General features: G+C 41.3%; 3 protein-coding genes across 4 annotated transcripts in view; all 3 read left to right on the forward strand.

The window, feature by feature from the left end:
* The first annotated feature begins 13,366 nt into the window (after positions 1-13,366).
* Cpeb4 (cytoplasmic polyadenylation element binding protein 4) lies at positions 13,367-77,187 on the forward strand. Of its 2 annotated transcripts, XM_059270251.1 has the most exons (9): positions 13,367-15,906; positions 34,057-34,138; positions 52,127-52,177; positions 62,611-62,784; positions 66,305-66,394; positions 66,945-67,063; positions 69,155-69,269; positions 71,509-71,690; positions 72,875-77,187. In XM_059270251.1, exons 1-9 carry the CDS (start codon positions 14,782-14,784, stop codon positions 73,100-73,102), a joined length of 2,166 nt encoding a protein of 721 aa, XP_059126234.1. In that variant the 5' UTR covers positions 13,367-14,781; the 3' UTR covers positions 73,103-77,187. The 2 variants fall into 2 exon arrangements, with proteins under 2 accessions (XP_059126234.1, XP_059126235.1); XM_059270252.1 differs by lacking the exon at positions 52,127-52,177.
* A 30,821-nt stretch (positions 77,188-108,008) lies between these two features.
* Positions 108,009-121,212, forward strand: C8AH5orf47 (chromosome 8a C5orf47 homolog). The gene is made up of 5 exons (XM_059270253.1): positions 108,009-108,375; positions 116,636-116,721; positions 118,088-118,186; positions 119,639-119,683; positions 120,673-121,212. Exons 1-4 carry the CDS (start codon positions 108,069-108,071, stop codon positions 119,657-119,659), a joined length of 513 nt encoding a protein of 170 aa, XP_059126236.1. The 5' UTR covers positions 108,009-108,068; the 3' UTR covers positions 119,660-119,683; positions 120,673-121,212.
* Positions 121,213-142,767: 21,555 nt separating this feature from the next.
* Positions 142,768-144,179, forward strand: part of Nsg2 (neuronal vesicle trafficking associated 2) — a 57,974-nt gene continuing 56,562 nt past the window's right edge. Inside the window, exons 1-2 of the mRNA XM_059269212.1 lie at positions 142,768-142,930; positions 143,800-143,949. Coding sequence (XP_059125195.1) covers positions 143,821-143,949 — 129 coding nt within the window. The 5' untranslated portion in view covers positions 142,768-142,930; positions 143,800-143,820. The remainder of the gene's footprint in view (positions 142,931-143,799; positions 143,950-144,179) is intronic.

Genomic DNA, 144,179 nt, shown 5'->3' on the forward strand with positions numbered 1-144,179 from the left:
ATGGAGTAGGATCATTTTCTAAGTATCATGTTTCATGCTGTTCAATTTGCTTCCAAAGAGATGGTACTGAGCAATCATGGAGATTAGGGTATTTTCATTATTTTAACTAATCTTTAATTACACAAGTGATTCATGGAATACAATCTCCTTGCAAAAATATTTTAAAAGACTTAAGTCTCTTTTAACGGCTTCTTCCAATGTCTGAAGCCTTTAGGGCTTAACAGTTTTCCATAACAAAAGACCTCTAGTGATGTACTGGCTCCATTATCTGTGTTTGAACTAATCAAAAATACATCTCTGTAACTACAGACATTCAGCATTTATATACAGGGACAGCCTCCATAAAGGTAGCCTTCACACAGGTGGCCTCCACAAGGGGAGCATGTACATCATGTGTCGTGGTTCATGCCTTGAGCTGTGGACTAGGAGGATTTTGCAAGGATACGAATATAGCCGACCCCTTTCCATACTTTTCCACGGGACAGACATCAGTCTCCTCAGCCATTCCCTACATGTATAGATTTGAAGCATCCTGGGCTAGTTTTCACAAACTGCTACCAACAATATCCTTTGACAGAACTGTTTTCGTTTTCTTTTCTCTGCTTGAAACTAAGCAGTAGGATTTCAGATTCATTCATGGGATAGACACACTTTCAATTTTAATAGATTTTGTCAAATTGTACAGGGTATTTAAAACTACTTTTATTGATGATTTAGGTATAATTATCAAGGCTGTAACTGAAGTGTTCTGTTCTATAGGTTGCCACCTAAAGATCTATCTGCCCAGTCCCACTGTGGTCCCTGACCTGTGATGTGCAGCGAACGAATATGGGTTAGGTGCTCTTCATCCTCTCAGGGCCCCACTGGACATCTGAATCCTTTCAACATCTGCCAAAGCCCTGCTCATCTTTCCAGACAGCACTCAAATGTCTGTTCTTGGAAGCCTTCCTTGCAGATGAGGCTGAGAGGAAGGCAGCTAAGCTTCAGTGTCCCCGTGGCACCCTTATTCATGGGCTCTTCTTGCTCAATGCAACTTGGAATGTGGTTAACTCTATCTTAATAGTTATCTGGAGAGTTTGGGCTTTAATGGTGCATCACAATTGAGAGTCACCTTAAAAACGTGGATCACTGAAAAGGACAAGAATGTCTGTATGTGTTGAGAGGAAGGATCAAGCACATATTGCTGTCTTCACAAGCAACACAAAAGGACCATAAAAGTTAAACAGCCGATGGCTGACTCTCAATGGTGATAATGAGTTCAACAGAAATGATGAAAAATTGGTAAGTAAGTCAGGATCTCCCACTTGCATACAAAAATTGACCAACATTCATCCCTTTGGAAAGCATCTATAACATTCTTAGTTCACCATTCCTTCAAGAAATCTAGAAGATTTTAATATGATTTATCTTTGAAAGTACACCACAGAAAATAAGACAGAAACCTGGTTAGTGCTTGGAATACGGAGAACTCATTGTCCTAAATTCCTAGCAAGGGTGTCAACTCTGAAAAGAAATGGATGAGGAAAAGAGACTAGGATTAAATAGAGCAAACATAACTGAAGTTGCCACTGTGGAGCTGGGGTGCTATGTGAGCTGCTTAGATTTGCATTTCTAAGCATCCCAGTTTATTTTGCCATGTGCATACTTTTAAATCAGAGAAATAGAAATGGCCAAAACATTTTTCAGACATTAATCGGGTTTCTAAGAAGAAAAAGGTAGATACTGTTACATGTATATGTGTATAAGAGGAGACAATTATTCCTCCATAACTTACTCCCCAAGTACTCTCTCAGATGAGATAGTCACCCATTGAGTACAGGGCAGAGGGTATGGTGGTAAACAAGTCGGGTACAGTTCCTACTCTCACAAGCTTCCAGTGCAGTGAGAGCCAGCAGTTCAAATGCCAGACACGGTGGAGAGCAATGGGAAAGAAGGGACACCCACCAGCAGGGCAGCTCACCAGCTGCTAACATCTGAACGTTTGGGGAAAGAGGCTAATGGGAGTCCATCTCACGTGTTTAAACAGTTACCCCAATATGCAAAAGTACTACATCCAAGAAGCCTCCAAACATTAAAATCCATGGGTGGTCAAGTTCTTTATGTAAAATGGCATGGTATTTGCATGTAACCTACACTACGGTGTGTTTCGTCACCTCTAAAGTATTAACACAATATAAATTTTGTGTAGTCTGACAAATATAATCCAGACAGTACCGCATGAAAATCCATCCACGTTCAGTGCAGTTATAGCTTTTTGTAAATATTTTTGACCAGCATTGATTGAACCCACAGATAAGGAAGGCAGTCAGCTTCTGTGTATCATGTGGGAGATCTCAGTAGAAGGAAATTAAGTATTTTATTTATATGCTGTTTGACCACTGTCTAATTTTGAAAATGGTATTCTTCAATTCTTCACAATATGTGTAAGCCTGTAAGTAAATGATAGCAGGGATCCATGCCTGAATATTTGCTCAAACTTCATGCATCCTTTGCTGCCCAGTAGGAATTCCGTGTACTTGGAATTTGATGTGTCCCCAGGAGCCATCAAGGAGGGGCCTGACGTATGGATCCGCATGCTTTCTTCTCTGATGCTAACTCTGACCACGGTCTCCTTCCTCCTTCCCTGACCTGCCATCTTAACCTGGGCGCATGGCTCTCACTACGTTACACATACACTGCTGTCATTATCTCTAGCCCACAGCTGTCACTTCAGAATTATCAGCATGTCTCCAGGTCCTACTAAAGAGCCTGTCAGATGGAGACACCTGGTAGATTTTGTTTGTCTTGAGGCGTAGTCATTGGTGTTTGGCATTCTCTAGTGACATGTATGTCCCCAATCAAAAAGTTAATAATAATCATGGTTGGTACACTGTTACAGCCTACAAGCTACCCTAAGAGCTTAGCATGTCTCACCTCATTTAACCCTCCAGAAAACCTCCTGGGCACCCATGTCATTGTTTTCCAGGTGTAGAAACTGAGGTCAAAGAGACAAAAGGACAGTCACAGAAGTCACTCAGCTGGTGACAGAGATGGGACTTGAACCATTACCCTATTAAAACATCTGTTTTCTTATCCAGTAACCTAGTGCTTCTTGAAATGCCCCAGTCAGACACTTCACGAAGGGACAGTCTCTTGCTTTGATTACAATATCTGTTGGACTCAATATGCATTTATTTCTGCGTGTATGAGAAAACATGATGATAGATAATATATATGGTATGGCATGGCATATTGATCTTTTAAAATTAGTATCAGTGACACAAATTTTTCTTTTAGCTTATTATGTCTAAAACTTATGTTCATTTGAAAATAATGTTGAATAAGAGGCAGTAGAGTGATATAATATAAATTATGAATCTGCCTATTTTAAAAGGAGAACTGGAAATAAACTGTCTCAAAACAACCACATATAGATTTAAAAGAAACACACACATGCATGCACATATATGCACACACACACACACACACCAGGAAACTAAATTTTAAATTCTCACCATGCATTTATAGGTTATAGAATGTCACCTAAGATTTAAACTGTATCTCGGATGTTGTCAAATGAGACTCCATATAGTCCCTAAATTTCTGCATTTGAAGAATGTTTCTTCCTTTTTTCTCTCTATCTTTGGAGCTTAAATAGCTGAACAGATTAAAAAATGCCTCTAAATAAAAAATAAGCTAGGGACCCTGAGCTCTCCTCTGTTTCATTTCAACTCTGAGCAAATGGTGAATTACTACACCTCTGGACATGGTGGTTTCTAACTACCAAGCTGCCAGCAGCACCGAGTGTGGCCATAATGCTACCTATTTCCCTTGCTAAAATATTTATGCACTTATTAGACTTTACATAGGCTGCTGAATGTGAAGGTACTCCTGTGGGGGCTGGGTCATTTCAAGAAGCCCATTACTGAGACTCAACTCCACTACATTAGAGACCAGAGCATCCACTTATAGGTGATATTGCTCATTAATATTAGACAATTTCTGTCTCTGAGCTTGTTCTGAGGCAGTGATAACATTATGTGCAAGTATGCATGTGTGTAGATGTGCATTGGCTGGTGGCTTCTAAGCAATCCACTTCATTAAGAAGCAGTTTAACATAGAGGGTGTATCAATAAAGACCAGCTTAATGCAGCAGCAGCATTGCACCTAAAACGATCCAGCCAAGTGAAGCAATTATTATGTATAATGCGTTTTACACAAGGTTGAGATGGCTTACTGTTTATAAAATAACTCTCTGGGATTTATAATGACTGATCTGCTGTGAGATCCACAGCAGAGCAGAAGTTTTATGTGAATAGGAACTTCACATATGCCTCTAGGACACTGCCGTATCTCCCCTCCCCACAAAAACCCACTCAACAATAAAATGAGGAGTACTGCTTGTAAAACACTTCAATTTTTTTCTGTTTTCTTTCCTTCTTTCTAAATTCAACCTAATATGTATTACTTTGGAATTATGATTTGTATAGAAGAAAGGGGGAAAAAAAAACACCTTAATTCCAAAAATACTCATTAAAGGCCTACCATGGATTGATACAAAGAGGAGAGAATCCCTGAGCTTGAGAGGCAGCTAGAGCTGGTGGGAGGTAAACAGAGCTGGTGGGAGATTACACAGCAGTAGACTACATGCTGAATGTATATGCTGACCTCAGAGGAGGAACCACCTCTGCTGGTGGCCAAGAAAGGGCACCTGGGAAAGGACCCTTTACGAGAAGACTCTTGGCAAACGGGCACAGATGCAAAGCTGTACCGTGATGGAAGTGGACACGGGACATCTGTTCTCTCAGAACTCTTCCTCTGTCTGCAGAAGCTTGCTGTTTCAGGTGGACTATCCAGTTTAAGGGAAAGTGGGTCCAGATCCAGGCATAGGACTCAGCTCCCACCAAAAAAGCCTAACCATGAGTTGTTACGGGTGTGGTGGGTCTCTGGAAAAGACCCTCCAGCATGAGGAGAAATTAGACTCTTTGCAGGCCCGTTTCTTATTGCTGAAAGGCACTGCATGACATCTGGGCCTGGGGACTGAGATCATCATTTTAAGATCTCAAAGAAAGCCAAGAACATCCAGAGATGCCATCTGGAACCCTGATATCACTGTCCAGCCAGCATCAGCAAGTACTCACATTGCCTTTAGGTGTCACAGAAATCTCTTCAAATGGTGTTGAGTGCTGTTATCCATGTGTTTTGTTATTTGTAGCAAATGACACTTATAGCTGAGTGTTCAGTTTGTGGAGACAAGTTTTGCAAGGTACTGGGCAAGAGAAGATCAGGTGGCAAGCACCAAGTTGATGGGCCCTTTTGCCTTGTCCTAAGAGTTTGGCATTGGCTTTCAAACAATGCAAGACTTTCTACTGGAGTATGTGAGGTAACTGTGGTAGCATAGATAAGGCAAGGCATTGAATCACCCAAGGAGAAACTGAGTTCTTCACCATTCTTTTCCAGTACTTCCCATTACAGAAAATATTTTTTCACAGTTTAGACTAGAAAGTCTTAAAACTCTTTCCCACCTTATTAATTCTTGCTCCAAACAGAAGATCTCAAACTCACGGCCTTTGACATGCATACAGGATCCAGGACAAAGTCAATACCATTCTTTTGTTTCCATTGTTATCATTCTGAGAATCACCTTTTGGCTATAATAAGTGATACTAAGCATTTATATCTTTATGTTTCTTTGAACATATATTTGTTGTTGTTGTTTTGAAATAACCTAAGTAACAGAAAAATATCAATAAGGCAAATGGTGATTCCAGAATGAAAACCACCAAGGTTTGATCAGAGTTGAGCACATATGATAGTTGCTGAAAACGTTTCAATCATAGAGTAATATAATTAGACTCCCCATAAAGATTTTGCGAGCAAAGCTAGGCATTAAGCCTGACAACTGCTTTGGCAAAGTAAAAAAATAAACAAACAAACAAGGCGAGACATGATCAGACTTGAACCAAAGGAGAGAGAAGAAAATGAATATCAAGTGCTGTGGGATGTTCTGTATGCTGCAAATGTGTTGCTCTGATTGGTTAATAAAATAAAATGCTGATTGGCCAGTAGCCAGGCAGGAAGTATAGGCGGGATAAGCAGAGAAGGAGAATTCTGGGAGAGGAAGGCTGAGTCAGTAGATGCCAGTCAGCTGTCCAGGGAGCAGCATGTAAGGGCACACAGGTAAAGCCATGGAACATGTGGTGACATACAGATTAACAGAAAAGGGCTGAGTTTAAGTGTAAGAGCTAGCCAATAGTTAGCTTGAACTAATGGCCGGACAGTTTTAATTAATATAAGCTTCTGAGTGATTATTTTACAAGCGGCCATAGGACTGCAGGGGCTTGGCAGGACCCAGAGAAAACTTCCAGCTACAGTCAAGGAAAAGGACAAAAACCCAAGGACAGAGCAGGCGGAGCTTGAGAGGACTTCTAAGGTTGGCTCAGGTGAATCATACCATGAAGCAAGCTAGAGAAAATGTGCTGTGGAATGTTGTTCTGTATGCTGTGAATGTGTGTTGCTCTGATTGGTTGATAAATAAAATGCTGATTGGCCAGCAGCCAGGCAGAAAGTAGAGACAAGATAAGCAGATGAGGAGAATTCTGGGAAGAGGAAGGACAGAGTCAGGAGTCACCAGCCAGACACAGAGGAAGCAAAATGACAAGGCACCAAGAACTGAGAAAAGGCACCAAGTCACGTGGCTAAATATAGATAAGAATTATGAGTTAATTTAAATGTAAGAGTTAGTCAGTAATAAGCCTGAGCTAATGGCCAAGCAGTTATAATTGATATAAGCCTCTGTGTGCTTACTTGGGAGACGTGAGTGGGAGAGATTTGTTCTGACTGCCGGCTGGCTGGGACACAGGAAAACTACAAAAATGGGAGGAACTGGAGTAGAAGTGAAGGAGAGTGGTGTGTAATTGGCTGCATGAGCCCACTGTCTGTGTTAAACCCAGAAAAGGACATCTCCGAAACTCCAGATCTCAAGGTGTATTCATGAAATTAGCAATGTCAGCATCCCCTGGAAACTCACTGGAACGGCCACAGCTTGGCTCTCTCACATCTTCCAGCAACAAGTGTCCATGGACTGAAACTTCTGCAACCGCAAGCCCAAATAACCCTTTTCTCCTGATAACACGTGATTTGGCATGGATTTTGTTACACTAATGGGAAACTAACAACACCCATTGAATCAGAAAGTGTAGTCTAGCAGTTCTCTGGGTGGTTCCAATGCATGCTAAAGCCTGAGGGCTACAGGGCTTGGGAGAGAGTGTATACTGAAGACACTTGTCCAAAACTATCTGTATTCTTCTACACAAGCCCTTTTGTAAGGCTTTAGTTTCCTCAACTCTGAATGAGTGGCTATCGGACTGCTAGCAAGTTACTAAATCTTGCTGCTTCTGAGAGTCCAACCCTCAAATACCCACCTTACTTTAATAACAGAGCCTGAGGGTTTTTTGTTTTTTTTTTATGATTTATTTATTTATTTGTTTGTTTGTTTGGGTACTTTGTCAGCATGTACATCTGCACACCAGAAGAGGGCATCACAAGCAGTTGTGAGTTGCCATGTGGTTGCTGGGAATGAGCCATCTCCCCTGCCCCCAGAGTCTGACTTTTAACAGAGTACCTGGGAACACCAACAAAGACCATGCTTTCTGACTCTGTAGTGGGTGTGGCCATGTGGCCTATTGTGGTCAATGGGAGAGTGGATATGATGCCTGTGTCTTCTGAAAAGTCTCCTGGAGGAGAAGACTTAGGTCTCTCTTCATCCCTTTCTCTGTCTTCCAGTCTGGAACACTGTCACACATCTTGGCTCTAAGAGGAAGGCACACTTTGAGGACAGAAGAGCAATGAAATGGGAAACCTGGCTTCCTGATGAGCTCTGAAAACCATTCACTGCACCAACTCTGTTTCAGTCCCTACACTAGTCTAAGAAAAGGGCAGTATTGTTTTAGCAATTCTTAGTTTGGTTTCTCCATGCTCTTACATCATCACAAAGAAGTCTCTTCTATCTTGCAATGTTATAAGAAGATGCTATGAAGAAAATGCAAGATAAGCCAGGCTTTAATCCCAGCACTTTGGAGGCAGAGGCAGGCAGATCTCTATGAATCCGAGGCCAGCCTGGTCTACAGAGTGAGTTCCAGGACAGCAGGGCTATATAGAGAAACCCTGACTCAAAAACAAACAACAAAAAGCAAGACCCCCTGTATCTTGGGACCTAGCCTGGGAATCTGTATTTGATGAGTTTGTTAGTAACATATGCTCAAAGAAGAAGAGAGCAAGAAATTCAGACACGAAAAAAAAGGATCATTTTTAGCCACCATTTCCTATAGATAGATGGCACTTTTTTTTTTAAAGAAAACAAAATTCAGAATCAACATTCTCTTTGTAATATAAATTCTGGTCATGAGGAAATCATTAGACCAATATACCAGTATTTGTGAGTTTCTGGACAAATTGTAATACCTGACTCCCAGTTCTCTGTCCTCTAGACCCTATAGCTTGCCAGCATGTTCTGAAAAGCTGTCGTTTTTCCTGGCAGTGCAGGTAAAATTCTACAGCCTAGCTATGGGGTATGAGAGGGCAGCTACTTGGCAGGACAGTCATGGTTTTGATGCAAGAAGCAAAGTGTGTCTATTCAAAGCAATCAGATAGATCTGCAGCCTGTCCACATAGGGAGCTGGAGCCCTGAGAGAATCCAAGTGTGGTAATTTGAATGTAATTGACTCCCATAATCTCATAGGGAGTGGCACTATTAGGAGGTGTGGCTTTGTTGGAGGAAGTGTGTCACTATGGGGGTGGCCTTTGAGGTTTCCTATGCTCAGGATACTGTCCAGTGTCTCAGTCAACTTCCTGTTGCCAGCAAGATGTAGGATTCTCAGCTACTATCCCAGCACCACATCTGCCTGCACGCTGCCATGCTCCCTGCCATGATGATAATGGACTGAACCTCTGAAACTGTAAGCAAGCCACCCCAATTAAATGTTTTCATTTATAAGAGTTGCCATGGTCATGGTGTCTCTTCATAGCAATAAAAACCCTAAGACACCAAGTTATCCTGTGTGATGCATATCACAGTTTGTAAAGAGCAATTCCTGCTCTCACTTACCTATGTCTTACAGGATCAGACATTTCAAGGGAAACATGTCCACATGCTGGGCCTCATCTTTTCAAACTAGTTGTTTAGTAAGGATGCATTGGACTGGCTGTTCCCTCCCAAACTATTTGTAAACTAGTACTCTGTGTTAGCATGCTATGGGAAGGTGGGAGGAAAATTCAGAGACTTGCACACGTTGCAGAACACAAAACACGAGAAGTAAAAACAACTGAGCAATTAGTAATTAAAAGTGATATGTTCTAAGTAAATGCACACTGTTTTCCAGCACTGACTCTCAGTGAAGAGCAGAAGCGGAATTTGAGAAAGATCTGCTCTAGGATAGGTTCCATCTCTGTCCAGCTCACCTTATGGCAGCAAGCTGCAGGCTCTCCCGGAAATGACATAGAAATGAGGCTATTCCAAGAGTTATCCCATCCTCCATTCTTTCTTTGCTTTCACAGAAGTTACTTTAACTCTTATAATTTTTATATTCACTAAAAAGTGTATTTTGGCATTTTATAAAAAGCTCATTAATGTTGCTAGCCAAGTAGCTATTGAGTATTAATTTCCTGTGTGGTCAGACTATATACCTGTCTAGACTTATCTTCTTACTAAAATCAATAATAAGGACACCGAGTCCTTCAACTCAATTAGAAAGCTCCTGGGCTGCTAAGTCTAAAAGGATCAACTGTTTTAAATATTTCTGAATGTGTGAATATGAGATAATGCCATTTATGGTAGCTTCTTCTGTAGGGGGTGCCATATTTTATAATGTGTCCCAGTGTTTTATAGAAAGGAAAGGTACCAAGGCCCATGTATTGTACAACTCTATGGGTTTCATTCATATACTAGTTTATGGTACCTTATGGAATTGCATTGTACACAATATAAGTAGCCTTGGGTGGAGTCTATGATTGCTAAAGTCATTAGATAGGCCTCTAGATAGCTTGGGTGTGATCTATTTGGAAATGGCTGGCAATGTATGTTTCAAGAGCAGCAGTGAGGACATTAGAGCTCCAGGGGGCCAGTGTTCACCCTGTGTGATTGTGATTATGGGCTGAGATTTATGTCATCTGCCAAAGATTTGGAAGAAAGAGGCTGGTGAAGCAGACATTAACACTGCTTCCTGGAAAGCTCCAGGTTTGGGGTGTGTCTGGTCTCAAGACCCAGGGAGGGCTGGTCAGGGGCTAGCAGGGTATAGGCATTCCCCAGTCTATAGCTTCTGTGAGGGTGCGTCTGTATACTAGACAGGAAGGGAGCTTTGTAAAATTTATTTTTGAACCTGGTAACACCTTAATGTTTGGGCAAAGTAAGCTTTTCCTGCAACTTGCAAGCTTCCTGGTGAGCACATTCATGGGAAGGACTCCTACCATCAGCAGAGTGCTCCAGCCAGCTCTTATCTGCAACTGTAGATCCCTTTAAAGATCCTAAATGGAGCTGTGGAATTGTTGTCATAGTTACCAAAGGACAGTTTCTGAGCTACAGTGTTTTCAAGAGGGTAGTTTCGGATTGAATATCCTGCGTTTCTGAGTATGCAACTGACTTAAAACAATGGTTTCTCCCTTCCTTCTCTCTTCCTCACAGGTCATGGACACTGACCACCAGTGATCATCCTAGTCTCAGCCCAGACCAAACCTTAAATGATCAGACTGATCTAGGGGTGGAAGCACTGACTATGGATCTTGGCATGACTCCTCCTGCAAACCAAGAGAGGTTCTTAGACACTTGGTTCATGCAACTTCTAGGCAAAAGATGCAGCTTCAGTGACTCCCTGGATTCAATATGCTAATATGGAACCAACATCTTGAACACTGCATATGGGCACAACATTTACACAGACCTCATGTAATTCACTAACGTGGCAAGGGGTTGGAGAATACTGTCCACATTTTATCTATGGGGAAGGAAGGACCTGTGGTGGTGGTGCCTAAGGCTGCACATGCAGTAAGTAGCAGAAATGGGATTCAAACTCAAGGCTATTAGGCTCTGAGGGCAGAAGAACTGATAGCTCCAAGAGACTCATAACCATCTACTGGACACAGAACATCCATCTGTTCATTAAGTAAACATGTCCTGAGTCTGCTCTCAGCCAGATCCTCTACTGGTCACTGGCAACATATAAAGACAAATCACACACAGTCTCTGCCCTTATGAAACGAACCTACTGACAGCTAGAAGTAATTTAAAAAGAGGAATCTAAAAGACTCTAGTGAAGGGAAGTTAGGGAAATCATTCTGGAAGAAATAGTACTTGGCTGAGCCCGTTCAGTCTCAAAGTGTGAGTACAGGGGTGGGGGCAGAAGAGGGGAACAATAGAGTGAGATCCAGAAATACCCATGCTCAACGAACTCCCAGAACTGCAGAGATAATGATGATACATAAACAAGGAAGGAGAATAAAATCCCTGAACAAGGGTCCACATAGGCAAGCCATAAAAAAGTGTTGGAGAATTGAGAGACTAGATGCAGAAGGTAGGGTCAGGAAGAGCAGCTAAAGAAAGAGCGGAATAAAAGATAAAGATGATGATGATGATGATGATGATGATGATTCCTCTTCTTTGAGACAGGATCTCACTATGTAACCCTGGCTGGCCTGGAACTCACACAAACCCACTGCCTTTGCCTCCCAGGTGATGGGATTACAGGCATGTGCCACCACCACACTGGGTCAATTATCACTTTAATTTTTTTTCTTATTTTGTTAGAATTACTTAGGGCTCTACCCTAGTTTCAATTTTTCTTCAGTTTTCATTTCCCAATGAAAGAAAAGCATCTATTCAACACACATCTAAAGCTTATGGAGTGCGTGACAGTAGGACTATACAAAGACAATGACATGAGGTCCCTGTGTAGACAGCAAACAACCAATATGGCGGAACCTTGAGATGTGAGCTCCAAACCAAACGGCATAAGGAACTAAATTATTAATTCAGATTTGAAAATAGGAGCTGTCAGGAAAGATTTCCTTATTGCTGGTTTATCCATTTATGTTTCCGTTCATTCCCTGGTGCTTCCCATCTACTACACTGTCAACTCTTTAGAGCAGTGGTTCTCAACCCTCCTAGTGCTGCGACCCTTTAACACAGTTCCTCATGTTGTGGTGACCCCCAGACTTAAAATTATTTTCGTTGCTACTTCATAACTGTAACTTTACTAACTGTAATGTAAATATCTGTGTTTTCTGATAGTCTTAGGCGACCCCCGTGAAAGGGTTATTCAAACCCCACCAAAGAGGTCGTGACCCACAGACTGAAAACTGCTCGTTTAGAGCAAGCACCAGTCCAGAGACATAAGCCTCCAATGCATTATACAAGCACGAGCTGTATCCATGTACAAGTGCAAGGTCGTGTACGTCTGTGAAAGAAAATTCAGAAGGTAGAGTAGGTAGTTTAGGGGCTGACTCCTCAAAAGAAATAAAGGGTTTGCCAAGTGGAGACGATAAGGGCATGAAAGAAGGCATTAAAGATTACTGCCATAGGACAAGAAGGCTTGAACTACAGAGTTTGGCTTTTATTCTCCAGGTAACAGACAGCCATTAAAAAAAGATAAAAGTAGAACAGGACCGTGACTGGATTTTTGTTTTTACAAACAACCTTACGTTATGCTTGGAAGGTGGGATAGAAAGCCCAGAGTTAGTGGCTCAGCCGTGGACGCCTTACAGCATCTGCATCTCAAAGGAAGGATGGGACAGTAGGCGGTGAGGGTGGAGGAATGGAGGCTGAAGGGAATCCCTTCGGAGATGCACATTCTGGATAAGGACTACGCAGTTCTAGGCACAGCACAGCTGCCGGGAAAACCCTCCTCCCCTTCCCTCCCTCTGGGGAGGAGCTCCGGCCAGAGCACGTGATGCCTGGGGCACCCACCTTTACTCAGGGCAGGCCTCTCGTTTATTCTCGGTGTCATGGGTTGCCATTTCGACCCCCAACAATTCAGCTCAGTGTTTCAGTATGCAAGGAGCCCGTTCTCTTCCGAACACCTCTCTATGGGTTTCCTGGGAAGCCTACTTTGGGAACATAAACCTCGAAGGAGTCTTTGCCCACAAAAAAGATGGCGGTACACTGCTTTCACTGCGTGCGCGGACCCGGCTCCGGCGCCGGCCCCGCTGGGCGAGGCGCAGGCGGAAGGGGCGGCTCTGAGATGACCAGAGACCTTCCTGGGAGGGTCTCTGAGCTCTGGAGGCGTGGCCTGATCGGAATCGTAGCTTCGGATTGGTCTTTCGGAGGCTAGGCGGGGCCTCCGCAGCACCCTGCCCCTCCCTCCTCGAACCGGAAGTGTCTCTCGGTCTTTCCAGCTGGTTGTCATTTCACTCGGCTCGGTCCTGAGGAGAAGGACTCAGCCGCGGCTGCGGGACCCGGGCACCGGAGGCAGTGGCGGCGGCGGCGGCGGCGGCGGCGGCGGCAGCGGCGACAGCAGAGGAAGACGAGGAGGAAGAAGCAAAGAAAAAGAAGAGCCGGGGGGAGTCCCCAACGACGACAGCTGGGACTGCGGGACCGGGGGAAAGTGGCGGCGGCGGCGGCGGCGGCCCAGCAACCGTGAGGAGAAACAAAAGCCTTCTAAATTATAGTTTGAAAGCAGTCTAGGGGGAAGGAGAGCGCGAGCCCAGGGGAAGGCCTTGCTCCTTTAGAGTAACTACGGTAGCGGGGTTTTCCTTTTTGTCCATCCCCCTCCCCCCTCACCTCACCCCCCCCTCCCCCCGGCGGAGAATCGAACTGAGAGAACTGAACAAACCGCCCCTGGGTCCCATGAGGGAAAAAAATCCCGGAGCCGCAGAGAGGGGAAGAGGCAGAAACCGCAGGACCTTCCAGGTCGCCCCCTTGCTCCCCGCACCCCCGGGCCGCCAGCTCGCCCTTGTCCAGTCTCGCTAATCCCTCCTGATCGCGACACCCCCCAGAGGGAGAAACGGGTGTTTCCAACCCCTTTCATGGGGGAGAGGAGGCCGAGGGGAGCCCAAGAACAGCAAACGCAGCAAGATCTGCACCCGGAGCCCCAGGAACAGTCCCAGAGGCCCACACTGCACCCTACAAAAGAACAGAAACAGGACCAGGAACAGCAGAAACCTCCCTGCAATCATCTTTCCTTTAGTCAAGGCTGATTTCCTCTTTGGCAACCAGAAATTCACCTCCCGCCCCAGATAACCTAATATAATCTATCTATATATAAATATATAATATATAATGTTCTTAAATTATTCCTGATTTTTTTAACCAAGCTGCCAAGAAAAGAACGTATTCTCCCCTTAATCTTATTCTAATTTTTATGTGAATCTAAACTGCTGAGGAAGACCATATGTGATTGTTAAATTTTATATATATATATTTTTACTCTGCACAATGCTTATTCTTCTATATCCATAGATGCTTGAGAAGCTGTGTTTATGTCATTCATGTACATTTTCCTTTGGAAAAAGAAAGCGCCTATTTTACTAACCAAAGACTTGATTTTTACCTTTTTCCTTTTTTATTCCCGCCTAGAAATAAGCCTAATTGGATTCATATCAATATTTTAAGAGATTTTTTTTTTTTAGTTGTTTTCCTTCCAGAGAGACCAGAATTCCAAATCAGAGATACTTAGGGTGTTAAGCTGTGATCTTTGAGTTAGCTATAAATAAGATACTTCAAGCAAACAAACAAATTTGAGATACGGCGGGGAAAGACTCGAGACATTAGATTGCCTTTTTTTTATTGTGAGATTCTGATCCTAAAAATAATAAATGGGGGATTACGGGTTTGGAGTGCTAGTGCAAAGCAATACTGGGAATAAATCTGCTTTTCCAGTCCGATTCCATCCACATCTGCAGCCTCCACACCATCACCAAAATGCCACCCCCAACCCTGCTGCTTTTATAAATAATAACACAGCTGCCAATGGCGGCAGTGCGGGGTCAGCTTGGCTCTTTCCTGCTCCAGCTACCCACAACATTCAGGATGAGATCTTGGGGTCAGAAAAAGGAAAAAGTCAACAGCAGGAACAACAAGACCCTTTAGAAAAGCAACAACTCTCCCCGAGTCCAGGTCAGGAAGCTGGAATACTGCCTGAAACTGAAAAGGCAAAAGCTGAAGAAAATCCAGGGGACAATTCTTCAGAAAACAGCAATGGCAAAGAAAAAATACGCATTGAATCACCAGTGTTGACAGGGTTTGATTATCAAGAAGCCACGGGCCTCGGTACTTCCACCCAACCCTTGACATCTAGTGCATCCTCCCTTACTGGTTTCAGTAACTGGTCAGCAGCGATAGCACCTTCTTCCTCCACGATAATCAATGAAGATGCAAGTTTCTTTCACCAGGGTGGGGTCCCTGGCGCTTCAGCTAATAATGGTGCTCTGTTGTTTCAAAATTTTCCCCATCATGTGAGCCCTGGCTTTGGTGGTAGCTTCTCCCCTCAGATCGGGCCTCTCTCCCAGCACCATCCTCATCACCCCCATTTCCAGCATCATCACAGCCAGCATCAGCAGCAAAGGAGGTCTCCTGCCAGTCCCCACCCCCCACCCTTCACACATAGAAATGCTGCTTTTAACCAGCTGCCTCATTTGGCGAATAATCTTAACAAACCTCCTTCTCCATGGAGCAGCTACCAGAGTCCCTCTCCAACCCCCTCTTCTTCCTGGAGCCCAGGAGGTGGCGGATATGGTGGCTGGGGAGCTTCTCAAGGCCGAGATCACCGCAGAGGGCTGAATGGTGGAATAACACCCCTGAACTCCATCTCACCTTTAAAGAAAAATTTTGCAAGCAATCATATTCAGCTCCAGAAGTATGCTCGCCCTAGCTCAGCCTTTGCTCCCAAATCCTGGATGGAAGATAGCTTGAACAGGGCTGACAACATTTTTCCTTTTCCGGTAAGATGTTGTTCCGTTAATAGATTAAGATGAATAAGGACGTTGTGTGATGGAGTATCTATGGAATGAAAGAATTGGAATTGTCTGTTTTCACATTAGAGATCTTAGAAAATGAGTTGATTGCCAGTCTTTATTTTAGCAAATGAGTGTAATTGGAACAAAATAGTCACTTGTTTCTTGGGCTTTAATTTTTCCGTTTATAATTACAGATATCAGGTAGTTGTGATACCCTAATTAGTTATGATACCTTTCTTGTTTAACAAGAGAATTTTCTTCTTGCTTGAGGAAGAATGGTAATATGTAGCAGATATGTGTTTTGTTGTGGAAACTAGTGAATGTTTTCTGCCTATCTGAAGGAACTAACTAAAAATGACCTTTTTTTGACATTGTAAGGTAGGGATTCACTGAAACCAGCTAACTACTAGGTTGCATTTTTCCTCCTGGTTATATTTAGACATGAACCTTGTAGTCTGAGCAGTCTGAACTGATGGATTCAGCAATTCCTCTTAAATCTCTCTACAAACTCTGACCTTTCTTGTATTAGTAAGGACTACTACTTAGGGAGAAACAGTAGATGATTTTTTTTTGTCATGTTTAAAATCATTATTACTATTATTTGCAGTTCTGGGTGTAGAACTCAGGGCCTTCTAAATGCTAACCATTTCTTTTTGAAAACCATGAAGGTGTTGATTTCAGAATGCTGTGCCTTTTTTTTTTTTTTTTTTTGGTATGTGATGCCCTTCACCCACTTGTTTATTTTCCATTGTTAACACTAGGGGTGTAGATAATTAAACCATTCCTAAAAATAGATCCAGGCAAAGATCACTTGTCTTTGTTGCTACTAGTATATCCTTTATCTGGTAGGAGTCACATTGTTTGATGTTTTTGAACTAATGAACAGCCAGTTTATATCACAGAAATAAAGTAAAGGGAATTTCAGATTAGCTGAACATCACTTGCAACACTTACTTTATATGCTATAGAGTATGATCATTACTGTGTCCTTAGAAAATTTATAGAAAGGAATAAGGTACACTGAACCTGTCCTCACAACAAACCCACAAGGTGAGTTCTATAATTATTCCATTTACAGATAAGGAAACTAAACATGGGATTAAAATTATTTGTACATGAAGGTTACACATGTGTTACAGCAAAAGGGTTATTTTAGATACAGTTCTGCAGGGACTAAAGCATATTATAAAATAGTGTTCCTGTTTAAGGGAAGTGAAAGTTTACTAAAAGAGCTCCATGTCAGTCCAAGGAATTAAATAAATATCTCTTCACTCCTTAAGGATACAGGTGCAAGGCATCTTAAAATATTTGGTCAAATTTAGTGTTAAATTTTTTTATTTTTAAGGGTTTTTTTCTGTCAAAAAGTTGTTGGCATTTTGCTTTTAGAAAACATTATTATTATCCAAGCTGAAGTGCATTTGTTATGTAGTGACAGATAAATAGCTGTTCAAGACACTGACAGTGGTTTTAAAAAGTTGTTTTTAGTATTCCTTGGAGCATAAATTTCAAGCAATTTAACGCAAAGGTGACTTATGTACTATTTATGTATTGCTAATTTAAAAAAACCAGTACCTTGGCCTGGAGAGATGGCTCAGCAGCTAAGAGCACTGACTGCTCTTCCAGAGGATCCTCGGGTTCAAATCCCAGCACCCACATGGCAGCTCACAACTGTCTGTAACTCCAAGACCCACCCTCACACAGACATCCATGCAGGCAAAACACCAATGCACATAAAATAAAAAAATAATAAAATATATATTATAAAAACAAAACAAAACCTATACCTTGGGAGGTGGAGAGATGGCTCAGCGGTTACAAGCCCTCAATTCCCAGCACCCACATGGTAGCTTACACCTGTCTGTAATCTCAGTTCCAAGGGACCTGACACCCATGGCAAAACACCAACTCACATAAAATAAAATAAATAAAGTTTTAAAAACACATACCTTTTAACTAGATTGATCAGTGTGGGAACTGAATATACTTTTCTTTCTTATTTGCTACTTGTTACACTAACAGTAAATTTATGTGACCTCATGGTCACGCTTTCATTCTGAGCTTACTAACTTATGATAAAGAATTGTTTGGGGAAAATGAGAAGTTCAGGAAATAAAATATCTATATATGTGTGTCAGGTTTTCTCCCTGTGGTGCAGATAGGATGTGTTGAACATGTGGAATCCTTTGGATCAGTTTCTTTAGTGATTAAATTGATTGATTAAATGACGGACTAAGATTGATACTAAAAGCTGTTGTTAGAAACCCTTTCAGAGGGCTGGGGATTTTAGTAATAGAACACTTGTCTGGCCTGTATAAGGCTTGAATTTGATTTCCAGCACTGAATTTTTTTTTCCTCTTGTTTTTTCTTGTCTGTTATGCTGAGGATAGAAAAAGGGTGGTCAGTAAACCTGGTTCAAATACAGAAAGGCTGGTTGTGATGGTGCACACCTTTGATCCTAGCATTTGGGTGGCAGGTAGATCTCTGTGAGTTCAAGGCCAGCCAGGGCTACATAGTGAGACCTTGTCTCCAAATAAAAAAATTTTTTTTCAAATATGGAAAGATTAGAAAGTGGATTGTTTTCTGCTCCCTATCTCCATTTTTGGTAGTGGGTTTAGTACGAGGTTATAATATTCATATGCAAACAGAATATCATTGTTATATTAAAAAGAAATTATCTGAAACTTGCCTAATATTGGGCAACATTTATTTAGTTAGAAATGAACCAGAATGTTTTTTACATTTGTTTACTGCAGGTTTGTTTTTGTTCTGTCTGTATCCAGGGTTTTTTCATTTTTATTTGTTTTGTATGTGTGCACACATGTACATGTGGGAGTCAGAAGATCACTTACAGGGGCCAGTTTTATCCCTCCCACCAAGGGGATCCAGGGATCAAACTCAGGTAGTAGCTTTTACCCAGTGTGCCATCTTGCCTGACCTCCTCCGCAGTTTTTTCTTTGTCCATTTTCAACATTTTGTCCACATTTATGAGCCTGACTATATATCCCAATAGCCCCCTAACTGATCCACCAAGGAGGTATATTAAAAAATTGCTTCTGAGTTTTTACCTAGTCTAAAGCGTCATGGTATGAATTGAGAAGGCATAACTTGAATCCTGTTTTCAGACACATTAAATTAATGTACATTTAATAATATATAAGTTGCCTTTTATGTTGTGTTTTGTATGTATTAATTCATTCAATAATCCTATGAGGTGGAAATTATTATTCACATGCAAGATTTGATCTTAACCATTATACTATGATACGTCTTCACAAAATCCTAATATAGATTTAAGTTGGGGGTGAGAGGAACTCCTCTCAGAAGCATGTAAGATGAAAGGGAAAAAGTTAACTATATGTAATGACCAAAAGCTGACTGTAAGTTCAATATAGTTCTTGCTACTGCTCTGGAGGCTGAGGCAGTTTGGAGAGTCTAGAAGTCATGGCCAGCTTGAGCAACATGAGGCTTTCCATTAAAAAACAAAAGTTGGTTCATTGAGTTTTAAAAGTAAAAAATAATATGACATATTTGTTTATCAACTCTAAATGTTAAACTTCATAATGTTAAGGTCGATAACTAAATTTTTTATTACATTTGTTTATTGTATTTATATGTGCATGCCAATGCCACTGTGCATGCATGGAGTTCAGAGGACAACTTACAGAAGTTATTTCTCTCCTTCCACCATGTGGGGCCTGGGGATTGAACTCAGGTCAACAGGGTTGGCAGCAAGTGCTTTTACCCAGATCCTTTTGTTTTAAATTTTAAGTAGTTACTATGTATCAGGAATGGGTTAGGTGCTTTCAGATATGCTCTATTACTTCCTATAATAGGATTTCTCAACCCTGTAACTTTTGGTTGTATTGTCCTGACTTCAAAATAAAGAGACAAGGCCCATATTCATGTGACTAAAGTATGATTTGACCCTTACATTAAGGAGAAAATAAGTCCTGTCTGTCCTGCCAAATACATCCTGGAGCTCCAATTTCCAAACCAAATAATAGATTGGGATGCCTGCCAGTAATTATATTTGAATATAGTACCTTATTGGAGTGATGCCTAGATCTGTCCTTACAGGAAAAGTAGAACAGAATTCCTTAGTCTATATATTATTACCTAAAGCTCCATTTATGATCCCATCTCCATTAGCTAAGAACCAGGAAAGTGACCACAAAGATTACCCTCAATCTTGATTGGTAGAGAGAGAATTCAGGACTTTACTTAGTGCTCCATTTGCTCTTACCTTAGACACAACATCACAGGATTAACTTGTCTTAATTACACAAGTAATTCTTGTCACCACGATAACTTACTTGATGGTGTCAACTTAGTGTCCTTAAAATTTTGTATCACACTGTGTGCTTATAATCAGAAAGTAATTACAGTGCTTCGGGTGACAAGTCTTGGTGAATTAGTAAACATCATAACATGCAACCTCATTCTATTTTATCTTTTCTTAATTTGATTCTGAGAGATTTTTGCACAGGAAGTCTTTTGCTTGACTTAGAAAGAAACCAATTTTGGAATTGTAAAATATGTGTTGGATAGTTCTAGCTCTGTCAAAATTGAAATACTGGAAAACATGCTGGCAAAGAAGTATAACTTCTTCCTCTTCATAGAGGGCTTCTAACTAGGTCTGTTATTTCCTAATAGAGTTGAAACTAACTGGGGTAGACCTTTTTTTTTTTTTTGTTGGTTTTTGTTTTTTGAGACAGGGTTTTTCTGTGTAGCTTTGTGCCTTTCCTGGAACTTGCTTTGTAGACCAGGTTAGCCTCGAACTCACAGAGATCCGCCTGCCTCTGCCTCCCGAGTGCTGGGATTAAAGGCCTGCGCCACCACCGCCTGGCAAATGAACTACCTTTTGTAGTTGTTGTTGTTGTTGTTGTTTTGTTTTGTTTTTCAAGACAGAGTTTCTCTGTGTAGTTTTGTGCCTTTCCTGAAACTCACTCTAGCCCAGGCTGGCCTCGAACTCACAGAGATCCGCCTGCCTCTGCCTCCCGAGTGCTGGGATTAAAGGCGTGTGCCATGACCGCCCCGCTGGTAGACCTTTTTTTAAACCTTTCCCTCTGTGTTTCCCTCATTTTAAAAAAGATTTATTAATTCTTATTTTATGTGTCTGAGTGATTTGCCTTTATGTATGTCTGTCTGTATACTTCATGAGGCCTAGTGCTTGCAGACCTGAAGAGGGCATTGGATCCCCTGGAACTGGAGTTATAGATGGTTGTGAGTTGCCATATAGGTGCTGGGAACAGAGCCCAGGTTCTCTGCAAGAGCCCTCAGCATAGAATTTTTAACATTATTTTGTATTGTTTTCAGGGAAGCCTTGAAATATGATCAACAAATTGCTCTGAAACATATCAGGAAAAGCTTACTTATTGCAAGTCTAGTGAATATGGTTATTGCTAATTGAAACTAGGAAGGTGGTATTTAGTTCATTAGGGTAAGCTTGTGAGAATAATCTTTGGTGGTGCTCCCGGGAAAGAAATAGTGAAAGTACTGTTAAAATTAACTTAGGCTTATGTTTGAATTTTACAGTCTAAATTCATTTTTTCTTATGACTTTTCTGCCTTGATAGAGTGAAAATAATCTTGAAAGCCCTGTGGTGTCACGTTGTTCCCAGGCTTTTGGGAGGTTGAGGCAGGAGATCACAGATTCAAGGCCAGCCTGGGCCTTATAGCAAGTCCCAGGTCACCCTGGACTATAGAGTGATACCCTATTCAAAATAAGAAAAAAACTTTAAAACATGTTTTACTTTATATACTATAATGGATATATTAAATTTAGGATACATATAGTAAATTTATCTATTAAAATAACAATATATTAATAGAAATTATGTGACTTTTTATAAGAAGTTGGAAATAGCACCATAGATTTAAATCAGATATTGTGGACTGGAGAGATGGCTCAGTGGTTAAGAACACTGACTGCTTTTCTAGAGGATCTGGTTCAATTCCCAGAACCCACATGGCTGCTCATAATTGTCTGTAACTCCAAGATCTGACACCCTCACACAGACATACATGCAGGCAAAACACGAATGCACATAAAATAAAAATAATTAAATTATTTTTTAAGTAAATTGGATATTGTGTGACTTTTTAATACTATATTTACATAGATAATATTAGTATATAGTGTAATATATATTTTATAATTTAGTTTTATTTTTGTATTTTAATTTTTAGCATAAATTTATTGAGCAATTATGTTATGAAATAGGTATAAGACTCTCACAATGATTTGATAATGTATTTTATAATCTCTTTCTAACCTTTGCTCATATCTGAGTGATATTTAGCATGCATTTTTTTCTTAACATTATAAGCAAATCATAAACTAACCTATTAATTTAACTCCATTTTAATTCAGTATCTAATTGATTAAACTTTAAGGCAAACTAACAGATTCAGCTGTAGGTATAACAGAAGTGATATGTAAATGTGACCATTATTAATAAAATAGAAATGTCCAAATTGGAAATTTGTGAATAAATTCTTACATAAGCTACTTTGTACACCTGTATACATTACTAACTTACACTCTGTGACAAAATGGTATCACCAAAGGCAGACTTTAAACCTCTGCATAGCAGAATTCTGGTCCTGCTTTATTTCAAAGAAAACTTGATCACTATATATTGCCCTGCCTCATGTTTATGGGCTGAATTATTAAACTTCAGCCTTAAGTTATTCAAATAATTCTCATATTGTGCTATACTGGGCTTGGACAATTTGAATTTGCACAGTATTTTTTTATATCCCCCAATCATTTTTCTACAACTAAAGTAAGGTATAGTTAATCCTTTGATATTATGTATTTCAAAACCATACTTGTATTTAAAATGTGATGTAACAATTTAAATAATAGTTCTTTCAGGAAGCCTACAGGGATGCATCTAGTTAGTAGGTTCATAGTGCTAGCTAGTAAAACATCTGCTGTTACTTTATTGTCCATGAGACTTCAAGAACATTTTTACCCCTAAAACAATCTTAGTTATGACAGATCAGATCTGGACTCTAAATATGGCTTTGCTGTTTATTAGTCATATAACCCAGGACAAGCATGCTACTTTTTCCTGATTATTCCCCTTTTTCTCATTTCTTTTCTCTGGCCCATTTAAGAGTAAAATCAGAATATGTCTAATATTTGTCTTCCAGAAGATTCTATTATTAAAAGAAAACAAGATTTTCAATAGCAATATTAGTCAGGGTCGGCAAGTTGGCTCAGCAGGTGAGATCACCTGTGGCCAAGCCTGACAACATGAGTTTAATTCCTGAGCACCACATGGTGGAAGGAAATAGCCTACTCCTGCAGATTGTCCTCTGATCTTCATTTGTGCATGCCCACACAAGACATACACATACACACATATACACACACTAAAATAAATGTCATTTAAATGTGGAAATCATTGCATGACTAGTATGTGATAATTGAACTTAATTTAAAGAATTTTTATAAATGAAGTATTTTAAAAATAAAATTTTTGAACATAAATAATAGTGGGACTCAGGCTACATAATAATCTTTATTTTCCTGACCACCAATAAATATAGTGTCTGACTGGTGATTTCCCCCTTTTTTAAGTAAGGTTTTCTCCCCCATATATTTTTTTAAATTTTTTATTATGGAAAATTTTAAACATTGACTAGACAAAGTAGTCACCTGGTTTTGGCTGTCACTGGCTCCTCTCTCACCTCCACCTCAGAACTCTTCTCTGCCATATATCTAGACGTGGTAGGGTTTCATTGTAAAAGTATACACTTTTCAAAGGTACAGAGTCTTTAAAGGGTACACAAAGACTCTTCCAAGTATCTTTTAAAGATACTGATGGCTCACATTTCTGTCGTCCCTGCTCAGCCTGTTTTCCCTGCTCAGCCTGGTGTTGCTCCCACATGTACTGGTCGCTTCATCTCTTTCTGGGCCATCAAAAAAAGCAAATAACCCAGCTAAACCATCAAATCAGCTACTGCTGACTAGAAAATCCACTAACAGAGTACAATCTTTAATCTTGGCTTTCTTCTAATTCTAGGCTACTGTGGAATTGTGGGTATGATCTCTGGAAAGAATTAAAAAGAACAGGACAGGGCTGTGCATTGGGGATTATTTTTCTGTTCATATTTTGTTTTTTAAAAGGAATTCAGAGATTGGGGGGTCTTTTGGAAGCCTGTGTAGTGTATTAAACCTTATTCATTCATCTCTCTCCAATATATAGGTATATACTGTTTTTGATGGATTGTAGGCTAGAAATATTTGACTATGGCAAGAGAAGGCCTTCTCGTGAAGAGTACAGTCTGGTAACTTTCTGTTTTCTACTTGAGAGTTGAGGAGTGTGTTCTGCCTAGGAGACTGTACAGAGAGAGATAAAGATGGGGTAGCCTTTTTAGGTAGAGACTGAGCACTGACTGCTTTTTGTCATTGTTGTCAGGGTCACAAAAAAAGAAGAGATGTTAAGAGTTATAAAACAGAAGTCTCAGCTTAGGCATAAAAAGTGTATTTTGGGTTTGCGGTCCCTCTCCTGCAGGACTGGGCCCTGAACTGGCCAAGCAGACATGGAGAAGAGGAACTCTGACAGCTATTTAGGGTCTTCGTGTGTCTGTGACCTGACTCAGTCTCTCAGGGCAGCGTTTAAATTTTGTTTACTTTCCTTAAACCAATGGCCTCTTGTGTTGAATAGCTTGTTAGATAGGAGAACATCTCCAGTGATATTTTTGGATCTAGAAGTTTTGGCTTATGATAACCTGAATGAAACCGGCCATAGTAAAGCACAGAAGAGCTACGTTGTTCAGATATGCCAATAACCTGTTCTTAAAATGTGCCTTTCACACTCCTTTTTCATATAGAAAAAGCCACAGAGGGAAGGCATGCAGGGATGTTCACTGGATGCCTTCCAGCTGCCAGCCATTGTGCCTCACTGTCACATGCCATGTCTCCTTTACTTCTCACCGGTTTTCTGTTGGTGTGGGTGTGTGCATATGAGGGTGCAGTGCAGTTGTCCTTGTGTGCACATGCAGAAGCCAGAGGAGGACATTGGATGTCTTCAAGACAAGGTCTCTCACTGTACAAGAAGCCTCACCATTTTGGCCTGGCTTCCTGGCCAGCTAACCCCTGATATCTGACTGTCTCTACTTCACAATGCTGAAGTTACAGGCACATGAAGTTGTGCCCAGATTTTTAATTTTAGTTTTTGGTGGACATTAGATTTTATTTTTTCCTTTTATTGAAAATAGTCTTTTCTCATATAATATATCCTGATACAGTTTCCCTTCCCTCTGCTTCTCCCAGCTCCTCCCCACCTCTCCTCCCCTCTGATCTACTCCCTTTCTGTCTCTTATCAGAAAAGAACAAGCTTCTAAGAGATTACAACCTAACATGACAAAATAAAATGTAATAAGATAAAGTGAAAAACCATCATACCACATTGGACAAGGCAACCCAACAGAAGGGAAAGAGCCCTAAGAGCAGGATGTCTAGCTTTTTATGTGGGTGCTTTGAACTTGAGTCCCCATGCTTGCAGAGCAAGCACCCTCACCCCAGAGCCATCTTCTTGGCCCCTTGTCACAATTTTACAGAGATAATGTATTTCTTTTTGTGTGTGTGAAATCAAGATTCAGTGACATTACAGTGCCAGGATCACTTATCCAGTAAGTAGAGATTTGGAATCAAATCTTGTATGGATTTTAACTATTTCTTTCTTCCAACAAGGTCAAAATGACTAAATAGCCAAGAAGAAGGGACTCCATTGAACTAATGGAGTCTAAATTGCCAGTTTGGTTTTTTTAATTCAAATAAATGGCAACAAGTTTTCTTTTTTAAAAAACAACTTTAAAGATTCTATAATAATCAAAATGCGTAAGTACACATGACATTTAGTGAAGGGGAAATAAAAGGCAATTTCCTTAAAGGCTTTTTGAAGAGATCTTCTGATTTATCAGTTCATGAGGGAACCAAATGGAGCGATGATCAGAGTGATTCAGCTATAGTTTAGAGCTCTGTTAGAATTATTTAGTAGCCTAAGTAAGAACTCTTTACCTTCATTGAAGGTGTTATGGTGAGAAAGTACTGACTTAGAAGAGAGATGGCAAAGAAATGTGAGGTGCTAGTAAATGTATTTACCTTGTCTCTTCTTCACATCTGTAATTACCTCTTTGATGTCACCCCTGACACTTACCTGCATCCAGGCCATGCAGACACAACAAAGAATTTTATACCTTGCACATGTTAGTAATGAACATTCTAGGTTATGATATGACTTACTTGAATAAATTTTTAAACTTCACCTCTGAAGCTTGACTCTACCACTTACAGTGTGACTTTATGCTTTTTTTTTTCCCTAAAATGGAATAACAACAGTTAGTGACTTCATATGGTACTTGTAAGAAACTAATGCAGATTAATTTGTGTGAGAAATGCAGCTCAGAGCCAGGAGGAACAAGACAGCCTCTTGCTTTTTTGGTGCATGCTGTACCTGTGCTACAGGAAGCGTGCAGTCCTATCCAGAGAGATAATCAGCAGCCTGTCTGTCTGGTGCAGCATGGGAGTGCTGAGGGACTCAAAGCAAAGAAGCTTACTCTGTGCTGGAGTGTAAGGCCTTTTGGAAGTAGAGTCCTGAAGGTTAACTGTACAGTCACCTCTTTGTGATTTGTGGACACAAATAGCATTTCATCCAAGAAGAATGTTTATATTTTGGAAAATCTTGGATTAAAACTCCCATAGTTAGCATTGATTAAATATGAGCTCTCCCAGAACTTTCAAGCTTCCTATTTGTTTTGGCAGCTGACACACTGGCATAGACTTTCCTTTTGAACCAAAATATTTTCCTTTCCCCTCTTCACCAGGGAAAATTTAAGCCAGAAAGAGAAACTTCCCCAGCCTGATATGGATTAAGAGCAGGCTGAAAGTGATCATAGAAAGGGAATGAAGCCGGGCAGTGGTGGCGCACGCCTTTAATCCCAGCACTTGGGAGGCAGAGCCAGGTGGATCTCTGTGAGTTCGAGGCCAGCCTGGGCTACCAAGTGAGTTCCAGGAAAGGCACAAAGCTACACAGAGAAACCCTGTATCGAAAAACCAAAAAAAAAAAAAAAAAGGGAATGAAGAAAGTAGCGAGCTGAATTTTGCCTTGGACTCTTAATGATCTGATTGTATTCAATCAATTCTATTTTGTGTATCATACCAGTCTGGTAGCACCCAAACACAGGGACACAGGTTTATAAAAAGGGGCAATAAAGAGTGGTGGTAGTAGTGGTTAGCATGGGATATATTTCAATGAGAAAATTTAGTCTGAAGATACTCTGTGAGCACAAAACAACATCCCGCACAAACTATCTAATGGGATGCTTTCTGTTGTTCTTTCTAGTGAATGTGGATATCCCCTTAAATAAGAGTGAAACATGAGGAAATTTGCCTTGAGAGTCTCTAGTCCTAGGGAATTGATAGAGGTAATAATTTCCCTCTATAAATGATTTTTAAGAAAATCCAGAATGTTTAACAAATGGTAGGTACTGATGTTTTACACCAAGATTCAAGTATAAATCTGAGATCATACTGCTACACTTTTTATACAGGTAAACTAATGTGGACCAGGATATGCTATATAGCTCTTTAATGATAGGACTTGATTCTTAACTCAGGAGGAATCTAACTAAAAGGAATCTAAGACTCTTAACTAAAAAGGAATGAGCATGTGCTTCACCTGTCTTTTTAAATAGAGAAGACTTATAGGGCATTTGAGCAACAGTTTTGAGAGGAGACACATTATTAATAAATATCTGAAGTCAGGTATTCTATGTTGTTGGATAAAAAAGAATGATATGCCTAAAATGACAGATTATAGATGCCAGAGATCATAGTGACAGTCTAGGTGCCAGATTCGTTATTTTGTTTGCTTTTAACCACTTGCTTTCTTCAAGAACAGCTGCCCATTTGTTGAAATTGAACGATTTGTATTGCTAAGATGTATGCTGTATAGAGTTTGGAAATGTTCAGTCTGGAGAACAAGCCCCTTTCTTTATAAGGAAAGTTAAACCGTTTCTTGTAGCTCACTTAAGAGGTGGACTGTACCCATCAGGATCATAATAAGGATAATAAGATGCAAACCACACCCCCAAATAGCTAATGAAACCAATGTGTTGATTGGGATTGTTTACTGTAGTAGTTTTTATGTGTAGTCCCTGACTTCATATGGAGACTTTTCAGAAATATGAATTATTACGCTCTTCCTGGACATACTGAATCTGGGGTGACTCAGTAATCTGTTCTTAAACAAGACCCCTGTGTGACTGTGAGGCATCCTCAAGTATAAGAACACTCCCATGTGGTTCTGAGGCATGAAGTATAAAAAACATAGGCAATTGGACATGGTGGCATGCACCTTTAATCCTAGCACTCAGGAGGCAGAGACAGGTGGATCTCTATGAGCTTGAAGCCAGCCTGGTCTACATAGAGAGTTCTAGGCCAGCCAGGCTACATAGTGAGACCCTGTCTCAAAAAAACAAGCAACAACATTTTGACTTAGATCATCATCTGAATGTTAAAAACAAAATGTGGCTTATAATTCTAGCTACATGATAGGCTGAGGCAGGGGATGGCGAGTTCAAGACTCTCAGAATCAGTTACTTACATGCAACTTAATATGAAGTGTAACAAGTAAGGTCTAGTGGTACCATGCCTGAAATTCTAGCACGTGAAAAGCTGAGGCAGGAGGATCAAGAGTTGGAGGCTATGGTCAGGCAAGACCACTCAGTTGGCAAGAGCACCTCTGCCAAGCCCGATCACCTGAGTTGAAGGAGAGAACCAACTCCTACATGTTGTCTCTGATCTCAATAGGTGTGTCAGGGCACACATTCACCCTACCCCAACATGCACACAAAGGAAAATGTAATCTTAACAAAAGAGAGCTAGAGGTCAGCCTGAGCTACACAGGGAGAGCCTATCTTTAAAAAACAAAACACATTCAACAAAACCTATACAATTACAAAATAAAGTGAAGTCAGACCATTGCAATAAAGATGCTTGTGGAGCCTTGAAAATGATTTTATATTCATGGGTAGTTATTAAGTTCACGGTTTTTAGAGCTGAAGTCCTGGGTTCAAATTCTGTTATATACATACCTGACATGGATAGAGTAAGTAATTCTGTTACTGTAAGCTTGTTTGTTCGTCTATGAAATGAGATAATTGAATATACAATTATATAAGGCTTTTGAGAGAGATGATTACTACTTGAAGTTAGCTGCCTGTATTATTACTATCAGAACCAGCCCTGCTGCTTTGGTGTGCAGCTGATAGCCTGCCAATGTGTTTGTCATAGGTGTAATGTGTGTGCCTTATCTAAGTGTCATCCCTGCGGGGGTTTTGTTTCCTCATGTGTTTTTCAGATTTCTCTTTCTATCCTTGTCACCCTTACACATTTTGTTCATTCTTTAGTTGAGTAATATTTAAGTGCTTACTGTTTTCCAGTCATTTGCTGTATGTTTATGCCCTCAGAGTCCTTTAAACAAAGCCCCCCTCCCCCACTTTGTGCAAATACAGTTTTAGTGATCCTGTGGTGATTACCTTGTCTGAGTTAGTGTCCCCGGCTTTGGGATGAGGTTGAATCACATCTATGTTGCTGAGCTCTGCAGGAACCTGCCTATGCAGTAAATTGTATGAATTTTCCCTAGTCTTAGTTTTGTCTTTAATTGTTAAATGGGAATAACACATTCTAACTTAGGGATTCTGAGACTTATAATTATGACAGTGCTAATAAAGTACACAGACTGACAGTGAGTACTTATTTGGTGCTCAGTACAGAGAAGTTCAACTCTTCTCCCGAGGGAGACCGGCAAAGGTAGTTTGAAACAAATATAGTTGTTGGTTGCGGGGGAGGGTTTTGTTTCATTTTTGCAAGATATTATTTAATCTTCTCCCTAGCAAATTGTATGGGTAAATTTAAAAAAAACTTGTTATTTTGCTTTATATTTGCATAATGGGCTATTAACCCTATAAAGAGAACTGGGGCTATAGTTCTGTGGTAAAACATTTGTTTACCATATGGAAAGCCTTGGGTTCAATCTCCAGCACTAAGAAAAAAAAGGGTTCAATTCTTACTATCAGTGACGCTGCCTTTTGTAGGCTAAAAGTGAACTTTAAGTAGTGATTTTAATTTACAACTTTGGTTCTTGACATAGTTGTCAAAATTGATAAAATATACATCACTGAAGAGCCCAGGCAGTTAGGATATTGGCAAACCAAAAGAAAATTGGCGGTGGATATAGCTCCTTACCAGAACACTTGCCTAGCACATGGAAAGCCCTGGATTCTATTGCCAGCTCTGCAAGTACAAACAAATGAAAAGCATTTTGTGCTAGGAAGGAGCAAGTGGGCATCCAATGAAATCCCTTCCTTTGCTGGACCAGGAAAGCATCGTGGAGGACAGCAGTGCCCTGAAGAGCTGAGGCTTCCTAGAGTCTAATACACATTGTGCAGACTTAGGCTGATGTTCATGTTTTGGCCATTGGCTCAAGGACAATCAAGAAGAGCTTTCACTTGACAAATACTCTATTTTACAGTTACTTTCTGGGAAATGGATCCTAGAAACAAACAGCAATTATATGTGATCCATTTTGTAGTTGAAAGAGGGGGAAATAATTAGAAACCAAGTCCTCCTTAATAAACTCAACCGTTTGGTCTTTGATAGGAAAACTGGCATTGTTTGTTCTGTTCTTGTATGCTGGCCTTACTATTGTATCTCTACCCTTCTACGTACTTCTCATTGGCACAAGACCAGATTATTAAAAAATTAAATGTTAAAAATAGAGAAGATCACTAAAGGAGAAAATTAAGAATGATAAACTTTGAATCTCCATTGATAAGAAGCTAATGACAAAATATGTGACTTTTGAACCCCTTCAGTCACCACAGCATTGAGGAAACAAATGTTATATGGTGTAGTTTGTAGTGAGTCTAATTGCTAATATGCTTGGGTTGTTTCACGCCTATTTCAGTGGGATTGAAAAGAAGATAGTGCTTATGCCACTGAGCCCTCAGACATTGCATTTCATTGTTAGTAGTCTCTTGAGGCTCTTTCCTTCTAAAAGTATACAGAACCTGGGAGTCTGTCTCAACACACTGTACCTGAGTGTCAGTGCCAATTGACCCAAGTTTATATATGGCCTTTACTTGTGAGCCTGTAATAAAATCACAATGAATTCAAAGAAAAAAATAGTATGGGTGTAAAAGAATCAAGGGGATTTTAATCTAAAAATTACTGAAATTTACATTTTTCATTTAGGATTCTAGTTTGGTGTACTTTTTCAGTTAATGTCACTGGTTATTAAATTTAGTAGCCTCTGTGTTCCAGGCAGTATACTTGGGGCCCAGATAGCCATGGATCTTTTACTAAGTTCTAGTGTCCCATTAGCAAACAGAAGCTTTCTTGACTTACTAGAAGTAGCTTTTAGAAAAGAAGCCACACAGAACTACTGTCATATTCTGTATCAGCTGCTGCTCCTCTTTTCTCTTCATTTTGTGATTGGCAAAATGCAAATTCTGGAAATCACAAGGCTACTACTGCTAGTTCCATGAAAAAGAATAATGGAGTAAGTTGTTCTCCTATCCCTATTATTTATTTTGGCAAATGAAAGTCAACAGCTGTAATGGGAAATGGGAAATATAATAAACAAACCTTAAGTAGAGAAGAAATACCTCACATGCTTAAAAATCACTCCAAGGCATTCACCCACATGTTGGTTTAGCAATCATTTTGAGCACCTCCATCCTGTAGATGTGCTTGACACATAACAATGCGGAAGGGTGGGCAGTACTCCTTAACCCAGTTCACAGTGTGGACACAAAGAGAATGATATTTCAACAAAGATATCACCACCAAGTTTCTGCCATCTCAGGTCCTTCTGGGCAGTCCTGTGGGGAAAAGTAGTAGGACTGTCTTAGCTCACCATTACCCATTTGAGGTCAGTGCCATACTGGGGACATTCGATATAAAACAGGTCCTGCTCATGGGACATTGTCAGAGGACATAACAGGTGAATGCTTTGTACTGGCTATGGCTTTGGTGATGACCCAGGGACAGGCATAATTCATAGTCCGCTGAAAAGAAGAAATATCCAGCTACTATGGATTGAGGTAGTGTGACTTGGTGTTGACTTCCAAACCTTGAGTTATGCCTCCGATCCACTTCACTTCCAAAAGAAATAGCGGTAAGGGTTTTGATGTTATGTTGCACTTGAAGCCTTAAAAATAGAGCAGTCTCCCCTTTTATACATTCTGTGACTTAGAAAGTCTAATTTTGGCTGTATGTCCTACTTTTATGGGGACCCAATTGAGAAAAGAAAGCTGAAGAGGGAAAAGTTAGGAGGAAAAGGTGGGAAAAAAAAAAACAGTTCTGGAGTGAGTGGCCCTCCTCTAGAGCAGAATCAAATGTTAAAGCACCTCACCCCAACCCTTGTCCCCATTCTCACCCCAAATCTCTCACCCAGAGGCAAACCTATAATATTCTCTCTTCTAATGTGGATTTAGACCCAGATGTAACTTCACCTGGACTCCTAACCATGCAGAGTGTCAGCAACCCATGGGTTCAGGGAACACTGCTGAGTGTCTGGCTGTGGGCAAGATGAGGAAGAGTACAGTGCAAAGTGATACAGAAAAAGGATGGGAGAAATGTCAGGCTGATCAGAAAATAAGCTTGAGTTGAAGATATGCCCTGTTAGCCTAGAAGTTAGATATCAAAATGAAGTGAGGTTCCAGCAAGTAAAAGTGTGGTGGAACAGTCTAAGGTGTTGGTTTAAGAGACATTTGTTTGGTTTTGAACAATCAGAAACGCTGAGTTAAAAAGTAATTAGGAGCTATGTGGATTCCTAGCATTCATAGGGCCTGAGTTTACTACCAAGAACAAAACAACAACAGAAACTAAGTGAAAAGTCATGTGAGTACCTGCAGAGAAGGTTACAGAACCCTGTTTGTTAGGTTCCTGTGGAAGTCTCTGGAATGCTGTGAGAGTGGTCTTTGGGTAAAGGGTGAGGGCTCAGATATATGTATTATCACTTCTCCCTGAGTTTAAAATGTTTCCATGCACTTTTAACTTCTCAAGCTAAGCTTCAGTTTTAGTTGTTGCTAGATAATTCCCTTCATCTGAGGAATGCTAGAGCTGTTGAAGTTATAACTTTTCTTATTTCTCACTGACTTGATTAAGCCAGGGGCCCCATGCTCTTTTTCTGTTAAACTTTAATGGCAGCAAAGTCAAGCCTAGTTTGGCAAGTAAATAAGTATTGAAGGGGGATTTGGGTTTTCTTGTCCAGGTATCCACTCTGATCATTGTCCTTTGTCCTCCATTGGAAGTAAGACTAGGTTCTTTAAGGAGCGAATGACTTGTTACTTTGGAGAGAGTAGGGGGACAAGAAAGCTCTGTCAAAGTGAGCAAAACAGTGTCTAGTGTCATTATCCATTATTACTCTTGGAGAGGACAGATAATATCAAAATTACTATTTTGGTGGGGGGTATGCGCATGTATTTGTGGTGTAGTGTATGTCCTGGCTAAGGTAGGTGTGTACGTGTGCGCACGCCCGCATGTATCCATCATGTTTCTTTCCTCCATCTCTCTCCAGCTTTGTTTTTTGAGATAGGGTCTCTCACTGAATGAGGCTCATTGATTGAACTGGCTCAATCTGAGACTTACTGATTCAGTTGGCTGGCATTGAACTTAAGGGATCTGCCAGACTAATAGAGAGATATTGGAACAGTATGAAAAGGTTTGCCCTATTAGTCTAGTCTAAAGTAATGGAAAAGATTAGCTTTCTTTTACATTCATTACTGTTCTTAATGTAAAGGCTTGTTTTAATGGTTTATGCTTTATTAATAAAAGTGATGCTTTTGTTGAATTCTTGTCAAAAATAAAAGCAGTCTCTAATGAGCTCTGTATGTTTTTGTGGGTCTCGATGTTTTGGAAGTGCTAGAGTAAGTGTGCTTTTTGACTTGTGTCCTACTAAATGCAACGTATTTTCCTCTTATGTACGTAAATGCTGTGGGAATGGAAGTTATTAGGAACTAAGCCTTACACATGCTAGTGCTCTGCTACTGTGTTATCTCCAAACCTTAAAATGCTATTTTAAAAGTGGTCTGTGGCTGTTTGTGTTTACAGGATCGCCCCAGAACATTTGACATGCATTCATTGGAGAGCTCACTCATTGACATAATGAGAGCTGAAAATGATTCCATTAAAGGTAAGTTGAAAAATGGAACTATTCTATTTTAGTAAATAGTTAACAGTGTATTATATACTTAGTCTGTTGAGCAGTATCATTATTATTAAGTCATTGTGTCTAGTAAGTTGTATCAATTCTACACATAAACTTCTTTTTGTTAAAAAGTCAAATTTATTTGATGGGCATCTGCAGTAGAACCCATCATGATACCAACTAAGAGTACTGAACAAGTCCTCATTGCTAAGAGTGGGCAGTTAACTCAAAGACCATACACTTGAGTGTTGTATCTCAGACAAAAACTTTCTAAGAGACCTGAAGTTCTTAAATGTGACAATAACTACATACCATGTTGTAGGCATGTTGGCAACTTTTGGTCTAGTTTTACAATTTAAAAAATTGTCCACAGTTTCTGTTTAAAATGTTTTATTTTATAGAATTTTAGAATTTAATTTATAGAATTTTTTTCTATATATGATATTTAAAAAATTCCTCTTCCTTCTTGGTTTCTGGTCTCAAGTCTGTTAGTGACTAGCAGTGTTACATTCTTGAACAAGGTACCCAGTTTCGCCAGACTTTCTTACTACCCTCTTGCTTCACCTCAGTAAGAGACTTGCAGTCACTTGGAGACTTAAAAGTCAAATACAAATGCATGGACCCTCACCCCATACGTGGACTATGGATTTGTCATGTTCTTTTCTAATGTCAGGAGAATTTGAGTCAACAGTAGGTGTTCTCAGGAATCCTTGTGAAAACTACTACATAAGAGGCAACCTTTTTCCTTGTAAGAACCTCAGTTTACTAGGAAGCAGGTTTCTTTTTTTTAAAGACATTTAGAATGTTTAGTATATTAGGTTAATCCACCCAAGTTTCAATACATTTGCTCATTTATTTATTTGGTGTTTATGAGGCCACCTTGTTCTGGACATAGAGCTTTGCACTGAAGTCCAAGTGGCAAGGTAGCCTACTGCGGTACTGACTAACCTAGCCCAGTTTTCCCGGAGGAAAGCTTGTCCTATCACTGAGACAGTAGAGCCTTTAAGCATAAACTTTTTTTTCTTCCAAACTATTTGGGTTTGTTGTTTTGTTGTTTTTTTTTTAATTTTTCCTTTATTCTTGAAATATGGTCATATCCACCGCTCCTTATTTTCCCCTCCAACTGCTTCCATATCCCCCAGGAAGAATCTTTGTGTGTCCTAGAGATATGTGAAATAATGTATGGAAATGTGTGTATCCATCTAATGAGGTCACTTGAAAATAAGGATATTTGAAATTGCTTAGGAATATTTGGAAGGTCCTTACTGAATGCCTCAAGGGATTTTGGGTGAGAGTTCCATATGTGAAGAGATATGATCTTTCTGAGTTTCTCAGAGTTTTCTATTTTTAAATATGGCTGTAATTCAGCTTTTTACACTTTTCCTTTTCTTGTCATTAAAATGAAGAGAGTCTAAGACCACTTTTAGCACCAGAAAATTCCACTTATTCAAAGTAACTCAAAGAGAATCTATGTCCGTTTTCTGGTTTTGTACTCTATAAGAGATGACCAGTTTGGGAACATGGAATAAAGGGTAAATGAGGGCTTCTCTGTGCTACCTTTTGTAACTTGCTTGTGAGTCTATAATTATTGCATAAGTTAATTTTAGGAAAAGTTTGTAAAGAACATTTATTTTTTAATTGTTTACTAGATTCTTATAGCAGTGTTTTTGAGAACCTCCCTTGTTCTAGACCAGTGGTTCTCAACCTGTGGGTCATGAACCATCTGGGGATCAAACAACCCTTTCACTGGGGTCACCTACGATCATCAGAAAACACAGATATTTACATTATGATCCATAACAGTAGCAAAATTACAGTTATGAAGTAGCAATGAAAATAATTTTATGGTTGGGGGTCACCACAACATGAGGGACTGTATTAAAGGGCCACAGCATTAGGAAGGTTGAGAAGCATTGCTCTAGATGATGGGAAAGGTGGGGAGAACAGTAGTAGATACAATTTGTTATGTTACATTTCTAGGAAGCAAGCCTCTAAGTAGTACTTAAATATATAGAGTTTTGCACATAATGAACAATTATCTGAAGAATTTCTTTGTTTTATCAGTTTAGCCAAGATATTTAAGGTTACTTTTTCTTTTTTAGTTTGGTTATTATGGCTTAAACTCCACTTTTATTCTGCATTCCATATAAAATTTATCCTCACTGATATTTACTTATGTCTCTTCAGCTAGCTCTGTATAGGAAATAAGAAGTTAAGTGACAGAAAGAATTATGTGTAGATGGTCTCCTGGCAGCATGAGGAGTTTATGGAATTGTGATTTTTAAGAGGCAGCATGGCACAGTGGAAAGAACAGCTCTGGAGTTAAACTGTCCTCACAGCTGTGCTGATGATTGTGAGGTTTAAATGACAGCATGTGTCTTGTCAAAGTCAACATATCTGCCTGGCTGTAGAAGACACTCAAGAATTGAATCTACGAAGCCTTTCATCATGCTCATCACATGAGGAAGCCTGGTTCAGTTTAGGTTTCAGTATTAAATGAACTTCACAATTTTTTTTTCTTCAGGAAAGCAAGAAGGAATCCACAGATGAAGACATGGCCCTAAAACACTAGTTTATAATTCTGCTTGGCTTTAAAAAGCCCTGAACATTGGGTCAGTGTAGTCTTCACTAGCAAAATGGCAGCTCTATTCAGGGCAATACTTCATCTCCAATAACTCTTCTCTGAGCTAGAGAGTTCACACTGCTGTGCTTGACTTGAGTAGTGAATCTATCTTCAGATGTTGTTTAAAACTAATCATGACCTTCTAATGTCTTGAAAACAATCCATTGTCCTCTGCATCAGGTGCTAAGTCCTCCTGCCATCCATGTGTGCAGTAAGCCATTCTCCTAGTGTCCCTTCCTCAGAAACAGAGCAGAAAGCCACCATTCCTTCTATGAGAACATCATACCTCTTAGAAAAATGGAAATTTTAACTTGAGATTAGTTCTAAAGATTTAATCATACAAAGACAAGATTTGCATTTGGGATAATTTTGTATTGAAATAATTTCATAAAACATGAATGACCTCATTTATTTTATCTCTTATCTGTAGTTCCTCATAGATATGTTTGTGTTTAAATCATAAAGCCTAAAATTAATTTAGGAACAATAACGTGAGTCATTGTTGCAGCATATATTAGCTTAAATGAGAAAAAAGGGTTAGAAAGGAGAATTTGCATTTTCCATTTGGAAAAATATTTCCTTGATACAGGGACTTAAATTTTTTATTTTTGCCATCAACAAATAAGATACTTGTTATGTCCAGGGGCCTTCAAAGATAGTTTTTGAATTTTCTCATGAATGTGTTGTTGATTCTACCTGGTTTCTTCAAAACTTTTAACAGATGTTCAAAAGGAAAACTTAGTCTTCATTTGATCATGAATATTAGAGCTTTTGTGGTTTTTAAAATCACTTTTTAAATGCTGTTTTAAAACATTTTTTAAGTTACTGTCATTTGCTCCGTGGCAGGGCCTCAGCTGTCTGGGGAGAAAAAATGTCCTCCCTAGGCTTTATCTTTGTGTCGTTGCTGAGGTCAGCTAGCAAGTCCTTAGGTTATTTTTATCCTGGAAACTGTGTATTGCCTTCTCCATAACCAGTGCCAGTGACAATCCACAGAAGCTTGTCCCCAGAGACCAATTTTGTTTTCTTTGCTCCACACCCAGACTCCTATGCCAAGAGCCTGAGTCTGTGAGTTTTGATCTCCCCACGTGTCACCTGGAGCATGGCTATAATACTGTTAGATTATCAGGACCGGGCAATGCTCGCCTAGTTAGACATTCAGGTGATTGAAGCCAAATCCAAGCACAGCTGTTTTCAGCCTTCTGAAGCATAGGTTGGACACATGAAGTAGTCATGAACTATGTTCTCATATGTATATGTAGAAAAGACCTCTGACAATCATGGAGCTTTCCCCTCAGCATGTGCAGGGAATAAAGGGAAGTAGGAATAAAGTAGGAAGTAGTTTGTGGGATGGAGTCAGATGTGTTGGCTAAAGACACAAAATTAGTACTTAAAATATGTAGGACACTTCCGTTCCATGTTAGTGGTGGAATATTTTAAATCTGATATATAAAAGCCATTTGATATCCAGTATGCTTCATTTCACTAGAAAGCCAAATTAGACCTCAAGATTACTACAAGAACAATGCAGTCCATAAGTCATTGCAACACTGCAGATGTTCTTCAGATAGTGACTAAACTATGAGTCAATATCCTATTTTTCCTTTGACTATAATGAAAATGGAGTCCTTTGCATTGCTTTAGAATAAATCTTGCTTTCAATTTTTGGAAGGAATGGGACTCAACATACTTATCAGCAATGATTCCTGTGTGTATCAGGCATAAAATGCTAAATCTGCATACTGTAAGCAATAATAATTGTTTGTAGTGTCTGTTTACATATCCCTTCATATCTAAGGAGCCTGTTAGATATATATGTGATGGGCTCATGTTGTACTGTTAAGCATGTTTCTGCCTCACTTGCTTCATACACTCACCTCATAAGGATTTAAGAACTGTGGGTTTAGTATAAGAATCTTCTACATTTAATTCCTGATTGCCAAGGGTGTTGTGACCTTCTACTTTAAACACTTTTGATGTTTTTCTCCTTTATATATTAAAGTTCAGGGTCTTTCCCTACTGTTTCCATCACTGAACTTTTTTTTAAAAACGAAAAGCTTAAATGTGTGGGCAAGTGGTAATTCCATCTGTGCCTCTTTGTTGCTGAGCAAAAGAATTTATAATAATCTCTTTAGAAGGCAATCATGAAATTCAGTTGAATTTTAGTGCACAAAGCTTGCTTCATTAATTTCATATGAGTTTTTTTTATGTCATTATGAAAGAGTGATGGCTAGGATAATTATGTAAATTCTTTATCTTTGTCATTGGGAGAAAATGAATTTAGTGCTACTTTTGGGAAAGATTAAATGATGACTGGCAAACTGTTTTATATACAGTTCTCTTAATATTTTTATAATCCAAAGTCTAGTCACTTAGTTCTCTATTTTAGAGAACAGATGTTGTATACTGATACGCTGAGGCCTTAGACATGATCTCATGTAGGTACTGACTCTGAAGCCTTAGAGAAGTCTAGACTACCTGAGAGCTGTTGAACGAGGACTACAATTGGTCATTTATTTGTGTGATGTTTTATGAACCTGAAATAATTCTGCCATAAACAAAAATTTCAAAAATTCAAGGGGTTCCCATGAAAACAGGTTGTGGCTTTAACATTATAATGCTTAATTTCCAGTTAGAAGCACGTATGCGTGCGTACGTGCATGCATGCATGCATGTGTAGTATTTGTCCCTTTTCTATTTAAATATGTTGGCTCTGTCCATATGAAGACGGATCACTGCACCCTAACTTCTACCAGCCATTTAAAGGGTTAGACACGTTTCCCTAAGGAACATATAACAGACAAAATACAAACTGTATGAAGAACCAAAAGAACAATGCAAACCACAACTAATTTATCTTGGATTCATAACCAAATTTCTCCTCCCAATTAAATTACTATTATGTTATCAAGTGTCTTCTGGAAAATTGGGGTAATCTTAACTATTACATGTTTTTAGAATTCAGACTCAGCCAAGCAGCTTCCCTGCTTGTGGGACCCAGCCTTCCTGAGAACACTGGTTTCTTCTGGTCCCCTTTGGATGACACCAAGTAACTCGAAGCGGCTGAGCCAGGGGAGTGGTTGAGGTTCCTGAGTAGAAAATCGCCATACTTCTAAAAGTCTCCTGAGTAATGGAGTGAGAGACACAGTAAAGAGTATAATTTAAACTGGACTACAATTAACTTAGTGTGCGGCTGTTTTGAAATGAAGGGTGTTTCCTCTCTTACACTCTCCCTTTCCTAGCTGGGGACGTGGAACATCCTGAATAGCCTTCTCTTTGGATGGTAGTGCCTCAGGAAAGGGGCTCAGCTGGCAGTGGCAGGGGTGGGGTGGGGTGAGCAACATCACCAGGAGTAAGAGGAGGTGGGTGGATTTCATTGGATCATTGCTGGGGAAGGGCCTGCTGAACTCTGAGCAGCTGCTTTTTTTCAGGGTTACTTCTGATCAGGATTTATTGGATACCTCAAGCCCTGTGTAAGCAGAGGTAGACTTTGAACATGCTGGTACAATCTTTCATACTTGGGTGTTGCTACTGTTGTTCCTGTGTTTTTTTTTGTTTTGTTTTGTTTTGTTTTTTTAAAGTAGAGGAGGAGAGAATCGGGAATTGCCTAGGAGAAAGGAAAATGTGATGTTGAACATTGATTTTTCTGGTAGAATTGGATCGACGTCATTATCACTGTGCCTCTGAACTGAACCACAGTTGCACAGAGCACACACATTCTGTTCACCTCTCAGATCCACTTGTCTCCTGCTTGCATACACAGGGTGAGAACAGTGATCTTCTCTTGTCTGCTTCATACATCTATGATAGACTATTTGACACTTATTTTTATTCTGAAAATCATATATGCAGATGTCACCAAACAAGAATTTCTCTTATGTCATCCATGATGTGAGGTCATAATTGCTTGAGCAATCCCCTTATTTTCTTCTTGAACATTGAGCACAGAGAATCCTATTTTGAGTTTGAAAATTGAGTGGTCACAATCACCTTAAAACATTGCCGCAACTCTGATTTTACCTGGGTGGCAGGTGAGGGTAAAGAGGGCCGGAGGTGGGGAAGTCATATTAAACCTTTTATGTTATTAGAAAGTTAATGATCCTAAGCGTTTTCAAAAGATTTATTTACCTCATAACATTGTTCTTTTCAATTTCACTAAGGTTTTCATATCCTGTGGCTGCTATGACTTAATTTTGTTTGACATACAGTGGGGCAGTGGAGGGGGAAGGATTGCTAAAGGCATAGACCAAATTTGGTAAACACTTTTGAGATAACAAGCACTAGTAAGGGAACACATTGGTGAATAATTTCCTTTACAGTTTTACACTGTCACCTTAAGTATTGGATGCAGCTTAAATAAGCATGGATTATACCAGATGATTGTCAAAAATAGTAATATTCTCCATTTACAAGTGAAAGCTGAGTGACATTTTAAAGTTTTCAGATATTGTAAGCAGTTTGTCAGTGATAAATATTAGATACTCCCACTGTGTAAAAGAGAAAGGGGTCCAGAATTACGGAGCTCCATGCTGCTATCACTTCCTATCCATGTTAATATGGATGTTGTGCATCTTTTGATGACATCACTTATTTTTCTATTTTTTTTCCTTCTCAAAAGTTTCTGTGAAACTTTTATATAGTGGTATTCTTGCTAGCTCATTTTCTAACAGCTTCTAAAATAATCACATATGCAAATATCTATTTAATAAGTGCTCTGTCGTCTCTAATGATTTTCAGGCCCTGATCATGTTGAGTAGTCCTGGCCTATGTTACTGGGGGGCTTTGGCAAAGGGAACCAAGTTGCCTGGTTCATACCTGTCATAAAAACATTCCTTTTGCAGTTAACTTAAGGAAAGAACAGTCCTGTATATGAAGAAATGACTTCCTGGATTCAGGTCTGAACCCCCATAAAGCCAAAAGTGATCACATGACCACCTGTTAACCCTAGCACTACAGGGTGTGGAGTGGGCCTTGCTGGGCCTTGTTGGCCTTCAGTTTAGCTCCAAGTTCATCAAGAGCCCTGTCTCAGAGGAATAAGGCAGGAGAATGATCAAATAGGACACTTGATGTCCTCCTCTGGCCTCTCTGTAAGCACCACCTGCTTTCACACTACACTAACACACACACACACACACACACACACACACACACAATGCACTCATACACATTCATGAAATTTTTAAAAATTCCTGATCTGCACAGAATATTTACCTGAATGTTGTGTGCAGTTAATAATTTATCAGATGTTTATGCCTGATTTATATTTCTTTTTTATTTCATGGTGCCCATGTACCAAGTACCAAAACTTAGAAGGAAAGCAAACAAACCACCACCACCAGTGAATTTGTTGCTGTTCAGCAGTACAATTTGAGTAAGCTTAACTAGTTTTAAACTGGTTACTACTCTGAAAAAGTAAAATACATTGGGATGGCAATGCTACCTCTCGAGCTTCATTATTCTAGTTGGCTGGTTCTGGATTCAGTCCCACAGTGGTGCCCCATAGTCGTAAGTTCTCTCCAGTCCTGCCCTGCGGTCGGGACAAATCTCTCCCTCCCATATCTTACAGCCACTTGATCTCAAGTAAACATACAGAGGCTTATATTAGTTATGAACTATATGGCCATGGCCTATGGCTCAAGCTTCTTGCTAGCTAGCTCTTATAACTTAACTCAGCCCATTTCTATTAATCTATTTTTTGCCACATGTTCCTTGGCTTACTGGTCTGCTGGCATGTTGTTCCTTGGGCAGCGGGCTGGTGTCTCTCTGCCTCTCCTTTCTCTTCCTGTCTATCTGCTTGGATTTCCTCCTGCCTCTAAGCTGCCTTGTCATAGGCCAATGCAGCTTTATTTATCAACCAATCAGAGAAACACATATTCACAGCATACAGAAAGATATTCCACAGCAGTGCCCCCAATTCTAAAAGCCAGACTTTGTTTTATTCTGAGTTATACATGGTAAGCAGCCCATTAAGAACATTAGTCAGATTCTGAAGGAAATTTCTCTAGAGCCCAAAGGGTGGATACCAGTTGCTATCCATCAGAAAAGAGGAAGAGTCAGCCAATTAGAAGACCCCTTATTTAGTGCCTGAGAAACTAGCAATGTAGTGCAAATCTTTGTTCTGAAGAACAGTCATGACTAATAGAAGTTTAACTTGAAACAAATCTAACAGTGTCTACTGGCTATAGAATTCCAAATAATAAATATCTGGCATGAATGAGTAAATAGAGGTGTTTAAGCCAACTGAAGCTGCCCCTGTGATCAGAAGCTGTTAGCCTATAATAGACATCTTGAAAGAGTAAGAAATAATAAGAAACACATTTGAGATTGTGTTTAGACCTGGCTCTGATTACCAGTGGTGTGGCCTTGGGTTGGTGACTTTCCACTAGACCTTAATTTCCTCACCTGTAAATGAAAGGGTGGAACTTAACAATGTTTAAATTACCATCAGCAGTTCTGCACATTAAGTTAGAAGATTTGATAATGTTTAGTATTTGGTAGCTTGCAGAAAGAATATAATCAGAAACTAGTCATGGTTAAATCAGTTATGTGAAGGTTTTGTCTTAAGCAGTTGTTTAAATGTGATCTCATGAAAGATTTCTGTTTGGCACTTATGTACCATTGATCTCTTCAGCCATGGGTGCTGTTTGGTGGAGTGAATTCATTAGTGACCAAGTATACTAGTTAGATGATAAATATGTCACTTTCTATATTAGTTACTTTTCTAGTGTTGTGATAAAACACCATGACCAAAGCAACTTGTAAAACAATGGTTCTCAACCTGTGATTCACGATCATCAGAAAACGCATATTTCTGATAGTCTTAGACTCTGGGACACTGCTCAGTAGCAAAATTAGAGTTAGGAAGTAGCAATGAAAATAATTTTATGGTTGAGGGTCACCATAACTATTAAAGACTTGCAGCATTAGGAAGTTTGAGAACCCCCGAGCTAGAAAGAAGAGTTAATTTTTGCTTCCGGAAGGTTAGAGTCCGTGATGGTAGCAGAAACAGCTAAGAGCTTACATCTCAGACCACCAGCAGAAAGCACACTGGAAATTAAACCCTGAAACCCATTCCCAGTGACTGACACACCTCCTCCAACCTTCTCAGCCTCCCTAAACTGCTCTACCAACTGGAAACCAAACATTCAAATGTCTGAGCCTTACTAAAGTTTTAGTTGTTTGTGTTTTCTGGGTTGAGGTAGAGTTAGGAGTCTTTTTTATGTAGTGAAGCCATTATGAAATAGAATATGAGATAGTTCTAGAGAACTTCTCTAATTGTTCTGCTTTATGTTCCTGCCGTTAGGAAGTTCCCCAGTATCCAAAAGAACATAGTACTATAAAGGAAGAATAACTAGAGGAAGAGGTAAGGAGAATGGAAATGATATTGTCATCTCCAGCAAATAGTATTTTGGAGCTTCATTTCTCTATTCGAAGCTATATTTGTCATTTGAGACAGGACTAGGAGAATAGGGACACCCTAGCATGATGAGACAATAGCCATATGGTTTGGAGGTACCCTTCATTTGGCTCCTGCCTCTTTATTCTAACTCCCCAAAGACTGCACATGTTCATATTCTGTAAGGTACCGTTTCACTGTATGTTTCTCCTTTGAAGTAAACTGGACATTCTCCATGGACAGCAGTGTTGACATGCACATCCAAGCGGAAGAGCACTCCTGACACTTCTTCATTCTCTGCTTTTCCTTCTTCATTCTCTGCTTTTTGGAGAATTGGCTCCAACCTAAATCCTTACAGAAACTTTTTCTTTGAATTTTGTGATCTCTATTTTATAATCAAAAACAGGTAAAGCCCAGAGAGGTAAAACAACTTTGTAAAGTTACTCAGCTTCCTAGTAAAGGGAGAGAGAGTCCACATAGGAAACCTGGAAGCCTCTTGCCTCGGACTCAGTGTCTCAGGCATTTGTTGTGCGGCCACAAAGAAGGGAGCAAATGTAAGAAGATAATAAACAGATGAGGCTTTGCATGCTTCCATGGGTGGGCATGAATATTTCCTAACTTCAGTTTAGGAATTCAATTTAAAATTTGTATCTTATCATGATTCATGATAAATTTCTCTAGAAGGCATGTGGTCCTTCCACTGTCTGACTTCCTGTCACAGAATGGAGACTGGTGTTCTATCCCTTGACCTGTGACTGATTGATTCCTCAGGCTGCACTGGCCTTCTGCAGCCTGGTCCCCAGGTGACTCAGGCCCATTGCTTTCCCTCCCCACCCCCTTGGTCTGCTTTTCTTTCCTGCCCATTAGATTACCTTCTCCTCCTTTTTAACCAACTATGGCTGCTTTAATTTGGACAAAAAACATGGCTTTTTTTTTTTTTTTGTCTTAAATTTTTGTCATTAATCACTGGTATCATAACATCCTCTTAAGGCAAGTTATCCTGTAGCAATGTCCTCTCATTGCAGCAGCCAGAGCAAAAGGCTTCTGGCGAGGGTAAAAATAGCCTTCCTGCCTGCTGGGTTGTTGTTAGCTTTCCTGGCAGTCGGAAATCTTTTGAATTCCTTAATTAGGTCAGCTCCTTGGTAGCTTCTCTGCAGACATTCCCTTACTGCCTGGAACTCTTAGTTGCTTTTAGACCTTGCAACTTTACAGCTGCCTTGAACTATGGTCAGGTAGTCTTTCACTCTGTAGAAATGTATTCCTTTGATTTTTACAATCTGTTTTCTACTGTCCTATCAGAATTTAAAATTCTGAATTTGAGGCTTTGGTACAAAAAGAAGGTGTTCCTTGTTTTCATTAACACTGAAAACTTAAGGCGAGTTTTGAAGTTTCCCCTTCCCAAAATCCTGCTACAATGCTAGTTACGATAAAAAGTCAGGCATTTGAGTTTTGTCTTCTCTCTTTTCTCAGAAAAGAATTACTTCCCCGTTTGTAACCAAAGACGCTAGCAAACTTCCATTTCTCTGGAGCCAAGAGATTCCCTGGATTACTACTGCCTTCTCCCAAATTCCAGTTTAGTACTTGTTAGCCAGCAGAACTGCCCTGCTCCCTTTCTCTCACAGGTGGAAAATGGCTGCTTATCTTTGGCTATTGTTGGAGAGGGGAAAGGAATTGCTGTTTATTGCTTAACTACTGCTACACCATAGGGGCAGAGGGGGCTTATCACTCTACAGAGGTTATTTTAGGGCTATCTCACAATGCCTATAAAGGGAACTAAGGACTTCTGGTCCCTAACATCCAGCAAGATGAAGTAAATTTCAATGGGAAACTGTGATTTTTATCCTTTTTCCCCTATCCACCAAGGCAGAGACATGACCACTTGCTAGCTTTGCTTCTTTCATTCATCCAGCAGCTGATTATTGACTGCATTCTGTGCCCAGGCTCTGGAATACAAGACTCAAAGTCTGTTTTCCAAGAGTTTGCTGCCACATAGGAAGAGATAGCTTAAAAAGGAGTGTGATGGTTAATAGTAATTGTCAGCTTGACACAACCAAAATCACCTGTAAAGGGAGGCCCAGTGAGGAATTTTCCAGTTTGGCCTGTGAGAGATTGTGTTACTTGAGTTAACAGAAGTGGGAAGCCCCATCCTGAATGTGGGTGATACCATTTTAATGGCCTGGGCCCTGGACTGAGTGACTAGGAGAGAGCTAGCTGAGCACTAGGAGGCATACATGCTTTCATTTCCTGGCTACTCTTGACTGTGGATGTACTTCACCTTCCTGCTATCTTGATTTCTCCACAATGATGGATCGTAACCTAGAATTAAGAGCAAAATAAAACCTTTCTTCCCTAAGTTCCTGTCTGTGGAGTATTTTATCACAACAATAGGAAATGAAACTAAGACCTCAGTAACACGGTAGGAGTGGTGCTATGGCCTGCACAGACTTCCATAGGAAATAAGGCCAGTAGAGAACTGCCTATAGCAGGGCAGGGGATGGTAGAGGGAATGGAAGTGGAACTTGAGTGGTGAGACACTGGGGCATTCCACAGAGAAGGTAACCCAGAAGCAGAGGTTATGAGTTAGCAGGTCTGAATGCCAGTAAGAGTAAGGAAATGGCTTTGTGAGCAGATAGGAGAGAACACACATGTAAGGATTTTTTTTCTGGCTTCCTACTGACAGCCACATTCATCCCATAGAGGGGTTTTGTTTAGCCTGAACTCTGTGTGTATATAATGGGTTTTAAATGGGTCTTCAGAAAAGAGTAAGAGTCTGCAGCTGGCATCAGTGCCAGGTCTTCCTTTGTGATTTTATATAGAAACGCTATGAACAGTTGGTTACAGGAAAGATAGATCAGGAGACCAAGTGAGGTTGTGGACTTTGATTGTTAAATACTTTTTTTTTTTTATCATAAGGCACAGAGCATAGTGAGTACTTTCATTGCATTAGGTCATACTGACATTGGTTCTACATTTATGTAAGTATAAAGTTGGTATCATAACCAGTGAATTTATAATGGGCCTTTAGCTTTTGTTATTGTTCTCTAGGTATCCACAGCACCATCTTGCTAAAGTATCTGGCAGTATTGATTAAAAACAAAAAGTATGTAAAGGCCACGTGTTACTGTTAATAAGTATTTGTGACAGTATAGCTTTGAGTTAGACATGAACTAAATAAAATTACCACTCTCAGAATTAGGAGGATAGTCCTTAATCAAACAACACCTACAATGTATGTGTCCATATACAAATATATATGCATATGTGTATGTTATGGAAGGTAGAAAATTTAATGAGGGTTACTGAAAACTCCTTTCCTTTTTCTTTCGGAGTATCTAAGTTATTCTAGCTTTTGACAGCTTAAAAAAATAACTAAGAATTTCATGCTACATGCGACTGTATAGGACCATATTGGCTATGTTCTAGACAGCAAAGCCATTATTTCTTATGTAACTTGGCTTGTACCACGTCACAAATGATGCTAGCTTGACTCTGAAGAAGAGAAGGTCATTGTAGAACATTGATAGTTTTCATTGCTTGAGTTTGTTTGAAGTAGGTGCTTTTTTGTTTCATTTCCTGCTGAATCATCTGTAAGCAATAATATCTGGGTTTCTCCTTAGAAAATATTCTCCTTAGAAAAAATAATTCTGAAAGTAACCTGTACCTTTATTACTAATAAAATAGAGCATTGCCTTTTATCTCCTTGACAAGCTTGCTTAGTCCTAAAAGAGCATGATAGTACACACTGTTCTTTAGGACAATCTTCTCCTTATTAACTCTAAGTCCATCGTTTGCTAAGTAGTGCTTCTTTCCAACTCATAGATGCCCAGCATGGACCTGTTAAGCTGATGCACGGACCTTTTCTAGCTGTAGAATTTGGTAGTGTAGTTCCCCAGAGTCACACTGTATTGGTTGCCTATATTTGGCTAGGTTGAATCGTGTCTACAAATATAGCCTCTGCCTTCTGTATGATATGTGCTAGACTCTGGCTCCAAATGCCATAGCTGCCTCCAGAGACATGCCGTATTTCTGGCGATGGTGTCCCTTAGGATTGCTGATCAGGTAGTATTTTTTTATATTTATAACAGTCAATAGCAAAAGCCTTCAAGGATTGAATTTTAGCCATCAAATGAGTTCACTTGCCTGAAATCCTAAAAAGTCATTCCTTTTCCTTCAGGAACTAAATTATAAATATACCAAAACATGTTTATAGATAGATGAGTTATCAAAAAAACAACCCAACAAAACCACAGGCACTAGGTAATATGTATGTTCACATATCTCAATTATTTTTATTTATCTTTATTCATTTGTGAAGTGCTGGTGTTTTAAGTTCAATAGAATGAACTTATTGAGTGCTTTATGATGTCTAAGCCGAAAACTTAGATAGGTTTAAGTAAAAAAGTTTTAGTCCCAAAGGGCATTTATTATTAAAAAAAATAATAATAAGAGAATTATTCAGTAGGTGAGATGATTGCTTAAGACTGACTGTGGCTGTGTGGCTAGAAGTAAAATTTGGTGAGCTAATTTAAAGAGATGTTTCCATTTTGGGAAAAGTGTCTTGAAAAAAGGTGACCCTGAAAATATTTGAAAAAGCTTCTCAGAGAGCTTGTATCCTTAACAAAAACCAACATACAGATGTTTCCAACAGGTTAACTAATAATTGTCATACTAAGTGACCAAAATATCCTTTAGTAGTCCCATACAAACAATGTAATATTATTTGATACTAAAAGAAATGAGCTATTAAGCTCCAGAAAAGACATAAAAGTCCCAAGTAAGTGAAAGAAGCCAGTCTGATAAGGCTTGGTTCTATGATTTCAGCCACATGATATACTAGAAAAGTGAAAGCTATAAAATTAGCAAAAAGATCTAAGGTTGGGGTAAAAGGACAGAATGAATAGGTGGAGTACAGAGAAATCTTAGGATAATGAAACTACTCTATGATTCTGTATCAGTTGGTGCATGTGGAAACATGTTGTTATACATTTGTTTGAACACTACGAATGAAAGAATAGGACCTCTGAACTTCGGGTGTTAATGAAATGCTTATTTAGATCCATCACTTAAAAACAAATGCACCAGTCTGGTGCTAACTTTTGCTGAAAATTTAAAAAAAAAAAAGAACTCTAGGTAGATAGGTAGGTACCTAGACAGATAGATACAATATCCAGTCCTTCACTGGGAATAGGCAGTGAGACCCACTGTGGATCTGTGGGAAGGGATAGTCAGGACCTTAGCCATGGAATAGGAAAGGGAAGATAATGACCAATAGTGGCAGCCACAGAGCAAAGAAGACAGAAGGCACAGAAGGGCAGAGGGGATAGCTTATAGAAGATTCAGTTCCTACATGGTATGAAGGGTGCTTTGCGAGGATTTCCAGAAAGGGAGAGATAGTTGTTATTCGTAATTATGAGTGACTTTTTAGATTTATTAGTTATAGAAAGGATTTACAGAATTGGGCAAACCATTGAGGAAACATTATGAAATTTAAAAAGAAAAAAAAAATCTCTTAATGTCCTACTGATATTTTAAAACTTGGGGGAAAAATTCTTAATTGTTTTGGGAGGATGCCACACAGGTATTGTATTGGCCTCATGATCAAAGCTAGTGCTTGCCTGACAGTAAGCCTATCACAAGGCCAAGCTAAAGCTGTCAGGGAAAGGCTTACTCTCATATTCCATCTGGGGACACTGCCAGGGGCTCCCAGGGTTGTGTTGTGTCTTGGGTGCAGTGTTGAACTGGTATATTCAGAAAGCTAAGGAGCAGACCAGCTGTGAAAAGTCACTTACCTTAAAGTGGGGCACATACCTTAGCAGAGCCAAATTTTGGTGTCTGTGAAACCGAAATATTTCTCTGTCTTCAGAAAGTACCCAAAAGATGTGTTTCTGTTGAGTTTGAACTTTGTTCAACTGGGCCAGCTGATGTGATCTGTCATCTGGCTTCCCTTTGCTGTTTGTAGCCTCTCTTAGCCCCAAGTAAGAGACATTATGGCTCATGTGGAACAGCCCCAGCTTCAACTACAGTGCTAGCACCAAAGAAATTAGGCCACATCCATAGAAACACAGAGATAGCTCTTCTCAGCCTAATTTTAACCAATGTAAGTGTTTATTTATGTATTGACTTCTTAGTTCATCTTTGGAAATGTTTGATGATGTAAGAAAATGGTTTTGATAACTCCTGTTAACTCATTTGCTTAGAGGATTGCATAGTGACAAAATCTAGACATACATTTCATTAGTAAAATCAGGTGAGGACCCTTCCCTGCAGGTCTTAAATGGTTCATGTCATATTCTTGTTTCTAGCATCTCAAGTCTATTCATTAAAAAAAAAAAAAATGCTGTGATGGGAATAGAATCCAAGCATAGTTTAAAGCAGTTTCAGTGGCATTTACCAGAGTTGGGTACTTGACCTGTATATCAGCATTAAGGAAATAAGCCAATATTTAGGCAGAAAATGAAATATCAAAATCAGTTTTCACTTTCTCCCTCTCTCTATTCTTCCACTCCTTCCCCCAAATAAGCTGAAATCTTAAGTTAGGGCAGTTAATTTAATCTCAGAAAGCCTCTTTATTTTATTTTAAATCGGTTGCAAAATTTAGTCAGTTGTGGTTTTCCCATGTGGGACCCCAGGTTTGGGGCTTGTGTTCATTACAGGTTGTGGCCCTCTCTCCTCATGACATGAAGTGTTCCTAATGAAGTTCCTCTCAAAGACACAAGGTTTTAACATTGACACTCACTTCTGAAGATTTGGTGTTGGGTTGATGGGACCACATTAGAGTCTCTGTGAACGGGGTAGAGGCTTGCTGGCATTCAGAGAAGCCCTGCTCCAGCCTGAAGGCTTAGCCGAGTCTCTGCCTTTTCTCTGCTTTTCCATAGCCCATGAGACTCCCAGCTCTGTGAGGCCAGAATTGAGTATTATCTCCTGAAGGAATTGTCATGCTTCATAGTCAGTTAGATATTATTATGCTACTTCTGACTGTAGCCGAGAATTAGCAACCTAGTTTTTCTGCCCATTCTTCAGATGAGCAGCAGAACTTGATGAGGGCTCTTCACCATTTTTCTGAAAGTTGGTAAAGATAAGCATGTAGGGTATGGGGACTTAAAAACGTTGCCTCAATGACATTTACTTTAGAACTCAGAGTGTACACAATATGTATTCAATAAGGATTTGTGGTCTAGATAGCTCTTCAAAAAGCAGAAATATAATTTCTTAAAGGCAGAGAAATCCCATTGCCTTCCCTTGCCAATTTGTAAGACAGTTTATCCAACAATTTCAGTACTTTCACAAGCTCTTTTTTGGGAGTAGCTCTTAAATAGTGATTTTAGCTTCAAAATTTATGAACCATTTCAAACTTGGAAGCCAAGTGACCATGCATTATTGAGTACTTAGTGTGTTTGTGGTCTGTGTCAGGGCTTTGATCTCTTTCTAGAATATAAAAGTCAGACAGACTCTCCTCTTTACCTTTACTGTGCACTGCCCAAAACCTGAATTCAAACCTACCAGCATGCCTTTGCCTTTTTTCTTAGAAAAAAGTCACATAAGAAAATATTGTGATTAAAGTGTCCTTTAAAAAAGCAACAACCAACACAGATGAAAAATATTTCACATTCATGGGACAAAAGATTTCAAGATTGTTATTATAGATTGTCAGAACACAGTGGTATAAAGGACAGTACTTTGGGTGGTGACTTGGAAACAAGAATGACTCAGTAGTTAAATAGTTAATATATCATGAATAGTTAAATATGAGGGAGACTTATTACCTTCAGATTCCCCCTTTGGTGCATCAATGCTTGATACATCCTCTGAATCATTACGTTCCTGAGAACAACAAATCTGTCCCAAAATACAGACTTGTAAATACCTTGCATATTAGAAGCCGTCAACTCAGCTCTGTTATTGAATAAGTTAAACCATCTATGAAAAAAAATTAGTAACGGCCTTCTTTTACCTTCAGGTCGTCTAAACTATTCATATCCAGGATCCGATAGTTCTCTGCTTATTAATGGTAAGTGATAATTGATTTACCCTAGTGAAGTACACAAAACTGAAGTTAGTATTAGGTGAGAAAATATAGTATTTGTGCTTCAACAACTGCAGAAGTGACACTTACTTGTTCTACAATGACAGTTGTAGTTTGCTATTAATCACCTATTTTAACAATAATTCTTGTCCCTCAAAATTGTGACAGAACCTTTTCTCTAAAAAATACAGAGAGCCACTTGGTTTTCCATTCCGAAATTAGTGAAGAGAGTGAATATGAATCCCATAATGACACAGACCGCCGTCATGAAATGCTAGTTAGCTTCTGTAGATCAAATGCCAGGAGAAGAGAGGACAGCCAGGAACTTAGAGTCAGAAAGAGGCAGCCCAAGACCACAGTGCTTTACATTCCAAAGAGAAGGTCATTCATTATTTACCATCAAGGATAGCATGAAGAATGAAGATGTATTGGCCTTTACAATTCCTTTCATAGTGTCTCCTTACCTGGCCCAAGCACTACTTATGTGCCCACAAATCCTCCTTTTATGTGTGCATGCCAGAAGTAAGTTACAGGTCACAGGGAAGGCAAAGGCATCTACTCAAAGAATTTAAAAACTTTAAAGTACATATATATTTTTGATATCACAGTTTAAAATAAATAGGTGGAGCGCAGAAGTCTTTCTTTTCCTTTTTATTTGCTTGTGTATGTGTGTGTGTGTATGTGTATGATTTATTTTTATCTATTTTATGTGTATATGTCTGTATGAATATATGTTACATGTATGCCAATTCCTGTGGAAGCCAGAAAAGGGCATTGGATTCCCGGGAGCTGAAGTGAGCTGCTATGTGGGTACTGGGAACTGACCTTGGGTCTTCTGGAAGAGCAGGAACCACCCTTAACCACTGAGCCATCTCTCCAGTTCCTGGTATTTTTTTTTTCCAGATTTCTGTTAGTTTCAAATCTCTTTTAAGATCTCCTATCCTCCAAGAATTATTCTTGCTGCATTTACATCATTCCTTAAGCAAACAGAAACAAACAAACAAAACCACCTTGTCTGTGGCAAATAGTAAAGGAGGAATTGAAAATGATTGTTATAACGAGGTTTCCTTTTAGTTAGTACTTCAAAACGGTGTCCTGTGGAATAGAGGTTTGTTAGCCACCCACCCCCTAAGTCGACAAGAGAGTAGATGTATGAGAGGTACTGGGCCCACCAGCTCTTCTGGAAGATGTGTAGTACACTAAAATCTCACTCTTTGATCACACTCAAGTCTCTTCATGCTGCAGTGGCAGAAATAATAATAATAAAACAACATCTATATAGTATAATCTCATAATATAATATAGTAGCACAAAAATATCCAAGTTAAAACCTACCCCTACTGGTGTTGGCATAGGGATGAGGTGCATATCCCTTCCATGGAACAAGGTTTACCCTTTCCTGTAAGCTAGATCCAGGCTCAGATCTAGGTACAGGAAATTACAGTGAGCCAAGATTTGGGATATGGCTGAATGATCCCAGGTAAGGTAGTTGACTTTATCTATGTTAATTTCTTCATGAAGTTGTTCAGTTGGATCACTTGCCTGTAGGACTCATCTTTGTGAAGTGAAAAAAAAAAAACTCTAGTAACTTTCCCTTAGATATCAACACATTTAAATTTTAAGATTCTTTTGTTATGCCATTCCTTTTTTCTCCATTAATATTTATTTTTATGAATAGTTTATTTTCAGTGACTATTACTTGGCAAAGGAAAAATAATAAAGATGACCTTTCTCCCCAAGTTTTATGTTTTGAAATTTTATTGGTCCGTAAACTATAGTGGAATGCCAGATGCTTCATTTCCACTGCTGCTTACATAGAAGTTTTATTTCTTATGAAAATATACTGACTGGGGGTTAATATCTCAAACTAAGAGATGTGACAATGAAGAAAACTAAAAAGATATTTAAAAGGGAGAAACTCTGGCTTCTTAAGGCAGACCCAAGAGTGTGAAGTCATGATTGCCATGGTCTCAGGTTAATAACCAGCTCCACAGGGCCCAAACTAGGTTTTGTCAGATGTGAGTGACCTGGTGTTAGTTTTAAGTAGGAAACCAGTAGGACCAGATGCCGATTTAGTCATGTGTACTGAAAAATGAAACTTGTGGGTAGACCAGATACCAGAACTGACTCATTCATTCGCCAGTATTAAAGTCAAACGTATTAGAAGATTGTTTAAGTGGGGGCAGGAGAGATGGTTCAGTGGTTAAGAGCACATACTGCACTTGCAGATGACCCAAGGCTCTGAAGCACTGTTACTTCATCTCCAGGGAGATCCAACACCTCAGGCATCCTCAGGCACCTGCACTCATGTGCACAGACTGACACACATAATTGAAATATAAAGTAAAATAATTTTAAACGATTACTTAAAATTCATGAAATCAGAATGGGTTAGAAAAAGATGACAGTGAAACCTTCAGCACCTTGTTTTAAGCATGGGTGTTGGCTATTCCTTCAGCCATTTTTATAAAACATCCTGGCAAATGGGCCTCTTCTGTAATAAATCGATCTTATTGCACTGATTCTTAGTAGCTTTGCTCTGAGGCTAGGTCAGATTTGGGTGTATTTTATCTTGGAAGTCTGATCTGTGGGAGTAAATGTGCTTAATGAAGACAGGCGCAGGAGTTACAGAAGCCTCCCAACTTGCAGGGTTGATGATCACTTATCGCACCAAGCACAGAGTAAGTCAAACTAAAACCACTGATTTTTTTGGTTAAGAATATGCACACTAAGGATTTACAAAACGGAGCGACAACGTCATGGGATTATTAAGATGAACCTGTAAAAGTTGTCTGGGGAACAAGTTTTCTCTTTGGTATTAAAATAAGTAACCCAAACCACCACTTTTAAATATTAGATCCCTCAACTTTTTCCTGTTTTAAAAAATGGATAATAAAAGCTTGATACCATGTCACTTTATCACCAAGACTGGAAGGGCTGCAGGGAGCTGTTCTTCCTGGTCATCATAGTTTATTCAGACTTTAAAAACCATGGGAAGTGATTCTGTCCATGAAGCAGTATGTTTCTATATCTTCCAGAGCTTTACCTCACTAGTGTCACCAGTAAGAGCCCTTTTCCTTCCCCCTTTGAATTAAAAATAAGAGCTACTTACCTCTCCTTTTGAACATTTTAATGCAAAAATTTGAATTTTGATTGGTTTTTATTATGTAACTTATTTTGAATTTTTTAAGCAATCTCAAAACTTTGGGTGAGGAAATTGGGTTTAAATCCTAACTAATAAAAAGAAAAGAGACAGAACCGTTTCCCAATTTGGGGCAGTTTATATTGGGATAACATTGGAATTTGCTTATACAATGATAAAAGGGCTTACTCATCCACAGATCACATGACTTCTTGCTTTGCTGTGTTTTAGTCACCCATTTTCATACTATCCAGTAACCTTCATGGATGAGTGCCTTTTCAAAGATGTGCTAGTGTAATTCAACCAATAGTGATTAAAACCTCTGCAATACTGCTCTAGTGTTCTTTCTAGGGAATTACATACCTCACTTCTGTGTTATAGAGGTTTTGTTTTTATTATTTTTCCTGGGTAAAATTCTTGGGCTTAAATGTATTTAAAAATCCAAACTTTCTAGCTACTTTTTGGATGTCATATTAGTGTATTAGTTTGCTCAGGGGGCAGTAACAAGCACACAGACTGTGACTTAAATAAGTTATTCCCCTACAGTTGTGAAGGCTAGTCACTTTTTGGGGCTTGGAAGTCAGTCACTTTGTGGGGCCTAGAAGTCACTTTGTAGGGCTAGAAGTCACTTTGTGGGGCCCAGAAGTAACTTTGTGGGGCCTCGAAGTCACTTTTGGGGGGCTAGAAGTCACTTTGTGGGGCTTGGAAGTCACTCAGTGGGGCCTAGAAGTCACTCTGTGGGGCCTAGAAGTCACTCTGTGGGGCCTAGAAGTCCAAGATGAAGGCATGCCCAGGAGTGATTTCTCTGAGACTTCTCATTGGTGTGATGATGGCTTCTCCTTACATAGTCTGTCCTCTTTACACATTTGCATCCTAGCTTCTTAGAAGGACAGAAGTCGTGTGGGATTAGGCCCCACCAAAGGTCCTCATTTAACTTAACCCCTTTAAAGACTATCTCTAAAAGCCATCATATTCTGAAGTTCTTAAAGGTAAGACTTCAGCATATAAATCACCCACAATGAATGTTTTTTACTAGTAAATTTTATGTTTTATGGTTCTGAAACATAAGCTTGAAACGTAGTTTCTTAGTTAAGTAAAAGTGCTAAATATGAGTCAGACTTACCTCTAAGTTTTTTTCTGGTGTGACTTAGTTAAACACTAAGTTAAGTGTTGACTGGAAGATTAATTAAAGTATTTATCCCTATGTTGAAGCTTAATTTTATCTAAGGAAACCACTGTCACTACCACCTCCATTAAAAAGAGAAGTCTGTACTTTTGTTCTATCATTTTTCCTTTAATTTTTATTTTCAGTTCTCCATTCTTGACTATTTTAGCCCTTAGAATGAACTGTTTCAAAGTTAAACTTTGGGCACAAGAAAGATCCCAGAACAACAACAGAATGTTAGGTTTTGGAACTCGTTTATATAGTTTTTTTTCCTCTGGTGATGTCTGTTCATTTAGAAGCATCAGTGTTTTCTTGTCCCAGAGAAGGAGTGTCGAGACCTAGCTTTTAAAGGCTATCAAAGACAACTGTCTTCTAATTACAGGTTTTAGAATGAAGGAGGGAGATTGTTTCTTGGATGTGGGCAGAAATCTGTCAAAAAGGAGAGTGTAATTTACCTCGGAAAAATGTAGGTTATAGTTACATTCTTTGAATGCTACTCTACCAAAAAACTGATGTGATATAGGAAATTTTAATTACCAGCTATGCGTGTAAATTAATTTTGACAGTGAATTTATTAAAGGTTGATTATAAAATCACTTAAAATTATTATTTGCATCTTTGTTGGACTGTATGCCTTGATCTCGGATGTAGGCATCCTGTCAGCTTTTGGGATCTGTCCTCTTTTGTTCAAAGATTAACAACTATAAACTTTAGGTCTTTGATTTTATCTTTTCTGTGTGTGTGTGTGTGTGTGTGTGTGTGTGTGTGTATGCTGTTACACAATACAATAATATTTGCACATGTTAAAAAGGTCACATGATAGGTGTTTTCTTTTTATGAATATATCCTGATATGGATACTTTAAAATGAGGGGAAAAGGATGTTTTTTAAGAGACAAATAGAAACTCACCTTTATAATATGTTCAGAGAGAGAGAAAACTTTTTCTGTACCTTCTTTGCAATTCTAGCCCATAGACTAATGGAATATTTCACTAGAGGGAATTTGACTGTGAATATAAGGCTGATAAGAAAACTACTGTAAGCAGTCCTGTAGAGGTGTTTTAGAAATGAAGCACTTATCAATAGAACTAATAACATGGACCCAGAAGTTTTAGACATTTATGACCATATGTTTCAAGCACATTTTTACTATTCTTGATTCTTGTTAGTTCTAGACATTAAATCATTGAAGACTCCATAAGTCCAAAGTAAGCAATAAAAATAAAGGTAGGGCCATACAAATGGTATTCATTTTAACTCTAATGGAGACTGGTGAGGCTTTAACCTAGCAAGAGGAGCATGTGTCTTTAAAAAATTGTAACAGTCAAGCAATACAAGTATGTATCTAATAAATGATAACAGTTGACACTTTAGTAACTTTGGGGAAATTCTTAGCATAGTATACTTCAACTGACTTAACTAGAACAAAGCATATGTGTCTTTGTGAATTTTCCCCTTGTCACTCCCTTAGTGTTTGCAAAACATCAAATGACAAACTATTCTTTCTATTCATGAGATTAGAAATCTGTGTGGCATTTTCCCCAGGAAAGTCTGTGTTGCAAGTATTTCATGACAGTGTGTATTCCAAATATAACCTGGAGTCGGTGGGGAAGGGCTGTTAGTATGTCTTTAGATAGGATGGAGAAGCAGCATTTAGCATTTAATTACTACATGGATTCTAGTTGTGTTGGCATGTTCATCAAAGCTACAGTTTGTTTACTTTTCCATATATGTCACATGTCAAAATTCACATGTATAAAATATAAGTGAAAATAAAAAATACATTGTCACTTTTTAAGTTCTAAACATCATTATTTTTCAGTACTAAGTTTACACAGATTTTTCTGTTTGATTTTTAAAGTTTTTATAGTTGTAAACATTATGTATCTGCAGCCTATTTTCCCTTAATATGGGAAAAGATGTCCAATTAGTTTTCAAACATTAATCCCAGAATTTAACCATAAATCCCTCTATATTAACCATTAATTTCACAGTACATAAATAAAAACTGAGAATTCACATTTGAAGGGTTTTTTTTGGTTTGTTTTTCGAGACAGAGTTTCTCTGTGTAGTTTTGGTGCCTGTCCTGGATCTCGCTGTGTAGACCAGGCTGGCCTCGAACTCACAGAGATCCTCCTGGCTCTCTCTGCCTTCTGAGTGCTGAGACTAAAAGTGTGTGCTACCAGGCACTTTATATTAGCTATTTATCCCTATCTCTTGCTGTTCTTGAAGGCTTTGGGGCTTTGTTAATTTTTTTTTTTTAATGGAAGCCATGTGAATTTTCATTTCACTTTGTAGCTTTTGAAAGCTACTCTTTCAAGTATCTGTTTTCTCAGGCTTCATTGAAGTAGCATCAATCTACTTGTTAAGATAGAACTTAGAGTTCCAAGTCATTCTTTTCCTGAACTCCTTTGTCTTTGAAGTGGTTATCTAAATAGAATGTTCTATTTATAAACACAGACACCCACTTTTGTCATGTTACTTGTCTTTCTAACCTCTGTCTGGTAAGTTGGAAAGTAGCTCTTTACCTGCTAACCCTGAACTCGATGGAATGAACACCTACCAGGCTTTCCTTGAGGAAGTCTTAGTGCTGTTTTAGTCCTTTACTCCAGTAGTTCAGTGGAATCCAGTGCTTTGTAGTAATGGTAGAAATGTATTTTGGTATGAAAACTAACTTTATTTTGCAAAATACTCACCTGTTCTGAGTAAACTGATTTGTGTCTAGAAGACAGAGTGAAAGTCCTGGCAGTTTTTAGAGTGACATTTAACTCAAAAGCCTATCCTAATATCCTGTTTAAACACAGTCCCTAACCAAATCCTACTTGTACTACACTCTTTGCCTGAACATGGCAGCACCCATGGCATGGCAATCCTGATACTCCTGCTGTTTTTTCTTTAAGATCTCACCTATATTCCATCCCTGCCACCACCTTACATACAAGGCATTCTCCTCTGTCCCTATTGCACATACTACATAACCAGCAGAACTGTGTTCCCCAAAGACACCCAAGACTGAAGATGGTGTTCTATGTTTTCTCCTATACATGTATCTATTTATTTGTTTGTTTGTTTATTTATTTATTTAGTATGTGTATGTTTACCTGAATGTATGTTAGTGCCCACAGAGGCCAGAAGAGGGCGTCAGATCCCTTGGGGCTGGAGTTAGGGATGGCTGTGAGCTGCCATGTAGGTGCTGGGAATTGAACTTGTGTGTGTGTGTGTGTGTGTGTGTGTGTGTATGCACACGTGTATGCACACACCTGTGATAAAGTTTAATTATAGATGAGGTATGTAAGAAATTAACAATTTAATTTTGTTGATTTTAATTTAATTAAACTGTAAGAAAATTTATTTGAATATAGTCTTTCTCAAAATATCTCAGAAGTGACTAACAGGCAAGTAGCACATGCAGCATGAACACATTGGACAAAGAGATGATCCACATCTTGGACATGATAGAGAAGGGAAGTACCAGGTTCCATAGTGCTACTCAGAACTTATAAATTGTATTTCTGGAATTTTCCATTTGATATTTTCAAATTGAGATGTACCACTGGCAACTGAAACCATGGAAAATGAAAGTGGGTAAAGAGAGGTCACTATAGCCATAAGCATGGCTCATTATCATTACAAATGACTATGTGACTGTGGCATTTATGATCACTGGTTCCTTGAAGTCAAAGCCTCAGGTTGTTTTATCCACTATGCTTAGCAAGACCATGGGGTCAGGAAATGCTGAATTGAGCCAAAGCCCTTGAACAGGGTGAACTCCAGTGCCAGTTCATTTCAGAGAGAGCATTTTCTCAGGATGCTCTAAAGTTTATGCTGTTTCCTGTGATTCAATAATTACTTTTCTCTTCCTTTGAACTGCAACTGACTTGATGACAAAATGCCAAACCTTCAGTTTTCAACATTTGGGACTGGGTTGAAGGGTTGTTTGTTTGTTTGTTTGTTTGGGGATACAAAACTGTTGAGTAAAGCCAATATATAAATTGCCTAAAATTTTCATTTGTTATGATTATCTTCTATTTGAAATGAACAGAAAAGTATTGTAAAACGTGTATTCTGTAATGGTGAAAAGTCACGAATTCAATATTGTTATGTTTACTAAATTGTTAGCTTGGAAATCTGAGAGAAAATATAATCAACACAGCGCTAATTAGTGTAGATCATGTTGCACGAAGCCTTAGCTTCATAATGTCTTGGCCCTGGGTGATGACTACAGCCAAAGGTTCCTTTAAAACAAGTGAAGTTCAGTAAAGATTTGGGGGTCTTTGAAGTTCTTTTTAAAAATGCATGAGACTCATCACAACCATCCAATTCCTTGGTTTTTTGATGACCAGGAAATGAAGAATGTGGCCTTCTTTTTCCATTTCAAAAGCTCATAGATGAAATCTCAGTGGATTCTTTGACAATGTTTGAAAGGTTGTTTTTGTTTGTTTTTTTGTTTTTTCTTCTCATTTGACATGCAGCAAGGACTTATGGGCGAAGGAGAGGTAACATCAATGTTTCTCACTTTTGAATGTACAGTTCTATATGGAGCGGACTTGGGTTTACCCAGTTTATAATCTCTGTGGGGAAGGAGCAAAGGGCAGTGTATGGGTTTGACCTTTATAGAATCTCTGTGGTGTAGTTGGAGCTGTAGACATTCTAACTGAGGAGACTTAAAAGAGCTGGACAAATTACCTAAGTGGTGGGACGGGGATTGAATTCTCTGTATTAGATATTTAGCTGACTTACAGCTAAAGATCTATCTTTTTTAACTCCTTAGAAGAATTTAAGAATTTTTTAAAGATTTGATTCATTAAAAGCTAGACTTGTCTAAAAAATATCTCTAATTGGAGAGTCATTTATACTTAAGCAACTTACATCAGCTTCTTTTACTAAGTAAACATGGTGTATTTATTTAGTTTAAAATATGATGAACTGAATAAATGAGTAGTTCTACAAATGCTCTAGAAAGAATAGGGAATTTTAAAGACTCATTTCCTAGAAGTTTCCAACTAAACTTAATTTTCTTGTCTGTAATACTTTGCTAGTTGATAAGAGAATAAGACCATTAAATCACTTAGATTTAAAATGTGATTTTTTTAAAAAAAAAATCATTCAGAAAACAATCTCCAATTGTAGAGCCATTTGGGATCATAATTTACTAATAGCACATAGGATGAATTTGTGACAGAGACGCTGTTGTCTATGCTCAGGAGTGGAAGTTACAATTGTGGCAACCGAAGGGCATGTGAGAGCTCCAGTAAAGAAGGAGACTTGAGATCATTTCTAGAGTACAGTTGACAGTTCCTCAGAGAGCACCTAGAAGTTAATAGCAGCCTGAGCAGGGGGAAGCCTGAGAGACTGCAGTTCTCTGCACCTCTGTGCATTGCTTATATTATAGACATTTCTATTTTCCCGCCAGGTAAGTATGGGAAGGCTTAGGCACATTGGTATTTCTAGTCTTTTCTGCTTTCCTATGTATTCCAGAGCATAGGAATTTTTAGAATAGTTTCTCAAAACAGATGACATCCTTGGTAAGCTGATAATCACTCAGCTAATATGTCTTTAGCATGCCTCCAGATCTTAAATGCTGTAAGACTAGAAGCTGAAATGGGTACCAACATTAAGTGGGCTTTGATTTATCTTATTAGTTAATGTAAACTGAGTGCTCACTTAAAATTGACTTGCTCATTTTAAGTACATTCTTAGGAAAGTGTGCAGAAGCTGTACAATTTAGTCTGTTAAAGAAATTTATGTGTCCAGCATTTTATAGCTAAATTTAATATTCCATGTCCTTGTGTAGGTTGCCATGGGGCACTGCCAAGGCAGTGCAGTCTGTTGCCAACAACTTTCAAAAGAGTGCTCTCTTCTACTGTGCTTCCATTTCACGTGCTGAAGCTTCTGGATTCCTGTGGGATACTTGAGTAGCCCTCTGTTTAACCAACTACAGTCTCTCTGATTCAGTAGACTTTAAGGTGATAACAATTCAAGAGCATAAGTGATCCTGTAGGGAGCAAATAAAAGCAGCAGTTTTATCAACTCATGTTTTTCCTTGGTGTGTGTAGTAATCAGTGACAAGGAGCCCTTTCTATTAGCTTTCTATTCTGCTTTCTGTTTCAGGTCAGTCTTCACTGTTTCCGATGGAAGATGGATTCCTGGATGACGGCCGTGGGGATCAACCTCTTCATAGTGGCCTGGGTTCACCTCACTGCTTTACTCACCAGAATGGGGAGAGAGTGGAACGATATTCCCGCAAGGTGTTCGTGGGTGGATTGCCTCCTGACATTGATGAAGGTATATTCGGGAAGGACTGTTTTGAGCAGCATGCTTCATGGTGGCCCAGGGGGAAGTTGTACCTAGGGTTTGCTGTCATCGTCCTTGTCTTACCTGGCTCTGACTCTTCAGTCTTGCTCACCTTGTTCTCTTGTCCTGTCATCCTATCATACGATAAGATTAGTTGCAGGACTGTGGGGATGAGCTGAAGCAATGACCAGATTCAATGGAAAGAGGAAGACCTCAGAGATTTCCCAAGGATTCTGTTGTGGACAACATGGGCTTAAGTGCTCTATTCTGTTCTGTCCAGTTTTATTGAGTTTTTGGGGTGTTTTTTCTTTGCTTGCTTTCATTTTTTCAAATTTTAGATTAAGCATGAATTTTTAAAAAATGTCTATACTTGTACTACAAGAAAGAAAATCTTAAAAGTGATGAAATTTCACATTTACATGTTCTCTAAACAGCTGCACTATTCTTGGGCTTGTTTATAGAAGCAAACAAGACAGAAGGCCCATTTGCGGAATCTACATTCTAATAGGGGAAGGTACATGAAAAGTATGAAAGCATACAAGAAAGCATCAGAGAGCAGGTTTGAAAGCAAACAGTGTTAGGGGGTCTAGAATGCAAGGAGTCTTCTTAGATTGGGTGGCTAAGGAAAGTCACTTTAAGGAAGCAGTATTTGAGCTGAGACTTGAATCGTTAGCCAGCCGTACAAGGACCTGGAGGGATTCGTTACCCAGTAATATTGAGTTCACTTCTCAGTTTCAGTGACCCTAATAAAAATCACAGTGGCAGACCATCCAGCAATCATATACAGCCTTGGATACTTTGTTTCTTTTGTCTTGGTTTTCTGAATGGAAATGGAAATAGACTAATTCATGTTCTAGAGAATAGAATTGATTTCTGTAAAAGTCTGTAAGATCTAATAATATTTAGTCATTTGTCACTTAGACTGAGATCAAGTTTATCAAGCTTCTAGAATGTTGAAGATGATAACAAACACACTTGTTAAGTATCTTGATAAAACTGCTGAAATTTCAATTCCATTCACACTTGTTCTCCATATCACGCTCAGAATACAGAGCTTGAAAAATATTGTATTCTGGAGAATTGTAATTCTGGAGAATTACAGAATTCTTTGGGACATGGGATGAGAGAGAGAGATCATTTGAAATTGAATAAGCTTTGAACCTGAAACAGAAACAAAACCAGAATTAGTACTTGGATACAACTTGAACAGTCCAAGTACTAGTCAGGTAGCCCAGTATCCTCTGACAATGCCCCTAAAGGAACAAAGTTGAAATGCTAGCTTGTAGTCATGGAAATATGGTAAATAAAGATAGACCACTGAACACCTGAGAGGGTGCCAGGAGCCCTCGAGGCTGGGCTCCTCCTCTCTGGCAAGGGAGCCTTGGTTGCTACATTTGGATTTGATTTTCTTAAGCTGGAGCTGAGAGGGTTCCAGTTTTGCATCACATAAGCTGAAGCTTTTCCTTTCGTAGTAAGGATTATAGTTAGTTCTGTTCTCACCATCTAGTTCTCCTTGCTCAGGAAAAAAATCTCTATGAACCATACAACTTCCAAGTTAGCCTAGCAGCATTCTCCTGCAAATCAGTCTTGTTTGAGCTAAATTGTGCAGAAACAGGTATAGCAGAATAGACCGCACTGTTTCACAGCTGGAGGAAGAAGCTTAAGACAAGCGGAAGAACAAGGCTAGGAAAACCCATGAGATGTTGGAGTTGCATTGGAAATATCAAAATATGTGTGTTGGCTTTTATAATACATCAAAGTTATAAACATGTTTGTTTGCATGTGTATTCATTTATTTCCTATCTTTATCTGCTGAAGAAGTTGGAAATAATTCATATTCTCTAGTTATAAGCATATGGATTTTTCTTTTTGCTGCTGAAAGGAACCAAGACTGCTTTATAAAAAGCATTTCATATGTTGACACGATTTAGAGATGAGGCAGGAAAACAAGATGTAATGGGATATTACATCTTGAGCCACAAAGTGTCGAAGTGCTTTTTAAACGACAGGGAAAGGTCAGCAGGTCCTGGGAGCTCCCACTGGCCTCTCAGGGGTAGGTAGGTAGGTAGGTAGGTAGGTAGGTAGGTAGGTAGGTAGGTAGAATCAAAATAATTAGAGAACTGGAATATTATAACCTGTTGAGTGAAGTAGGTGTGTATGGATATAAGAAAGAAAGCTTGGGAAGCTCAAGGTCAAAGCACTAGGAGGTTCCTTGCCCTGTTCAAGTATCTGCTTCCCAATAAGTCTTTTGATAATAGCCATCATTGTTATCCCACATGGACAGAAGTGGCAAAGGACCTCTCTGGGGCCTCTTACATGAATAAAGGTGCTAAATTGATACTATTGATGAGGCTTCTATCCCATAACCCAGTCACCTACCTAAGGTTCCTTCACTAAGTTCTTATCACACTGGGGATTTGATTTCAGCATAGAGATTTGCAAGATGGAATGCACAAACATTTATTCCATAGCAGCATGCTATAGAACAGTGGTTCTCAACCTTCCTAATGCTGTTCCTCATATTGTGGTGACCCTGATCATAAAATAATTTTTGTTGCTACTTCATAACTGTAATTTGCTACTGTTATGAATCATAATGTAAATATCTGATGTGCAGATGGTCTTAAGTGACCCCTGTGAAAAGGTTGTTCAGCCTAGGGGTTGTGACCTACAGATTGAGAGCTGCTGATATAGAATGCCTGGGAGAGCTGACAAAGTCTAGTGCTTCAGGGATATGGCAGTTAATGCAGCTCTGGTTGGGATTCTTGATCGATAATAAAAGATTTTGTTGGGTTATGGAAAGAAGTCTGAGCACTGGAGAGTAATTGGATCAGTATTGATTTCTTGACTGTGGAAGCTATATAGAGAGGTGTAAAAGAAAGCAACCTTGCTTTGAGCTGATAGTATTTGGGAATTATAAAACATAATGCCAGTTAAAGATGATGGATAGATAAATTGATTCATATATGTATCTAACTAGAGGGAGAAAGAGGAAAAGGAAGAAGTTGAGGCAGATGTGCTGAGTCATGAGTGTGCTGAGTACATGAAGTAATATAGGAGCTCTTCACACTGTTGTTGGAGATAGATTTTTATAAAAAAGGACAGCAAGAAAAGGTGATATCAGGTGATGAGGAAAGATGGGATGTAGGTAATGGACACATGAGTCATGAAAGAAGATAGCTAATGTTCTCTAGTTTACCTTTGTTATTTTTTCTTTCTTTTTCCTTTGTGTCTTTTCTTTTTCGTATGTACTGGATAAGTACGTAAAAATGTAGCTGGTAGTGAAAATTGGAAACCCCAAGTGAAGCTCCACAGCTTCACAATGTGTGTTGTAACTGGGTAGAAGTTCACTGAGATGTGCAGACTCTGGAACTGGGCACATATTTGTTTGAATGGCCATATTCTAGCTTTGGGATGTTTTATTTATGACTTCATTGCGATAAAATGGTTTCATATTTTAAAAACTACTAAAACTGATACATTTAAATCTACTTTTTTTGTCTTTCATTAGAGGAGATCACAGCTAGCTTCCGTCGCTTTGGCCCTTTGATCGTGGATTGGCCCCATAAAGCAGAGAGCAAATCTTATTTTCCACCCAAAGGTAATTCTTGAGGTTCCCATTATTGAAGTACATTTTATCCTCAGATTGTCTAATAGTGAGCATTTTCATAAATATTTACTTTCATGGCAAAAGTTTTCATTGCTAAATTTTTATTTTTCTAAATGTGTTTTTAAATTTTCTATCTAATATACTTTTAATTCAGTTTTAAATACACATTGCAAGATGTTTCCAGATACTACCAAATAGAGCTGGTGAGAAGACTCAGTATTTATGGCACACTTGACAACCAAGGTTCTGTCCCCCTGGAGTCACATGGTGAATAAGGAGAACCAGCTCCTGCAAGTTGACCTTTGATCTTCATGCATGATCTAGACACACACACACACACATACACACACACACATGTTTAAAAAAAAGATACTAAAATGAGCTATTGATATGTTCAGACTTTTAGTAGGAATGTTGTTTTAATTTTTTTATATTTTCTATTCTTTTTCCCTTCCTTAATTTTACTTTAAGCTTTTTATCCTATGTATGACAAAGACAGGAAAGCCTGTAAGTCTTACTTTATGCTCCCCACACCCACCAGGCTATGCATTCCTGCTGTTTCAAGATGAAAGTTCTGTCCAGGCTCTCATTGATGCGTGCATTGAAGAAGATGGAAAACTCTACCTGTGTGTATCAAGTCCAACCATCAAGGATAAACCAGTAAGTTTAGCTTAGCATAAAATTGCCTTTTGTTTACGTTTCCATTCACCTGCTTTCTTACTATGTTTTCTACTTAAATTTATATATTTGAAAATAGAATATAACAAGTCTTAATATGTATTCTTTGGTAATTTCATACATGAATACAATGTATTTAGATTCCCTACCATCCCCACTCCAGCTTTTAGAAAACATACCTCCACTACATCCTACTAACTACATCATCTCTTCCTCCTCCTCCCTCATTCCCCCTCTTCATCCTCTTCCTCCTCCTCCTAATAACTTACTGAGTCCAATTAGTGTTCTCCATATATATATGTGCATGGGTGTAGAATCATCCTCTAGAGCATGGTCAACCAACTATGGGCCAGAGTACTGAAGAAAACTGACTGTCCCTCCCCTAGCAGCCACCACCTACCCAAAGCATTATGGATGGGCCCTGTGAGCAGCTGCCCTACCAATACTGGAGTTGTGACTGGCTTGATCTTATGCAGGCAACCATGGCTGCTACAAGTTGGTGAAGACATTATTTTTCAGCATCCTCCCCAACCTCAGCTCTTACAGTCTTCCATTCCCTCTTCCTCAATGTTTCTGAGCCTTTTGGATGAGGGAGTGTGAGATAGATGTCCCATTTAAGAGAACACTCCACAGTCACATGATTTGTGCACTTTGACCAGTTGTGAGTCTCTGTATTAACCACCATCCACTGTATAAAGAAACTTATCGGATGAGCAGTGAGATATGTTTAATCTATGGGTAGAAGGATAAATATTTAAAAGTCAGTTTGATGCTATGTCCCTTTAACAAAATAATAGTTGGTTCTCCTCTAGAGCCAGTGACCTACCCACCTACAGTTTCTTGGCCCGGTTAATGGTATCAGACATGAATTCTGTCTTCTGAAGTAGGGCGTAAGTCCAATAGAAAGCTGTTGGTTACTCCCATAACATTCATGCCACTATTGTACCAAAGGGCAGATCTGCCAGGCTGGTTGTTATTGTAGCTCATAGGGTTCACAGCTGGCTAAGACTGTCGATGACTTTTCTTCCCCAGCAGCCTACAAAGCACCTTCTAGGCTGTAAGTGGGAAGGTTTAAATGGAGACGAGGATGAGGGGGTAGGGCAGAGGAGGGGTTGGGGAAGGGCTAACACTGTATATATTTGAAAAACCATATGGAAACTATTTTATAGGCTTGTGTGTATATACATATACATACACACACATACACAAAGAGAGAGAGAGAGAGAGAGAGAGAGACAGACAGACAGACAGACAGACAGACATTGAGAATAAGGAAATTAGAGTTACATTATACAGAGGGACGATGCTCCCACCTAAAGCCATAGAGTATCAGACAAAAAGCCCAATGCTAGGTGTGAGATACACCCTAGGCTATTGCCATTGCTCTTAGCTACCAACAAAAACTTGATGGGAAGATCTTATGACTAAAGACATCGCACACTCACAGGACACGGAAAAATCAAACTGATACATAAGATGTACAAGACTGCACAACCAGGCCTGGCTTAGGTACATTATTCTTGATTGGGCTAATGGGCACTAAAGTGTTTATCAAAATAATACTGCTCAGTGGTTAAATGAGCTTTCTACCTTTGCAGAGGACCTGGTTCAGTTCCCAGCACCCCAATAAATAAAAATAAATAAATCTTTTAAAAATTCTGCCAATATTAGCAATATATTTACTTTGAAATAGTTTTTGAAACAATGTAACAGATTCATTAGTATCAATAGTAAGTTTGCATTTCCTAGAAATGTGCTGAGTCCTATTTTATTTAAATTTAAATTATGTAGATCTTGTAAGGATAGGTAAAAATAGAGGTCCCATAAACTGAAAAACAGGTAGTTAACTTGTAGGTAATTAAAGATGTATGGGTGTGTTAAGGGATTTGGCTTATAGTAAGTAAACAATTTGTGGAACATTCTTACTCTGAAATGAAGGGCAGGGAAGGCAGATTTTAAGCCTTTTAGTTTTTACAGCTTTATTGATTTGTGATGAAATAGGTTATTGTAAAATACTCTGCAATAATTTTGAACTTTTTTTTGATATGAGATTTTGGTTTACACACTCCTTAGGTGCAGATTCGGCCCTGGAATCTCAGTGACAGTGACTTTGTGATGGATGGTTCACAGCCACTTGACCCACGAAAAACAATATTTGTTGGTGGTGTTCCTCGACCATTACGAGCTGGTATAGTTAAACAGACAAAATCCCTATATCATTAGCACATGCGTGACTTCCAGCTGAAATACTCCATAAGCTTTGAGTTAATGTGCAAGAGAGAGAGTTCTAGAATCCAAGTGTTTGGGTTAGAATTAATGTGTTCTGTTTCCTACTAATAATTGAGCAACCTTGGACAAATTATGTAAATTTCTTCATCAATTTTCTCATCTGTAAAACTGAAATCAAAAGTGTGTGTATTCTGTAGTTGGGGACTCAGTGAAATAACTGACACAGAGTGCTTAGGGGTAGCACTGTAAGATGCTAATCATTGTTTGTTGTTTATCTTGAATTCCAAAGCCCTTTGTATTGAGATGTAAAGTCACTTCCCAAGTCCTCGGTTTCTTAGCAGCTGTTTACCAAGCCCCTAAGTACAACTTCAGTCCAGCATATTTTTAGACTAATAACGATAATGAAATTACATCCCAAATTACATAAGTAACTTGAGGTTAAGAGTGTAAGTAAGATTAAAGTAAATAAAAATATAGTTTTATGTTTTTAACATTTCATGGAGAAGATGCATTCACTATTTCAAGTTTTAAAAATAGAGTATCTCTTATTTATTCTCTACAGTTTCACACAATGTATCTTGATTACATCCACCCCAGCTTCCTCCAGGCACCTCCTCCCTCCATGTCCTTTCCTTGTTTTTTCTTTTCATTTTTTTGTGATTCATGGAGTCTACCTGGTGCTGGCTGCTGGAATGCTGGCTGCTCTTGGCTTGACCTTGTGCAGATGACCCCAGCTGCCGTGAATTCACGAGGACAGTGGCATGTCCTGTCAGGAGACAGCACTACACAGTGCTCCTCCCATCCTCCTGTGCTCCATTCTTTCTACCCCCTCGGGGATGTTCTCCGAGCCTTGTGGGGACAGTTGGTTAGATGTCTCAGTTAGCACTGAGCACTCAGTAGTCACTTATTCTCCTTACTTTGACCAGTTATGAGTCTCACATTGACTGCTGCCTGCCAAAGAGCCTAGCTTCTCTGGCTAAGTTGAGGGCAACACTAATCCATGTGAAATAAACAAACTTTTGGGAGACAGTTTGACAGCACCTAGCAAGACAACAGTGGCAGGTTCCCTCTTGGGTCTGCGGCCTCCCAAGCCATAGGCTTTTGCCCAGGTTTACAGCACCAGGCATGAATTCCCTCCTGTGGAGAAGGCCTCAAATCCAGTCCAAAAGCAGTTGGTCACCCCCTTACCCTTGTGCTACGACTGAGCACCAGTGAGCACATACTACCTGTCAGGTTACGGTGTAGCAGCATCCAGAGTTCATTGCTGTGTGATACCGTAGATGGCTTTGTCTCCCATTGGCCTTCACAGCACCTTCTGGTACTATGAAAACTAGCCAGTATGTTGTTTCTTCAGCAATCTCGTTATGGTGGACAACCCAAGACGACAGTGACGACAATCTGTGTTGTTTAGTGGACCACTAGATGTCATTGATCAGTGACGCACAGGGAGGTTTCTCGAGCCTGCACTGAGATTTTCATTCCCTAGTCACTTTTGGCAGAAGTGTTGTCTCTCCTATGTTCAAACTCATTTTTTTTTTTAGGTTTTATTTATTTTTATCTTATGTGTATGGGTGTTTTGTCTGCACGTATGTCTGTGCACCATGTTTGTACAGTGCCCTCAGAGGCAAGAAGAGAGCATTGAATCCCCTTGGACTGGAATTACAGACAGTTTTGAGTTGCCATGTGGGTGCTGGGAATCAAACACGCTTCCTCTGAAAGAGCAGCCAATGTAAGATGTGCTAGTGAGTAACTCGATATAAGCAAAGGTACCAGACTTTGATGGTGAGGAGGTTCTGAAGGGCTCCCAAAGAGTCTACCAGTTAACTTTCTAATGTTCAGTTTAGTAACCAATGCCTTGCTGACCAGTACAGACATGACAGCAGCGCAGCCTAGAGCAGGCAAACGTAGGTGCCAGGCCCGGCCCTGTCACCCGTGACAGACTTGGAGCCTTGGTTTTCTCAGAAAATTACTGCCTGTTTCAGAGGTTATGAAAATGAAGAGGGCACATTGTAAACCAACCAGCTTACTGGGTGAATAAACACTCACCCAGCAAAACAATTATTATAATAATATTTAATTTTAATAATGACTATAATGATGCAAACTCAGAGGTCACATAAACTTGGTTTTGAGGAAACTGTAGGTGTGATCCAGATAAGTCTTCCTGATTGTAAATGTCTCTGCTCCTCTCTTTGTAGTGGAGCTTGCAATGATAATGGATCGGCTGTATGGAGGTGTCTGCTACGCTGGGATTGATACTGACCCTGAGCTCAAATACCCAAAAGGAGCTGGACGAGTCGCCTTTTCTAATCAACAGAGTTACATAGCTGCTATCAGTGCCCGCTTTGTTCAGCTACAGCATGGAGAGATAGATAAACGGGTAAGTCCTGGACTGTGTTTGGAAAGTTCTAGAAATGGTGCACCATCTGACTTAAGACCTGTGTTTGATGTACACTGGCACTGATATCCAGCACTCTGTGACACTATACTTTGAAGTCTTCGTTGGTTATTATATTGTGCTAGTCTCAGTCTGAGCTGTAAAAACAAGTCAGTGGTGGGTTATGCCTGCTGTTTCAGGCCATGCATATTCTATGTCAGTGGTCGTTCGCTAGTATAAAGAAAGAGGAAGCTCGGGCTATAGCTATAGGTGACAGGCGGGATTTGCTGTAGCACAGTCACATGCCTGCTTGCTCTTCTTTCATACTTCCATGTCAGTGTAAGTTTCAGAGCAGGGGTTTATCATTAGAAATGCTTAGGTTTGGTCCTCCCTAGGGAACTCCCTGGGTCAGTGTTCAGTCCCTCTCTAGGTCCTCTACAGAGTCTGAGGATTAAAGGCTAACTGCCCTTCCTCATCTTCCAAGAGTTAGGGAGTTCCGTCCAGGAGTCTGCCAATCTTGCGGTAGCATAGTTAACAACAGGTTATTCTAATGCTTGAGAGGCTCAGATGACAGTGGGCTGACTGAATGCTGGAACAGGCCCAGTTCTGTAAAGTCCCCTCTCACCTTTAGATTCAAGTAAACCACTCTCATTGACAAAGAACAAAGTGAGGTTTTAGGCTGTGAGGACCACAGCCACATCGTGTTTCACCAGAGTCCCACCAGCCAGGCTTGGCAACCTCTGAGAAGTTCATGAAGCAGAAAGCAAGCATCTTCTAGCCCACTAACCCTTGCAGTATGCTATTTTGTGGAAGATGGAAGCGCTTAGATGGTTTTGTTTACATTATAATTCCAGTAATGACAAAATATATATATATATATAGATCCACTAATTAAAACAAGGGTTTCTGAGGAAAACATCCTGAGAGTTTAATCTCATAATGCTCTAAACAGTTGGTTTTACTTTATGATTTCTAATAAAATTCTTCTTTTGCTCTTTTGTTTGAAAGTTTGAGTAAGACAAGCATGTAAATATAAACATCTTAGGATAAAATTGACAATCTTCATTTCAGTAAGTCATTGCTGCCCTTCCCTGTTGATACCTTGACACAGGTGGGTTGAGGCACAGGATAAAAGCGTGCTTGCACATGGTCTGAAATGCCAACTCCCTCTTATCTCTCCATTGCAGGTGGAGGTTAAGCCATATGTCTTGGATGACCAGCTGTGTGATGAATGTCAAGGGGCCCGTTGCGGGGGGAAATTTGCTCCATTTTTCTGTGCTAACGTTACCTGTCTGCAGTATTACTGTGAATATTGCTGGGCTGCTATTCACTCTCGTGCTGGCAGGGAATTCCACAAGCCCCTGGTGAAGGAAGGTGGTGACCGACCTCGGCATATTTCATTCCGCTGGAACTGAAGGAGGAATGGCTCCAGAGCTCGTTTGCAGGCGAAGTGCCCTCTTGTGTTAATTCCGACCCTTCCTCAGCCTCTTCACGCTGGCATGTCCTGTGTAGCAGTGTGTAACTAACAGTAGTAGAATGAAAAGAACAACCTACAACATAGGTATTTTGTAGACTCTCGTGTCACTACAAACAGTATGTTTAAACTCCTTTTTCACATTGCCATCATGTTGCATGCAAGTTTTCATTCTCTTGTTTTGCTGGAGGCCAAGAGGATCCAAACTTGCTGCAGCATTTTCTTAGAGGAGAGAAATATTAACAGAGAAATGAGACAATATTTTGAGTTTTTAATTGCTGGTAATGATATAACATATAAGAATACTTTATTGAGATAACCACCAACAGTAACACTATTGTCTATTCTGACACAGTCTCCCCCAGGGAAGTGCTCTTGCTGTTTCCTTTCCTTTCTTTTCTTCCTTATCTCTTCTATCCTTGTTCCTTCTTAACAGCAATGGAGGAAGTTAGCAGTTACTAACAGGAAAGAGTATGTCAGAACAAGCAAATGATGAGCAAGATTGAGCAGCATAGCTGGAAGGGCTTTGAGGTGGAGTATGGTTTGATCATGCCTCAAATGCATCATACATCAGAAAAAAAATAAAGCAGGCAGAGCTGAGTTTGTTTTCTTTGGAATAATTCTTAAAATTCTGAATGTAAGAATTAGGTGACTTTACTACTGAGGGGAGTGCATTTATTTACTTAACTGACTTCTTAGTCACAGCCCCAGGAAACCTACCAAAGCTAGAATTAATGATATCTGGTAGGAAAAGAAGAACAAATGCATACATTTTATTTTATTTTTTTGCTCTATAGAAACTCTATAGCCTAATTTACTATGTCATCAGCTGTCAGCCTTTGCTCTCCATTTTGACATTGAAAACAACATCATACCTAGACATACCTCAAGGATAGAGTTTTTGACTTTGTGTTACACTATACTTGTAGCCAAAACTGGAAGATAAAAACAGCATACAAATTGGCTGCCCATTGGCTTTGTTTTCCATTTGAAGTTACTTTGGAATCCTGTAATTTAGTTGTAACATAGAAAACGTGGGGGGGAAGGTTAAAAAAAAAAGTCAAGTAGTTGCAAAGTGTTTTGCACTGTTGAACTAAGTAATTGTGTAAATCTGTGCAAAAGTCCGTATGTTTATCTTACTCTTCCTATAAAGTACAATACCATACACTTTCCGAACTTAGCATGGGACATAGTGTTTGAAGTGCCAACTTCATCAAGTAATGCATGCTTTATTATAAATACAACCCTAGCTTTGAAAGATGTTCTTATGTTTTTGAACAGTATGCTTCAGAGGTAAATTTAAAATCGTCTCTTGAAGCCCTGGTCATGGAAGTAACTTTTTGTTTCATTGACTTTCTCTTATTAAATGCCCTACCGTAGTTCAAAGGATTACTATCAGTGTGCAAAGCATTGAACAGCAGCAGCCTCAGTGCAGTCTTGCTAGCTGTGCTGCCTAACAGTACCATCTTGGATCCTTCAGAACCAAAGACTTGCCCCGCAGTGCTGTGTCATCGCCTGGCTGGTGACCCCTCTGCTGTCTGTAGGAAAAGCAGCCCTTTATTTTTAACACAGGCTTTAATGAACTACATACACCTGTTAAGTTCCAAAGGTCAAAATGGAGGCACTTGCTGTCTAAGAGTCCAACAAAAGGAGGGAGCCGCCGTCCAAGACTCCCCTGCTAAGAGAACAGTGAAGCAGTCGTGCCAATGGAGAGTGCTCTCGTGTAGCTGGTCAGGGACATATTTTCTTTTTTCCTGAACTACATGATTCTAATTGGAATGTTCATTTGCCTCTTTTTCTTCCTTTACTGCTTGTAGGTGGCTTGGGGTGTGCTGTTGTGCCGTTCCTACCCAGTAAATGGGCGTGATGAGTTAAGAAATAACACTGCTTGAGAACTAGCTTTGAATAGTTTTCCCTTTGTACATGACCTGCTGAATTTCGGTACAGTGTTTTGTAGCTAACTTATTTTGTCATGCACATGATGTATATTTGTTATGCACTACTTTTGTATATCTTGTTTTTCCAACAGTGAACATTTTTAGGCACACTTTTCACTGACGGGATATCTCTTTATGCAATACCTCAATTTTTCATATTGCAAAGAGTAGCTTTTTGTACTTTTATTACTGAGAGATCTTCATATACTTCATTTTTTAATATAAATAATTTTAATAAATTTTATTTTCTTATATTCTGCTTTTTATACATTTCAGTGCTCTGCATACATTTTAAATTATGAATGTTGTGCACTGGCAATGCTATTTTAGAGTCTGCAGAGAAGAGAAAGCATGTTGCTTAAACACCTTCCCCAGCACCAGCTATTGGTGTACCTATAATTTAAGAAATAGTCTATGTAAAGTCACAAATTAATGAAAAAAATTCGCATGAAAATGACAAGATAACACTGTAGTTCCTAAAAAAAAATTAAATGCATAAGCATAGGGTAGAAATTTAAAATAACAAAATTGTCTACAGCTTCTTACTAAGTTTTTTAAATTATTCATAAAATGCAGACATTTTGAGTGAATGTTTAACCATTTTTAATCTTAATTAATTGATGTTATGTGTTTGATTCAGAGATGTCTGCTCTTTTAAATTCTATATAATAAAACAAAATCGCCTGCCACAGGACAGGTTTGTAATGTTAGTATGCATGACTAATGTAAGAAATTGTTATTCTGCTAATATTTACTTGTGATTGTGTGACAAGCGTGTTTACAGATGATTTGGTTCCACTTCTTTACAGGGCATAAACAATGATTATCTATTACTCTGAACTTTATGATTACATGTCCTTCAGATTACATGGGATTGTAGTTGGGAGTTACCATGTAACTCAAACATAATTAACATGTAATTAGTTTACAGGTTTTAGGGTATCACTTCAATTTACCAAGCATGTAGTTCTAGCGCACTAGCATGGCACCAGCCATGTATTTACAATGTAGTTACAGAGTAATTACATGGTTATTTTTGCAATGTAAAATAAAGTGTTTCTGATTATTTTCTATGTAAAGGAACTCCCCCCACCCCCGCCCCCTGGCTTTGGTATAATATATATACTTCTCCATACACAGACCTCTGCAGAATGCAAACTAGAACTTGCAGTGAATGAACTTAGCATTTATGAGAGTGCTGTTGGAAAGACTTGATAATTCACCCCTTTTGTTTTGAAGAGTTGAATCTTCTGTTAAAAGGTGATTTAAAACTTGAATGTGATGAATTGTGGCAAGCTCACTCCAGTTATGTGCAATACTTATCTCACACTTTGGAAGATCTTTGCAGTGTAATTCTTTGTTTTTAATTGCAGACATTTAAAAATGTCATTTTCTACTGTTAAGAGTAATCCTCTTTCTTGCTGGTGTTTCTAAAGAAAAGAATCAGAAATCAATCTTTCTACTAATGTAAATTTGAGATTATTTTTAAAAATGGAATAAAAGAGGTTTTGGTCATTTGCTTTATTTTATTATCTTATTTTAAAGCTACTGTGATTGATAGCATTGTAAGAATTGGGACAATATTGTATTCAACTGTTTTATTTTTTATATTTTTAAAATTTAAAGTATAATTAGTTTTTATAATTTCATCAGATTTTTGTTATATTTTTTTGGAAGTGAAACTTTTAGCAAGTGGGTGTCTAGTTTTTACTAATCCCTGATTTCCCAGTGATTGCTCATATTATCAGAAGGAAGCGTTATTTAAGTGCGTCAGTTAATTGTACTACTTGGCTGAATTTCCATATAGTTTTTACTGTGTATGGGGAGGTTGTAGTATTTATTCTAGCATTTTAAATAAGGGTAATTCATTTTTTTATTAAAGTCATTTTCACGTTAAGTTCCTATTTTTGTATGTTCTACTCTTAAGTTATATAACACAGTTCCTTTTTTAAAAGAGTTCATTTGTTGAAGTGCTAGTGGAAAATTAATGTTATTAAATAGTTTGCAAATGACTATTTATACCAGTATGCATATAATTTTTAAATATTTGTAATGTGAGATGTTGAATGAATAAAACTTTTAACTCAGATTTCTTTTACTATACTTATTTCTTTTTAACATAAGTAGATTCCCTGGTTGGGAATATAACATTTTTAAAACACTAGGGATGTCCTGTTAGGTTCCTACCGAACCAACCAGTCTGACAAAGTGTTTAGTCATCTGAGTGCTCGGGCCAGCATTCCTGGCTTATGTAAGTTGTAAGAGCTGGCCGCTCAAGTGTCTTTGGCCTTGCTACTAGTTCTCCTGATGCCCTGTGGTGTGTGTGTGTGTGTGTGTGTGTGTGTGTGTGTGTGTGTGTGTGTGTGTGTGTGTCTGGGGTGGGGTATCAGTCTATGATCTATCTACATGTTCTCTCTCCCTCCTGGAGATTGAACCCAGGACCTCCCATGTGCTAAGCACATGTTCCACCCCGAGCCTCATCTCTAGTCTCAAAACAAGTCTCCTTTGTCTTGGAACACTCAGTTCTTTTGGAGACTGGTGTCACAGGCTATGGCCTCTGGGGTTATAATCCCATAGCTCAGGAACTGTATGTGTTGTCTTTTATTTGGTCCATGTCTCAAACTACCGAGTATTGTAATGTGCCAACATTTCTATTTTAAGATACATTTAAACTGTCAATGATAAATTATAACAAAATATATTCCAAGGATACCCGGGTTATGAAGTAAGGTATCTGTGCTTTCTTCCTGCGATATACTATTCTCAAGAGTAGGAAGGAAGGTCTTACTGGAGACAAATGGACTGTGAGATGTTTTACTTCTTAATTATCTTTCAGCCACTGGGAATCGTGGGGAAGTAGGCCAGACGGTGGACTATGCCCGGGAGTTCTAGGTTACAGGAGCTTCGGCCACATGGGTCCTGCTTTCTCTTAATTGGCAGTTTCCAAGACCGACTTCACAGTATGTTGAAGCTCCCCTAGGAAGCTCGTGTTCCTTGTTAGTCCTACACAGAGCTGTTTCCGTCATTGAGCCCTGTCCCATGCCCAGGCAATCTCCTTGATCCCACTCTCAGCCTGTGGCTGTTTGGGTTATGCTTCCACTGACATGGACCGGCACTTACCACAGTTGCCACAGACACACACATCTCCACATAAGCCACCAGCTTTGAATCTGCCATCCTGGATATGCTCTCTGCCTTTCTGATCATACTGCCTCCTTAAAAATTATCATTTGGAAATTTCCCTCAGTATTCCCCCTCCCTCGTATTCTGAGGATCGGAACCGCTGGATCTGGAAAAGCAAGAATTGGGGATTTATCTAGCCATTCTGGGTCTCTCTGATTAGAGAACATTCTGTTTTGACATGCCTGGAGTCCTCTCTGGATATTTTTAAGTGCTAATCTTTCTCTAGTCCAATTGGGTGTCACCACTGGCCATCTGGGATGTCTTACTGTGACTGCCCATGGTGACAGAATTGGAAAAGTACAACTTGTCTCAAGGAAGTTAAAAATGAGCATCAGCATCGAGTCCAGGACGCAGCCAAGGCAAAACATCCATGTTTTGTGTGGCACAGCCTCTGATTAGGTGTCTGGAAAACGGCTAGAGGCAGATGGAGCCTGAGGGTGGTGAGCTGGGGTCTAAGCTTGAGCTCGCTTTGGCCTTTGCCTTCTATTTCAGGAAGTAGAGCTTTGATGCCATACGAATATCTGTATGATCAAGCATTTTAAAGAGATTATTTCCAGCTCTTCTCCCACACCTCTGTGATACCAAACAGGAGAAAAAAGAACCAGGCAGACCTAGAAATGAGTCCCCATAATCCACCAAAGGCAACAAGGCATCTGAACTTGTTCTGAAATAAGTCACCCATAAAAGTAGCCAAGAAGTAGGGAGAGATGGGACCAGTCATTTAAGGATGTAAAGTGGCACACAGGATTTTAGATAGGACCTAGCAAAGACTTGACGCCTCCATATTTGGTGGGATGGAGACGCACTTCATGTGAGAGGGTCACCTGATGCAACACCTTTGGTCATCAACGGTAGGAAGATGTAATGACTGTGACACTCGGGGGCAGGATGGGAGTTGGGGAGGAAAGTGGAGTGGTCTTAATTATCAGTTGTCTTTCATCAGCCCTGACTACGATGACCAAAAGATTTGGCTCTGGGGAAGGGATTAGTCCCAGCCAAGCACCTGTACCATCAGCAAGACTCCACCCTCAGAGGGCACTGCAAAGAGCGGTCAGTGTGCTGTGGGAAGGCAGGCGGTGCACAGCTCGGACACAGTGAAACCTAGACTCCCATTCCCATGTGTCAGGCCCCCATGCTTTCCCTGTGATCCTCAGGACCATCACTGCCACCGAATCAAGGTTAAAAAATAAAATTGGGCCAGGCAGAGGTGGCACATGCCTTTCATCCCAGCACTTGGGAGACAGAGACAGGCAGGTCTCTGAGTTCAAAGCCAGCCTGATCTACAGAGCAAGTTCCAGGACAGTCAAGGCTATACAGAGGAACCCTGTCTCAAAATAATTAACTAGTTAATTAATGAAATTGGATTTTGTTTTGATCTGTGTGAAAGATTTGGATTTTTTTTAAGTGTCAAGTTCCTGAAATTCAATAAAATATTTTTATTAATTAATAAAAGCAACAGCAGGCCATGTGAGTGAGAGTACTCAAGAGCCTCATTGATTTGGTGGGGGGGGGGGCTTTCTTTTATGGGCTTTAAGTGGAGGAGTTTGGTTATTAAGGGTATTTGAGGGTGATTTTTTTATTGCTATATTAGGTCATATACGCAATTTTCTATTTTTCATATTACTCCCATAATACATCTGATTTTAATCATATGCATATTCAGTTATCCATTAAGCATACAATGATGGTCAATAGGGTTTTTCCCTAAAAATTCACATAGGGAACACAATTTGTCTTAATTCCATGTGCCCACAAAACTAGTTCATGCCAGTCTGTAAAGCAGGCTTTCAACCAGACACACAGATTGCAGGTCCTATTTCACGTTTTTCTAAATTTCTAACTAAGAAGGAGAAGCTTTACTAAGTCAGTTCATCCCCATGAAAATTAATGTCACCAGGAAGTTATGCTGGGATGATGCACACCATCTCCTGAAACTTCATTTGGTTTGACAGATGTACCTTTAACTATAACAGGATAGTGACTATGTGGGTGTGTATTTCGAATGCATAATCCCATAATCCCATAATCTCATAGGGAGTGGCATTATTAGGAGGTGTGGCTTTGTTTGAGTGGGCATGGCCTGGTTGGAGGAAGTGTGTCACTGTGGGGGTGGGCTTTGAGGTTTCCTATGCTCAGGATACTGCCCAGAGTGTCAGTTGACTTCCTGTTGTCTGCAAGATGTAGGACTCTCAGCTCCAGCACCATGTCTGCCTGTACACTGCCATGCTCCCCATCATGATGATAATGGACTGAATCTCTGAAACTGTAAGCGAGCCACCACAATTAAATGTTTTCTTTATAAGAGTTGCTGTGGTCATGGTGTCTCTTCACAGCAATAGCAACCCTAAGACAGTGGGAGTCAGGTTCCCCTAGATTGTTAAGGCATGGTTCAATTTACCAACATCACATAGGTCCCAAGAAAGGATGGCCACCTAGCTAAGTACATGGCTGAGTGCTGGTACTTGGGTGAAGAAAGAGGAAGAGAGGGGAGAAAGGAAAGGGGAAGGAAGAGAGAAGATATATAAGTCACAGACTTTTTTTTTTTTTTTTTTAGTTCAAACAAAATCCCACTGAGGAGAAAAGTTTTGATTTTTTTTCTGTAAAACTTCATAACCAAGCATCTTGCACATGTCATATTTTTTGATACTCTCCATAGTCTCTATGATATCACAAAAATAATTCTGAAATCCACACAGCTAGGGGAGAGTTTTGTACTATGTCCTTGTGAATTTTTCAAATCAATTTTTCCTTCTGCACTGCAATGTCAGCAGGGTCAAAATAAATTCCTTTTGGAAATTTCTATTCTTAATTTTGTATATATATTCATGAAAGAAAGAGTTTGCCATTTTTAGAGTACTGGGGCTTTGGAGCAGGCACAGGCTTTTGATCTGTACAACAGCCCGAACAGCTGCTCTTGAACAGATGTGACTCAGTACAGCCTGGAAGCAGCAGCTAGAGTGTTTGGACCTGGATTACAGCGAAGCACCTTCGGAGGCAGTGGGCCACGCCCTGTGTCCCATATGCAAGTTCCTCAAAGTTCCAATCATGACGTTCTATAAGTGTAAAGGACACATGTGGGCTTCGACTTAGTCTCATAAGAGGCCTTAGTAAGTCAGACTCAGCACCCTTCCCTAAGGGTGATAAGGGATGTGAGGGAAGGGGCCCTGGGGTGGAGATCAGGAAGAATGGGGAACATGGGAAGAGGAAGAAAGTGGAGCATTCATGCGCATGCACCGAATTAGGGACAGACCACCTCCACATCCATCACAGCCTTCCCTTGCCCAGTGTGGTGCAATTTCACAGAGATGCAGTCACTAGGCATAAGGGGGTAACGGGAATCCTCCTTGGCTTTCCTCACGCCCACATTGCACGTCAATATCCTTTGCTCTCCATATGAATGGTGAATGAAGGCTTGCTACAGGCTGCATGTCCAGCCTGTTAACCTTTGTCACACCAGCGGCACTGATGTCACTCCTGATGTTATCCCTCCACTTAGAGTCCCTGCCCCTGTGCTGGGTGAGGGCATGAGCTACTGCTGCCGGTGAGAGCCCTCAGATGCCCCCTACCCAGATCGGGTTTTCTCCTGTGGATACTCTGGTCCTCCATCCCTGTCAGCCCACCACAGTTGTCATGGTGACAGAGAGCACTGAGACTCTAAGCTGCCAAGTGTTGCTATGCAGGGCCAGCTAGTGTTTCTCTCTCCTTTCCCCCATCTCTCCACATACACACTCCTCTATCCAGATCAGGAGTATTCATTCCACTGCATGGGGATGCACAGGGCAGCAGAGGGTGTGAGTCTGTGTTGGCAAACTGTACACAAACCCCAGAAGGGTTGTGTTCTGAGGCTTTAGTTTTCTGAATGTTTTCGGGTTTTGGAGGAAAATATAAGAAAGAGGTAGGAGGTGCCAGAATGTAGGCTTGTGACCCCGAGGTGGCAGATCAATGATACTGCCTTTAAGGAAATACAAATTCTTGTTCTCTCCTCTTTGGCCTGTGAGTGCAAAATTTAGGTGAAGATGGACCTAGGCACAGTAGGATGGAAATATCGAGTTGGGTTTGGGAGTTGGACAAACCTGGGCAAAACCCCAAAGCCTGGGATCACTGTGGATATGGCTCTGGGTGAGCCTGGGTTTCTGTCCCTAACCTGCCTGCCTATGACTGACCAAGCGACATGACCATATTAGGGAGCCCCTGCCGACCAGTTTGTGCATCTCTGGGTTGAGGTGATGATGAAGTACTCACAAACGCACCTGAGCCAGGAGCATCAGCAGCCCCCATTTTCGCTAGCTTTCTTAGTCCATGTCTGGCTGTTGTTGGCAGCAACTGCCTGCAAAAGGAAAGTCCCTCCCCATCTCTGAGATCACTGCCTATGCCACCAGCTTCCGGCAGCTGGAGTGGACACAGCTCTGGCTTGCCATTGTACAGCAGGAACAGATGCCCACTGCCTGGAGATAAAATCTCCATGTCTTCCCATGCCCTCCTACCTTTCAAGGTCTAGCCTGGGCCTCCACCATAAACTCCCTTATTTCTTCTTGATCACAGCTCCAACCAGTCTTCAGGGGCCTCTCCCCATTCCTCTAAGGCAAGTTCTCTTGGTGGTGCAGGGCCTTGCCCCTGCCTGTCTCCACCTACCCATTCCTGACTTCAACTCCACACAGAGCTGACTTTGCATCCTTCAGGGCTTAAATGAAATGACCCCTCATCCCTACACCACTTCCTGAAGCCCCCTAAGTTTGTTCTCTGCTGTTATCACAAAATGGCACAGACTAGAGAAATCATAAGCAGCAAGTTCATTTGGCTTACTATCTGGAATTCTAAGAACACGGTGTCTACATCTGCTAACCCTGTCAAGGGCCTGAGTACTATATCCTAACACGGTGGGAAGACGAGAGAGCTGTCTTAGTTTCCACTGCTGTGATAAACACCATGACCAAAGCAACCTGGGAAGGAAAGGGTTTATTTCAGCTCACAATGGGAGTCCATCCTCCAGGGAAGTCAGGGCAAGGACTCATGGCACACACCTGGAGATAGGAACTGCCACAGAGACCATGGAAGAGTGGGGTTTACTAGTTTGCACCTCATGGCTTGCTCAGCATTCCATCTTATAGCACCCAGAACCACCTGCCAGAGCCCCCCCCCCACATCAGCAATCAATCAAGAAAATGCAGCACAGGCTGGCCGACGGGCCAACCTGGAGGGAGCATTTTTCTCAACTGAGGCTCCCTCTTCTCAAATGACTCTAGCGTGTGTCAAGTCGACAGCAGACAACCCAGCGCAGGTGTACACAGGGTGGGGGTAGGGAACGCTGTGTGGGTCTGAGGACAACTTTGGGCAGTTGAGTCACGTCTCTCCTTCCACCTTCCATGGCTTCCAGGGAGCACACTCATGTCAACAGGTGAATAGGTGTGCCCAGCAAGCGCCTTTACCCGCTGAGCCATCTCGCCTGCCCACATCCTACCTCTTAATACTGTTTCATCAACGACCAACTTAACCAGAGATTGGGAGAAGACGTTTCAACCACGGGAATCCCTCCCCCATCTCCACCTTTCCTTTGTTAGCAGTCTCACTGGGAGAGGCAGCCACTCCAGGCCCTAGTAACCGCCACACAGTACTGGTTTACTTTGTGGGGAGGGGGCAAGACAGAGGCCATGCCGCTCACGCCTTCGTGGTCCCTTGTGTGTCTTGCTTATGGTGAGGGGTTAACAGATGTTTACTGAGTTAGTGACTAGCACGATCCTAGAGTTTAGTTCCCTTCCCTAGATATGCTGACAAAATGTCTAGTGAGAGATTCCTATGCCGAGAGGAGAGCCCAAGGCTCAGACATGTTTGCCAGGTGCTCGGGAGAGAGTACGTGTAAGGCCCTGAGGCTGATATGCAGAAAGCGTGTCCCCCCCCCCAACAGCTGCCCCCAGGATGCAGGTAGCATTTCAGCAGCTCTACAGACCTGAGACTGCATTTCTTACCAGCTGAACTGTGTGTGCTCTGCCCCATCTCTCAGAAACAAGTGGGCAGCCGCCCGAGAAAGCCTTGGCTCTGACCTTAAAGGAGAAGGTAAAGATAGGAACCTGGACAGCTAGTGAGCCTGGGTGGGCCATGGCAGGCCTCCTGAGCGACTCCTCACCCTGGCTTTGGGGTGGGAAGGGCACACAGACAACAACAGCTGATTCCCCCCACCATGAGCACACCAGCCACTCCAGGCTGGAATCTGCTTTGGTTCCGAGTTGGCCTTAGTCCCAGAGAAGGTTCTTTGTTCAATCTCATCTATCTCTCTCAACAGAAAAAAAAAAAAAAAAGAAGAAGAAAAAAAAAAAAAAAAACCAACACCACCAGCAAAACCCACACATTTGCCCCTAAGTAGGAGCTGAAGACACTGAAGGGAAATATATAATATATAGACAAAGAAAGCATCTGTCCTCACGGCCTCTCTACTCTTGAGACAAGGCTCGGGTTTGAACTTGTGCCTCTGCATACTCACGTGTGCTTGTGTCTTTGTGCCTGTGGGTTTGCTGCTGTGGATGTGATCTGGTGAGTCATCTCAGTTCTCTGAGCCTTCTTGAGCTATAACCAGCCACACTCAATATGCAGAGTTGTTGGGAGCATCACAAGATGATGCCTTGTGTGCTTCAGATCAGACAGGGCACATGCTGTGTAAGGAGGTGTGCTTAGGGGATGCTGACCAGGGGAAAGTCTGCACACGCTCAGTACAGATGGTTGAATCTGTAGCAGGATAGATCTGGGGAACATCCTCTATACCCGGAACCACCTGTCTAAAGTCTCATTCGGTGACTGTTAGCTACAGCCGTCAATCTGCATAAGAGAATGTCATCAAGGAATTCTCTCTTAGTCTCTCCTCCATCTATCAAGGATTTGTACTGCTCCCAGGTTCTGACTATACATACCATGGGAACAGATCCAGCCAAGTCCTCACCTTCTTGGGAGTCACATTCTGAAAAGAGACACCTAGTATAGCAAGAGTGCACATCCATAAACTAGAAACTAACAAGCACACTGAGCAACCAGATGATGCTGTAGAGACTAGAGCTGAGGACAGGAATCGGGGCCACTTTCTTGCCTTTGGTACCAGCGCGTCCTCAAGGACATCTACGGAACTGTGGAATTTGACTCCATACTCACTTCCCGTCAAAGTTACATCTCCCTCCCATTCAACCTCCAGAATGTCACAACCATCAAGGAGCAGTTTGTCTCTCCACGCAGTTCTTGCCTTGGCCTTGGCCTTTGCACAGGATTGCTTAGCTGCTGCGGTATTTGTTTGAGTCCCTCCCTGCACTGTTGGGAAATCTTCAGTCCTGGATTTCTTTATCAGCCCAGGGAATACCAGAAACCCAGCCCCAGGGACCATTGCCATGAGGCTGTGGGACAGTGTCTCATGGGAAGGGATTCTGTTACCCTCGGGACACTAAAAGTTCTGGATGAGCCCCCAGATGGTTGGAGAAAGGATTGAGGTTGCAATTCAGGAGACCACTACTCAAACTAAACCCTGACTAGCCAATTTTACTTCCACTCAGGAAGGTGCTTAGCCATCCCAAAGCAGAAGAGCAAGCCACCCAGTTGAAACGGCTTCCATCTTTTACTCCCAAAGCAAGAGGGAGCTTGGCTGCTCCTGGTTGGCTGAGGTTTGACCTTAGAATCTAGACTCAGCTGGCCTGGAAGAGGAAGGGGAGGCCTTGAGAACGAAGGTGGATGTCTGGACAAGGAGGTGGTTCAGCACAGGGTATTCATGAGGAAGGAAAGAATGCCTGTGGAGTAGGGAGGAAACACGTACACCTGCCTGCCAGACTCACTGATAGGGAAAGGTGGGGCCTTCTGATTGGAAGGTGTTTGGGTGCAGGGTTACCTACAGAGAAGCAGAGGCAACTGAAAAGGGGAGGCACCACTGAAAACCGTACCCCAGCACAGGCCAGCACTCACACACGCTGCAACCCTGGAGCTCTCTGGACGGCGTGCAAGCAGCTGGACAGGTCCAAGAGTCTCCTCTCTGCCATTCTTCTGGTTAGAGAGCCTTCTGCAGGCGCTGCCTCCTCCTTCCTAGGCCATGGTTTGCTGCTGCTGTACACTGGGGAAGGAGGGGCTTGGTGAGTCCTGCTTGTTTCAGCTTTCGAGGACTTGTGAGGTTTGCCCGCTTCCTGATCGCAAGAGCCTCCCTCTTCTGGCGAGGAGAAAGCGTTTTAACTGCGAAGAAATCGCCAGCCTGTGTGTCCATATACAACAGCCATTTTATCTGGAGTGACGCACTATCTACGAAGCTGTGATTTGGTTTTGCTTCCCTGATGGCTGTTTGTCTGTCTTCCTTAGAAAGGTGTCCATTCAGATCTCTTGCCCGCGCTTGAAGCTGTTTTCCAGCTTTGGGGTTGTTTTAGCTCCTTTTATTATCATTGTATCAGTTTTATGTTATTGTAAACACTCTCCCAGCCTGCAGATGGTCTCACTTTGCTCAGAGTTCCTTTGCAGAACCTTCCAGTTTAATTTTTTTTTCCTATTTGTCTGCCTTGTTTGCTTTTGTTTGGGGAGTTTTTGGAGTCTCCCGATTTAGTCTTGGCTCTCACTACATAGGCCAGGCTGACCTCGAACTCATAAAGATCTTCCTGTCTTTACCACCCAGCGCTGAGATTAAAGGGGTGCACCACCATGTCTGGCCTCTTTGTCTGTTTTTGCTTTCGAAGTCTTGTTCAAACACCCTTACCTGATCCAAGCCATGCATGAAGTGTCCGTTTTCTTCTAGCAGTTTGGTAGTTTGGGGCCTTACATTTAAGTGCTTTAAATACTTAGTTTTGGATATATGTACAGAGAACCACTAAAAAGAGGCTCCGAGGGTGGGCCATGACCTGACTTATCCTCACTCTGGCAGTCGGGAGGCACTAGGTTTCCGGGGTCGGGTAAATAGACTGTGTGGGAGGCAATGGCAGTGGTCTGGGTGAGTGATACTGGTGGACATTAGTGAGTGATGGTGGACTGACCCAGGCTGCTGGCAGTTGCCTGCGAAGCAGTTGAAGGAAGTGTGGGCACGGGGGAAGACACACTAGAACCAGCTGGTGCTTAGCAAAATCCTGCATTCTCTGTTTTAAAAGGAAACACAGCTTCTAATGCATTTCTAACCCCTTCGCCTTGGAACCCATCTGCAAAGGCAAACTATTCCAGAAGCAACCAGAGCCTGCTCTAGTATGCCTAAGCTAAGAGGACCCTCCAAAGAGTGTTGCTTGCAATGGGTGGTATCCCTTCTAACAGTTCTCCGGCTTAGCTGTTGATTCAGCTATTGGAGGGGTTTGAACGGGCAGCCTGTCGGGCGTGGATGACTCTGTACCTACTCTCCTGAGTTCTGAAGTCACATCAGAGTTCTAACACTTCTTTGCCTGTTTGACCAGGATTCTGCTTCAACAGCAGCGTGTGGCACTCGGATGTTCTGAAAAGAGTCTACTTCTAATTAAGCATTATTCCGATTCAGAGGAGGGCTGTGGGAGGCAAGTGAGGTCAAAGCGATGGTGTGGGTTGTCTAATGAGGAGACCGAACTTCAAAACCAAGAACTGAAGTGCGTGCTGGGCCATCCAGTGCTGTCAAGGCAGTTTCCAGCTAGTGGGTCTAAGAGAGCTGTCTCTTACTCCCCAGAGGGGAGTTCAGTTTCCAAAGCAGAGCCTTGAGCGGGGCCCTTCGGGGTCAAAAATGGAGACAAGTTGACCTTAACCTAAGACTGAATGACAGCGTGAAGAGCCACTCGCTGACCTGAGAGTACATTTGAGCCATCTGACACCTCTAAACCGGGGTGCTGCACCCTCTGCCTGTCACACATGAAGAATCCAGGCTGTAAAGGGAAGTCATTTCTCAAGAAAAGTACAGTTACTTCACATTGAGGGTTGACAACGTCATTTGTTTAAAGTAAGCATTGAAAATCTGTCGTGATTGCTTTAAACCAGCAGGTAAACAAAACCTTACACTCTTCTCCATAGCATTGGACCTCTTGCCAAGGGAAGTCTTGGAGCTCGCTTTGGAAGGTTGGGGCAATTGGTAATGGAGATCACTGCAGCCTTCCGCCACGGACACTGCACTCTTCTAATCAGACTATATCCATCCTCAGGAACAGGATGGTGACGTCTGGAAATACATAGCAGATCCAGTGGAGGGTGAAGGGGACAGATGAGGTAAGAAGGCCCTTTTCTGCCAGTCATGATGATGTCACCTTGGGGGCAGCATATGTTCCTATACCCACTGCTGGCTAATGGAATGCATGACAAGGAATGTCATCTTTAAAATTTTTGTTTTGGCAAAAAAAGAAAGAAAAAAACAGGATAGCTAAAACAATCCTGTACAATACCAGAATTTCCAGGGGTATCACCATCCCTAATTTCAAACTGTATTACAGAGCTATAATAATAAAAACTGCATGGTATTGGCATAAAAACAGGCAGGTGGATCAATGGAGTCAAATCAAAGACCCAGACATAAACCCACACACCTATGGACACCTGATTTCTTATAAAGAAAACAGAAATACACAATGGAAAAAAGAAAGCATCTTCAACAAATGGTGCTGGTCTAACTGGATGTCTGCATGGAGAAGATTGCAAATAGATCCAATTCTATCACATTGCACAAAACTCAAGTCCAAGTGGATCAAAGACCTCAACATAAATCCAGATACACTGAATCTGGTAGAAGAGAAGGTAGAGAATAGCCTTGAATGCATTGGCATAGGAGATATCTTCCAGAACAGAACATCAATAGCACAGACACTAAGATCAACAATTAATAAATGGGACCTCATGAAACTGAAAAGCTTCTGTAAGGCAAAAGACAGCATCAATAAGACAAAACAGCAGCCCACAGAATGGGAAAAGATCTTCACCAATCCTACATCTGATAGACAGCTAATTTCTAAAAACTAAACATCAACAAACCAAATGATCCAGTTTTTTTTTTTTAAAAAAAAAGGAGAGTACAGAGCTAAAGAGAGAATTCTCAGTAGAGGAATCTCAAATGGCTGAGAAACTCTTAAAGAAATGTTCAACACCCTTAGCCACCAGAGAAATGCAAATCAAAACTACTTTGAGATTCCATCTTACACCTGTCAGAATGTCTAAGATCAAAAACAAGTGACAGCTCATGCTGGCAAGGATGTGGAGCAAGGGGAACACTCCTCCATTGCTGGTGGGAGAGCAAACTTTATGAAAAACAATATAGCAGTTCCTCAGAAAATTGGGTATCGATCTACCTCAAGACTCAGCTATACAACTCTTTGGTATATACCCAAAGGACACCCTACCACAAAGACACTTACTCAACTATGTTCATAGCCTCTTTATTCATAATAGCCAGAAGATAGAAACAACCTAGATATTCCTCAACCAATGAATGGATAAAGAAAATGTGGTACATTTACACAATGAAGTAATACTCAGCTGTTAAAAAATGACATCATAAATTCATAGACAAATGGAAAGAACTAGAAAATAATCATCCTGAGTGAAGTAACCCAGACCCAGAAAAACAAACATGGTGTGTACTCACTTGTAAGTGGACATTAGCTGTTAAGTAAAGGATAACAACCAGGCTACAATCCACAGACTCAGAGAGGCTAGGTAACAAGGTGGGCTCAGGGGAAGATGCATAGATCTCCCTGGGCAGGGGAAATAGAATAGATTTTGCAGGTAGACTGGGGAAAAGTGGGGATGGGAACAGGAGGGATCAGGCTGGGGGAGGGGGGTGTGGAGGGAGAGAGTTAAAGGAGAGATGGCTGAAACTGGGGGGCAATGTGGAAACCTATGCAGTAGAAACTCCCTGGAATCTACGAGAGTAGCCCTAGGGAAGACTCCTAGCAACGGGGGATGCAGGGTCTGAATCGGCCATCTTCTGTAACCAGGCAAGGCTTCCAGTGGAGGGACTGGGACAATAGCCCAGCCACAAAACCTTCGACCTACAATTTATCCTACCTGCAAGATGTGCTGGGGCAATGGTGGCACAGAACTGGTGGGAGTGAGCAACCAGTGACTGGTCCATCTTGAGGTCCACAAGAGGGAGCCCACACCTGACACTCCCTGGATGGCCAGGAACCAGAGGCTGGATAGCCCAGAGACAGGACAGAACCAAACATACTGTCCAAAAAGGGAAAAAAAAAGTAATGAAATGATTCCTAACGACACTGTGCTATACTCATAGATCGGAGCCTAGCCCAATCATCAGAGAGGCTTCCTCCAGCAGCTGATGGTAACAGATGCAGAGACCCACATTAGGCGGAGCTCGGCGAAGCCCGAGGAAGACAGAAAGGAAGGATTGTAGGAGCCAGAGGGGTTGAGGACACCAGGACAACATGGCCCACAGAATCAACTAAGCAGAGATCATGGGGACTCCCAGAGACTGAAGTGGCAATCACAGATCCTGTATGGGACTGTGCTAGGTCCTCTGCATACATGCTGTGGTTGTTTAGCTTGGTGCTCTTCTGGGACTCCTAAGAGTGGAAGTGGGGGGCTGTCTCTGACTCTTTTCTCTGCTCTTGGGACCCTTTTCCTCCTAGTGGGTTGCCTTGTCCAGCCTTGATATGGGGGCTTTGTGCCCAGTCTTTTTGTAACTTGATATGCTGTGTTCGGCTGATATACCTGGGAGCCCTGCTCTTTTCTGAAAAGAAACGGAGAAGGAGTGGATCTGGGGGAGAGGAGCAGTAGGGGGATGGGGCGGTGATGGGGGGAGTGAAGAGAGGAGACACTGCTGTCAGGATGTAAAGTATGAAAGAAGAATAAATATTTTTTTGTTTTGTTAGAATATGTTGGTTCTACACAATAATGGATTTCATACATGCACGCTCACATTCATGCTTCCTCCCCACCCTATGCTGACCACCTCCCACTCCTCCCAACTAGCCTCTCATACTCTCATGGTTGTGTTCAGGGGAACTCAGCCGCGCTTCTTTAAGGTTATGAGTGCGAGTTAGTTTCCAGAAGCATGGCGGCTACTACATTGAAGGAAGGCTCTCGCTGTTCCTCATCTCTGACCTGTGCTAGCATCAGGTAGGGGTGGGGCCCCATGAGCTCTTTCCTCTTACTTCTTGCCTCTGCTTGGTGAGAACGTGGGGGAAGGAGCAGCTCACATCTTCTGTGGCCCAGAACCACCTCTCCCCTCACTGTCCCTGGCTTCTATGCCCTAGCAGCACGTTGTCTCGGCCAGCACTGGCCCCACCCTCCCCACTCTCCCACCCCGCCCCAGTCCTCCAGCACAGGGAGGGATCATCCGCCTTGATCATCCGTCCCACGGTGCATGCGGGTGAGAAATGCGCTTTCTCCAAACGCCACTTCAGAAAGCTCAGTCAGAGAGTTGTGGGTTTGTTTTCATTTTTAATTCAGACCACTTATTTTTTGGTAATAAAAATTGAGTCTTTGCTTCAAAGAGAGGGGTTTAAAAGAGAGGCGATTTTATCTGGAGACCGTGAGTGCCACCTGGTGGATGATATTAGTTGCGCAACTGCAAAAAGGCTTTGCTTTCAGAGTGGACCACTCATATTTCTTCATTGTCTTCTCGATGGTCTCCTTAGAAGAGCAGTTGAGTTGGAGATGAGACAGAGGCGACTGCGACACTGTGTGCGAGCGCCATTACAGACACAGTCTGAAACAGGGTGAGAGAATGTGGGTGCTGGAGGCTCGCTACCTGCATTTGAACCCTGTAGTTCTAGAACTTTCTGTGGCTCTGACTGAGCTGTTTAACCACTTCTCTGTTTGCCTCTCCCTTATCTGTAAAAAAAAAAAAAAAAAAAAAAAAAAAAAATCTGCCAGTAGCAGTCCCTACCTTAAAGAATAATCAATCCTTCTCCCTCATCCAAGGTTTCGCTTACCCGTGGTCAGCCTCGGAGAGCAAGAAATGCAGAATCATGAGCCATTCTAGGCAGCACGATCTCACTCAGGACATGAACCTTTTGGTCCTGCTCACACTACCTACCTGTTTAGTCATCTCAGGACTCCAGCACAGCGGGGCTTATTTTAAATAACCCTGTTTTCCTTTACAGCGGCCCCACGGTCCAAGAGTGTTGACGCTGGTAATTCAGCTGTGCCGGACCGAAGCCGGATAGTACCCGGAGTAAAAGGGCGAGTTGATCATGTGTGTATGGAAAGGAGGAAACAGACTCTGTGTGGGGGCTTGGTAGCATCCAAGTTTTCAGGTAGCCAATGGGTGTCTTAAAAGGTTCCGCCTGTGGATAGAGGGAACCCCAGGGCCTACGTTTCAGGACAGCTGTAGGAATTAAATATTTACTCCATAGAAGCACCTAGCACTGACCTGCATCACAAAATCTGCTCACAATGTTCCTTGGTGGTAGTCCAAGGCCCTCCCCGCTGCCTGCCAGGGAGGAGGCTGCCCCACGAGGGAGGCCCAGTGGCCCCCATAAGGGACCCTGCACCACCTCCTCCAGCTCCCCAGCTCAGCCTCTCAACCCCCCAACAAAACCCTTCTCGCCACCCACTCAGAACTCCATGACTCTTCCGTTAGCTCCTCTGGCTCTGAACGCTCTAAAGCACTGCTCACTGACTGCCAGGGACCCTCCAGGGTCTGACTATCCTTACGGTGACCCCATGCTTCCTCTCCAAAGTCCCGCTCTCAACCTAACAGACACCCTCCAGCTGCCCCATGAGGCCTGGAGACCCAGGCTACCAAGCCCACACCTCAGCCTTCTGGCTCCTCTCTGCCTTGGGCTCCCCAAAGCCTCACTCACCCATCAGGGACCCCATACCTCTTCTCCCTGCCCCTTCCTGTCTGGGACTACCTAAAGCTCCCCAGCCACCTGCATAGGACTTCCTGCCACTGCACAAGACTGGGTACATTTGGCCTGTGTTGTGGGCCAAAATATAACATTAAAAAAGTAACCAGCAACCTAACTCCAGATGCCTCATAATATAGCAATAAGGAAAAGCAAGACAATAAAGCTTCCTCCCTAGGAATCACTAGTCCCATAGTATAGTCTCAAAGGGAGGACCTGAGACAAAATACAGGGCCCAGAGTTCAAAAGGACAGTTGTAAACATGTCCAAATTCAAAAAACAAATTAAAAAAAAAACACAGGTAAATCCCTGAATGAATGTAAGGGGATACAAATGAGCAGACTGAAGCCCCCGAACACACACACACACACACACACACACACACACACACACACACACACACGAACCCACAAACAACTAAATGAAATTAAGATATGAGTGAACTCGGTGTAACGTTCTCCCAACTGAGTTATTTTGGGGCCATGCAGGCCAAGTAACAGTCAACAGAGACAGAAATACTGAAGGAGAAAAAAAAAATTGGAAATGAAACTGGAAATGAAAACTTCAAGTAAAAACTTCAGTGGAAAGCCTTGCCTAAAGAGTGGATCATGTAGAACACAGAATAGCAAGACTTGAAGGCAAGAGAGAGGAACTGGATTTTCAAAGAAAATGATAAAAATATAAAAAGCCCATGAATAAAATATTCAGGATCTTTGCAACACCATGAATAGACCAAATCTATGAACATAGCAATGGGAAAAGAATTCCAGAGCTGGGACAAAGAAAATACTTCCAATAAAATCATAGAAGAAAATTTCTCAAGTCTAGAAAATTGATGTCTGTCAAGGTATAAGAGACACACAAGACACCAAAACAGACAGGACCAGAAAAGATATTCTATGTACTATATTATAGTCAAAATCCTAAATATACAGAGCAAAGGAAGGTCATTGAAGGCTGCAGGAGAGAAAGCCTGTGCCACATAGAAAGGCACACTCGTCAGGATAACAGCTGACTTCTCAAGGGAAACTTTCAAAGGCAGCAGGGATTGAAGCTTGTGACTTAAGCCTTGAGAGAACACAGATGCCAAGCCAGACGACTTACCCAGTAAAACTACCTGTCACAATTGAGGGAGAAAGAAAAACTCCCCATGATACAAACAGGCTAAAGAACTTTGTGATCACTAAACCAGCCCTACAGAGAGTGCAGGATGGAATACTTCTGCTTGAATGAGGACACACACATCCAAGACTCTTCAATGAAAAAACATACACAATGCTAGGACAGCTGATGTACTAACTGAGATCAAGAAAACAAACACCATAAACATCAACAAAATCACAAGAATTAATACATACCGTTGGATAAATCTGAATATTGATAGGCTTAATTCTCTAGTTAAAAGGTATAGACTAGTCAATTGGATTAGAAAACAGAATGCATCTTTTTGTCATCTAAATGGAACACACCTGTCTTAGTGAGAGTTTCTATTGTGGTGAAGAGATACCACGACCACAGCAACTCTTATAAAACATTTAATTGGGGTAGTGTTGTGGGATGGTCTTTCTGTATGCTGTGAATATGTGTTGCTATGATTGGTTAATAAAGAAGCTGCTCTGGCCTATGGTGAGTCAGGTTATAGCCAGGCAGGAAATCTAAGAGAGAGACGGGAAGAAGAAAGGAGAGTAGTAGGAGATGCCAGCTTGCTGCCCAAGGAGCAACAAGATGCCAGCAGACTGGTAATGCCATGGCCAAGTGGCAACAAATAGATTAATAGGAATGGGTTAATTTGAGAGGGAAAAGCTAGCTATCAAGAAGTTTGAGCCATAGGCCATACCGTTTGTAAATAATGTAAGTCTCTGTGTGTTTACTTGGGACCAAGCGGCTGCAGGACACCAGTGGGAGAGATTCTTCCCAATACAGGGTGGCTTGCTTATGGTTTCAGAAGTTTAGTCCATTATCATCATAGTAGGGAGCATGGCAGCATGCTGGCTACATCTTGATATGCAGGCCACAGGAAGTCAACTGAGATACTGGGCCATATCCTGCACATAGGAGACCTCAAAGCCTGCCCCTACAGTGACACACTTCCTCCATACCCATTCCAACAAAGCCACACCTCCTAATGGTGCCGCTCCTTATGAGATTATGGGGCCAATTACATTCATTACCATGACACTTCCAACAAGACCCTGCCTTAGTGTGAAAGGATGGAGAGAAGTATTCTGAGCAAATGGGACCAGGACTCAAGCAGGCTCTGCTCTTCTAATATCTAACAAAAAATAGACTGCAAGCCAAAACTAATCAGACAAGGAAAGATTCTTCAATCTGATCAAAAGAGCAATTCATTAAGAGATGTGACAATTTTATACACACCAAACTCAGGTGCACCCAATTTCATAAAACAAATACTACTAGATATTGAAGCCACAGATGCCAACACATTAATGCCAACACAGTAGTAGTGACTTCAGTGATGCACTCACACCAAGGGACAAGTCATCTAGATAATAAATAAATAGAGAAACAGTGGCACTAAGGGATGCCATAGAGAAAATGGTTTTAGCAGACATCTACAGAACATGCCGCCCAAGCACAGCAGAATGCAGACTCTTCTTAGCTGTCTACAGAACATACTCTAAAGTAGATCACATACTAGGATGCAAGGGAAGTCTTAATAAGTACAGAAAGTTAAGTTAATGTGCATTCATTCAGACCACAATGGAACAAAATATCATCAGTTGCTGGAAATCAATAGTAAAAGACACTACAGAAAATACATAAACACATGAAGATTGAATAACACATGACTAAGCAACAAATTGGTCAATGAAGAAATCAAAATGGACATTTAAAAATTTCTATAATTAAATAAAAATAAGGATACTACGTACCCAAACCTATGGGGCACAATTAAGGTAGTGCTAAGAGGGAGATTTATAGCTCTAAGTTCCTTAAATCACAGAATGAGAGACATCTCAAATTAATAACTTAGTGATGAACCTTAAAGCACTGAAAAAATAAGATCCCACTAAACCCAAAGGTAGTAGCTATAAAGAAATAACTAAGGCCAGGACAGAAATAAACAAAATAAAAATGAAAAAGATTAAAGAATCAATGAAAATATGAGCTGACTCTTTGAAAAGATGGATAAGATTGACAAACCCTTGGACAAATTAACCAATAGAAAGATGAAAGATCCAAATTAATAAGATTAGATGTGGAAAAAGGAAACATTACAACAGATGCCAAAGGAGCTGGTTAAGCTAGAGTCATCAGAGAGGAAGGAGCCTCAGTTGAGGAAATGCCTTGCCTCCATGAGATCCAGCTGTAAGGCATTTTCTCAATTTGTGAACAATGGAGGAGGGCCCAGCCCATGGTGGGTGGTGCCATCCCTGGGCTGCTGGTCCTGGGTCCTATATGAAAGCAGGCTGAGCAGGTCAGGGGAAGCAAGTCAGAAAGCAGCACTCTTCCATCACCTCTGCATCAGTTCCTGCCTCCAGGTTCCAGCCCTTGAGTTCCTGTCCTGTCTTCCTCCAACAATGGAGTGTGACCTGGAAACATAAGCCAAATAAACCCTTTCTTCCCCAACTTGCTTTTTGGTCATGGTGTTTTGTTGTAGCAGTAGAAACCCTAACTTAAGACACCAACTAAATTCAAAAAAGGATAAGATCATACCTTTAAAAACCTATATTCCTCGACCAAACTGGAAAAAAGAAAAAAAAAGAAAAAGAAAAAGACTGTCTGAATGTCTTGATGATTTTGACCTAAGTGGAGAAAAACCCAAAGCATCCCCACTAAACTCAAGACTAACGGTGTCCACTCTTCTCATCCCTATTCAACACAATGCTTGACATCATAGCCAGAACAGTAAGATAAGATGGGGAAACGAAAGTACAGAAGAAGTCAAGTGTCTCTAGTTGCAGGCAACATAATTCTAAAATCAGGGAGAAGACAGGAACGCCCACTCTCTCCACTCTTATTAAATGGTGTTCTTGAAGTCTTAGCTAAAGCAATAAGACAAGATAAGGAAGTAAAATATATGCAAATAGGACAGAAATAAAGTATCTGTATTTGCAGATGCCATAGTTCTATGCATAAGAGACCAAAAAGACCCTCCCAGAGAACACTCTTGGAGTTGATAACTACTTTCAGCAAAGTGCCAAAATATAAAATTAACATATGAAAAATTATCTTCCTATATATCAATAACAAACCTGCTGATGAATGAGGGGGAAATTGTCTCAGAGAACACATTGAGATAAAGCTAACCAAGGAAGTTAAAGAGCTATCCAGAAAGACATTAGAAGATGAAAGGACCTCCCATGCTTATTGGAAGAATTAAACTGTGAAAATTTCTATTTTACTAAAAGCAATCTACAGATTCAATGCAATCCTCATCCCATCAAAATTCCAACACCATCTTCACAGACATTAAAAAAATCTTAAAATCCATATAGATACCAAAAGATTTGGAATAACCAATACAATCCAGAGCCAAAAAATTAATAATGCATGAGAAATCACAATATCTATTTTAAACTATACTATGGAACCACAGTAACAAAACAGCACACTACTGGAACAAAAACAGACACGCAGATCCTTGGAATGAAAGACTGAAATCTAGACCCACACATCTACAACCAGCTGGGTTTTGACAAAGATGAAAAACAATATTAGAGAAAAGACTGCCTCACCTACAAATGTGCTGGGGAAATGGGATGCCCACATGTAGAAGAATGAGACTAGATCCCCATCTCTCACTCTGCACAAAAATCAACTCCAAATTGGAACAAACAAACAAAACAAAAGCAACCTTCTCGTAAGACCCCAAACTTGGAAACTGGGAAAAGCAAAGAAACCAAACAAAAAGAAATCAAACAAGCTAATCAATAAATGAAACAAAATGAACAGACAACTCTCTAGAAATGAAAAGCAAATGGCCAATAAACATATAAAATTACTCTCCCTCACTGGCCACGAGAGAAGTGCCAGTCAAAACTACTTTGAGATTTTATTTTACCGTAGTCAAGTGGAAGTTGTTAAGAAAACAAGTGACAAGTGCTGGAGAGGCTGTGGACAAAAGGGAATCCTAACACACCGCTGGTGGGAATATAAACTATTCCAACCTCATGGAAATAAGTGTGGAGGTTCTTCAAAAAATTAAAAATAGATCTAGCACATAGCCCAGCTACACCACTCCAAGTCAATGTGTCACACACATACACTTGCACATCAATGTTTACTGCAGCACCATTCACACCACCGAAGGTATGGAAGGAACCCTGGTGTCCAACAGAGGAACAGACAAAGAAAATGTGGTATCTATAAACAATGAAAAAAATTCAACCTTAAATAATGACAAAATTATGTCATTTGTAGGAAAATGGAGACAATCACAATAAGTGAATAAAGTCAGTCTCAGAGTGGCAAGTGTTACCTCTCATTTGTGATTCCTAGGTTTTATATAATTACCTAAACTCATGCCAGTCCACGAAAGCTGAAGTAAAAACACTTAGGGAGAGAAAGGAGACTAACTGGAGGGGAAGGGGAAGAGGCTCTGAGGGGAACGAATGATGAGAGGAGGAACTTAGGAAAAGTAAGTGCAGGGAGCCATGTAGGAACAAGAAGGCAAATATGAGATCTAATACAGGATAGAGCTTAGGCATAGAAGAAAAAACACCAGCTGCAGAACCCTATTCATGTGGGATAAAAGATCAAAGAAAACAAATAATGAAATTACAAAAAGTAAAAATTGGAAAAAATAGAGGAGGACAAAAACTATCCTATGGTCAGTTGATGTTTCAACTTTGCTGGGATGAATGTACCTCCCTGCACTGTGCTCCACGGCACCCGCCTCAGCTGCGTGCTTCTCTCTGTCATTCAGCACGAGCCCATCTTCCATAAATGCTTTTCAGTGTGTTGGAGGAGGAGCACCTGGGCTCGTGTTTAACCATTGCTGTTGGGGTGATCTTCCTGTCTTCTGCGGTATTCCCATGGTGTTGGGGTCCTCCCTAGCCTAGCTAGTGGAGGAGATGAGTCCCTGATTTGGAAGATGCCACAGTAGCAAATTTTCTGCTATCTGTTGGTGACAGTACGTCCTTTGTCCCAGCCTAAAGGGAAGTGGTAGAGCAGGCCACGACAGGCCTACTCAAGCCCCTACTCGGGGGCTGGGGAGTTTTTTAGGCAGACTTTTTTTTAAAGACTCAATTTGACAAAGAAAAACCTTGTCATTGGGGAAGACACCTGCATGAAGTAAAATTTTGTTCCGAGTAATATTTGTAGAGACTGTGATCTAGAAAGCAGAGGTAACGATGTAAAATTCTGGTGGCAAGTTAACAGAGTAGTTGCAGGTGGTCAGCCGCGGCCAGCATTTAAAGAGGATGAAGGCCCTGTCAGTAGAGACTTTGGGGTAACACTTGCAGAAATCTACTGTGCATAAACCAAATGGAATTGTTTTTACAAGCACTGTAAATTTTCCTGTAGGAAAAGCATTTCTACAAGCACGTTAACTTCAGAGCGACAGTGGCATAGAATACCAAACAGGAGAGCTTCCATGCCAGACAGCTAACTCCTTCATGACAATAATAAAATCTTTTTGTCTTCCCTTTTTTGTGCTTTTTTCTTTCTTTTTTTCTCTTCTAATCAACCCTGTTGTTGCAGCTGCTTCTTAGCAAGACAGCTGAAAACTAAAATTGCAACCACTGCACACAACACTCTGGCAGTCACGATGGTTAAAGCCTCCGTCTCCTGGAGACAGCACCATGTGGTGTTTCAGATGCTGCTTAACAAGCAAGGTGCTCACAGATTTTCCTGGCTTAGAGATGTTCACAACTTTCCCAATCAGGTCCTCCTCACATTTTTCTTAAAACTAACCTAAGAAAATGTTGGTTTTGGAGGGACTGTGAATAGTCCAGGAAGTTCTACCCAATTCCATTCCATGCATCAAAATCCCACAAGGACTGAACAGACAGACACAATGTCAGAACCTGGTATTGGGTCTCAAATTCTTCTCTCCTGAGTGACACCCTCTGCAGTCAACACCATTTCCACAGCTGCTGGGGCAAGCTCACTTAGAATTTCCAGGGTTTAGTCTGGATGAACGATTCCTTAGCCCTCTGGAAAACCTAAAGTATATAAGTAGCAACCATCAGAATTCATATGTCTTATACAACATACTGCTCCATTTGGGAAAGCAGTATTAAGAAATTCTGTTTCTTCCTGAGAATTCCGGTGTGTGCACCCCTGGCGAGAAGGCTTCATGAAGTTTTGAGTTGGGTCAAACCTACTGTGGTTCTCTCGAGCTTCATCAGGGGAGCCAGGGCTTCTCAAAAGGAAGCAGCAACATCTGTCTTCAACATGAAGCGTCCCTGGGAGACAAACACGCCATTCTTCCTGGAGTATTGTCAACTTTGGTCACACTCATGACTGAACGTTGCACATCTTTACAGCAGTTCCTCAGTCCCTTTGAAAAATATGTGCAGCTTCCATCACCGTGAGACTAGCAAACTGCCAACCACCACAGAAAATCAACTAAATTAAATTTCTTCTCTCCCGCTCCCTCTGCTACAGATTTTTCCAACTGTGTTACTAAAGTTCAGGGTCTTTCTCTTTTTCTATAATTTAATATTAACTTAGAAAAAAAGACTAATAAAAACTTCCTGGTCATTTTTTGTGAGCAGAAGTTGAATATGAGTCTGTTGCAAATAGAGGCGGATAACGTTCAGTGTTTCATGGTTCACAGCTTTCCCATTTGATACGGTTGACCACGAGCTAGCTGCTGTGGCCAGCCATATTGTATAAGCCCAGCTGTAAGTGAACAGCACGACTCCTGTACAGAACTATGTAGGAATCTGAGCCAAGGTAAGACTGCGAGGGAGATGGGTGTGAAATTCAATTCCACATCAGACATCTGGAGCCCAAGACACGGGTTGGTACTGTTAGCAAATGTAGCCTCGAAGTCCTTGAGATGGTCCCCCCTTGCTGTTGCCCACTCTGCAGTTTTGAGGGGGACACACTATTGGCCAATCTGTGGGTTTCCTGGCAGGAGCATGACAAGGGGGTATCTGAGGCTTAAGACAGTGGCTGAAGTATATGAGGAAAAGACATAGATGAAGACAAATGTCTGTGTTTAAAAGGAGAAGCACTATAAAAATTACATGATGGCACCAAAGTAAAAAAATAATCAAATAAATAAAATTCTATGGGGTCCCTTTTTAAAAATGGCTCCATAAATACAAAAAAAAAAGGACTATTAAAAAATATTGTAAAGGTGGCAATAGTCCCTTTTGTGTTTGTCCCTAAATTGAGGCTCTTTGTTGAGGCCCCACGCTCTGGAAGGCTGGAAGGGCTTCTTCTGCTTGTAGCATCAGACAGTCACGCGGAAGATCCCTTTCTTCACGGCCGCTTAGCCTTACTTATCTTACTTTGTCGGTAGGGCTGACATGAGTGACTCCATTTTGATTCCGATAATGCCGTCCGATGTCTGATTGCCTCTGATGACATCGCTGATGGACCACCCTGTGGTTTGGTTGTCACTGCTGTAAGGTAAACCAGGCGTTGTCAGAAAGCTGTGTCTGAGAGCACTCGGGACGGCTTCGACCCCGACTGCGGCCGCTGTAACGAATCAGGACCGTGGACAGCAAAAGAGTTAGACCGGGCTCGGGTAGAACCCTGTGGACTGCCAGCAGCTGCCAAGACACTCTAGCTATTCCCATGGCACACGGCACTTTAAGGTAAAGATTACGATGGTCGAAAGCCTTAGAAGTTCCATACAATTTTTAGATCATTTCCATCAAGACCTAGAACATACCACTGTGAAACAATAACTGGTTGTTTAATCAGGGTTACAAATCAAATCATTAAACAGAATTTGTTTTTTCAAAGAGATACTTCAACCCCCACCTTCATTTCGGTGGCCATGGGGATGCTGCAGGAATCTTTCTGGATAAGCACTCTGACAGCAGTGACAGTGAAACAGAGCAGATGTCACCACTGTACCAAAGCCAGGGCGGCTCCTGAAAGGCCTCACTCCAGGGTCCAGTTTCCACTCACATTTCACACACTAAGACCACAAGGAGGGGCGGGCTAGCAAGCAAGACTTTACAGAAGCATGTGTGGCAGCCAGCAGGCTGTTAAGGGCGATGACCCATTGTTTCAGCGACTTCCCCAGGTCGTCCTGGTCCAGGGAGCAATGAAGTCATGCTTGACAACAGGCAGACCAGCAGAGCTTCAAGTGAGTCACTAACTACATCAATAAATCAGTATCTAATCATTGTTGTGTTCTACCTTGTTCTACCTCAGGGATTCAACAACACTTTACCACTGTGCTATATTCTCCGACTCATTTTTACTTTTTGAGACATTAAGTTGTTAATTTAAGTCTTTACTTACATGAAGATTCAAACAGAGTTTCTTGACATTTATCATGTAGATACATCATATAACATGTACCCCAAAAGTGGCTGATAGAAACACAGAGAGAGAGAGAGATCAAGACCATGTAATGTTCATGTTAAAATTTCAGTCATAAGGCATCAGTTCTGAGTCTCTGAAGTCATCACCATTCACTGAGAAACGAGGCTTCTACAATAAAGGCTAAGAGCAGCACTGATCTAAAACCAGATGGTGACATTCTTAATCTGATCAAGGACCTGTGTCTTAATGTTCTATTGCTGTGACAAAAACACCATGACTAAGGCAACTTATAAAAGGAAGCATTTAATTGGGGGCTGGCTTACAGTTTCAGAGGGTGAGCACGTGACCATCATGGTGGGTAGCATGGCAGCAGGCAGGCCAACATGGCACTGGAGAAGTAGCTGAGAGCTTACATCTGATCCACAGGCACCAGGCCAGTGGGGGTGGGGCAGCTGGAATAGGATGGGCTTTTGAAATCTCAAAGCCCACCCCCAGTGACACACCTCTTCCAGCAAAGTTACACTGCCATGCCTGCACGGCAATTGGGCCCAAAACCTGGCGAGGGAAGTCGGGATGAACACAGCACACACCAGTCAAGTTGCAATCATCAGGACTCGCTTTATTCTTTCTTCCCCATCTTGTATACCCTTTCAGGAGGAACAAACAAAATTGTTTATCAAGCACCCAGGGTCAAGGAATGGTCAGCATGCCCCAGGAAGCCACAGCTGCCAAACCACGAGATATACCAAACAGCAAAACATCCGCAGAACAGCCTGACCTCAGCGCACTCAGAACAGTTACACCTTCTAATCCTTTCTAAACAGTTCCACCAGCTGGGGACCAAGCATTCAAACATATGAGCCTATGGGGGGGTCATTCTCATTCAAACCACCACAATCGGATAAGACAAAAACAGAAACTAATTTTTAAAAAAAAACTGAAGTAAACATTACTTACTAGTGAAAGACTGAGGCTTTCCTTCGAGATGAGAGGAGGATGTTCATTATCACTTATGATTCACGTCATAGTGAATAGAATATTCATATGGAAAATTAATTTTGATCTGTCTATACTGTTAGTCCCAGATATACTGATGATTTAAATGTGAAGATAAAAATAAAGCTTATAGAAGACAACAGAATTTCTTAGAATAAGTCAGTATTTATGAAATCAAGTACAAAATGTATGATTCTCTAGAAAAAAGACCAATAGTTTGGACTACATTAAAATTAAAACTTTTATTTATCAAATTTCCATTAAAAGATTTAAAAAGTAAGCCATGGATGATACATTAAATATATTAACAATTCCATAATAAATTCTTAATAAGAACAAGAGCTATCAGAGACACATATATCAGACAGATTTAAATGCAAGGAATATTAATTATCCAAATGCTTGATGAGCTCAACTTCATTGTTGGTAGGGGGAATGCAAATTACAACAGTGCAAAACCACATTATAACATTTAATATTATGGGCTATCTTAAATAGGCCTCAATGTGCAGGCTTTTGAATAAACATTCCTATATATTTCTATGAGAGTATGTCAAGTTTTTTATGAGATAAATATTTAAACCTATAGATTAGGTAAAGCATATTATTCTCTGTTATAAGGGCAGGCTTTATTCAATCAGTTGACCTCAGGAAAAGGGGAGAGGAATTCTCCCAGCAGACGGCCTTTAGATGGGAACTTGAGCATCAGCCCTTTCTGGATCTTTACTTTGCTACTGCGTCCCCTATCTGTCAGTCTCTGTTTCTAGCCCTGCCTCATTCTCTTACACACACACACACACACACACACACACACACACACACACACACCCTATTAAGTCTGTTTCTCTGGGTAAACCCATACAAATGGCCAGGAGATTGACAATACCACGTTGTAGGAACCTTATGAAGCAGCTGTGATTCTTCTAATATGCAGGATGGAGTGCTGGTTGGTAAAATCATTTCCGGATACCTATTCATTAGCAGCTACTAAAGCTGAGCATGTGAACATCCTAAGCATTTCCACACCAGACTATGTACCCTAGAATGTACGTTTCACAAAAGATGTATTTTCCTAGACATGGTTAATACTAGTCCTAAACCAGAAACAAATGTCCGTCACTAGTGGGATGGGTGAAGGATGACGTACTAAGTGATGCAATGATGATCTCACACATACAATCTGAGTGACCAAAGTCAAGCACAAAGGCCAACCCTACCCGGTGATGCCTGAAATCAGGAGAAGATATGAAGTACTTCCTCACTGCCCCATTGATGAGTCTGAACAGATACTAATACAAGGGTGCTCTGAGTGTCTGAAAACCCACCCAGCTTTCTGCTGATGCCTTGTATGCTGCTCCGCATATATTTAGAATTCAATAGAACAGGCGCATTTGTTAAGTGTATTTTTATTACTTTGGGGGTTCCCATTCATATTTTGTAATCCTAGTTCCCTCGACAGAAAACAGCAAAAGGAAAGCTGTCAGTAAAACTTAAACGTAAATAAATTACAGCGTGTACCTCACAGCTATATGCTGAGTGAATGGAAAATGACACTCCAGTCTAAGGGAACTACCTCTTCTCATGTGGTACTCAGTATGCCCTGTTGTGATTTATACTTACATCCAAGGAAAAGGAGACACTGTATAACTTTTACTAGGAGATGTAAAGAAATGTCTGTTCACTCTAGGTACCTGTACAGACAGGAGAAAAAAAAAAGATTCCAGTCAATTCTAACTTAATGAAGCAATAAACTTGTTGTGCTTCCTTACAGAGATATGGATGGGAAGTTACTTCCATGCTGTGGGATGGTCTGTATGTCAAATCTGTTGCTCTGATTGATCAATAAATAAAACACTGATTGGCCAGGGGCCAGGCAGGAAGTATAGGCGGGACTAACAGAGAGGAGAATTGAGAGAACAGGAAGCTGAGTGAGGGAGACACTGCCAGCCACGCCATGACTAGCAGCATGTGAAGATGCTGGTAAGTCACGGGCCACGTGGCAAGGTATAGATTTATAGAAATGGATTAATTTAAGATATAAGAACAGTTAGCAAGAAGGCTGCCACGGCCATACAGTTTGTAAGCAATCTAAGTCTCTGTGTTTACTTGGTTGGGTCTCAGCGGCTGTGGGACTGGCGGGTGTCAGAGATTTGTCCTGACTGTGGGCAAGGCAGGAAAACTCTAGCTACAAATGGTGCCCAACGTGTTGGCAAGAGTTTCCACCTAAAACCTGAGAAAAAAGATTCTAAAACTGAGCTAAAAACAGTTCCTAGTTGTCTCTCTCAAGTTAGCGGCAGCCTGCATGTTTGAGCTACTATGGCAAGTTCCTGGCATGTGCACTCGACCTGCAGTATGGCAGGAATGAGGCCTCTCCAAATGGCACATTAAGCTGGACCTCTGCAAGTGGCACATTAAGCTGTGTGGTGGATTTAGCCTTTGCTAGTGCAGGAAAAAAAAAAAAAAAAAAGGAGGTTTCTGGGCTACACGCTGCTTTGATAGAAGCATAGACCCACTATTTCTGAGAGTTGATGGCTCCCAGAGCTAGTGAAAACGTATCACCGCCATGTTGGGAAGCTGAAGTAGGCGGAGCCAGCAGCCATAGCACCAGCGCTGTTTCAGGCTTAGAAGGCTGCAGTTTAAAGCAATAGGCTCAAGCTAATATAAAAAATAAGCCACATAAAGATGGCTACCACACAGAGAATCTGGATTATGTTCTCTTTGATATTCATAACTGAAGAAAAACATTTGATTGTAAAAGCTGTTGAGTTAAACCAATATGGATATTTTAAAGGTACCTTAACTTCAAAATTTGGATGTAAGGATATGTTGCTTTGGAAAAGAGGCTCTGCTTTTGTTTCCACAGAAAGCCAGAGACTATGGATTTGTTCCAGATTAAGATACATCAGGTTTGACCAGCCAAGACCCCCTGAAAGGTCTCCGATGACACCATGGCCCAGATGATCCAACATCCAGAACCATTTCAAGGCAACTGGCTCAGATGATACACTCTCACAGACTACTCCATAATCCTAAAATTTTCTTTGTGGCCCCATAAAATACAGTGGCCCCCTCCAGCAGGAAGTAGTAAGAGAAGCTACGCCCAAATTCCCAAATATACCAAGCTGGCTTTGGAGATGTGTAAAAGTTAAAACCTTCCTCTTTTAAAAAAGAGAAGGGGAAGTGCTGTGGGATGGTCTGTATGTCAAATCCGTTGCTCTGATTGGTCAATAAATAAAACACTGATTGGCCAGTGGCCAGGCAGGAAGTATAGGCGGGACTAACAGAGAGGAGAATAAGTTCCTGTTTGTTTGACCTAGCTACACTAGATATGCTTGATCACATGTGGGCAGGAGGTAGCATGGGCAGAAACACTTCAGGATATATGCGCCCCCAACTGGACCTAATGGAAAATATGGTGGTTCTGTGGGTTTGCCTTTTCAAGCCCCTGCAAAACATGACTTGTGACCATTTCCTGGGAACCCAGGAGGGGTCCTGGCCAGAGTCCATCTTCCTGGCCAGTATTTAGTTAAAGCTTGCTTCAAATTTGGCTTAAGATTGTGGTAGTGGCCTCATTCTAGACTGGTGGGATTAACAGTAGCAAGAAAGAAGTGTCTGTACAAGGCAAATTTTACTCACGATCAAGAGGTGCACTAGGAAGTGCAAACACACTTTGGGGGTGCGGTTGGTTTTTATTCTAACTTAGGTGGTGCCTGTGTCTTTTCTTCTTTGCCTGGGGTCTGACCTCACAAGCTCATTCAACTGGCTAGTCTGAAAAGAATTGGTTTATAAACTGGGCAGTGGTGGTGCATGCCTTTAACCCCAGCTCTCCATAGACAGAGGCAGGTGGATCTCTGTGAGTTCAAGGCCAGCCTGGCCTACTGAATGAGTTCCAGGACAGTCAAGGCTAGACAGAGAAAACCTGTCTTGGAAAAACAAACAAACAAACAAAAAAGAAAGACTTACAGGAAATGGAGGAGGAAAGTGAAAGGGGTCACTGGTTCACTGAAAAAAAAGGTCACTGCTTCAGGCCACTAAATTCCTAGAATAGAGCCATGGGCCTTTGTGTAAAAGTTTTCCTGGGTGGAGAGGGTAAAAACATTGCATAAAAGTCTTCCAAGGTGGGGGAGATAAAAAAATTTTTTTTTAATTCCTTGTCCTAAACACGTTTTATAGTATTTGATAGAAAAGACCATATTTGATATTTTTTACACCCCAGCCCCAAATGATATGGCCTCAAATTCAACCTTCCTGTTTCCCCCTTCATGGTGGCTTTCCTTGCCTCCTAACTTCTGGCAGAGAGGTCCTCCCTAGCTGTGTAGCGTCTCTCATCTCCTTCACTCCTCCCTCACCTCAAGCCCGGACTTCCAGTCCACTCCTCAACTTCCCACCCCGTTACCCAGGCTCCTGCAGTGGACAGGACTCCAGGTACCCGGCCCCGCCCCCATGTCTCGGCTGGAGCCCCGCCCACCCCTCCCATTGGCCCGGCCCCCAGCGCCTCTCCCCTCCCCAGCCCGCGTGCGGCACGTGGTCTCTCCTCGTCCTGCCCCCCCCCCCCCGCCGCGCGCGCCCCCCAGTCCCGCCCCGGTGGAGCTGAGGTCGCTAGGTCTCCCGCCAGGAGGCTGCGATGGTCCCCGCAGGCGGCCACCACCGGCCCGATAGGCCTCCCTTGATCTACGTGACGCGCTTCGCCTCGCACCGGCCCGGCGTGTGGCCCTTGAGGGGCCCCCGGGGTCTCCGCCTTCAAGGCCCGGGGCTCGGGGCCTGCTTGGCCGTGGAGCGAGCCGCCGTGGAGAGCGGGCCCCCGGGAGGAGAGCGGCCCACCGGCTCCCGCGCCCGGGTCGCCGCCGTCACCCCGGACTCCACCTCCTTCGAGCTGCGGAGGTCGAGGGCGTCAAGAGCACCGAGGGGCCTGGAGCAAGCGGCGCGAGCAGGTGGAGGGCTCCTCCTGTCAGAGGGCTGGTGCCGAGTGGGCGGCTGCTGCCGCCATCTTGTGAACGCGGCCTTCAGTCAGTCAGGCTCGCGCCAGCCTTCCTTTCCGTCTGTGTGTCATCCCTCATGTCAGCCTTCCTGTCAGCCTTCATGTCAGCTTTCCTGTCAGACTTCCTGTTAGCCTTCGTGTCAGACTTCCTGTCAGCCTTCCTGTTAGCCTTCGTGTTAGCCTTCCTGTCAGACTTCCTGTCAGCCTTCCTGTTAGCCTTCGTGTCAGCCTTCCTTCCAGTCTTCCTGTCATCCCTTATGTCAGCCTTCCTGTTAGCCTTCCTGTCAGACTTCCTGTCAGACTTCCTGTTATCCCTTATGTCAGCCTTCCTGTTAGCCTTCGTGTCAGCCTTCGTGTCAGCCTTCCTGTCAGACTTCCTGTTATCCCTTATGTCAGCCTTCCTGTTAGCCTTCGTGTCAGCCTTCGTGTCAGACTTCCTGTCAGACTTCCTGTTATCCCTTATGTCAGCCTTCCTGTTAGCCTTCGTGTCAGCTTTCCTGTCAGACTTCCTGTCAGTCCTTGCACAGCATTCCAGTCAATAGGCAACAAGGCTCAGCCCTCCTGTCAATCTGTGTTGGAACCATAAACTAGGAAAATCCCTCTAACTTACCTAATGGGTGGCCTAAAAAAGGGCTGCAGGACATTTAAGATAACCCAGAGACCTAAGAGAAGTTCTTGGATGTAGCTGCTTCAGTCCCTCAGAGAGATGGGAGTTTGACATGCTTGTTGGTTATTCTCACTGATTACATGAGCTGGAGAGATGGCTCAGTGGGTTAGGAGCACTGGCTACTCTTCCAGATGACCCAGGTTTGGTCCCTAGCACCCATATGGCAACTTAAAACTAACTCCCGTTCCGAGGGATCTGACGCCCTCATCTGGCCTCTTCAGGCATCAGACACCTAAGTGGTGCACAAGCAAAACACTCATACACATAAAATAAAAAAAAATAAATTGCTAATTACTTGATTGTATACACACACACACACACACACACACACGTATGTAGAACAGACATCTTGGAAGATGTTGAATCATCCTATTAAAACATAAAAGATGTAGTTCTATTTGCTCAATCTACTTTCAGGAATGTTTTAAATAATTTTTAAAAATGTATTCACATGGTGCCCACACTTTTAATCCCAGCATTAAGGAGGCTGAGACAGGTGGATCTCTGAGTTTGAAGCCAGCCTGGTCTACATAGAGAGTTCCAGGACAGCCAGGGTTACACAGAGAAACCCTGTCTCAAAACAAAATTATTCATTATAGATTTTGCATAAATCTAGATAAATTTATTCCCTGGTATTTAATCTTTCCTATTGTAAGTGGGATTCCTTACTACATAATGCATTAGAAATGTATGCAAAGCCTATCATTTAAAATCTTTAGCAAGGATTAGTTTATGTGTGTTCTGAAGAGGTTTGCAGAATTACATACTTCACATTTCACAGCCAAGGTACAGAACATTGCAGTCATCTCAAAAAGCTCATCTCCGCCAGGCGGTGGTGGCAGATGCCTTTAATCCCAGCACTAGGGAGGTAGAGGCAGGCGGATCTCTGTGAGTTCGAGGCCAGCCTGGTCTACAAAGCGAGTTCCAGGAAAGGCGCAAAGCTACACAGAGAAGCCCTGTCTTGAAAAACAAAAACAAAAAACAAAAAAAAAAAAACAAAAAAAACTTATCTCCTTTGAGGGCATGGCCTTACACCTATACTTGGGTTTTTTTGGTTGGTTGGTTGGTTTTTACTTTTTTGGGAGGTAGGTGGGTTTTTTGTTTGGTTAGTTGGTTTGGTTTTTGGTTTTCAAGACAGGGTTTCTCTGTGTAGCCCTGGCTATCCTGGAACTCGCTTTGTAGACCAGGCTAGCCTCGAACTTAGAGATCTGCCTGCCTCTGCCTCCTGAGCAATGGGATTAAAAGCATCTGTCACCATGCCCAACTCACCTACACTTTTAAAAGCAACTTTATTGAGATTTTTATTAACAATTCACCCATTTATGCTACCCAAGTCAATGGTTCTTACAGAGTTGTGGATCCGTCATTAGCATCCATTTTAGCATACTTGGTACATCACAGAGAAACTATGTACCTCTTAGCAGGCATCATATCCCATCACCATTGCTTCTACTACCTACTAATCTTAGCCTAAGCAAGTACTAATCTACATTGTCTCCATAGATTTACTTACTTTGGACATATCTAAAGGGAATCTTTATATGTGAGCTTTTCTGACTGACTTCTTTTCCTTAGACCTATTCAGTTTTGCATGTTAATTTTAGATCCTACTAATTCACTGGCCACTTTTTTATTATAGTTAGTTCCATCACTGATTCTCATGACTCTCATGAAAATATATATTTTCCAGTATATATTATTTGTGAATTTATTTTTGGAGACAGAGTCTCATTATGTATCTCTAGCTGGCCTGGAACTCTCTATGTATACCACGCTGGCCTTGAACTCACAGAGATCTACCTGCCTCTGCCTCCCAAGTGCTGAGATTAAAGATGTGCACCACCATGCCCAACTGGTATATGTCATTTGTAAGTAAAGATAATCTTATTTCTCTTTTATTCATTTTTAGGTCTACCATATTTTTTGTTTAATTATACTGGCTAATACATCTAGCTAGTGCAGGGTGAATAGTTGTAAAGATAATGGACACCTTAGCTTGTTCTTATTCTTAGGAGAAATGTCTCTAGTGTTTCTACATTAAATAAAGTACTGGTTTTAGGACTAAGACTATATATTTAGAGTATGAAAAATTATATCTACTTTTATTATCTTCAGTAATTTTTATTTATTATAAATAGGCTTTAAATTTTGTCAAAGGCTTACTGTGATCTATGGAGATAATGTTTTTCCTTAGAATTAGTAATATGTAATGTGATATATATAAATAGGTTTCCAAATATTGAACCAATCTTACAGTGTTGGAATAAATTTCACTTGCTTGTGTTGTATTATTTTTTAATATACTGGCAGGCTCTAATAATAAGTTGCCTAGAATTTTTTTATTGACGTTCATCAAATATAGTGACCTGTATTTTTTTCTTTGTACTTCACTTGATTTAGATATTGGAGTTATATTTACTTCATACAAATAATTGGGAATCTTTCCTTCCTTCTTTATGTTCTAGAATAGTTTATGGAACATTGGAACTATATAGTCTTGATAAAATTCTGCAAAACCATCTGAGCCTCAGGTTGTGTGGGATAATTTCTTAATTTCCTCTGTGCCATGGAAACTGGTTTATTTGTAGTTTCTGACTCTGAGACATCAATGTTTGGTAACATATATTTTCTTAAGCAATTACACACTTCATCTAGGTTTCCACATGTGTTTCCGCTGAGGCCTGCAAACTAATGTGTTTTAAAGTTTACCCAGCCTTAATGGTCATTCCTCCCTCAATAATTTGTTTCTGTTTTATGTATGTAGGCATGCACTTTCTCCCTTTGTACTGATGACATTAGTATCTTGTTTATTTTTAAAACAAGATTTTGATTTATTACTTAAGCATTTTTTCTTGTTTCTTCCTGATTAGTACCAACTTCTTAACCTTTATTTCTTTTGCTTTCTTCTTCTTATACTAAAAATTGGGTATTTTTATTTTTTAATAATTTCAAAATACATTTAAATTTTTTTCTTATATGTTGAACATACCCCTAAGCCCTTACCCAGTTCCCTTCTTTCAACCCTTCTTTTATTCCCTTAGACAGTTTTACTTATTTTCATTTAATCTATATACACACAATTTTGTGTGACTATATAAAATCTAAGAATGACAAGTGAGAAAGAGAATGCCATACTTATCTTTCTGAGACTAGCCTAATTTCTTAATATGATTATGTCCAGTTGAATCTATTTCCCTGAAAACAGTGTAACTTCATTCTTCTTTATGGATAAAAAAAATCTGTTGTTGGACATAAAGGTTCTTTCCATAACATAGTTGTTATGAATACTTTTGTATAAACATTGATGTTCAAGTGTCTCCATGATATGTTGACCTGGGTTTTTTGGATAAATACTCATTAGCTGGGCTATATTATCGATCTGTTTTTTTTTATTTTTTTATTTTTTGAGGAACCTCCATACTGATTTCTATAGAATTTGGACTGATTTACATTTCCACCAGATGTTTATAAGGATCAGGATTCCCTTTGTCTACATCTGTGCCAGAATTTATTGTTGTTTTCCTCTTAAATTGTTTTAAAATTTATTCATTCATCCTTCCATCTTTTTATTACATGTGTGTGTCAGCCATGTCATATGTGTGCATTAGGAAACAACTTGCAGGAGTCGCTTCTTTCCTTCCATGTGGGCATCAGGGATCCAACCCAGTTTGTCAGGCTTGGTGGCAAGGGGTCTTTACGCTCTGAACCACCCTGCCAACCCTGTTGCTTTCTTAATGATTGACATTCAGACTAGGGTAATATGTAGTATCAATGTGATTTTAATTGGAATTTCTCCAATGGCTGGTGAGGTTAAGAGGTTTTTCATATGTTTATTGATGATTTCTATGTCCTCCTTTCTGAATTGTATGTTTCATTTCTATGTCCTCCTTTCATTTTTTCATTGTTTTTGGTTGGGTTGCTTTCTTATTGGTCAGGTTTTCAGTTCTGTGTCTATTCTACTTACTATACCTACGCCTATATCTTGAAGTATCTTCTCTACTTTTTCCAGTTCCAGATTTTATATTAAGGTTTTTTCCCCCCATTTGGAGTTGGTTTTTTGTGTAGGGTAAGAAGTGGGGACTAGTTTCTGTCTTCTACATGTGGGTATCCATTTCCCCAGCACCATTTCTAGGTGAGGCTGGCTTTCCCCAGGGCTGTCTTCAGCTTTGTCAGAAATCAGGGACTAGCTGTGTTGGTTTCCAGCTGGACTTCCTGTTCTGTTCCATCATTTTACGTGTCTTCAGGACCATGCTGTTTTTGTCACTGTGACTCAGTCATGTGACTTACATGTATGTTGATAGTATCAGCATTCTTTTTTTGTTCGGATTGCTTTGCCTCTCCTGGATACTTTATGCTTTCAAACGAGTTTTAATATTGCTGTTTTCTACTTCTATGAAGAATAAAGTTGGAATTTTTATCAGGATTGTGTTGAATATGTAGATTGAAAATCAGGCATTTCATTTACTTTTTAAAATCAGGAAGTATTTAGTATGGTTTTAAGCACTTTTAGTACCACCCACACATCTCAATATGTAATATTTCTACTGTTGATTTTTAAAACGTTCTATACTTTCATTCTAATTGTTCATGTCACACTGATACTGCTTAACATATTTTAAAGGTTTTAAATCCTGGAACCTTCCTATTCTTTTGGTTTTGTTAGTATTTTCTAGTTTTATTGTATTGTGACCAGAGAATGGTGTTCCCAGTGTCTCTACTGTCTTACAGGTTACTGATGTTTGCTTGTAACTCAGTTTATGACCTCTCCCTTCCCTTCTTCCAGAAACCATGCCAGGATGACTTTCCTCCAGAATCCTACTTTTTCCTTTCACCTGAGTCTGTCTCATCCAACTGCTTGCTTGGTACATTGTGTGGGATTTGGGCCTTTAGATTACATACTTAAATACCTTCCCTGCACTTCATGTTCTGATCTGCCTTGTTATTTATTTATTTAGTTAGTTAGTATTTTCAGATACAGAATGGATTTAATTTGGCTTTGTAGCTGATAAGAGGCTGGAAGACTTCTTCAAGGCAGTGGTAGTAGTTCAGTAGAAATTGAAAGGCTAGAATTAAAGCTGTAGAGGTAAAGGGGCAGAACTGATAACTGATTGGAAGGGAGAAGGAAGAGTTGAGGCTGTGGCTGACATATCTGCACTGGGCCACTGTGTGAATAGCAAAGCTATTAACTTCCATGACCTCCTTGCTGAGCTTATAAAACCAGGAATGCATTTAAGGGGTGGGTACCCTGAGATAGACGTGCACCTGAGCTAAGCCAAAGAGTATAAAGTACTTAGGTTTACTTAGTCTTGGTTATATTTGATTAAATAATCATCGTCGTCGTCATCATCATCATCATCATCATCATAAAATGTCTATGGGAAATAAAAATGAATTATTCATCCATTTAACAACATTTAGCATCTACTATGTTGTAAACATTAGGTCAAATGCTAATGGCAAGATGGATCAGGTGACTGTTCTGTACTCCAAGGACTCCCATGTGAATAATTGGTATATAAGTCAGTAGGTGTGAGTGCTATAAGAAAGAGACCTGGTAAGGACTTTGATAATCAAGTTCAGGGACAGAAAGAGGGACAAGACAGGAAATCAAGAAGGCAAAATTGGAGAAATTTCTGGTGGAATTATCAAGAGTGTTGGCTTTGAAGTCAGACAATCATGGCTGTATTAATTACTGGAAATATAATATTGCCCATTTTAATTATCCAGTCTGATTCTTAAATTCATCACCTTTCAAGTGTGGATCATAGTTTCCGCCTCAAGGGGTTGCTGTGAAGATGGAGTGAAGCAGCACATATGGAGCACCTAATGTGGTGTTTGGCGTGGAATAAGCACCCAGTAAATGTTGGCACAGTGAGCGCAGATGGCTTGAAGGAACAAGAATGACTAACAAAATTACTAAACGTTTACTGAATGAATGAAAAACAAGTTTTTGATTAAATCGTAGAGTGATTTTCATTTCTATAACCCTTAAAGATGTTTAATTGGTGGGATGATGTCATCCTTGTGAAAGTCAGGCTGGTAAGCCATCCTCAGATGTGCTGGTGTTTAGAAAGCCAAGGACAAGCCACAGGCAAAGCTAACATTTCAGGCAAGACTAATAGATCAGGCTGGTTCCCTCTCACTGTGCTTGGGAGATAGTCATATGTTATAACTAATTAAAGATGAATAATATATTATGGAGGTGTACAGATGAATACTTTGGAAATGGTGAATGATCTGGGGATAACAGAGTCAAGGAAAGTGTCATGGTAGAGAAAGTTATTTGAGATTTTCACATGAGACTGAGAGATGGACAAGTTACAGGTAGAGAAATGTGTGAGCAGATTGTTGAGGAAGGATGACGATTGCCAGTGACCAAAGAAGAGCTACACGTACAGCATGCTAGGGTCAGAGCATGGACAGCAAGAACCAGAGGAAGATCAGAAGTGTGAGCTGGGACTAAATACATGGTATAGCATACACCGGTGCCCAGTCAGGACAGGAAGAAATGGAAGAAAAGTTTTTCTTGTGCACATGTGTTATACTTCTTGCTGTATTTTTAGACAGATTCCATGGCCCCTCTCTTAAGAATGTAGGTACAGACTAGATAAGACTTACAAGTAGGAAACAGTGGGAACAATGAAAACATACCACCCTGAAAGCTGTGGTGTTCAGAGGGGAGATAAACATGAGCAGAGCTTGTCAGCTTGACTTGTCATGCCATGTCTGCATGTGTGTGCTAGTGTTCTTAGTGTATTTATTTCAATAGGTAATTTTCTCCTCTTAGCTAAATTTCATTAGAACACTACTCATGTGTGTTTGCTAAGAGAGAAAATAGTTACAAGTTAATAGTGGCAAAACAATATTGTTCAATTGTAGTAAATAGGTTTCCAGCTAGAAGAAAAGCAGCAAGTATTGAAGATCTCTAAATGACATGTGGACAAACTCAGACTTCCTCCGTTACTGGAAGACTGGAAGAGTTGGCAAGGGAAGAGTTTCTCACAATGTGACTTAATTAAGTTTCTTCATCCCATGTCTGTGTCCCACTCAGAATCAGTGGCATGTGCCTCACAAATTAGTAAATGCCATTTGGGAACACATTTTAGTTCATTCATCAAATGTAATGTATTATGTACCTAGTATCTACAAAATAGAAACTGGATTGCCAGAGAGAAAAATACACTTCTCGGGGAAACTGTGAAGTTCTGTGACAGCCCAGCATGGTTTGTAAGACCCAAGAATGTTCCCTGGAAATCCAGCTGTTGAATGTCTAAAGGAAAGCCAGGTATAGAGGGTAGTATGTCAGGAATGAGTGGGGAGAGTTAGGGTAAGTGTGCTAAAGGCAAAGGGGAATCAGAAAGTTCTCCAGGGAGCATGTGTGTATTGCTGTTTTCAGTAAGGAGATATCACCTAGTTATCAGAAATATAACACCAGCACGAACATCCCCCAAAGAGCTTCTGAGACATTATTATGACCCCTGTTTTCAGATAGTGCTTTTTAAAATATGTACTAACTTTGATATCTTTTCTTAAAAAAAAAAAATAGGTTTAAACCAGAAAAATGCAGCTAAAGAGTTTGATTTCCCCATACCACTGAATGAGGCCTCCAAAATAATGAAGGAAAGGAAAAAGGTATGTTGCTATAAAGGAAAATTAACAATGTTTAAATTTTAGACCTTCCTCTGTGAGTATAGTGTACAAAAGTTTCCAGGACAGTGAAAGTAATTCCATCTCCTGAAAAACTTAATTTTCTGAAATGAGGAAATAGGAGAAACTTGGCAAAATTGAACTGAGCGTGGAAGTATTTATTAACTATGAAGAATAGTTCTGATATATGAAGGTATAAAATGCATTTTAATCAAAATATAACCTGCCAGGAGATCTTTTTCAAAGCATGCCCTGTGTTCCATAGAGTATTACTAACTGCTATACATAAGGCAGTATAGGAAGAAAATCGCAGACTTCATAGGAAAGACTCCATCTACATTGGTGTCATCTTGCTCTTTCCAAAGCAAAGAACCTGTGTGACTGTTTAGCCAGCAGGATGACAAAGATGAACTTTATTGCTGAACCCTTTGCACCACTGGTCGCCAGTTGTCGTGGTAACTCGGGCATTTTGAGCATATTTCAGATAAGTGGCTGTGCTTATCTATGATTGCCATTTTACTTTCAAGAATTTATTAATTGAGCATGACACATAAATTCATGCTTGTTTGGTGTGTAGTCCATGCACGGTCTAAAGCAGTGCTCAAGGCGACTAGCCCTTGTACCAAAGATATCTGAAGTAAGTAGCAGTCTTCCGCTGCACTAAGACCTGCTTCATTCCAGAGCCGATTCTTTCTGGGTAAGGAGAAAAGAACATGGCCAGTGCTTACCTCTAAGCATCGTGTGCCATGCACTGGGATAAGTGATTTACATACATGCCCTTCATCCTATTGTTCAGTATGTGAAGATGTTTCTAGATGACATTTAAATGCTTGTCAAATGTCAAACTGCTAAATAGGAAAAAAAAAGTCTAGATGTAGCTATTTTTATAGGGTTTTTTTTCTATTCCAGTATATTCATAATCTCTAGTAACTTTGGCTGTCTCCTAGGAGAACTAGTTAATTCTTACCTAGAATGAAATACATTATAAACAAATCTCTGCCCAGTGTAAACAGAGGAATAGAAATTCAGTATTTTTAGTACCTTTTGAAAACTGAATGTGCTAAGTGGTTAGCAAGACTTTGCAGACATTTTTTTTTCCTTTTGAAAGGCAGCAAAATCCAGGAGAACTCATTTAAGCACTGCAGGAAGGGAACTCAAGAAAACTGAAAAAGAAGAGGTCAGACACGTTAGTGACCCCTGGGGGACATTGGCGGGCTAGTTCCGCAGTGCATGACCTCACACTGATGATGTGGACTAACATGCAGCCCAGCAGACTCACTCGGGATTACCTCCATCCAAAGGCATTGCACTTTTGTGCCCCGCGTTCCTTGACTATGTTTATCTTTTTAAGGTCTTAGTGTGGAAAAAAGTTCGCAAAGTCATTTCCAGAATGATTGCAGAAAATGAAAACTACAGACACAGACTGAAGTGCCAGAATTTATCTAGTGAAGTAAGTCAACACATTTTAAATTTATTTAAAAAATGAAGTTATGTAAGCATTGTAGCTTACCTTGGATCTCATTAGATTTCCTAACTGCCAATATTAAAGTGTAGGAACATCTGAAAGCATAAAGCCATGCTCAGGCAGGGGATACAGGGTAGAACCTGAGTATATATGTAAGGGTGCAGAAGGCAAGCATTGGCTGGAATTTTCTGAGCAAAGAACACACATGTCCATTAAATGTATATTTGAATGTCAGTCTTTAAACACAAGTTACAGAACACCATGTTGGTGAAGAACATGTTAACTAATATAAAACTACACATTCTATTAACTTCTTGTCATTTCCTTCCCATGGATGCTGCATGCCAGTGTAACTCATTTAACAGTCTGCCCTTGGCACAGCCTCATTCCTGGAAAACAACTCACGAATTGAATCTTGGCCTAAGTCTGCAGCAGCGTTTAGTAACTGATATTGTGGTAAAACAGTGAAAAGCTGCAGGTTTTCAGACTGGCAATGTGGCTCAGCAGGTAAAGGTGCTTGCCAACAAACCTGATGACCTGAGGTCAATCCTCAGGAACCACATGGTGGAAGGCAAAAAGCAACACAAGTAGTCTTCTGACCTCCCCAACATGTGTGCAAGCACACACACACACACACACACATACACACACACACACACACACATACACACACACACACACACACACACACAGTAAATAAATGTGATTTTGAAAGTTACAAAAAGGAAGTTCTTGGCTTTCAAAATATTAACTGGAACAAAATTAGCATAACTAATAATGAATTGCTAAATTGAAATGGTTGTTTTCATTTCTTCACATATAGAATATATCCTGTCACAGTGAGTGCTTCTGTGAGGTCTCAGTACTTAATGACAACTTTTGAGTCATTAAATTTACAGTCTTTAATTTGTGAAGAATGTCTTAATTTTGTAAGTAATATAGTTGTAGAATGCTGCACTAATAGCACATTGCTCGCAGTGGCAGCATGCAAACCATGTCCAGACTCACAGCACTCCAGTTCACTCTTGGTGTCCAATAAGAATGGGGTTGTGTTGGGAGGCAGTAGGAAGGAGGAACATAGTCAAAGTGTCTCAAAGAAAAAGGTGTTTGAACAGCAATATGCAGAGAAGCTGGGCAGTGTTCTACTCACTGTGGACCCTTGGACTTGGCAGGGTCTTTTGAACCTCAGCTTTCTATGAATCCAAAATCATCTGGTAAAAATTATATGCCAACTTAATATGCCAGGCTTTCCAAAATAATATAGACAAAAGGTATCTTTCACATTTGTTATTTTACCTTAAGTTTTGAACTATAGTACATAACTTTATAAAGCTAATATGTTGCAAAAGTGTAATGTAATTTTTATCTCTTAATACATATTTGTTGACAAAAGTAAGTGTTACAGGCCAACTTGAACTTCTCTTATGTTGTTTCTAGATTCGAGTTAATACAAGATGAATGTGAATCTTCCTTTCTTCTCTGGTGAGAATCCACTGAGATGACTGATGAGACCTTTCCCTCCCTTTGTACCCTGCTTTCTCTACCTTTGGTATAGCCTATTGTCACTTCTAACCTGCTTCCTTCCGTAACCCAGTGTTTGGCACATAGCACACCTTGTTAAATATTGTTTGACATTTAAATTTTCACTTAGGCCCCATCTCTGTTATGCCCTTGAAACTACTCTCTCCACGATCTCATCTCCATGAAATATGTGTGTATGTATATGTGTATACACACACACACACACACACACACACACACACACACACACACACACACACATATATATATATATATATATATATATATATATATATATATATACACAGACATGTGAGTGTGTGATTTTTCTTCTTTTATATGTCTCTGCTCTGCTTTGTTTTCTATCTCTTGGAATGTGTTGTCATATGTAATATGACCTCACCACTCCTCTCTTAGTTTGCTACAGTCATGTCATGATTCTCATTCTGTCCCTCTGACTGCATTTTCATTCATTTTTAAGTTGCTATCCTAGGAGTAATTACTCATACTATCATCTCTTCACACATTCACTTCCGAACAACTCACTGTCTTTTATAGCCTTAGCGACTGTTTCTATCCTCCCCATGGCCTCTGATAGTTTCAGCTATTCCATAGGTACTTACACAGTCTACAGTCTACATGAGCATATAGTCTCCCCTTGCTTTTTAGTTGCCCCTGGTTTCCAACCACATGGCTTCAATTCACATATAGGAGGAGACTTCATCCAGTTTTCTGAGTCTTAATTGAAAGCCTCAGACTTTGTAAATGAGAAGATGAGGCCAGAGCAGTGTAAGGAAAGTGCATTTTAGACCAGAACATGGGCTGAGACAGCGTCCGTGAGAGGATGGGTTTCCTCCTTTCTCTTACAAAGCTATTACAAAATGAAAATATGCAAAATTCTCATGAATGTCAGGTCGGTACAATAATTCGAAGTTTTATTTCTTTCCTAGCTACAACTTAATCACTTCATGAGATTCCAACAACCTTGGAATGTGGTTGTGTGTTCTTCAAGTGACTAGTAAATCCTCCTGCTTCCATCTGGGCAAATGGCCTAGGCTTTGCATGCATGTGAGAGTCACAGTTTCCCTGCATACAGGCTCATCCAACTTCTTTGGACAGTGCTAAGTAAAGTTTCACGTTGCTTCGTCCCTCAATGAAGTTTCAAATGTTAGTTCACACAACTTAAATATATTACCAAATGGAGCATGTTTATAAATTTGACTGCATGACATTTTATGGAGAGTGTGGACAAAGCTTTTCGGTGTAGTTCAACCTTATGCTTATGTTTATGTGACCTGTCAGCTCTTCATGGAAACACAGCCTGTTTTGTCAGCTCTGTCAGTGTTTATTCATGTCACTGTACGGGTGGTGTCATGCTAGATAGTGTCCTGCGTTCTAGAACAGTGCAGCTCTAAAGACTTTCATGGAAATGAATGTTCTGAATGTTGTATTTATTGTTTAATAAATTCTGGTGAAATATATTAAATCTATTTTGTTGAACAGAATACAAATACAATGTGAAATTTCTTCTGAAATACCATTGAATACCAGGTGTGATATCATGACTTGTTCAGTGTTTCAGATTCTATCAGGGTTATGACCTCTTCATTAAAGCCTGAGACTGCAAGTTTCCAGCTTGGGGACATATCTGCTGAGCTGTGGAGATAAGATTTTCACATTTCCTCCTTTCTCTCCATCTCGTCTTCATAAGTCTTTCTTCTGGTATCTATTCCTGGTTCTTCTTTTTCTTTGCTTAAATCAAAGAAGTTTTATTTTAGCCCAGTAGTCTGTTCTTGTGGCACTGCATTCTGAGAAATGCGCCACGGATGATTCTGCCATCTTATGAGCATCATGGAGTGCACTCACACAGAGCTAAGTGGCTTGAGTCATCACTGAACATGGCCTGCTGCTGCAGTAAGGATTTCCATAAATGTAGGATTTATGAGCCTGCTGCCTGTGTAATGGGCATACTACTTTAAACTAAAAACTTTCTTATCAGTAAAAGTAATACACATTAGTGATGAAAATAGAGTATGTTGACTAGATAAAGCAGTGACATTTATTATCAAATATTACAGACCTTTGTGTGCTTCTGGGAATCAAATGCAGCACTCTGCCACTGAGCATATCTGCAGCCCTGTGCTATCCTTCTGTGTGACTGGTGGTACAGCAGGCTTGCCCAGCACCACCACAAATAGATGAGCAATGCTTTGTGGTAGATAGTCTTGGCATCCCTGATGTATACACTTACTGAGCTAAGTATTGTAATATGACCTGTGATTCTATTTGCAACATCTGTTTTGTGTTCTCCAGAGATGTTCCATGCCCAAGTGTACAGTGTGGGGAGTGGAAAGAGGAGATCTAATGGTTTCAGTGAAAACTCTGGCAGTTGAAGAATAGAGAAGAAACATTCCCCCAAATAAGTAATTAGCCAACCATTTATCCTGGGCCACCCAAATGATTTAAAGCATGTCTTCAGTCATGGGGGGAAAAAAATAACAGAATTTTCCAGCATAGGAACTAATTAAAGATAGGATATTTTCATGTCTAATGTAACCTGAAAAAAAAATTAGCATTTGGGGAAAGTCTGAAGTCTTAGAAAACAGTGGTAGAATAGATTTGAGATTGGAAGGTGGAGCACTGGGAGAGGAGGGAAGCTACACTAGAAGAGCCTTTTACTCCAGGAAGGATATGAGGCTGGAGCGCTACTGCAGGGGTAAGAAAGTTTCCAACTTGGATACCATCTACTGGAGCTGTGGAAATATGCTTTTCACAGTTCTTCCCAAAGGGACACAATGGCTGATGGCTGCACTGTAAAGCAACCACCGCATGCCTGTGAGGCCATTCTTCCCAACAAGCTATTCCTATCTATCAGTGATTGGACATCACAAAGACATTGAGACAGATACCCTTTAGGGAGCTGGACCTCAAAGACTGCCCACTTTCCTTTGCTGAAGAAACTCTTACAACTGAACCAGAGAATGTCTAACACTTTCCCTATCCACCCTTCTTCCCTTCCCTCTCTTCTCTGTCAATACTAGTCATCCACGGTGGTATAATGGTTGGAGGTGCACAATTCAACCATATATACTAGTGCATGGTATAGATATGCATGGTGTGTGGCGGCAGGTCTGCTTTGCCAAGTCTAGGCCCCAGTTAGGAAAATCTGAGTCTGTAGAAGGCGTGATGATGGCATTGTGGCATATACTCCTCTGCACTCTCTGAGTTTGCGTAAGTGATCCACTTTTGACTTGTGCTAGAAGCAACCATGTTCCCTCTGAAGAGGAGAAGATATACCTTTTCCAATCCTGCCCAGATCATGAAAACTAAAAACTTTGACTTTTGTATATAAGACAAAAATAGACTAATATCTTAGTTTCTTTTCTATTGTCATGAAGCATGACAACAAACAGATAGGCATCAGCTGAGAGTTGTACATCCTGGAGCAGTACCTGAAAGTTTTACATACTGATCCACAAGCAACAGGCAGAATGACAGAGAGACAGACAGACAGACAGACTGGGCCTGGTGTGGGCTTTTGAAACCTCAAAGCCCTCACCCAGCAACCCTCCTCCTCCAATAAGAACACCTACTCCAAGACCACACCTCCTAATCTTTTCCAAACAGTTCATCAACTGGGTACTAATAAGCATGCAAATGTATGAGCCTATGGGGGCTATTCTTGTTCAATCCACCACATTCCACTCTAGCACCTATAGACATGTAGCCATATCATAATGTAAAATGCACTAAGTCCAACATCATGTCTCCATAGTCTTTCAGTCTTAAGACTGAAAGTTCAGCCGGGCGGTGGTGGCGCACGCCTTTAATCCCAGCACTCGGGAGGCAGAGCCAGGCGGATCTCTGTGAGTTTGAGGCCAGCCTGGTCTCCAAAGCGAGTTCCAGGAAAGGCGCAAAGCTACACAGAGAAACCCTGTCTCAAAAAACAAAACAAAACAAAAAAAAAAAAAAAAAAAAAAAAGACTGAAAGTTCAGCTGGGCAGCAGTGGTGCATGCCTTTAATCCCAGCACTCAGGAGGCAGAGGCAGGAGGATCTCTGTGAGTTCGAGGCCAGCCTGGTCTACAGAGTGAGATCCAGGACAGGTACCAAAACTACACAGAGAAACCCTGTCTCAAAAAAAAAAAAAAAAAAAGAAAGAAAGAAAGACTGAAAGTCCAAAGTCTCTTTTGAGATTCAAGGCAATCTCTTTAACTGTAACACCCTGTAAAATAAAAAAAAAAAAATCCCAGACTTCCAACATATAATGGCACAAGATATACACTACCATTCCAAAAAGGAGGAAAGGGAGCATAGTGAGGAAATACTGGGCCAAAGTAAGACGGAAACCCATCAGGGCAAACTCCAAATTCTGCATCCATGTCTCAACATCAAGGCATTCTTCAGGTTTCCAATTCCTTTGAGTTGTGTTGACTGCAACATACTTCTGTCTCTTGGGCTGGTTCCACTTCCTGTTAGCAGCTCTCCTGGGCAGATATCCCACAACTCTGACATCTCCAACTTGGGCTTTCCAGTGCAACCCAGACTACAGCTTCACTCAGTGGCCTTCCAGGCCTCCATGCAGTGACTCTCCCTGCCAAAAGCCTGGCCTCAGCCGCTTCCCTTGGTAGCAGAGGAAGATTCCACAACACCTTTACTTCTCCTGCATCCTTTACTCTAAAGTCAGACCACATGACCAAAGCTGCCATGTTCTACTGCTTGCTGGAGCTGGAACTTGGCCCCCTAGTTTAATTACATTTGTATCAACTTTCTGTCCAATTACATTTGTATCAACTTTCTGTCATTGATGGTTCCCTTCACTGCTAATCCTTCCCTGACAGCTCATCAGCTGGGGACTAAGCATGCAATATGAGCCTATGGGGACCATTCTTGTTCAAACCAGTATAACTAGGAAAGATACAAACAAGAAAACAGTCTGGAAACAGGACAGTTTCCAGTTGTCTTTCCACCTCAGGAATGTGTGATGACACTTAGTCTCAGCTGTACCCTCTAGGGAGATAGGCTGGCTGGAAACTGTATCTTTAATTTCCATAGCACACTCAGAACTGTTAAGGGCAATGTTTCCAAGCTCACAGAAACAATATTGGTTTAAAATTACAAGTGAAAGCAACCCGTATTATACAGGATATACAGATATCATTTGTTTCTGGTGCTGAAGGCCACCTGGCAATGTCAAGCAGTGTTCAAAAAAGTTGTCATTCTGTGGTTCACCCAGACCAATGTCAATCCGGCATTTATTTAAGTTTTTGTTGTTTTTTTTGTAGGGTGGGGGTGGGGGGTCTATTGCCTGCATGTATGCCCTTTGTACCACATGTGTGCCTGCTGCCTAAGGAGGCCAGAAGAGTTACAGATGAACCAACCTGTGGGAGCTGTGAATTGAACCGGGTTCCTCTGCAACTGCTCGGGGCTCTTTTCCAAGTTTTGAAAATGTTCTCTTTCTTCCTTTCACATTAAGCCTTTTCCCATTTGAACCATGTGGCTTGAATAAGGTTGCCACTGTCCTATAAACATCATTTCCTTTGTTGGAAGTCGGCCCTGACTCCTGAGACCCTCAGAGTCCTTCCTCAGCACCAAAGAAATCAAGCCTCTAATTCTTTAGGATAATGAAGATGCTTTTTTTCTTTTTATTAATTTACTCTTTGAAATTTTCATACATGACTATAATACATTCTGGTCACTTTCATCCCTCCACTATCCATCCCCTCTCTGTGTCTTGTCGATGAACACTTTACTGACTACCTGGGATCGAATCTTTAGCACACTATGCATATGATTTTGGCTAAGCTGTTTAATCTATTTGTGCCTAAGTCTTCTCTTTGTGAATTGAAGACATGACTGACACTTCCTTACCACAGCAGGTCATTATAAAGCCCAGATGAGCTAAAACACGGAAAAGTGCTTCTAACAATACATGCAATACAAAACATTCACTCTCGTTACTACTAACTTATAAAGCCTAACTATGTAGCCCAGGCTGGCTTCAAACTTGCACATGCTGGTATTAGGCAGAGGAGAAACTCTTCCTGCTTTCTGTTGATTTCCCCATGTATTTTGTCCCAGCAATGGAGCACTAACATGGCATTCACATCTACTACTCATTTAATTCCTTTGTACATTTAGGTAGAGGCTCATTTCCATCATCAATACCTGTTTATTACAGTGTCACTTTTGAAAGACTACTACCTCATCACTGAACTGCATCAAGTTTGGGTTTAGTATATAATGTATTAATTTTATTAATTAATTTAAAATTTGTTTTCATCTTCCTGATTTCCTGAGGTTTTGTTGCAATTACTGTTCTCTTTTTAATCTCTTGCAACAAATACCTCCTTTATTTTTGCTTCTTTTACACTTGAAAGAAGTAATGATATTACTTCAACTCTGAATATTGCTACCTTTACATGATCATTTTTGAGGTGTTTTATAGTTGGTTATTTGTTTCTATGTTTAGTAAATTGATTTGGCTTTCTTTTCATTACTAAATTATTAAATTTTATTGTTACTCAATGTATATAATTTGCAAGTAGAATTGTCTGTATATTTTCTGCTTTGTGAAATATATTAATTTTTTGTAGCCTCACATATAAGCTATTCCTATTGGTATTCTCTGCACATGAGGCAAAGTCATATCTGCTATAGACTTATATATAAATATTGAATCACGTCTCTTACATTATTTAAAGTTGTGTCCCTGTCAATATGTTAGGTGCTTGACCTGTCAGGAATGAGTGAGGCACATTCCACCAGCACCCACCACTGCTCTAAAAGCCCCTGCACTGAGGCGATGACATTGACATGTGGTTTCCCAGTGTCCTGTCTTCTCAAGGGCTTTGTTTTTATGGATAAAAAATGACCAAGTTGTCTTATTTACTGTGTTTTGGTTTTAACTCTTCTTTATCTGAAGTTGAATTTCAAACCCTTATTTCCATGTTTTTGTGTTTGTTCTTTTCAACCTTTTACAAACTTGGTTTTTTTTTAAATTTTTTTAAAAAAATTTATTTTTATTTACATGTATGTGTGTCTTTCTGCCATATGTGTGTGGGTCCTTCAGAGAGGGCGTTGAATTTCTTGGAGCTGGAATTATAGATAACTGTGAGCTACCCAACATTGCTGGAAACTGAACTCAGGTCCTCTGGAAGAGCAGCCAGTGCTCTTTCCTGCTGGACCATCTCTAGCCCAGGACTTTGTTTCTTGACTACATCATAAGGAATCTTTTTTTCTTTTTCATTTTTTTCAAGACAGTGTTACTCTGTGTAGCATTGGCTGTCCTGGCACTCACTCTGTAGACCAGGCTGGCCTTGAACTCACAGAGATGTGCCTGCCTCTGCCTCCTGAATGCTGAGACTAAAGGTGTGCACTGCCACCGCCAGGCTAGGAATCTTTTGAATAGAATGACGTTCCTAAAGTAACTCCTGTGAACGTGTATTGTCTGATACTTGTCACAATTTCTCTGATTTTTATAATTCTTTATTCTCTTTGTTGTTTTCTATATAAACTATTTTCCAAAAATACAGAATGTACACATAATTTTTGAATTATGTCTTCAGTTAACTTCACCCAAAAGCACTTGGAGTGACATTCATCTCCCAGCCTCGAGAGTGGAAGAAATGTTGGTCTCCTCCCATGAGTATCTCAGCACTGGACACTCCCTGATTCCCCTAGCTTTCCTGCCCATGTCTCCTGCTGGCCAGCTTCACGTCAGAAGTCAAACCCCACTCTTATTTTCACTGATGCTTGAGTTCCATGGTTCAGGTCCAATTCCTCACACTCTTGTCAGAATTGGAAGCAGGAAGAAAAGTGAATCTAATGTGTTCCCCCCCCCCAGGTGGCTGCCCATGCATGATATGTTACCTGAAAATAATTATTTTACATATATGTAAAAATTCAAAGGATCTGAATGCTCCTGGGATCAGTGTTCCTTATATCTTAGGCTTTAATGTTTCATTTCAGGTACAGGTAAACCCCCATGAAAAGGACAATAAGAGCACTTTGCATATTTCATTATAAACCTTGCTGTTGGCTTAAGAACCTAAAGGTCGGATGGGAATCTGAGCCCGTGACAAATCTGTTCCCAGGAACTCCCAGAGGCAAGCATGAAAGGGAGCTATGCTCACACCATCACTAGGTGCTCTGTATTGAAAGTTCAAATAACAGAAGTCAGAAAGCTATGAAAAGCCCGAGATTCTCTTTCTTCTTAAAAGGGGGAGGGGACATCGTTACCTCTGATGTAAAGGGAAAAAAGAACAATAGCCAAGCAGCAAGTCTGGTCAGGGGTTCTCTTCTGGCTGCCTGGAAAAAGATGAAGAAGGCAATTTCCCAAAGCAATGGAAGCGAGCCCTCAGGGTGAGACTGGCCATAACTTAATCCAAGCAGGGACTTACAAAGAACCTTCCAATTAAGCTCTAGGAATCCATTCAGAAAGATAAAGTTGATCAGAATAAAGGTTTTACGAGAAAGTTTTTTTTAATTTTGCCTAAGAATTCAAAAGTGTGACAAGCCAAGAGCCCCATTTTCTTGTTAAATGATGCACTAGTGTCTCTTCTAATAAAAAGGCTCCTGCTGTGTCCTATAAAGTCAAGCACAATTAAATGGAAAGGGCTCACAAAATGTCAACTGTAAGAAGCTGTAAACACAGGAAACTTGTAACAGTGCTTCGGGAAGAGCCAGGGGAGGGATGGGCACACAGCAGTCTCAAGACGGCTCTTAGCCAATCCCACAGTAAGCATGAAGCTGGAGTGGCCTTGTTCCTTTATCCCAAGTTGAGATGCAGGTTCAAAACCCTGGGCAAGGTGGCTCTCATCTAAGGCTCATTATCAAAAAGGGTTAAGACTTGGGAGTTACCAATGAGAAGCTGAGAAACATGGACTTCAGTCCTGAAGGAAGTCTGCCTGCCATGCATCTACCACAGGCTCTGTTGTAGGCCACCCTCAGGCCATACTTTCTCTACAGAACACTGTCCTCAGGTGTGATCTGGCCGTTGTCCTCCTAAACTCTCAACAGCTTCCATTACCCACACGACACAAAACTGGGCCCATTAATGTTCCATCACTACTGGGCCTAAATTCTCCCTGAGATAAATATAAGTAGTTAATGATTGCTGCGAGGGAGGGGTTTATGAGGCTCTATCTCCCCCTGAGGAGTATATGGTCAGTTAACAGTTTCTGGGAGATGTGTTCAGCCTTGTAGCCACTGATAAGTCCCCCTTGCTCCTGGGAGTAGCCTAACTAAACTCACTGGCTCACCCAGCTAGACTGAGTGGAATTGTTTCTTTTGTCTCATATTGGTGGGTGAATACAAGTTAATCTCCCTAGGAAACAGTCACACAACACCTACTGACTTTGGATATCACTCAGATACCAAGTACTCTTTATATCTTGATGACAGATTGCCTCTGGAATCTAGACCCATATCTGTAGTTGATTGCTTGCATGCTTCACTTGAGTGGTAAGTCATCGCTATCTCAACATGTCCAAAATTGAACTCATGGCCCCTATTATGGACTTCATGTTTGTATAATTAGCCAAAAGTATATGTCATAATGAAATTCTCACTGCAGTAGTATTTGGAGGTGGGTCTTTGGAGAGGTGATTGTATCATAAAATTGGGCCTTATGATTCATACCCTTACAAAGGGTCCCCAAGAGCTCCCTGGCTCTTTTCTTTTCTCCCCTTCTAGTTTTCTTTTTCTTTCTTCTTTTTTTAAATTGACATAAGAAGTCAAGAACCTGCAAAAGGAGAAGTGACTAGTCCCTGACCATGCTTCGCATGACTTTGCATTGCTAACCTCCAGAGTCACAGAAACACATCTGTGCAGCTTGTTAGGACCCAAGCTGTGGTACTCAGTGCTGACATCCTGCGTGGTCTGCTTCACACCTGCTCCTTGTCCTGCCTCACATCATCCAATCAATTGGCCCATCCTCTACCAGGATTCTAGCAGCTCCTGGCACCTCCTTCCTCACTCCTTTACTAAACACTTCTCTAAACCCTTGATAACTCTTCCTTTCTAATCTCCCCCTAGTCAGTCTGCCCCCCTCATCATCAGGATCCCACTTTAGTCCAATTCTTACCAGACTCTACATTTATAGATGTGGAACTGCATTGCCTGAGATTAGCAAGGTAACAGGTAGACTGTGATGTTCTTTCTTTGTTTATGATTATGATTATGAAGGGTCTATGTGCCTACAGGAGGACTCCGTCTCACAAGCCCATCGAGCACAACGTTATTTGCCCAGTTCTTGGCAGGTCAGGGTGCTGTCAGCAGGACAGACATAGTATTGGGTAAATTGGAGCCCTGTTTCTTCATTAGTGGACCACAGCCCCAGGAGCATACTTCTCTGAGGCCTCTCCTCCCACTAGCTCTGGATGCAACATTTTACAGAAGTCTGTCTGGAAGGTAGGTCAGGTCGGGTCTCAATGGATAGATTGGCTGTTAGAGCCCAGGTTTCAGTCTTTTTTGGTTCCCATACCCAGGATCTTGGCTTATGGGAGTGGTGGGCCGTTCCCAGGGAAAGGCAAAGAAAGTATAATAAGACAACCACAGCCATAGGGACCCTGTCAGTCTTCTCTTTAATGACCTGGTGATGACCCATCTGTCATAGTCCTCCGTAGCCTCCTTCAGCTAAGCATGGTGAATCCACAGGATGATACCAGAGACCTTTACCTCTATAAGGGTGGTGAGGACCATAGTGTGCAGGCCTTTTAACATTGGATCCAAGCCCCAGGATGGGATCCTCTTTACCCACACAAGGTCACCAGGCTGGAACTTGTGGGCAAGCTCAAACATGTACAAGGGCGTGGCCTCAAACTGTCTGATGAACAATCCTCTGGGCTTGCTGTGGGGCCTGTAAGGATTTGAGGAGGGAATGGTTCATAAATTCTGCTTTAGAAACATCTCTGAGCTTATGGAGGAGAGGGGAAGGCCTCCCAAACATAATCTCAAATGGAGTTAATCCTTCTCAATATGGTGTGCACCTGGCCCTTAGAAGGGCAATGGTAGGAGGGTGGCCCAATTTTCACTGGTCTCAAAGGCATAGTTTCCTTCAAGGTCTATTAATCCTTTCTACCTGTATTGAGCTTTGAGGCATACAGGTACAATGTAGTTTGAGGACTGCATTGAGGACCTTTGCCAGATTTTTGGAAACTTTCAACTTTGGGCACTGTTGGACCCCAGGGAGAGGGACACCCAAATCTGGGAATTCACTCTTGGAGGAGTTTCTTGGTGACTACTGAGGCTGTCTCCATTTGGATGGGATAGGCCTCCATCCATCCAGCGAAGGTGTCTTTGAAAACTAACAAATGATTCTACCCAAGAACTATGACTTTGATCTCCATAAAGTTCACTCCCAGTGTCCTCCAAAGGTATGTCCTCAGGCATGGCTTCCTTCCTGGGTTCTCTGCCTCCTTTGGGCTTTACTTGTGCCCAAGTGGCACATCTGCATACAATGTCCTTGATAGGACTGTCCAGTTGAGAAATGTAATATATGGGCCTGAGTAACTCAGCAGTCTAGTTGACCCCAGATGAATAGCCCAGTGGAGTCTGGACATCTGTTTTCCAGTAGTGGCAGGGAGTACAGGTCTCCTATCCAACAAAAAACTCCACCCATTAGCCTCCCGTTTGGCATCCTTCCTTTTCGCATACTTGGTTTCTTCCTGTGTGCAGGCTGGATGCTGGCATCATTCAGGTTTATCAGGGGAACCAAGATTTGGAGAGGCCCCACTGTTCCAGGGCCACGATCCAGGTGGCCAAGTCTGTTGCCCCATTTCCTTGGGCCATGGACATGGGCTGTGGCATGTGCATACTGACTGTCCACATACACAGTGATGGCTTTACACTTCCCCCAGTGAAGTGCCTGGGTTAATGACAGAAGTTCAGCCCTTTGTGCTGAGGTCCCTCAGTTGAGGGACTGTGTCCACGCCATCTTGTCCAAGATGACAATGGCAGGCATACCTGATTCCCATCAGTGTACAGCACCTCTTCCACTGCTCGTAGTGGGACATCTGTTAGGTCAGATCTGACAGATTGGACCTCATCAGACACTTCCAGACAATCGTGGAGAGGCTGTTTGGTTATCATCTGGCAGCAGGCTGGCTGAGTTGATAGTGAAGTTTTACAAGAATCAGAGATGGTCAGGATCCAAGAGAAGTGCTGGGCACTGCACGTCCACCCTTTTGAGGTGCCCCTCAAGAGGACCTCTAAAGAGCATGCCGTGGTTAGGAACAGTGGCCCAAGGACAGTTTATCAATTTCTTTTATTAACGTGACTTTACTAACATGCAACTGCCCACAAACAAGCTGGCCAACCAGCAGAAATAGGATCAAGTACTTTGGATAATTAGGCCACGGGCCTCTTTCAGAGTCCTAGTATCTGGGTGAGGACCCTCTTTATAATAACCCGGGCCTCACTTGAGAACAAGTGGAAGGGTTTAGAGACATCTGGGGGGTGAGGGGGGTGGGGGAGATTAGAGCTGGTGCAGAGTTGAGGGCTTCCCTCAAGGCCTCGAAATCTCTTTGTTCAGCATCAGTCCATTGTAGTGGCTGGGTGCTGCCAGTACTAGCATACAATGGCTTAGCTAGCTTCACAAAGTCAGGTACACACAAGTGTCAATACCCAACTGCTTCCAGAAATTCCCGTCTGTTTCTTTTTCTTAGGCACAGGGATCCATAGGATCACCAAGATTCAGCTCTGAGAGAACGTTCGCTTGCCTCCAAATTATACCCCAAGTCGGTGACACAGGGTGCACATAGTCGAGCTTTCTTGACTGAGACCCAATCCCTTAGAGCCTGTGATGCCTCTGCCAGACCTTTTTACACTCCACCTTTGTTTCTGAAGCTGTGAGGAGGCCATCCACAGACTGTAACAGTGTGCTTTCCAGGTAATTTTACCGGAAACTCAGGAAGTCAGCATTTAAGGTCTCATCAAAGAGTGTAGGAGAATTTGTGAACTCTTGTGACAATCTAGTCCATGTCAGTTGGCCCATAAATCCTCCCTCAGGATCTGTCCATTCAAAGGCAAAAATGTGTTGGACAACAAGAGGCAAAAGAAGGCGTCCTTAAAGTCCAGAGCTGTATCTACTTGTTTCTCTGGAGGCAGGAGACTCAGGAGCATGTAGGGGTTAGGAACCACGGGATGAATAATCTCTACCCACTTGCTGACCTCTCTGAGATCCTGCATGGGTCAGTAGTCCTGGGTGCCTCACTGTAGGACTGGAGGTGGGATCAGGGGTGTCCCAAGGAGAATGGCAGGGGATGAGGATCCCTGCTTTCTTTGGCCTATTGAAGTGTTTAGCAATTGCCTGTTTGGCTTCACAACTCATAGGATAACATTTGATCCATACTGGGGTGGCAGTACTTAGTAAGTGAATCATAATTGCCACTTGGTAGGGTGGCCAATCCCGGTGGGTTATTAGCCCAGACACTAGGATACTGCTGTTGCAAATCCTGCAAATATCCCAAAGTTTGAGTGTTATTTTCATGTTCCAGACTTGGTTGGAACCTCCAACAGGGCCAGGTCACATGACTAGGAGTTGGGGGCTGGGAGGGATTCAAGGTAGGATGGGCGGTGGCCTCCCCAAAGGATATGGTTGCCTGTAGTTTTTTATAATAAATCTCTTCCAGTTAGGGGATAGGGGCAGTCTTGTGGACTAAGAGTTTGTCATGGTACCTTGTCCCAAGTCCACCATCTGGGAGGTCATCCAGAAACAAAACAATCTGTCCAATTGCCCCTGGGATGGCCATCCGTTGATATCACTGGTCCAAGCTGCTCTGTCAGGACTGAATGAGCTGTGCTCCTGTCAACCAAAAATTTAACAGATTTGCCCCTCACCTTTAATGTTACCCTGGGCACTCAGTAGGATGGAACCTCAGCCATGTCAGTTCTTGCCCAAATGAAGAGCCAGTGTCATTTCCCAGTGTTTTTTTTCACTTTCAGGAAGCACATTGGTCCTTCTCTAGCATCTTCTCTCCCCGGCGTTCCTGGCTTCCCCCTCTGGGATCTCTCTTACTGGACTCCCTGAGCATGGCCAACTACTGCCTAGGTCAATCTACAGAGTCACAGTCATTATAAACCTTTTGAGCAATCTCCAATAGTTTGGACCTAGTCATACCCTCACAGCTTCTGTCTCCTGGAGTTTCTGCTCTATGGGCAGGCTGTATAACAACAGCATCGTCGGTTGCTCACTGGTTTTCTGGGGCATCTGGATCTATGGGGGTAACATCCAGGAAGCTTCACAGAGGCACTCGAGGAACCGAGCAGGCTCTTCTTGGGGTTACTGTACAACCTCGCTCACCTTAGATTGGCCGGTTTCCTAGCAGCTCTCTTCAGTCCTCCTCACAGGGCCTGATGAAAACTGTCCAGAGCCTCCTTACCTTGGTCAGGGTCAGGATCCCCGTCAGGTTGGACCGCACTATCCAACAGTGATCCCTTGCCCGGCTTGGGGTGGCTTTCCTACTCTCAAGCTGGGTCCTATCCTGCTCCTCACTGTGAGGAGGGTGGCCAGGAGCTGCAGACAATTACCCTGGGTCAGCTGTTGGCTGTAAAAGACTGTCTCTAGGAGACTCATGAGAGCCTGAGGTTTTTCAGAGAATAGTGGGTACTGAGTTTTCCAGTTATACAGATCATTGGTTGAAAAGAAACATAAACCATGAGAGGAGAAGGGAAGGAATGTGCTGGGTTTGGATCCACCAGGGGTGCCTTCCTTAAAGGGAGGATGAGGGGAACCTCTGCCACAGGGAGGTTCCTCCCGGAACCCCCAGAGCCAGAGCCACTTCATGTGTGTGGAGGAGAGAGGAGGCTTGAGATAGAATAAACCTCCTCCCTGTACCCATACAGCATGGCCAGGGGAACTATTTTCCCTTCCCTGGGCATGGCCCAGGGCAGCACTGAGATATACAGACAGGAAAGTCATATTCTTCTGGAAGACCAAGAGAACAGACAGAGGTTTGGGTTTCTCTGGGCAACCTGACAAAACCAAGAGGATTCAGGTCCCCAGTGAAAGGGCACAGGTCCTAAGCCAGGTGAGTGGGTTTTGTGCCAAAGAAAGCCACTGATCAAGATAGGGAAACTGGTCGGGGTCGCTGGGGTCTCTAGTTACCACATTCCAGACCACTTGTGCCATCCAGAAAGTCCAGAGTTTTCCAGATGAAAAACAGACACTCTATCTGTCCTTGTCCTCAAAATCCTCCATGCACTTCAGCGGTGACTTGGGACTGCTCACCCCCTCTCCTATATCTGTTTCTCCAACCCACAGAACTGACAGAGACACATAGGTGACAATAAAGACAACTGGGGTGGCCACCTCACAGGCTTAAGCCAGGGAGTACGGTAACGTCTCTCACAGACCCCATTCACCTGAATTAGGGCTTCACACAGCCTTTCCTAAGTGTCCTACACAGGAGGTGCTATAAACAGACTCAGCTCTGGACAAGAGGAGTTTCCTGTTGAGGGTGGAGGTGTTGGAAGCCTCAAGGTCAACAGGAGCAGAAGCAGGAGATGTTTCTGGGGCCCTGGAATATTTCAAGGTGCACACCTCCTGGAAACTGTCCTTCCCATGCTACTGGCCCAGGGGATCTGAGGCCCCCAGTGTCTCCGGGAATTTTCTGGGGCCTGCAGAATGTTGGCTGAGCATGGCCAACTACTGCTCGGGTCAATCTTTTATTTTGCTTTTCTTCTGCAGAGTCACAGTCATTATAAAGCTTTTGAGCAATCTCCAATAGTTTGGACCTAGTCATACCCTCACAGGACACACGGACACACAACCAAATAGAAAGTCTTTACTCCCATTGGCCAGCAGCTGCATGGGGAACTCACTCAAAGCATGCAGCCCTAAGCCTCGCCATTCTTGCCTGTTTATGCACAACACCCACATCTTACCCGGACACATTTCAGTTAGCAGTATCTGTTAAAATAAGCAGAGCTACAGAAGGCAGAGCAAGGTTAGTACGTACATTTAGGGACTTTCACAACCATGGATGATGCTGGATCAGGTGTTGGGGTCTATGTACTGGGCTCTTAGGTGAGAATGGTGCCTCTAACATGGCGTCAGTTGTGCTAAGGTCTCAGAGCCTGTCACCTACAACAGGAAGATTCCAGGAGCTCAGCAGCCAACTGGTCTACCCAACCCACAAGCGAACGGTTTGGAGAGAGAACTTCTTTCACCTAGGCTTACTGACAGAGCTTGTCTCAAGAAGTAGTGGTGAATGGATGAGGAAGACTCTGATGGCGACTTGCGAGCCATATGGCTGGGGTACCTACCTACGCCTCCACACAGAGAAATCCCTACCCCTTTACATTTACGGTCATTAGTATCTCAAAATGAAACGGTGATAGGGGACAAAAGAAGCTTATCTTGGTGGTGCTTCTGCTGAGAACAACCAATCTTGGTTCAAATAAAAGAAAGCTATTTAAAGAGAAATCGAAAGCCTGTTAGTGTGTTAGTCTTCTTTCTGTCTCCACACAGAACACTTGTTAGTAGCTGCGGTGTTGGAGGTCCAGGCCGTAATCAGTAAGCCCCAGATCAGTCTGTAGGCTGGGAGTGGAGTCGCATGTCATGGGAAGGGTGCCTGGCACCTAGTCAGCCAGGAAGCGAAGAGACAGAGGTGGGGACTGGAGTCTTAAGATCCCTCCAAGGAGGGTCCCCAAAGACCTGATGACCTCTCATTGGCTCTCTCTCCCCCAAAGTTCTATCAGACCCCCAAACATCACACCATGGGCCAAGCCTTTGCCATGTAGGCCTTCAGGCTCTATCAGCATCCAAACACAGCAGCCCAGGGCACAGCAGCTGGACTCAGAGTTCCACATCTGTTCCCATTTTGTCCTCCTTACATCATTGCCTCCATGGGTTGAATTAGGAAGTAGGTGAATTTACCTGTAAAGCCGGTCCTCCTTGTCTTCAAGCTTGTTTCTTCTATTTAATCTTGTCCTATTCCATTAATTTAAAAAATGATCTCTTCAGTAGGTACCTAGTTGACTCATTCAAATAAAGGCTCCTGGACATAATTATGTCCTCTTCAGGCACCGTAATGACCAACAGTTTTAAATTGCCTTTAACATGCTTATCTCTCTCTATTTGCCCTCTGTTGAAGCAGTGGCTTGGTGTTTTGGTTTGGGTTGGGTTGGGTTTTGTTGCCTCACTTTCAATGAGTTATTAGTTTTCCTATTGTTGGCTTCTAGGAATCCTTTCTGTATGCTGAGTATGAGTCCTTGATCAAATACATGCCTTGCTAACCTTCTCAAAGCCCAGAGATTGCTTTTTATTTTTTATTTCATGTATTTAAGTGTTTGCCAACATGTGTGTATGTGTACCAAGTGCATGCCTAGTGCCAGAAGAGGCCAAAAGAGAACATCGGATTCCCTGGAACTGGAGTTACAGGCAGCTACTGGCTGCCATGTGAGTGCTGGGAACTGAGTCCAGGTCCCCACAACAGCAGCTTGTGCTTTAAATCTCTGGGCCACCTCTCCAGCCGCCTTTCCTCCCCCTCCCCTCCTCCTCTTTTTCTCTTCTGTTTTGTTTTTCGAGACAGGGTTTCTCTGTGTAGCCCTGGCTATCCTGGAACTCACTTGGTAGCCCAGGCTGGCCTCGAACTCACAGAGTTCCACCTGCCTCTGCCTCCCAGGTGCTGGGATTAAAGATGTGCACCACCGCCACCTGGCCCCTTCTTCTTTTTAAAAGTGTCTTTGGGAAACCAAAAAAATTTAAACATTAATGAACTCCAGTTTATCAGACTGTTAAGATTGTGTCTCTGATGTTAGATTTGTGAACTTCCAGCCTCTCTCTAGGGCACATAGGATTCCTCTGGTGTTTTTCTCTAAATGTTCTAGTTTGATGTTTTTACCAACCTATGACCTACTTTGCACAAGACAGGAGGCACAGGTCAATTTGCACTGTCGCAACATCATTTTTTGAAGACCATCTTTTCTCTGTTGAATTACCCTTGGACTGCAGTGAACAGTTAGTTGGGTGTTCTGGGGGTGGGGGGCTGCTTTTGTTGGCCTGTCTTCTGCCACTGAAATGCTGACTAAAGTGCTGTGTCTTGATAGCACATCCTGAACTGGGTAGAATGATTTTTTTTTAAAGATCATTTTAGTTATTCTAGTTCCTGGATTCTCCATACACATTTAGAGTGTTTATAATACTGAAGATTATAATAAAAATTCACCTGTCAATCAATTCCTGGAGAACTGCCATTACTGCTACAGTGGTGAGTGTAAGTCACAGATTCGCTGCATCTTCAAGCATTTGGTTCTTTGAACACTTTCATCAGCATTTTGTAGCTTGCCATGTAGATCCTGGATGAATTTGCTAGACCAGTCCCAGGATTTCATCATTTTGGAGAGATACCGTGAATATTTAAAAACAACAACAACAAAACGTTTAGCCGCTGGTTGTTTGTTGCGAGCACGTACAGATGTGATTAATTCTTGCCCATTCCCGCGTCTCCTTGCTTCCCTCTATATCAGAGTTCTTTTACTGTGAATAGGGAACAGTTTTTTATGTATATGTGTGCATACCCATGTGAGTTGCTGTGCACCATGGGCATACAGGAGCTGTTGAAGGAGTGAGGGGCACCTGATGTGAGTGCTGGAAACTGAACCCAGCTCCTCTGCAATAGAACTAAGTACTCTTCTCTGCTGAGCCATCTCTCCAGCCCCTGGATGCTAATTTTTATCAAATTACTTTTCTCAGTCCACTGTATTTCTAGTGTAAAGCCCACTTACTTATTCATCACACATTGCTAGTTTTTTTTTCCCCCCCTGTGGCTAAATTGGATTTTCTAATATTTTGTTGAAGATTTTGGCACCTACATTTTAGGATGTATTGGCCACTGACACTCTTACATTATACTGTCTTTATCTGGTTTGATATCGTTGTGTCACTGGCCTGGTAAAGCAAGTTAAAAATGCATATGCGGTTGGGCGTGGTGGTTCGCTCTTTTATATGGCACCTCCTGTGTGGTTGTCTGTGTCAAGATAAAGCTGAATATCTCCTTCCCAGCCACTGGAAAATTAGGGCATTCCTGGACTGACAGATAGACTGTGCTAAATTAACTGGCTCGGGGGACTTTCAGTTTTCCTGTAACTGGCAATTTTTCTGCCTTCTGCTGGGGGCTATCTGCTGATGTCCAGGGGCTTTTTTTTTTTTTTTTTCAAAACAACTTGGAGGAAGATACTACTGGCATCTAATAGGTAAATAGGGATATTGTCAACAAATACGCATTACAGCCTGCCCTCTTCTTCCAAAAGTAACTATCCATCTAATGTGTTAGTGGTCTTGAAGTGAATGAGCGCTGTACTGCATCATTGCTGGTTTTCTGTCCGCCACATACCTTCATTCATTCACTATAGCTGTACTGACATCTGCCATTGTAACTGAGTCCTGTGTGGAAGTGCTTTCTCTGAAGGTGCGGGGTCATGTACATAGAAGCTTTATTTTTCAGTCATACAGTCGTTAAAATTGTGATGCCTTCTTAGTGAGTCAGTCCTGGTTGGTCACGAAGTCTCCTGTTATCTCCAGTCATTTTCTCACACTCGGGTCCACTTGGTTTGGCACCATTGGATCATGTGACTGTTCCTGTCCTCATGGCTGCAGCTGAATGCCTGGCCAAAAGCAACTTCCGGGAGGGAGGCTTCACTTTGGCTCCCAGATCTGGGGTTGCAGTCCATCCAGGCAGGAAGGCCTGTCTGTGGCATCAGCTGCTTCCAGGCAGCAGGGAGCTGCTTGCTCAGATCTCCAAATATCAGGAAGCAGAGGGAGGAACTGGCCCCACACAGCTAGCTGGCTTTCTCCTTTGCCACTTTTACTTGTTCTGAGACTCCAGCTCCTGGGAAAGTGGCCCACCCCTGGTTCAGGGAGGGCCTTTCCCACTCAGTTAATCCTCTCTGCAGGAGCCCCCAGGGACACACCCAGAGGTGTGCCTCACTAATGCCCTGGGTGCTTCTTAACCCAATCAGGTTGACGGTAACGGTGGAAATGAACAGTATCATCACAGTGCATCTCTCTTTCTAAGAACCCTTTATTGAAGTGTTTTCCTTTGTAGTTCTTAAACAGCTGGACACACCAGGATGCCATCACGCTGTTCTCTAAAATACATAGCAGCACCGCTCATGACTATTGCAAGCTGCAGTGGGAACCCTCATGCCTCTTACAGAAATGCAGAGGGTTTTGCAGCTGAGACCAGCCGTGCTTGTCAGGAAACCTCATGGATCATCACAGTAAGCACGCTGCCATCCTCTGTTGTTTTCTGTTTCTATCTCTGGGTAGTTCCCTGAAGACTTTGAGGATCAGGATAGAGGCGGGAATGTACTCTGCAATCTGAGTCTGTGTGTTCTGAATGGTCACTGAAATCCATGGGCCTTCCTAATGAATTGTTTCCTTAGCATTGCCACAACAGTCTAATCGGGTTTTATTTTGTTTGTTCGGAAAGACCCAGGAGGTTGATATTAGAGGTCAGACAGACAGAGAACTGACTTTCCTGCCAGTTTGTCTTAGGCTCATGACTTGGTCTTGTGATCAAGCCTAAATGTCCTGGAAGAGGTGGCTGGTGCTGACTAACACTGTATAGGTACTGACCTAGTTACATTGTTGTGTTTGGACTATGTATCTTATTGGTAGGATGCAGTTCGTTTATATTTTCCCTCCATTTTGACAAATGTATTTTAATTAGTTTATTTATACCACTTACATTTAATGTAAGTATTGATATGTTTAGAGATAAGTATACTATTTTATTTCTTTACTCTTGTTCTCTCAACTTTTTGTTTCTATTTTTTCTGCCTCTTTTTGGTTATTTGAACTTTGTTTTATTCTATTTTAATTTGTCCATTGCATTTTTGTCATTACACACACACACACACACACACACACACACACACACACACACACACTGAATCTTTGTATCTTTTTGGCTGTCCTAAGATTGCAACAGACATACTTAACTTTTCAAAGATGACTTGGATTCACCACTTTACCACATCAAGTGGTCCATAGAACCACTGATATGATCTTGGTTCTGTTCCTCATTTGTTTTCAGCCCTCAATTTTTTTAAATACCAGAATGATTCTCTCTTATTTGGAACCCCTCAGCTTCATTCTCCAACAAGGTAAGAATCGTTACATGTCACTCCAACCACAGTCCTTGTCTTAGTTGTGGTTTCTATTGCTGTGAAGAGACACTATGACCATAGCAACTCTTATAAGGAAAAGATTTATTTGAGGTGGCTTACTTACAGTTCAGAGGGTCAGTCCATTATCATTATGGTGGGATGTGGCAGTGTGCAGGCAGATACAGTGAAGAGAAGGAGCTGAGTGAGTCCTTCATCTTGCAGGCAACAGGAGGTGGTCTGAGACTCTAGGTGGTAGCTTGAGCATAGGAGACCTCAAAACCCGCCTCCACAGTGACACGCTTCCTCCAACAAGGTCACACCTACTCCAACAAGGTCACACCTTCTAATAGTGCCACTCCTTTGGGGGTTATTGTCTTTCAAACCACCACAGTCCTAGCAGCTTATCTTTTAGTCTGTCATGTAACCATGTCTGGATTTCTCCTTGCCTCCATACAAGCCCTTTTCTGGACCTTACTAAACTCTAGGGACCTCTAGGCTTGAAAAATGTGGGGTTTTTTCTTGTCAATCAGTCATGAACTGTCCCAGGGAATTTCTTTGTATTTTGGAGCGGCAGCAATAGGATTGGATAAAAAATGTTCTCAGTTGAACATGTGGTTGCTGACTATATGGTGTTGACCTTGTGCAATGCTTGAACCTGGCAATCATTTAGGTCTTTGGAAAGGAGGGGGAGGAAGATGAATATTCCTTAGAATGTTTCCCTCTCACATACTACATCTTCTCTTAATGTGTGCAGCCCTGATGTGTGACAGCCTTCATGGCCTCATACGTCTCCTGATGCATGCATTTTATTCCTAAACAGTACAGATGACACATACTTTTCTGTGTCTTTTAACTAAATAGGGTGACTTTTTGCACACAGAACAAGATATTTGAAAATCAAGACGTGGTGCTCCATACTAGGGCAGATGGGTCATGAAACACAAGATTGGGGCTGCAGCTGGTGATGAACAGCCAAGAGTGATTTGAGTCACGACTGGGAGATGTCACTGGTAATGGACTTGAACCATCCCTGTGGTTGGGCTAGGCATTCAGAGCACTATTCACAAGTCAAAGGCATTTCCGTGGGTATGTTATCTTATTCACTGCCGTTCTTTGATGGAAGTGTAATTCTCAACCAGAGACGAGGAAGCAGAGGTTTAGAAAGCACAGCTGCACAGTGTACAAGTCACAGAGCCAGTCTGAGTAGGGCTGACACAGCCACTTCACTCTGGACATCAGACTGGATGCCATCTAACATCTTGTCCTAGATATGGACTTTGGGGACAGAGGGTCAGGATTCAAATCCCAGTTCTGGTCTTTTCCAATTCTGTGACCTTAGCTGACATGGGCAAGCCTGGGGCAATTGTGAACCAAACTCACATCTACGCAGCACTTCACGCTTTCTGTGCTGACGTTTCCACACTGCATGTTGTCCCCATTTCCAAGTCACAGTCAGAAACCACGTTTTGCAAATGAGGGCAGGAGCTTGAAAGAGACAGGAAAGGTGTTACTGCATGGGAAATGGAAAATAATTACCAGTTTACTTTCTCTTTTAACTCCAGAGCAAGTGTTTTGAACCATTCTGTTTTATAATATTGTTAGGGATGCTTTAGTAAGGGGTGAGCCTTTCCCCTTTAAAAAAAAAAAAAAAAAAACACCACCACAACAACAAAAGCCAGTGCCTGCTCTTCCAGTCCCTGCCCCCCCGCAAAGATTCAAGAATCGCAATTTATATAATTGTTTAATTTTTAAAAGCCAGATTATTGTTTGGGGCATAACCAAAATCCCTTCCACTCTTTTGAACTCGTCCTGTGCAGGGGTTGTGGCCATGCATGAGAAACAGCAGGTGGTGCCAGTTGACAGGTGGTGTGGGAGCCGTCCCCGGTGGGAGGCGCGAGCAGGCGAGCAGGCTGGCAGCTGCCGAGATCTTCTCTGAGCGCGGGCGCCTCCTCGCTCTCAGAAGCTCCGGATCCAGGCACGCGAGGGCTGCTTTTTCAGCGCCGCGAGCTCAGGCTGTGCAGGGAGGACTCCTGTTTGTCCTCCTCCTCTACATATTGGCTTGACTCTGCTCTGACCCCCACCAGCGCTACACAGTAAGTAGGCATTTGTTTTCATTGCCCAGCCTCCTCTCAGCCCTTACCACCCTGTCATCCCCACAACAACCCCGGTCTGTCTAATTATGTCCCACCCGCAGGACTGACAGGAGAAATTCAGTTGTGCTGGGTTTTTGAGGGTGGGGTGAAAGCAATGCTTGCCTTCAAAGGGAGCTGGAGAGAAATAAATGTGATTTGTTTATTTAGTTGGCAATCTTGCAATATGGGGGCTGCTAACTTTCCATGAAAAAAAAAAAAAGCCCTTGGCTATTGAGGAAATGGAGGTATTTCATGGCTGAATAACGAGATCGGGTTCAACACAGCCTCTTTCTGATTTAGAAACCCGGATCTCATGTACAATCTACATATTATGTAAAAAAAAAAAAAGGGGGGGGGGGTACAGTGAGAGATATTGAATGCATTTAATTGTGTTTTAGACATCAGGGAAGAAAAGGCAAAATAGCAATGTGGGTGGTGAGGTGAAATGTATCCTGCTGCAGGGGACCCAGAATAATGGAATTTCCTTTTGTGCAGAAAACAAGCCTGCCAGTGAGGTTCTGGGGATATGTTAGCCATGGTGTCTTGGTATTTTTTAAGCTCTTTTTTTTTTTTTTTTTTTAAATGAAGGTCTGAGTTTTTTTTTTTTTCTTTTTTTACTGCTTCCTAATTTGAGGGTTGGTGAACTCGGTGGACAGTTGGCACGCTCTGCTGGTTAATGAAGTTTCCCTGGACAATGGGAATCATGTCAGGAAATCTAGTGGGAGATTGATGGCTATCACCAGATTGGAGGCTGCTGGAGGGGGCCTGAAGTGAACTGTTTTCAGCCCCTCACATTCCTGCTGTAACCAGAATCCTGCTGCTTGCCTTAGGTCTGGGAAAAAAGCAGAAGTATGGTGAAGCTGAACAGCAACCCTGGAGAGAAGGGGGCCAAGCCGCCTTCGGTGGAGGATGGCTTCCAGACGGTTCCTCTCATCACGCCCTTGGAGGTTAATCATTTACAGCTGTCTGCTCCTGAGAAGGTAATAGGTGATCTTCCTTCCCTTGTCCCCCAGTTTACCCCAACTCAAGATCCCAAGCAGCAAAAGATTTTACCTCTTCAAACCCTTTCATTCTCCCAAGCAATAAATAGACTCCCTTCCTTAGAAAATAGTCTATCCAGGATGAGATATCTCTTGTGTTATTGCAGATTTATGGTGTTTGTTCATATCTACATATACAGGCAAGCAAATTGATGTTTTCTTGTTAAGAT

This window comes from Peromyscus eremicus, chromosome 8a (assembly GCF_949786415.1).
Source record: "Peromyscus eremicus chromosome 8a, PerEre_H2_v1, whole genome shotgun sequence".
In the NCBI taxonomy this organism is placed as follows: Eukaryota; Metazoa; Chordata; class Mammalia; order Rodentia; family Cricetidae; genus Peromyscus; species Peromyscus eremicus.

Coding starts and splice junctions, on each gene's coding strand:
- C8AH5orf47 (XM_059270253.1), top strand. CDS start 108,069: ATGGTCCCCGCAGGCGGCCACCACCGGCCCGATAGGCCTCCCTTGATC. Junction 116,722..118,087: donor TAATGAAGGAAAGGAAAAAG/GTATGTTGCTAT, acceptor TATCTTTTTAAG/GTCTTAGTGTGGAAAAAAGT. Junction 118,187..119,638: donor GCCAGAATTTATCTAGTGAA/GTAAGTCAACAC, acceptor TGTTGTTTCTAG/ATTCGAGTTAATACAAGATG.
- Cpeb4 (XM_059270251.1), top strand. CDS start 14,782: ATGGGGGATTACGGGTTTGGAGTGCTAGTGCAAAGCAATACTGGGAAT. Junction 52,178..62,610: donor TAGTTCTCTGCTTATTAATG/GTAAGTGATAAT, acceptor TTTCTGTTTCAG/GTCAGTCTTCACTGTTTCCG. Junction 62,785..66,304: donor GCCTCCTGACATTGATGAAG/GTATATTCGGGA, acceptor GTCTTTCATTAG/AGGAGATCACAGCTAGCTTC.